Here is a 113,791-nt window from a genome sequence, read left to right as displayed (position 1 = left end):
TTTTCGGGAAAATATTTTCAGTCCAAACAAACATACCCTAATATTAATCAATTTGTCATGGTTAATGCACACAGCTTTTCTTTTTCATAGTACTTTCTTGTGCAACAATGTAGACCTGTGTCCACCGAGTTACAACAGCTATCCTCTATATTGATACTTAGTAAAAAAGAACATAGCATATGACATGAAATATTGATAAATACATATAAAAACTACACAAAGATAAGGTAAACAGATATAAAAAGCACAGAAACACAAAATAAAGAGTTAGACGAATATTCAATCTTATGTCATAATGTAAACTACATGACATGTTGACATATATAAATCCTAGTGCTTTGACAAAAAGATTTGAAACATTGTTAAAAAAAAAAAATACCTGACACCAAAAGTATTAATATTTTACATGACTCATTTCCTTTTTATTCTTTGAGATCAAATATCTGAAGGTTAATACTTGTAATTTAAAAAAAAAAATTAAAACGAATATGGTATCTACAATAGCTCCATCTAAAAAACATAAACTATTAAAATAAAGCATTTAAGAAAATTTTGCTGAAAAAGAACATTTAGAAAAATTTTGAATTTATTGTAAAACTATTTAAAATTTATTACAAGATCTATACAAGAAGTAGAACAGAGCACATTGATTGTAAATGGGAAGCATCCGTAAAATAGTTCAAGTATTTATAGAACAATTCGTCCTTTTCCTTTTTCTTCATCTTAAATGGCTAAATAGCATATGCTGATAACAATGAACAGCGAGCACCAATTTTGCAACCTTCATATTTATCATAAATGCTATTCTAGTATTACAAAACATGGTTATCAGTCGAACCACCATTTTCAATTTGAACTTAACATATCTAGTCTATGTGTGAATGCAATGGTTTCAATTGATTTCAATTGCTGATGTGGCGCTCTCCTATTGGCCGATTGGTGGTAGTCCTCCAATGAATTGTAATTTGATGAGTTGTCATCTTCTGATTCGTCAATTGGTGATAGTCCTCTAATTGCGTGTGGGATTGTGCTAAAATTTGGCCTCTTTTTTTTTTCAACCATAAATCGTGTTAACAACAAATTGGGCTCCCTTTTTTTTTTTTGTCTAACAAATCCTGTTTAGCTACCAATATTTTGCAATCAATAGCTAATTAATAATGTCATTTTTTCACCTAACAAATCGCGTTTAATTATCAATTTTTTGCTATAAATTGGAATTTGCCCAACAAATCACATTAACAAAAATTTAATCTCCTTTTTTTGTTGTCCAACCAATCATGTCTAATTACCAATTTTTCATAATTAATCGTTAATAACTAATTAATAACGTCATTTTTTTGTCGCTTAACAAATCACGTTTAATTAACAATTTTTTTGCAATTATTAACAAAAAATTGACTTCTTTTTTCTAACTGCCCAAAAAATCACATTTAATTATCAAATTTTTTTTCAAATGTTATCAAAAAATGTCCTTTTTTATTTTGGATTGTCTAACAAATCACATTTAATTATCAATTTTTTGCAATTAGTTGTTAATTAATTATTTCACTTTTTATTGCCTAACAAATCATATTTAATTACCAACTTTTTTGCAGTTATTACACTTTTTTTTGGTTGTCAAATGAACCACATCTAATTACCAAACTTTTGCAATCAATTGTTGGATTTTTTGGCATGTAGTTGCCTAACAAGTAATTTTAACTACCATTTCGTAACCATATAGTATAAGAGGGAATGCCCCCGCCATGTCAGCATGGTCGTCCCTCCATGTGGTGCTTGGAGATTGGTTGGTCTTGATGATGCGAAGCTGATGTTGGACTGGTTTTTCTTCTCTCTTTTTTTATGTCTCCTTTTTTGGTTTTTTTTTTGCCCTTTGATCAACCAAACGGCATCGTATGTGGATGAATCTTCAACCGCTTTTTTCTCCGCTTTCTTTCTCTCTCCTTCATTCAAGCGCAAAAGCATTAGTCGATGTCAAGAACTCTTAAAGATCGGTTCCTATTGCTATTATCTCTTGGACAAAATTCCTTCTTCATGAGACCCTATAGGTCTCCTCTGAATTTCTGCCATTTGATTGTACTTGAAAGAGGTTATAATCTTAATTGGAGGGGCCAGATTTTTTTCTTCTGATAGAGTTGCTGGATGATTTGTTAATTAAACGTGAGTCTAGAGGAGAAATAACTAATTAATAACGTCATTTCTTGACATGGAAAAGGGGCTGGTAATCTTCCTTCCCTCCCTGTATCGATTTCTCCCATTTCTCCCTCTTGTTCTTCTTCATCTCCCTACCTCCCTTCCTCGAGTGATTATAGCTATTTTTTCTATTTTTCTGCCATTTTTCTGCTATTTCCTTGGCTAAAAATAACCAATTTTCCCTCCTCTTTCGTGTCTTTTTTTGAAACAGCGAGGAAAGGGGAGTTCAATATTTCGTCTCCACTATCTATGCGAATTTGTAGAATACAGATATGGTAATTTTTCTTCCCCTTTCTTTCCGTGATTAATCTATTTGTTTCATTTCAGTTTTATCATTGATTTTTTATTTTTAGTTCCAAGAAAAACTTTTAATATGGTCTAAGATGGTGAATAATTGATGATTAGCTAACTTTTAGATATTTGTTTAATTTATTTTTTATACCTACTTGGTTTTTTATTGTTCCATTTTTCTTTTTCGATTTTGCCTTTCTTGGATTTCTGCTATAGTAGGGAGGAAAAATTACCACTCGTGAAAGACAACTGCTGAGGAAAAAATGTAAGTTTTGTTTTTATTATTTGGATTTAATTTTTTTCTTTAAATTGCTCTCTTCAGACCTCAAATGATGGTATGCTTTTCTTTTTAGCCATTTTCTTTGGCATTCAGACCTCAAGTGTTTTGTTGATCTCCTGCTCTGAAAAAGCAATCCATATGGTAACTAAAAAGATTCACTTGTTTAAAATAGGTTTTTTCATCTTTAAAATGTCTTTCTATTTGCTTCAGTTCTTCCGGTTCCTTTTTCTTCATTGGGTTTTTAGCACTTGATGAATTAATATATTTCTCCTCTAGGAATCAGGAACTTCCATGTCAAGTTAGTCATTGACCAAAATTTTGAGTTACACTAGTAGCACTAAGAATAATTTGATCGGAGTTCACACTGATGTTCCTGCGCCTGATATGGGAACAAATGCACAGGTCAGTGCAAAACTTGTTTTCAACAATATGATATGATTGGAGTACATATCTAGGTGAAATTTTTGCTTTTGGAGAAAAAGATAGCGATTAACACAACATTGTCTATGAAGTTCATCCAATTAACTGGATTTGAAACCATGTGAGGTGTGTGAAGTATGCCCCAATTAACCATAATTAACAAACTAATGCTGATTGTGACAATCAAGGAATAGTGAACTTGATGAATCTGCTTTGAAGCCTGGTGCTCTTGGTAATATTGAGATTAGCGAAACTTTATTACCAATGTTGGACCAATTTTGAGATTTTAGAAAAAAGAAAAATTGGAGAGTAACTCGTAGAAACTTATGCCTTCCCTATATATTTAGAGTTTTGTATTCCATTTCGGGGATTTTTAATAGTACATGTACTTGTGTTTTAATAGTCACAAGAAACATATGCTTTCTTGTTGTTTCTCTCTTTGTCAGTGCCTATTGGTTGTTCTACTATCTTTATGATGATTTGTTCTGCTAAGTTTCTCTATGCCCCTGATCTTACTGTAAAACCCCATGTAAATTGATTGTGTAAAGTGATGATTTTGGTTATACGTTGGTTTCATAGGGCTGAGGATGTAGAAATGGAAGAAGGTTAGTGATGTTGAATGCACTTTAGTATCTTTTGTGGGTATCTTTGATTAGAGCTCTATGTTAAAAACTTTGTGGAATTCAAGTTTTCTATAGTGGTTTTGCAAAATGGTCCAAGTTCTCTGTAGACTTGTTACCTGACATATTTTAGTATTGCTCACAAAATGTTGAGCTTCCTCTTGAATTTGTTCATGAGCAACTCAAAACAAAGACATTTCTGGTGTATATCAAATCAGTGCTAACACAGTTAGCAGATGTAAGGCAGCACTACACAGTGATACAATATTTTGAAACTAATGACGTTAGCACTTTTGTTCGGTTAGCAGGTAAAGCAAAAATGACTCTGTCACTTAGCCACCAAGCTGAAATTATGGTGCTCTTGACTCCGAGCAGATGAACACTCAATTAAACCTGTCATACACACTTGTCTTTTCCTAAAAACAAATGATATGAAAGACAACAACTAATGAGTGCAGGAAAAGGAAAACTCATGATTGCAGGAGAAGGCAATGGTTCTTCAAAAGTTTGCCTTTGACTCGCTGAAAGGTTTGATTGTGACAGCTCCACCTCCCCCTAAGACGAATCAAAGGGTTCGGCGGACCGCCTGCCCAGTTCTCGCCGGGACTACGGATTCGGAACCAGCGTAAACCCTACCAACCGCTCAAAAGAACTTCGAGAAAATAACATTCACTGTCCGAAACCCAAACAAGCACAACAACTTTAGATAACCCTAGAAAAGAACATTTCCAAACCAAATCAACTTAGGAACATGGTTAAACACGTTTATATACACATGGTTGCAAATTTATAATTCAAAAGGGAATTGTTTGGTTAAAATACATTTAAAGTTTTCCAATCATCGAGGAGCTATACAAAAGAATACTAAAACTAGCTCAACTCATGCTTCAAACATCATAGTCTTCAAAAGGTGATTTCCTGTAAGGAAAACAAGGATAACGGAACGGGGTGAGCTAAAAGCTCAATGAGGTACCAACAATATAAACAGTAAAATTCATGAGAAAACACTTTGGAGGCACATATTCACATCAAATACGAGAAATGAATGAACATCACAATGTAAAGGATACAGGTGGCTCTCAGGAGCCAAATCCTCGTTGCGATACTTGATCCAGCCTCGTTGACCCTCCGTCAACGTTCAAAGAAAGGAACTAGTCCAGTAGACTACCATTTTAACGCCAAAACCCCGTTCACCAAACATACCCCTTACCGGGCCCGAAGCGCCAAACAGGAACAGGAATGGTAATACTCGAGTATACCGGAATCAAGAGTCTCAATACCCAAAGATTCCCCCAGGAACAGACACCCATGGATTGTCAATTATCTCGACCAATCCCTCGCTGGCTCGATTTAATTAACTCCCCATGAGGTTGAGCTCAGGTTTAACAGGAAGGTCGTTGGATACTCTTCCAAACGACATCATAACAAGTGCAAGTAACAAGTTCAAGTACATAACAAGTACAAGTAATAGATTCCAGTTTGTTCAGTACATGCAAAAGAACGAGTGTGATAAAGTACACCCTCGTCTCATACAAGATAAATAGTCAGGAAAGACATTCAACTAGCAATTTGCAAGTACAGGAAACCAGTTTAGCAATAATTCAGGGGAGTGGTACACTCACCTGATCAAACAAGGATAATTTCAAAAGTTTCCTTCCTAAGTGTGGCTTTACTCGCCGGCACCTCCTAGAACAATCAAGGCAAACACTTAAGACTGGACTCCAAAATCTAATAAGTGGAATTCGCAAGTAAAACTCGATTACAAGTCAGGTGCCTATCCAAATGAACCATTAATGTAAAGCGAAGAGGTGATTTTGGAGTGAAAAGATAACGATTAGTCCTAAGGGCATGAACAACCTCAAAACCCTACCTACAATGACTGACCAACTTCAAATTTGAAGTAGAAAATGAAAGTAAGATCGATACTAGGAAAACAGGATTTTCTAGTTTCGCGCAACCCTATATGAAAAATCATATCTCAAGTTTTGTAAGTCCAAAATTAGTAAAAGCTATACCGTTGGAAAATACATTCAAAGGGTTATAACTTTCCAGAAAACACCCTCATAAGATTCAGAACGCAAGTCAGTCAAATTCAAGCCTCAAGTTGCTGCTTTATCCAATGAAAGACAGAACAGGTACAATATTTCAGTCAACTTTGAAAAATCACCATAAATGGTACAGACATAAACAGGGTCTGAAATTTACATGGTTTATAGCCCTATGAATCTAGTTTAAAACGCAATAAACGGAACTCAATTCTGACATTCCTACATCAAGATATAGCAAATTTTCCGAGACTGTGCAGAAGCTCCACGAAAATTTTGACAGCATTTCCCTTGTCTTTTTTTACTTTCCAACCAAACCTCAACATCCACCAATCACAAGCTATCAAACACCTTTAATTAGAGCCACCATAAGGCTCGAATACGAGTCATAAATCGAATCCACATATCACTAGAGTAAAATCATATGGAACGTATAAGTGCAAAATCAAACTAGGACATATGCGAAAACGAAATTTGGGTTGGAAAACAAAAGGCAGGTTTGCTGTTGCTTAGCGGAATTAACGCAACTGAAGCTATCCTTATCGGATTGAGGTATAATTTACACCGTTTCGAAACTAAGGAATAGGGTTACAATGTTGAAGAAGGCCACTCAGTCCAGTTTGCAGTGAAACTAGGTCAAAAAGGTCAATGTACCAAACCAGAACCGCATAAACAGGTTAACAAACCGCATTCTGGTTAAATAACCATAATTCAGGCTACCTAAGTCCAATTCAAGTGATTCCAAAGCCATCCAAAAGCTAAGATACCAAGCTATATTTCTTAAGAGACATCAACAACCAAATCAGTAGTATTCCTGGTCAAAACAACCAATTACAGAAGCTGATTATCAGGTTCGGACAGAAACAGGACAGCAGAGGTATTTCAATCTTTTCACAGGCTACGTTGCTCCGATTGAGCTGAAATTTGCAGGCAACTATAAAATACCATTCTCTACAACTTTCATGTTTTAACCCAAGGCTAATTCGGCCTCTAACTAGGAGAAACAGTACCGGGCAGAATGGGGTTAAATGAAACCCTAACTTCCGAAATTTCCTTTCAATGCGGAAATTTTCCGCAAATAGCCACAACTTGCACCCTCTAGCTTCATTTTAGATCATTTCCAACCATCATCCAAGGCCATACCATAATAATCATATGAAAACAGAAAAATCATGATTAAATAGAAAAATGCACCAAATTCCACCAAAAGTCATGAAACAACACCTTAATCCATCACTTCATCTCACATAAGTCAATAATCAAACATTATTGAGAAAAAAGAAAGGTCCCTTAGTTACTCACCTTCACAACCCAAGAAAAGGAGCAACTTAGCACCTTAATCCTCCAAACCACTTCACTAATCACCTCACAACCACTCACTTAAGGGTTTTTATGGAGCAAATACAAGATTAAACGGTTGGAATTGAAGATTGAACAAGATTGAAACTAGAAATTTGGAGAGGATTTCCTTTCTTTTTCCTTGGAGGAGTTCGGCCACAAGAAGCTTGGAAATGAAGAGATTTTTGGTCAATTTTTGATTTATTTGATAAAATGGTAAAAGAGTGAATAGTGGTCAAAAAGTAAGACTTAATCTCCAAGTGACACTTGTCACTTTCATTTAATACATGGTTATCCTTTTGTCCCTCTCACACCAATTCATTTAGTAACCTCTAGTTATCTCTTAACACCTGCTAAATTAATTCCGGTATACGAAACTTAACCTAATTGGCCGAATTTTACCGAACTTTCCTCACTAGCGGGTCCCACGCCCGGCATACACTTCTAAAATCTCATGAACTAACTTATACTAGAAAAATGATTTTGAAACCATATTTACTCATAAAATTATCTAGAAAATTTTTCCAACAAAGAAAATCTAGAAAAGGCGTGCAATTAAATAAAATAAAGGCGTGAAAATAAGAAAATTTTCGGGTTCTCACATTGATGATACAGATAATGTGGAAGGAGATGGCTCTTAAAATACGGACAGCTACTCCATCAAGAAATCAAGATTAGGCTGAATTCATACTATTCAACTTTTGTACAACTCAAACTAGATACTTTTTGCCTTCTTGGTCTGCTATTCTAGATTTGACTGATTGCTTAGAACTTTTTGAAAGGATTATTTCTATATCTATGAACTGTGTACATCTGTGTGTGGTTATCCTTAGGCAGCTGTTGTGGTAGATGCTGAACTATGTTTGGTCTCAACTCTGTATCAATTTTAGATCTTCATTTAGAAGAATTTGTGCCACCTCGATTATATCTGTCTTTTTTATTTATTCTATTTTCATTGTATGCAAAAACAAGTTACATCTTGCATTGCGTGTAGAAACAAGCAACATCGTACATTGTATGTAGAAACAAGGAACATCTTAATGATCTTACTAATCTACTTATTATATTGTCTTGCATTTCCTTAACAAATTACTTATTTGCATTACCTAATAAAATTACAAAAACATAATCGCAAAGATATTAGTGTACCTTTATGTAACTTTTCATATTTAATATTTGAATTTGAATAATTGGGCATTTCTGGTCGACCCTAAAAATTACACCATGCGATGCGCAGTGTTCTCCTCCTAGTATTACAAAACATGGTTATCAGTCGAACCACCATTTTCAATTTCTAATTTTTCCAAACACATTGGTAGCAAATTTAATCAATTCTATCTAAACTTCTTGGATGTGGCTGCCGAATCATAGGACCCTTCCTCTCTCAAAAACGTTGCAGTCATGCACTTTCAAAGCAAACTTGCACAAAAACTTTTGCAGTCTGGCTACTCGAGGGATCCGAAATAGATGGAAGCATTTGCATGTTTCGATGTTTTGTGGTCATAAGCATTTGCATGGTTCAATGCTCTGCAGTGTCAAACTGTTTTCTAACGGGGTTGTATGGTCCTTAGGGAGGAAGATGGGTAGGATGGTTTGGGGGTGGGAGTGTAAGTGAGAGTTCTCAGGTTTGAGTTCTCCTCCCACTTACACTAAAAAATGTTCCTTAACGGTGTGAAAAGCCAGATAACAAATCTATACTAAATCACAAACAATGAAATCTTGGTTTCGTTGATAGGAGTGACAACAAGCAAAAACGAAATCGATGACAGGAGTGACCACAAAATGAAATTTTGGCACCTAACTATATCATAACGGTTCAAGGTTGATAGGAGTTTGACTATATCATAACGGATCATAACAATTCAGTTCAGGGGATTCAAACAACCAGTTCAGTAAATTCAAACAATGAAATTGATGATAGGAGTGACAACAAACGAAATCTTGGCACCTGACTATATCATAATGGTTCAAGGCTGATAGAATCTAACTATATCATAACGGTATAATGGAAGGGTTCAGCCTATCACAAACAACGAAATCTGCCAAGTTGATAGGAGTCCGACTATATCATAATGGATCATAACGGAAGAGGGTTCAGCCTATCACAAACAACGAAACCTTGGCATGATTGAAGGATGATAGGAGTGACGAATTTTCAGTCTCCTACTTGGTCATATGATGAGTCAAGTTCCAAAGTCTTTGTCATATGTGACAATTTTAAAACATTAAAATCCTTAATTTCACATATAAGTTACAAAGACATCACAATCATTATTTCACATATAAATTATAAAACTATAGCAATCAATATTTTCACACACAAATTATAACAGTGACATGGCCTTCCATATAATGCTAACTCAAATAAGGTAAAATAATCACTACATCTTTTCCTTTTCATCCATTTGTCACACAAATAAAATAAATTTGGAATAAATTCACATATGTACATGCAGAAGTAAATTGTAATTCTCTCCGAATCACTCCAAAGCCCACAACCCTACCAAAAAGCTATGAAAATGAGGGGTGGGTTTTGGATAATTCTCTCTGGTATAGTCAAGAATCCCAGCATGGACCAATCAAGCATGATCAAATGAACAATAAATCAAGAACAAATGGCTTATAATTATTCATGGAAGAATATGTCCATTTGCGGTCCACATAACATAACGATCCAGTGGCATGAAATATTCAAACACAACATGCTTCTTTTTGTGTCTCTTTCAATAAAGCACAATTCGCAAGATTGAGATATCGTTACTTAGCCTGATATGCAATTCACAACGTTGTACTCAACATCCCAAATTTACAAATATAGGGGTGATTTAAGAGAATATTATTAAACAATTTGATCATTAACAAGACAAAAAATTAATTCAGTAAAATCATCCTAAATAACAACACATATTCTTGAAATTGTTTGTGTAACCAGACTAACAACAAATTTAACATGATTACTCATCGTGTTTAGGGCCGAAAACAAGCCCTAACGAGTCAGACAGAGGTATGTTCAGGATTGATTTGAAAATTAAAAGAAATCTTTGAATAAACTGATCGCGTTTGACTTGAATTTTTTATGTATGTTCACGAAAGGCTTGTTTCAGTATTGAGCTCAAGTACATACAATCAAAACTTGGCTTGGATTGGTTTGAAATTTCATATTGTATTATGTAGAGATTTTCACCATAATTTATTGCTTTTTCCCTTTATTTTTGCTCTCTAATATTCAAGAAATCTACTACAATGAATTGCAGATGTGATTAAATCAATTATACCTATTTATGAGACAAGGGTATTATATGCTTGCTATTTTATAAGATAAGCAATATACAGGGAAAGAAAGAAATAGAGTTAAAGAAGGAAACTTTAGATATATTTGTATGAAATTTAGTTGTCTTATATGTTCCTGAACATATCGAGCCGGACAACGTGAAGATCTTGATTGGTTTGTTAATATTTTCGAGTTTGAAATTATGTTCGGACTTGGATTGATACTTAACAAACAAACTTGAACGAGTTTGGTTCGAGCCGAGTTCAAGTTGATTACCAAGCTGCTTGGTTCGATTTACAACTCTAATTGCGTTGCCACTATTAGAGGTCAAAAAAACTAGTATAGCTCACGGTTCATAAATTTGGTGCCTGATCAATTCTTCAAGCCAATTTGCCAAATTTAGCATACAAATGCAACATCACGGGTCCCATAAGTTGGAAATTTGTCCAGTTCAAACGAGTTTGTATAGTTATTAGTATATTTGGTATATATGCATACAATTTTGGCATAATTTTGAATTTTTTTACACAAATATAGTTATATAAGTTAACAAATTCGAATTTATACCCGATTTGTAAGATTTTACACTAGAAGATGTAAGAATTATATTAACTGGTTTGAATTGGACAATTTTCAACTTGCATCTACAAATGCGTGAACAGATCATCAACAGCAGATATTGGAATAAAATTATCCTTTTTATTAAAAAAGAAAAAAAAAGTTACCAATTCACCTTAATAAACTTTGGCTATACAATGGTCACTAATTCATCTTCATCATGAGTAATTCGTAGTACGAGAAAAAATGGGAGAAATTGGGAGCTTAATATGCTAATCGCTGTTTGCACCTCCAGACTTGGCAAGTCATCTATGCGACATGTTTACTCTAATTAGAGGACCTAATAACTGAAAGGCATCCAAAGTAGTTTGTTTTTGGGGATTGTTTCTGTGGGATTATAATAAGTTGATTTTGTATTTTTAAGCTATAAGCTCTTTTGAAGCATACGTATTTGCTTACATTACTTAAACTACAAAAGTTGTTTCTGCAGGCAAAACTTCAAGATGCACCCTGAGATCGATTTCCACCCTTTAGTCTCTTTGAAAAACTCTTTTAGGACTTCAGAATATACGATTTTTTCAAGTAAATGTAGTAGGGTACACTTATTTTTGGAAGTTTCAAAGCAGCTGATGCAAATTTGTATTCGTGTCAACGTTGCCTGACTTCTTGAATGCCTTGCTTTGTATGCCATAAAAAGGAAGGAGTGAACAGACAAGTAAAAGGATTTGAAAGTGAATTAAATGTCTGATTCTGATCTGATTGCCAAATTCCAGCCACTTTCAGCTCAATGTATAATAAAAGACCCAGTGATGCCAAATTCTGATCTGGACTCACCAAATTGTGTGAAAATTCGTGTATATGCGAAGCAATCAACTTCAATGATGTATCAAATCCTCCCTGCAGAATATACCAAATATAAAGGGGGCAGAATTTCATCTCTGTTTTGTTTCTTCACATCATTACTTGCTCCATTTATAGGATTTTAAGAAGGCAGCCTAGGAGAAATTCGCCATCATTGAATTCACCATTTTTTAGGTTGTAGTTGATTATTTCTGGAAGATAGCCCTCAAGAAGGGAGAGACAGAGGGAAGGGTGGGACGAAGACAATTACAGCAACCAAGAGAGCTTTCCCGATAGTGTTCAGACAGTCTGTGTTTACCGAACTTAAAAAGTTGGGATATGGAAAACTGGACTCTGGACACAAAATGCTACATAAATACATAGTACTGTATTTGCTTTCAAGTAATGTTATGAGTTGGTAGTTATGTCTTGATATTCATAAAATCTGTTGGCATTTTGCTAGAATGAGGATAATTCTGATCTCAAACTGAATCTGGTGCGGGTGAAATTATTATCATTGTGTCTCTTCTTGAATGATCTTGATGTTTCGTTTGAGCTTGACAAAATTTACAGATCTAGTCCTACTGATTCTTGAACTTTTACAAATTTAACAAAAATTTTCTTGATTGTTTTTCTTCTACATTTTTAATAGAAGTACAGGGTTTTCAAAGCTTAATGAGTAGTGCTTTGCTAGATATATTTTCAAAGCTAAATGAGCAGTACGTGTAATCGGAAATGCCTAGCGTCTCTCCCTCCTAAAACACTGATCATCATGACAGTGGCATGCCTTCTAAAACAGGCGAACACGACAATGGTATGGCAATGACTAAAGAAAGTTGCACGTAAATGAACCACCTAATTTACGGAACCAGCCACTATATATGCAATCTTTTATCAGGACAAAAATACTTGACTTGGAACCACAGACTTGATATACTAAATAGAATTCATCTGCAATACATAGGATTCTCCATTTTTAGAAATGGCAAGGTTGATTGCACTAGCTTTCTTTGCAATATCGGTAGCCATTGTTTCAACTTCAAGGCCAGAAGTTGCAGCTGCTGCCCCATCTTGCTCAGTTGTCGGTACTATGCTGGAGCCTTGCGAGCCATATGTAATAGACCAAGGCAGTCAACCGAGCAGTGCTTGTTGCAATGGTGTAAAAGAGGTATCTGATTCGGCAGCGTCCAAAGCAGACCTTGAAGCCGTCTGCAACTGCATCAAAAATGCATTGCCTTCGATAGAAAATGCTTCGCCTGCTCGCATTTCTGGACTTCCCAAAGCTTGTGGAGTGAACAGTAACTTTGCCCCTGTTGATCCCAACTATGATTGCTCCAAGTAAGTCACCATCTCAAACCCTCTTAGTGTGTGATCCATGAGTGTGTATTTGTGCGTGTGACATTTTTCTTGGTAAATGACAAGTTCTTGTTTCTGCATATGGATGCAGGATTTCTGATTGATTGTATGGTTGATGATCAAAGCTGCTTTGCTTAAAGGCCACTTCTGTGATGGTTTATTCATTGCTAGTTAGCTGAATAAAGTTACTTTTCACTCAAGATGAATTAGTTTTGAGTGTTACATGTATATGGGCAACTAATTACTGAATGTATCTATTGCCTGGTCTATCTTAACTATTGTGGGAATATTTGGAACAACAAAAATTACTGGTCATGTACTCTTATTACATTATACTGCCAAAGACAGACGGATTTCAGTATAAGGTAAAATAATTATTTTATTCATGCCTAATTTTGGGAAAATAGTAAATGAAATTTGGGATTAGAAATTTGGAATGGACTCATTAAATAACTTATGCATCTGTTAGTAAGAAATGATAGAATTTCTCTTGATTTTTTTAATAAGAGAATCTTTACTATATAATAGTGTGTGTGTATATATATATATATATATATATATATAAGATACTAGACATCTGTGTAATAGTTTCTGCTTGTCGGTTTATGGATATAACTATATTAAAATTGAGATGGGGAGGGTATTCTTATTTATATAATTAGATATAACAGTTTCTTTCTTGGACATCCATTTTTCTGGACATCTACTTATTAAACCATGCTTTGACAAAGCATCGGCTGGCCAATTGCATTCTATGTGCTTAAAATTCTCTTGGCTTCATTCTTTCCGGGCAATCCACGATCAAGTTTGCTTTTTTATGGCTTGCATGTGGAGGCCTGCGCATGTATGTCACAACAACTAGAGAATAAGAATGAATAATTTGCGAAGGAATATTGAATTGAATGGCCATAGCAAGTCCAAGACCAAATGCACATAGTTTTGCCATTATATGTTAGTTTGCTTCCCTATGTTCAATCGAAATCCAGCAATAAAGCATCCATCATCATCTCTGAATACTCCACCAATGCAGCATTCCCTCTCTGAGTACATGCCCCGTCTATGTTAAGAAGAAACCAATTGGTTTGGTGGGATGGTGAGGGGAGGTACTCCAGCTCAATTTGGCAAATTCTATCTATTGTGCACAACAAATCAGCACCATTTATTGGAAAACACTTTTCCACTCCTAATCCGAAGGTGAGCATCATTGAACCATCTTCAGGTTTGTCTAGAAAACCACTTATTGTTGATAGTGGTGCCTCAGATCATTTCACTTCGTCTCCAACTTCACTAGTAGACCGTAAAAATACTTTTATTTTGCCACCAGCTCTTTTGCCGATTAGAGACAAGACTCCAATTTTTTTTAACCGGAACTTTACCCTTAAATTCAGTTTTTTCTTTAAAAAATGTGCTTGGTGTCCCTACTTATAAAGTGGATCTCACCTCTGTGAGTTGACTCACATGAGATCTCAGTTGTTTCAAACCTTTTTTCTATATTGGTGTATCTTGCGAGGCATGATGACAAAGAGGATGATTGGTTTGGGTAAACATCATCAAAACCTTTATTACTTGGTTGCAATGGCTTCTCTAAGATCTACAGCAACAACAACACTCAGTATTCAATACTCATGCTCAGTCTCTGCCTTGCCATTTCTTTTCACTAATTTGTGGCATTGTTGGTTGAGTCATCTCTCCTTTTCCAAATTGGATTTTATGTCCAAAAGTTTGCTCAATTTTTCTTTTGAGAAGAATAATAGATGTGATGTTTGTGCTCTTGTGAGACAAACCCGTCTTCCTTCCCTACCGGTTCCATTTCTACCATCAAATCTTTTGAATTAATTTATTGTGACATTTGGGGAACATATAAAGTTAATCCCCTTTCTAATGCCAAAATATTTTTAAGTATTGTGGATAACTACTCTCGATACTTATGGATTATTGACTATATACATAGACATATACTTAGACAACTCGTGCACTTTGCTTTCAATCTCATCTATTTTTATCTTTTTGGGCTGAGTGTATTTTCATTTCAGTTCACATAATTAATCGACTGCCTACTCCTGTGCTTTCCTGCAAAATTCCATTTGAGCAATTATATGGGAAACTTTCGACTTATTCGCATCTTCGTATTTTTGGATGCCTCACCTACGCTGCCACTGTAAATATTTCTCACAAGTTTGCTTCTCGTGCTAGATATTGTGTATGCATTGGCTATCGAGTTGGTCAAAAGGCATGCAAGCTTTATGACCTTAACACTCACCATGTTTTCACTAGTCAAGATGTTATATTCCATGAAGATGTTTTCCCATACGAGTCTATTGCTCATTCTTCAAATTCAACACCTGTTATTCCAGTAGCTATTGTTGAATCTCCTTCCTTGGAGAATCAATCAACTACATTACATCCAATCACCCCAATTCCTTCTTCTTCTTATGCCTCCTCTAAGACGCACTCAACGAACTCAAGTTCTATCTTCATTCTTGTAAGATTATGTTTGCAACCAAGTATGGGCTTTTCCAACAACATCTTCTATGCCATCTTGTTTTCAAAAAGGTACTCGTTAGCCCCTTTCCAACTTTCTTTCTTATCATTGTTTCTCACCACAGCACAGGTCTTTTCTTGCCACTATTAGCTGAGATAGTAGTCTCTTATGATGAGGCAGCATCCCAACCTCACTGGCTAGATGCCATGCAAGCGGAATTGGATGCTTTGGAAGCCAATAATATACTTGGACTCTCACTCCTCTCCTTTCTGGCTAGCAACCCATTGGATGCCAATAGGTTTATAAAATAGAGCGCAAGTAAAACTTGCTTTATTGCCAAAGGATATACTCAACTGGAAGGTATTGATTATCTTGACACCTTTCCTCCCACTGCTAAAATAGTTCCTGTCCATTTTTTTATTGACTTTAGCCGTTGCTCAAAATTGGTCTCTTTACCAGCTTGATGTTCATAATGCTTTCCTTTACGGTGACCTTCATGAAGAAATTTATGTGTCTTTACCTCCTAATTTTCAGCGACAAAGGGAGAATCTGATGTGTCGCCTCAACAAGTTATTGTGCGGTTGGAAGCAAGTCTCTCGCCAATGGTTTGCCAAATTCTCTATAACCATTCAATTTCTGGGTTTGGTACAATCTAAGGCAGATTATTCCTTATTCACACGTTGGAAAGGCACGTCACTCACAGCTTTATTAATTTATGTTGATGATATTCAAATAATAGGAAATAATTTCACAGTTATCTCTGATGTTAAACATTTTTTGCACAATCATTTCCAAATCAAGGAATTGGATGATTTGAAATACTTTTTGGGAACCGAGATCTCTCAATCAAAGAAGGGAATTTTCATTTTGCAAAGGAAGTGTGCTTTGGACATTTTGAAGGATAGAGGATATTTGGGAGCTAAAGCAGTGGATTTTCCTATGGAACAAAATGTCAGTATCAAATGAAAGAGATTTACTCAAGGACCCATTTCAATATAGATGACTTGTTGGACGTTTGATTGTTACTCATCCAAATATCACATATTCAGTACATGTATTAAGCAGGTTTATGCATGCACCTCGAAAACCACATCTGGAGTCTGCTTTACTTGAAAAATGATCCAAGACAAAGTTTGTTTTTTCTTTCTCAGAATGATCTATTTTTTAGAATCTTTTGTGATTCTTGTCCTATTTCAAGAAAATCAAACACAAGTTATTGTGTTTTTTTGGGATCTACTCTTGCTTCTTGGCAGGCTAAGAGGCAAAAAACTGTCACTCTCGTTAGCTGAAGCTGAGTATAGAGTTATGACTAGAGCATGCTATGAACTATCTCGGATGCATTTATTGTTCAAAGATTTGAGAATATTATATCCAAGACCGGCATTACTGCATTGCAATAATAAAGCAGCTTTGCATATAGTAGCCAATCCGGTGTTTCATGAGAGACAAGACATATAGAAATAGATTATTATTTCATTTGTTACAAGATACAAGATGGTTCAGTTACAACTCAATATGTTTTTTCCACGAATCAACTTGTGGATACGTTTACCAAGCTTTTGGGAAAAGAGATGTTTTCAATCATGAAACGCAAGTTGGGAGATCTTGAACTTCACTCTCCAACTTGGGGGAGTGTTGAGATGGCAAGTCCACAACTAGTGGCATAGATTTTATTGTAATCAAAGTGTTTTTAGGAAAGATTTTGCAAATTGGTAGCTTAGCAAAATTTAGCTCAATTATAGGAAAGAAATAGATATTGTACTTCTATATAAAGTGTATTGTCCCAATTCAATTCAATGTATATGAAAGAAATATCCTTTTTCCTGTCATCTTTTCAAATTAAGTTCGGGAGGGAACTTTTCTCAAAGTAAGCTTTGATAAATCTCCATAAGAGAGCATCCACCTAAGGAAATTCTGGTCTCAAACTGAGTATTATCATTCCGTCTCTTCTCAAATGATCTTGATGTTTCATTTCTGCTTGACAAAATTTACAGATCTAGTCCTACCGATTCTTGAACTTCAACAAATTTAACAGCAATTTTCTTGATTATTTTTCTTCTGCATTTGTAACAAAACTATGAGGTTTTCGAAGCTTAATGAGCAGTGCTGGCAAGATATATTTTACAGTATATGTGTAATAGGAAACGCCTAGCGTCTCTCCCTCCTAAAACACTGATCATCATGATAGTGGTATGCCTTCTAAAACAGGCGAACACGACAATGGCATGGCAATGACTAAAGAAAGTTGCACGTAAATGAACCACCTAATTTCCGGGAACCAGCCACTATATATGCAATCTTTTATCAGGACGAAAATACTTGACTTGGAACCACAGACTTGATATACTACATAGAATTGATCTGCAATACATAGGATTCTCCATTTTTAAAAATGGCAAGGTTGATTGCACTAGCTTTCTTTGCAATATCGGTAGCCATTGTTTCAACTTCATGGCCAGAAGTTGCAGCTGCTGCCCCATCTTGCTCAGTTGTCGGTACTATGCTGGAGCCTTGCGAGCCATATGTAATAGACCAAGGCAGTCAACCCAGCAGTGCTTGCTGCAATGGTGTAAAAGAGGTATCTGATTCGGTAGAGTCCAAAGCAGACCTGGAAGCCGTTTGCAACTGCATCAAAAACGCATTGCCTTTGATAGAAAATGCTTCGCCTGCTCGCATTTCTGGACTTCCCAAAGCTTGTGGAGTTAACAGTAACTTTCCCCCTTTTGATCCCAACTAAGATTGCTCCAAGTAAGTCACCATCTCAATCCCTCTTAGTGTGTGATCCATGAGTATGTATTTGTGAGTGTGACATTGTTCTTGACAAATGACAAGTACTTGTTTTTGCATATGGATGCAGGATTTCTGATTGATTGCATGGTTGATGATCAAAGCTGCTTTGCTCAAGGACCACTTCTGTGATGATCTAGTCGTTAGTATCTAGCTGAATAAAGTCACTTTTCACTCAAGATGAATTAGTTTTGAGTGTCATATATATATATGGGCAACTAATTACTGAATGTGTCTGTTGCCTGGTTTATCTTAAACTATTGTGGGAATATTTGGAACAACAAAAATTACTGGTCATGTAATTTATTTCATTGTGCTGCCAAAGATAGATGGATTTCAGTATAAGGTAAAATAATTATTTTATTCATGCCTAATTTTGGGAAAATAGTAAATGAAATTTGGGACTGGAATTTGGAATGAACTAATTGAATAACTTATGGAATCTGTTACTAAGAAATGACAGAATTTCTCTTGATAGTTTTAATAATAGAATCTTTACTATATAATAAGTTATAACTCTAAGTACTCTTTCCAAGTGCATATGATGTACTAGTTTCATATTCTCCTTTTATATTTTTTGTTTTTGTGTTCTGTTTATTTTTATCTGAGGCAAATTTTAATTTTTTTGGAACTTGTATAATTGGGCGTTCAAATTTTTACACAAAAAGAAGACAGAAGAAGTGAACTGATTGAGCTCAGTTGTAAAGGGCAATTTTGCTTTTACAGGAAAATTGCTTTGTCATTAACATGAGATTAATTAAATATAGAAGAATGGGCTGTGGAAAATCTTAGAATTATTCTCATCCAGAACTTGCAAGATTTCGCATTGAAAAATGAGAATTATGTAAATTTGCCTAGTCATGTGACATGACAGCGGGGGTCAATATCACCTTAGCATGCAAGCAACCAATTCAATATAAAATGGAGATTGAAAATTTTCTAAAAAATTCTTCTAGCCAAAATATAACATATATAAATAAGATACTAGATATCTATGTAACAATTTTTGCTAGACGGTTTATAGATAAAACTGTATTAAACTTGAGATGGTGAGAGGTTTTCAACTCAGTATTGATATATCGATTTGTATTTTTTATTTATCATTAGAAAAACAATATCAAATTTTGAGATTCAAACCATTCATGAATTTGCAGTCAATTGTCAATAGTTAATTGCTCAAAAATTTCAAAAGTCTCTGCTTTTGTGAATGAAAATCTACATTTGATTTTTAATAAAAGGTAAGAGAGCATATGATAGCACATTCCTAATAGTTTAAACAAGCCAAGAGTCGTGGTCTACGCAAATCCAAGCCTCATTAGTTTCTTCCTCACCATTATAGGCAATGAATAAATAGGAGTTAATTACTAAATGTTATCAATTCCAGTTGCCATTACAATAATAAACAGTATTTTTTTGTCATAAAAAAGATACTTTTTGACTGGTAGCATGGTAAGAGCATCTCCAACGGTGGTGTAATGTTTGACATTATAATGGGGGTATTACACGACCACCCATTACACGCATCATCCTGATGATGCGTGTAATGGGTGGCCTCCATTACAAAATTTAAGAGCTTGACTCTAATTTTGGTCAGCAACTGCGATCAGGTTCATTTTTTGCAACGGTAAATTTGCAACGTTATGTTGCTAAGGCCAGGATTTTAAATCTACTCATTACATACATAGCCCCATTTCATGGCTCATTTCTTCCTCTTTGCTTCATTCTTTCCTGACAATGCATGATCAAATTTGCTTTTTTATGGCTTGCATGTGGAGGGCTGCACCTGCGTTCCACAACAACTAGAGAATAAGAATGAATAATCTGGGAAGGAATATTGAATTGAATTGCCATAGCAAGTCAACACGAAATGCACATAGTTTTTAGAGATGGCAACGGGATGGGCCGTTGTCGAAAGACTGCCCCTGGCCCCCACCCCCGTTCTCTCGCTTCTATTTCTCCTACTCCCGCCCCGTTTCCCTCACGGGTGACCATTTCTTTTCTTCTTTTTTTTTTTTTGGTATTGAAGAGAAGGATTTTATTTTTAAGTAAATCCATCTCTGCAATATATATGAATTAGTAGTTTAAGAGAACATTACATTCAAACTGTTTGTCCTCAAAAATAAGATTTATTTATTGGTGGACAAGCAAGCATTAGTGTTAATAGATTGCAAAGAAAAGGTTAGCAAAATAGTTATAAATTCTTGCAATTGACACAATTTCATCAAATTGAGAGTGAGTGGCAGTTAAAAAAGAAAAAAAAAAAGATATGTGACAGAGAAAGAAACGAACCAAAGAAAGAAAAGTGGAAGAGGGTTAGATTAAATGTTAATAGGTTTCTTAGTTTCTCTAATATTTGATGTTTTATGTTTAGGATATAAATAAAATTAAAACCATTTAAACTAACCTACATATAAACTTATTAAGGTTGCAAATATAGATAATTCGTCAAGGTTTTAGTCTAATTATTAATTAAGACTAGTTTATAATTATTAGATTATTTATATAATACAATCATTAATATTTATGCGAGTCAAGTATACACTTTGACAGCCCATATTTCAAGCTGATTGGGCTAAACTTCTGCTAGCCTCACCCCATTGAGTGTCCTATAGCCATATACCATGGAAAAATTGGGAATTCCTAAATATGGCCAATGAGTTTTATCTGTCTCGAGCTTCAATCTAGTGATCAACCTAGTTGGCTCATTTTTAACAAGTATGAAGATTGCCTTAAAGTTTAGTTTGTAAATATTTTCAACGAACGGGCAGGGGAAGGGGCGTACGAGGCCAATTTACTCGAATTTGAGATAAGCTTGAGTTACTTGAATTTTTTTTTATATATATATTTTTAAATTTTATGATAATTGAGCTAAGTTCAAGCATAATTTGAAACTTTAACGAGCATTAAATACTCTTCATATTTGTATTCATTAATTACTAGATTAAATTGAAACAAACTCTTATTGAATTACTAGATCTCTTTGTCATCTAAATTCAAGGTCACACTCCTTTAAATCAAATCTTTTGTCATCTCACCGACGCGTAGTTCGACTAGTTCCGTAACCTGATAGTTATCAGTAAGTTTCGTGATTGATTCCCATATGCTATTTCGCTATGCATTTTTTAGGTAATACTTTACATAATTTTAAGAGATTAGTCTGGCTTGGAATACTTTAAGTGTAAAAAAAAAAATCCTTTCTCATCTCAGGGCCTGAATTCCCCTATCCAACGGAATATGGGGCCTAACGAACCTAAAACCCCAATAGCCCAAAGCCACAAAACCCCTCTAATTTCCTGTCATTAGACTTTGCTTGCACTTAATTCAAAACTCAGGACACCAACTTTCATTAGAATGGAAGGAAAAGAACGTGAAGAAGAAGAGGATATCATTTGCTTGGATGAATCATTCTTCATCAATGACAAGTATGAAACAAATACAGAAAACCCACATCCACACACACTTCTATGTGTATATTTTGGATCATTGTGTACATTCTTGAATTCATTTTTCTGTCACTGATTGAGAATCCATTGTCTGCTGCAGTTACCAGCTCACAACCTTTACTTTTGGGTCTCATGTTCTTCAGCTTTATTGCCTCCAAGCTGCTTCGAGTGAGTTCACTCTTTCGTTTATCTGGGAATTATTCTACCTGCTTTTTTAATTTTTGCTGTTATTCCTCTTGGCCAAGAATGTGCACTTGTTTTTTTTTTTTTTGTTTTTCCATTGGTTTCATGTTTAGATAATCATGGAATTGATGTAGAAACTCATGATATTCATATTGTTTTTTTCTTTTCTTTTTTTTTTTGGGCCTTGTAGGTGCGCTTGAATTTTGAAAATTTAGTTGAATAAAAAACTTGGTATTGTAACTTTCGGAAACACCAATTGAAATCAGGGATTTGGTTAAGAATTGGAGTTAATTAGAAACCAGCATGTTGTAGTTGAATATTATTGATCAGTACATCTCGTGTCAGTAGTGTAACCAAATATATCGAATTTGTTCTTTGTTTTGATTTTGAATTTTATTTGCTAATAGAATTTTGTGGACTGACTAGCTATTTCCAAAATAGAATATTGTGGACTGACTAGCTGTAAGACAGCTGATTTTGATTTAACAGGTCAGCTGGTGTGGCCTGGGGCAGTGCTATTGAATGATTATCTTTCCAAAAATGCTGGCATTCTGCAAGGGTGTTCTGTAATTGAACTTGGCTCTGGTGTAGGTTAGTGTTAGTCATCGGATCCTATTATTCTAATGCATCAGATTTTTTAAGGGAAACACAGAAAAAAGTTTTCCTGTTATTGTAAGTCCAGCTGGTGAAATACTACTTCATGAGGACAATTCCAAATTCACAAAATAAAGGAGAACAATTTTGAGGAGTTCGGGGGGGGGGGGGGGGAGGGGTAAGGGGAGGGAGTGTAAGTGGGAGGTCTCGAGGTCGAGGTCCTAGGTTCGAGACCTCCCACTTACACTTTAAAAAAAAATATTTCAGGAGTTCATTGCAATAGCTAAAAGCTAATCACACAACTTATCTACATCTACAGAATGGGTTATTTCATAGTTTGTGAAGAATAATTATAATCACAAAATGAGTGAACATTCTCATATAGATAGCACTTTAACAAAACAACAAAAATTTGGGATGCAGAGGAACAGTGCAACTTGGTGACATAAAATTAATTAGAGAGTATATCATTCATTTGGTATGCCATATGTGTATGCAGACAATAGGTCTGTTTCTGCCAATGCTGCATGCTTGTGCTATGCATGCTGAGAGAATTCTGTAAAAGCCAACTTACAGAGTTAGTTAGAAATGGCTTTTAAACTATAGGGATGGTCTAAATGCTAAACTGTTGCCTAAGCTTTCACATATGTGCTCTTTTGCCTAGATTTTTAATGTCAGCACAGGATGACTTGTAATGTCTAAGCTGTGATGCCTGTAACCATTTCAGTTTTTCAGTTCCTCAAGTATAAAGTTTGTTGAACCTTCTACAAGTGGGAACCTTGAGACTAGATTCTTAGTAAATCTCAAATTAATTTTGAACCAAAGGTTCATATAGAATTGGAGATCTTTTTTCCTTTATTATTGGCTTAAGAAAAGTCATGAACAAGCTTATTTTTTAAGTTTTGGCAATAGATAAGGCCATTAGTGGTTGTCACAGCAGGGGCGAAGCAAGTAGAGGCGCAAGGTTCACTAGCTCAGCGTCTACTCATGGAAGACTTGGTCTTTCGTTCTTTTGAGGGGAGACAAAGAATTAATGAGGAAAATTAGTTTTTCTCTCCAGCATTTTTCATACTCTCCTGTACTCTAGAGCAATGACAATGTCTAGCAATTTCTGTTGAGTGCAGGCATTACTGGAATACTGTGCAGCAGATTTTGTCATAAAGTTGTTTTGACAGATCATAATGAAGAGGTTCTTAAGGCAAGGTTCTGCAGTTCAGTTTTAGTGATTGATTGTTCTGCAATTTGATACCTGATGTATCTGATCTCTATGTACATTTTCAGATTCTTGAGAAAAACGCAGAGTTATGTGTATCTACTCAAAGTTCCATTTCTTGTGCTGGTAAGTGAACAAAATTGAGAAAGCAGATGCTCACTTGATGAAATTTACCTTGCTTTAGTGTGCTATTTTCAGGTTTAAAGCCCAAGAAGCTAGAATGGGGGAACTCTGACCAGCTCAACCATATTTTACTGGAAAATCCAGAAGGATTTGATTTAGTCCTTGGAGCTGATATCTATATCCAAATCACTACATTTTCTCTGCTGGACTTTAACTATTTATTTAGTCTCGTTTGTGCATGTTTGTTAACTATTTATTTAGTCTCATTTGTGCATGTTTGTTTTACTTTTAGTGGTTAATATATAATCCATGCTAGCTGGTCATTGGTAAATTTTTCAATTTTCAAAATAGAAACAATTTTTTTCAGTTAGAAACTGGAAACCCATTTCTCTCTCTTGGTGAAGATTTAAAGTGGTGCCAAAGACCCCTTGAGGACAGATATTCATGGGATTTTAAGTCAATGTTCTTCATACTAATACATAAAGTAGGTTGCTTTCTTAGGTAATTCCATGCATTCGGTTGTATTCGAAACATTTGAGTAATGGTGTTTGCAAGCTTTAAATGCATGACAAACTTGCCTTCTGATGTATTCAGATAGGTATATGAATCATTTTTGTTATGTCCTTAAAGGTAATGTGATATCCATAGCTTGTAGTACATAGTCAAATTAGACAATACTGAACATCATATTCTCCATCCCAACAATATTTAGTTTCTTCTATGAGTAGCATATTGTTCGTGAAGGAAACAGAAGGAAAAAGCCCTTAACCAAATATATAAGTTTTCAGCAGTCAAGTATTCCTCTGCTCTTTGATACGGTTAAACAGCTCCTTGTTCATGCTGCACCAAAATGCAAATTTATATTGGCTTACGTATCCAGAGCAAAAGTGTAAGTGATGAAATTTGAATTTATGATCGTCAGCTGCTCATATGCATTTTAAGAGCTACTCATCCCTGTTTCCTTGCATACAATTGTCAAATCAAATGCGGTTGCAGATGCTACACAGTTTCCTCTTTTGTTCTTTCTTTGTTGGATTGAAAAATTCTTGTTAAGAAAGAGAAAATGTTGTTAGATCATCTTTGCTAATGGTGCTGTATTTGAGGTGCAAAAGAATGAATATGTGCATATCAACTTTCTTAGGTCAAATTGGAAAGGTGTATTATGTAGATTCTTAATATGTTCAAAAAATTGGAGGAATAGAGATTTTGCTTTTCTATATATTTAAGTGGGAGCTCAGCTTTATCATCTTATTAATATTACTGTGGTGAGAAGCACATTCTGTTTCAGGTATACTTGGTACACAGTTTAAAAATACCTTGAGAAATCTGTCCTACATGGATTAGAAACAAGAATATGATCATGCAGCAAAATAATTTTGTGGGATTTGCTTCCGACCAGTATCTATTTTCTGATTCCTATCAACCTGGCAGGTCTTTGCACAATTAAAAAAGTTTCTTTGACATATCTTTCATTACTACATGATGCCTCATCACCCATAATTTTTTTTTTTTTTTTAAAAAACCAATAAATTGGGATGCAAAAGATGCCCGGACCACAATGCTCTAGTGCAGTCCTTAAATTTTCGTTGTAGGAATGCTGAAATAGCTGCTTAGATTTGTGAAGTGGAGTAAGAGATCACCATGTGATACTTGAACTGTTGTATTACCAATTCTTGCTGGTACAGTCTAGATTTTATGATGGTGACTGTATAGTTGAGGTTCAACATACTGTGCGCCTTACTCTAGCTTGGATAAGGACTAATGGGGCAGAGGAAATTCAGGCAAAACAAACCAGAGGCATCTCTTGCCTATGATTCCTAGCCTTGGTTTTGACTAGAATTTAAGGGGTTTTTGGTCAGATCTCCAATAATTTCTATGTATCAGATTCATCATACTGCATAGTTTGCATAACTACTGTCTGACAGTGTAATGATTGCTGGATTTATGCCAACAACTGAAATTACTGCATGATATACCATAAACCTGACTTGACATCAGTTCATCAGTATCATTATGAATCCAAATATGTTTACTATTAAGTTTGGACCATTAGATTACCTTCAATTGTTTCAATAGGATGAAGATACTGATTTAGATAAAAAATCCACATGTAAATATTTTCAAATACACATCTCCAATTATCTTTTCCTACCGTGTGCATAAGCTTGCAGCATCAGCCCAGTTGATCAAGAGCTGTAGGCGTTGGAAATTTATAATAAGCTTGTGTCTGATGCCAATTTTCTCTTGATCATGTTATACATCATTCGTTCAGTAACATTACTTATCTGTGCAGCATGGATACGCTCGTTGTTCATGAAGCCATTCAGCATGGATTACAGATGAATGAAGTTGATGGGACTCGTGCTTTGGTTAAAAATCTTGAAGGAGTTATCTTTGAGATCACCTTAGAGATAAACAATTGCAGTTAAGGATGTCCAGGCGTTACTGCACCAAGGAAAAGTTACTATTGTCAGAGTAAAGAGATGAGTGTAGCTTCTAGTGACCCCCAATTGCAACATTATTTATAGCATATGAGATCATGTTTTTCTGTATTATTGTAGTCGTGGAGAGAAAGCAAGAATTAAAGGATCAAGTTGAATTTCAGTTGTACAAGTGTAGCTTGTCATATTCTATTCCTGTATAAAAGACTTAACAGGTGAGTACTATGTGCATTTTGCTTTTGTGTTTCTTGCAGTCAGTAAAGACGTTTCTTTCTTTTTTTTCCTTTTCCGCTGCTATTATTGACAGCCATTAGTTAAAATGGAGAACACACTAAACAAAATCCCAGCGCATTTGCACCCGTTTGTGCCTGTGTGTATATGGTCTATGATTTTGCGTTTTGCTGTCAAAGCCTCTTTTTTGGAAGGTACTAGGAACTATTGATGAAATGTAGCAAAAACAGAAAGTGTAGGCATTCTGTCGTAGTAGGATCTAAAGATTGGAAGCAATGCCAATCTCATTTCTCTAGGAATGGGTGTTTCATTTGTTGTTTAAATGCCATTTTTATTTGAAAAAATTGTTCAAAACATCTCTCGCATTTTGAAAAATGACTTTTTTTGTTCTTTACTTTTAAAAGTGTAATTTTACGTTCCTTACAAATTCACATTGATTGAGCTTGGTCGCTACCTAAGTTTTATATTAGTTTTTTGCTAGAATTTATCATGTGGCCTGCACGTGATCATTTTTTAAGGATAAAATTGTCAAATCAAATTTCACATAATTTGATTTTTTCATCTCTCACATTTTATAAAATAAATTTTTTTGTCTCTCATATTTCAAAAAATGAATTTTTTTTATCCCTCACATTTTATAAAATGAATTTTTTCATCTCTATTGATTATGTGTACCAATAGTTTCTTTTTTTTTTAACCCATGTATATATCTATTTAATTTCACATAAACAATAAGAATAGCTAATTGTACTGTTCATGTGAAATGAATTTTTTTGACATCAAATACAGATATATACGAATAGCTAATTTTTTTAAACCCATGATGAAAAATGAATTTTTTCATCTCTATTTCACCTAAATAAGCTAATTGTAATTGTAGATGAAATTAAATACATATATATTATATGCTATTTACACTGTTCATGTGAAATCAAATACACATATATATGAGTTTTCAAAAATAAGAAAAGACTATCATACACATGATCAATGAGGGATGAAAATTTTCATTTTGCAAAATGTGAGATATGAAAATTTTCATTTTGTGAAATATGAGGGACTATGGATTAGATTATGTGAAATGTGTTTGACAATTTTATCCCTAAAAAATGATCATGTGCAAGGCACGTGGTAGATTCCGAACAAAAACTAGTCGAAAACCTAGATAGGGATCATATTTGACCAATGTGAATTTGTAACAGACGTAAAATTACACTTTTAAAAGTAAATGACGAAAAAAATTATTTTACAGAATGTGAGGAATGTTTTGAACGATTTTCCCTTTTTATTTGTAAAGTGTATTTAGGATGCGTTATATTTATTGATAAAGTACTAAATAGGTTTGATGTATCTTCCATAAAATTTTCAAGAGAATAGAGTGCATGCTATGTCTAGATTAACAATTTCTTATTAACAAAAAAAGGGGTCCAACATGCTTTCATACCTTAAATCTGATATTTGACCGACAAAACTCCGGCTACCTTCCCAAGGACTTTCTTACTTGGGCGTTGCAGCCTCCAACGACTAGAGTGACTTCCTTTAAAGGCCGCTTTAGAGTTTCTAGCACAATTTAGTTTCATTTCTTATCTCTAAATGTACTCAAATGTAAGGTATGAAAAGCTATTAAGAAACTTGATTCTTTTATTAATAGATCTTGTAGTACAAGATAGGTTGGCATGCTACTCTCTCTCTCTCTCTCTCTCTCTCTCTCTTTATTAACTAGACATGAGAGAAAATTTTTCAAGATAATTGATTTTTCGATAAAGTTGAATTGCCTTCTTCACATGCCATCTAGCTATTTATATAGGTTGGCGGACATTGATTGCAAAACTGTTGGCCTTGTTTGGCAAGCAAGTTTTTGACCAAGTTTGTTTGCTACAAGTTTTTTAACAATTTTAGTTACAGTAATCTCAAAAAACTTCTCAAAGTTTTTAAACTATACACTTCAAAATGTTCAAAAATTTACAGACTTCAAAAATTTTAAGTTACAGTAAAATTTTAAACAAACATCCAAAAAACTCACTTGCCAAATGGAGCCGTTGATGAAACTTAAGAGACATATAATGCTTCACAATCATCAAGAAACAATGAGCTCCCACTTGCCATTTTACTTGAAAAATTAGGGAATATTTGATAATGTTGGATCTGGAAGCATAGCAATTGAGGTAGTCAATTGGTTAGCATCCCATTTGCCATTAAATTTCTTCACCTTGTTATCCATTAGCTTATCTTAGAGTATAAGATGTGATAGAATCTTGGTCACAAAATGTTTTCATAAAAGAATTAAGACCTCAAATTGCTGAGACCATGAATGAACGTTGCAAATATGTAGATGTGAACATCGTAGCTGCATCTCCATACGCAGAATACACATCTATAAGCCTGAGACATTACTTCCATTTGCAGTCCAGGGAGTAATTTGTTGTAGGTCGAGTCTCTCCATTGTTGAAATTGCAGTTTTAATGCCATATAGGACATCTAGCTAACCATAGTTCTCCCCCATATGCCTAAACAGTAAACTGTGAAGGACAATTTACATTTAACATAGCAAGATTAGTTGCTGTGGCCAGAAACACCAAAGGCTCCTAGAGGGCTCATAGAAGCCATATAAGAGGACAGCATGGTAGAAATTGTGTTGGGTTCGTTCTCACTTTGCTTGAACTATCAGGCTTTTTATATTTGATAATAAATTAACTTTTTATGCATTAACAGCGTAGTAATTTTTTTTACACAAGCAGCTGCGAATGTATGCCATATATACATGATTTATGTTTCACTTATGATATGTACTTTCACTTACAGTCACTTATGGAAAGAAAAACGCGCGACTTCCAAATCAACATTTAGTATTTTTGGCCCTTGAACCAACTTAAAAGGGTAAACAACCAGGAAGGAATAGTGCCAAAGAGAAAAAAAGAGCAAACACAGTGCGAAAGAGATACCATTAGTACTTAAACTTGTGGTTTATCATCAATCTCTCTGATTTCTGGGCTAGGTGTTTCTAATAACACTAGCAAAAATAGACATTTCCTACAACAACAAACACGGGAAGCTAAATAATCAGCAGCCGTGCATTTCTTATGATGTACCAAATTATACAAAAACGAAAAGATACTCATCGAACAGAGAGACTCGAATTTCTCTTCAGAATAAACTGTTTTTGCGACCATCTGAGTTGATAGGCAGGAACTTAGAAATGGAAGCGAAATTTCTCCTGGGTGGGACAGGTTTCCAAAAGGAAGTGCTTTTAAAGGTTTCAGGACTAAGACCTCTCCCGCATCTTAGCTCTCGCGAAAAACACTCCCGCAAGCAAGCCTGGAAAATGGATCACACAAGATGATTTTGACAAGGAATTGCTTGATTAAAACTTTCAGAGGCTCAACAGAGCATGACAAACTCACCAAAAAATATGCTCGCAGAATTCTCTAGACTGGTTGGAACATGGAAAAGAAGAATGCCAGCAACAGACAGGGGAATTTTATTGAGTGAACCCACCAGGCTGCACAATAGTAGAAGGGAAAATTATAAAGAAACACTGGATAAGAGTTATATCAGAGAAATCACAAAACACTAAGCACGATTCTTTTGTCAGTTCTTTTACGAATCACCTAAACTTGAGCTCCTCATCAAGCGTATAGAATTGGAAAAAAAAAATGAAGAAGTGCAGTTTATAAATCCATTTTGGTTGAATGACTTCATAAATGGTCACAGCTCTGTGTTCATGGCACACGCTCCTTTTAAAGTTATGTTGGATAAAATCTGAAGCTTCTAAACTGATTATATCTAATTCTCTTGCAAATGATATAGCATCAGGAGAAGGAAAATGTAAAGGGAACCACAAAAAGATCAGTAATAAAACAAAGATGCTCAGTTAGCCCTCAAATGGGACCATAGTCGAAACAACATCCTATTTTATCATTCCAAACCAAATCCAGTGTGTATGTTCCACTAGGCAGGAGCAAGAGAGAAAAGTGACAGTTCTCGAAAATACAGAGTCACGAGCATCTGCTGATTTATTTTTCCTTCCACATTTTGTTCTACAGTTGTCTATATAGTTGTTTGGATCTTAAAAACACTTCTTAATTACCAAATACATCTCTTAATGTTTTACTACAATTGAAAACTATCTACTTTCTTACACAACCACAGATTGACCTCTAACTTTGCAACCTTGTGCTCTTGTTTTCTGAGATTATAGCAAAAGGAAAATCCTTACTATTCCTTGCCTTTTGGGTCTGAAATTCTATTTTTCCGCAATTTACATGCTACACGCCTGGTATACATGCTCTTCATAAATTGGCATTACTGAATACATTAATCTTTAAGCTAATTGTTTGACCGGAGAAAGTATTTTTTCAATCTTGCTTTTGGCATGAGTATTTTTAACATGATCTAAACAAATATAACAATTCAAGGAACAAGTGGTAAACATGTAGGGGTCACCATACTAATGATGTAAATTCAAGGAGAAACTCAGATACTTTAAGAACCACTATAGTTTTCTGTTATAAGTAGACTTTCTTGTTTACAGTAGTAATATTACTCCAGGATGAATCAATGGAGACCAAAACTTTAAGCAAATTCAGAAAGAGAAAAAGCACTAATTTTAAAAGATCTAGCATGATGCCATGAAGTTTAAGGTATCAAGGATTAGATCATGCGTCTTTTTACTTTTTACGCTAGTATATGTGCAAATTCTTTACTTTTTGGAGGTTGAAAGTAGGTGCAAATCCATGCAGAGTGAGAAGGCAATTGGGTCATAAAATTAGAGAATGGGTTATTATGCAAACAAATCTGGTCACCCAACTATCCTTGCAAGACAGAAGAATAATATTTCCGTACATATAATATTGACAAGCCTATTCGGAACTCATAATGAAAGTCTTCTGCATATTAAAAAGAACTGATGGGTTCATACTCTCACCTGTAGGTTGTAGCCCCTGTTTGATGGAGAAACCACATGGAAGTAAAACTGATTGCTAACCCCAAAAGTCCACTTAACGTCATTATCAACCAAAAGATGGGCAATCTTAGAAGTGGCCTGCCATTAATTACAAAAATAAATAAGATGAAAAGCTGAAATAATTAAAATCTTCAACTAGTCATAAACATTTATGTAGTTGTACTCAACTGCACTAGCTTTTATGCACTTATAACCCTTTTATTTATTTTTACGCACTTAGACCATTTAGGAAAAAAGGTATGAAAGAGTAAATACAGAGAATGCCAACATATTACAGCAATATGGTGTATTTTTAGAAGTACAGAAAACATTGATCCACTTGTATCAATATCATTAGAAAAGCATGATTTATGTAATAATGTCCTAGAAAAAGACTCCACAGGAATAAGTAATTATAAGCTAGATATCAAAATCAGAAAATGGCAGCTCCTACAGAAATAATTTCATACACGAGTATCTAACTCTCTCTCCCCCCCTCTCTCTCTCTCTCATGAAAATAAGTAGCAAGTCCAAACATTAGCCAATGGTACCATTCAAATATACAGCCAAAGTTTATCAAATCAGGGGCTCAACCAGAGGAGCAGAAATGCTTTCCTGGTGTTTTCTAGGGGCTTGTATCGTGTGTCAGCCAAAGTTTAACAGGTAAAATTTAAACTCTCACAAAAGCTAATTGTAACGGGGGACAGCTACAAGTTCTAAATTTCATAAGCAAAACTGGGTAAGGCTTACAACTAACCTTCAAAAGCAGAAAGCCTAGAATTAATTTAAAAAGAACAATTGAAGTGGACCTCCTAAAACTTAAAAAACTCATCTAAAATAAAGTATTAATAAACATGGATCGCAAAAGAAGTCAGAGTATAGAAGAGACTCACAAGCACCCCCATATCACAATACATCAGAAGGATGACAAAACTCACGTTTTAGATAGATAATCCACCTCATTAAATATTAATATAAGCAAAACCCCTAAAGGTATTGAAAGGGTGTTGTTTAGCAGGACCATAGAGAACTCGTTCAAGTCTCCTGATTTGGTGACTTGCTTAGCTGTGTCCATGACCCTACGCAACGTTAACTGCAGAATAAGAGAAGAATGGGAAAACAAGCTAACTGTCAGCATCTTCCATAAAACTCAATGCAAAAGGTCAAGAAATCTCAGAAGCAGGAAACAATGGAATTGTAAGTGAAGCAATTAGTGATGTCACAGCATATTAAAAACAAACCCCAATCCAAGAGATAATATAGATGATAAAATCAAGGCTCACAAGCCATAAGATGATGCTGTATTGATGACACAGGTAATGGAAAGATTAAAAAGAGATAGGATTTGACTGATGTCATAACTTGAATTACTAATAGCCTTAAAGGAAGACTTGGTTTTAAGCTATTCTTTAAACTCCTCTGTCAAAGTGGAGATGGCATTAGGCTCTACATCCAACTTTGTTATTTAAGTCATGGGTCCATCTGTATCGACAGCTTCAACTACGTTTAAACTATCAGCAAGCATATTGCACCAACTGATTGTTATTTTTCCAACATAGTTTAGTCCCTCTAATGGGATAACACAGATGCAAATACATTTTTCTACTATTATGCCAAACCAGAGACTATATTGAAAATACATTGCAGAATAAATCACGTAACAGGACATTAATCTCTTATGTAAATCCAAATTTATAAGCATACCCTTTGCCACAGGAAAGCAAGGCAACATGGATGCCTGACAAACAATACAAGCCCCTAGAAACACCAAGTACCCTAGACATTAAAAGCAAAAAGGAAAAACTCCAGCTGAAACTCATTATCTTCAACAATTTAAAATTTGTGAATCTACCCACCATATATATATTTCCTAAATAAAAAAAGCTAAAGGCACAGTCAAACTCAAATTATAGATGAGTTCTTTTGTGTAAACTATCAGTTTACTTCTGTACTGAGGTCAAGAATGCTAGTAAGTTTTCATTTGATTGTTCTTTTATTTTAGATTAGCATAAATAGAGCCGGTAAGAAATTCCTTCAACATAAACAATCAAATTTAAAATACTAGAGGAAGCCCCAACTATGTGTTTCATTTAAACAAAATACAAAATCCAAGAAACACCATATTAAATATCTTTATTCACAACAATGGTTTAAATTTTGTTCCTCTATCTCCATTTGTGCCCATATGCACCCCATCATAGAAAGTAACAGAAGAAGATAAAATATATATTCATATGCAGCTCTTCAAAATGAAGATAGTGCATAAACTTGCAGACCTCTATATATCATAGATAAGTCTATGCTTCAAACCAAAACACTTAATTCTCCCATTGCATGTTTGAAGTTATTGTCCATTTCTGAAACAGTATATATGCTCGAGCACACATTGTTCTAAAAGATGAAAGATTTAATCTGTTCCTCCTGGATTACCAGCAAAGGTTTTATAATTAGACCAAAGAAAAAGTCAATTTTGCCTGTTCAAAATTGATTCTTCGATGATCCAATGGTTTAAGCATGCTATTGTTGCTGCAACTACCTCAGGTATTTTAATGCTTAGTGCCCACCAGAGACAGAAGTGCTCATGTAATTGATCCCAGTGAACCAATCAACCCGTTCATATAATATCAGATACAGAATCAGTATCAGACACAGAATCAGCCCATATAACTTGATTTCTAAAGAAAAGAGTCCACTTTCCCAATATTGAGCTTCTAGTTCTCCATTTACTTTTTGGCTTTCCTTCCTTAACAACTTCCCCCTATTTTTACATTTACCTTGGTCATGAGATGTTGTCATCAAAGTTCAACCTATAAACCATTTGCTTTGAAGATATTTTACCTGGAGAAAGTCATTTTCCTAGCATGTTTTCTGAGATTGTGATTTCAATCATATTTCAATCCTATCTTCTCTGTACTTGCAAAGTTTATAACTTTGAATTGCTATCACATTAACTGCACTAATAGTAATTGTAAGAATATGATAATCTGCTATCATGTATAGCACTATTATAAGCAATAGGTTACCTAGTGAGATACATGTACATATCTGTACCATGCATGATAAGTTGAGGCCCACCTAAGTAGGCAAGGCACCCAGGCAGGGGAAAGAGGAAGGACTAAAGGGCCGCATTAAGTTTTAGTAATGGACATTATTTAAGTACTATTAATGAAGGACTTAAAAGGTTCTGGGTTCTAATCCCCCTGCCCCTCCTTGCTTCTTAAATCCCACCCCTCCCTGCTAGAAATTTTGAAAAAAAAAAAGAAAGAAGTACTATTAATGATTTGCCATCAGGTAACAGATTTTACTCTAATTTCCCACCAACAAAAGAAAAGTTTGCACAATTCAAAGTAGCAAAGCATCTCCAGCTGGAGGAAACAAAACCAGAAAAGTGTTACTTTGCAGAAAAATATTAATTGGAAAATGTTTAATAGCAGATAGAAAATATTTTTACATGCTTCCAAGGCATGCATGCCACCTAGTTTTAAGATAATACATTTAAATTAAGCAAGGAAAATCAATTTTGACCCCTTCCACTGAATTCTTCACGCAATCTATGATACGCCAACAGAAAACAATGTCAAGCAAGAAAATAATGGCACGTGTTGCCACTTTGTTACATGTACCTACAATCAACAGAATAAATAAATTAATACAAGTGCAAGCAAGAAGTCAATCTGCTCCTAAGCAACCGCATTTTTTATAAAAGCAAAATCATCCATGCCATACAGCAATCTGTATAAATAACTAGAATGTACAACTAAGTATGAAAAAGGGGAGAAAAATTCAATCATCTATGCGCACAACTATATTCAGTTACCGAAAGCAAAAGATTAGCATTTTAATGCAATGAACTTACAGAGTACGATGCTGTCAGGAAACAATTGATGATCTGCCATGTGTAACCAACAGCATGAAAGGAGAGATCTGTAATCCCCCCAGAGATTGCTGAAATAATCTGCACAAGAGAACTTCCTGTCAATTGATTATCTCCAGTTTAGTGTAGGTTCAAAACTTGAAACCATATCAACAAGAAAATACAATCAGAGTAAATGCGCTGTAAGCACGCATATGTTAAACAAAGCCACTTTAACCACCAAAATGGCAGATGAAACATTTCAAAATTCCGTGAGAAAGTTAAATATGGATGAGATTGCAAGCAGCAGTGGCTGAGCAACTATGCATATATCTGGGGTTGGACTTTCACTAAAATGCATAGTCCTTAAAGAGTTACAAAGGGAGGTTCACAATTATCTCCTCTAGATTTCCACATTTACATTATCATGCCCTATAAAGCATGACAGTTGAACAAAAAAACATACTAGGTATTAAGTCAGTTTATTCTTGTGACTTCATTTTTGATACTTTAATCATTAATGCTAACTGGTTCATTTGTTAATCGTAAACAAGTATAAATCATCTTAGGTGAAGTAACCATTAACTCTTCAATTTAAAATCTACCTTATACACATATGAAGAACATGAAACATCTATCTCCAATTTATTCGAAACTTAACATGGCTGCTGCAATTTTTTGAAAGACTGGTGCATCTAAGTTGCCCAACAATTCATCCAAGAACATATTTAGTCACATTGAAAAGCTAAAGTACTTGCAAGTCATCTCCACTAACCCAAATAAAGCTATTGAAGCACTAAAGTCATCAAAACTGCTTTAATCTCTATGGGAAATCATGATTAATGCATAATGAACATCTTAAGCTAAACTCTTGAAGCACTCAACTCAGCTAAATACTTTATCCTACAAGTTTCACCAATTCCATTCCTTCAAAAGCTGAAAATTCAGTTTTCTTAGTATTTATACACATTCAAGATGAATTTCAGCATTTCACTTCTAGCTGCATCTACAATTTTTTCCAAATCGTTTTCACTAAAATGGTTTATACATAAAATCATTTACAATGTGCATCCAACAAATTCACTGACTAAAAAAATGTACGTAAATCAAATTCACTGATAAAAAAATGTGCATACATAAAATGTACACATACAAGTCTTTCAGAATTTGTATAATTTTAACTTCAGTAAAGAGCTAAAATATTGTGGAAAATTATCTTATAGTTGTTGAAACATACCATTAGGAAAAGAGCAGCCCAAACTCTGTTGTCATGGTGCTTATTAAAAAGATACATTTCACCAATAGCAGTTATCACGTTTGTTACATTCTTCAGGACTGTGACCATTGCAACATTAATGTACTTCAAACTGCAAAAGTCAATGCATCAAAATTAGAAAACTAAGATAGTAGACAACATTTGGAACAAAATATATGACAATAATACAGAAAAGTTTAAACCACAAAGTCCTCCTTGTTGCTCACAAAAAATACACTCAGCTATGTATGTCATAAGTAGGAGCAGTAACAAGTAGCCAGGCAAAAAGAGCCACATTTACATTTTTAACTACAAAAGAATCTGTTTAAAAACAAAATCTTAAATATTGCACCTTTTCCATTACTTGTGTGGATAGTCCTACCCGATAGAGTATATAACTTCAACCAAATGGATCAATTTCTAGTGACATAGCTTGATTATATTTTTGTAAAGCTAAAGCCCAATTGTTTGATTGAGCTCACATCCTTCATGGTTGTAGGTTAATTATAAAGATCTTCCATGCCTGAGGATTAACATCTCATAAGAGTCCTCTCACTATGTAGAAAAAGATTAATGATGCGATTATGAACTACCCAGGGACAGTGTAAACAAGAAATCTCTTGCCAAGATTCCAGCAAGAGATCATTTCTCATGTTAAGCCCACTGAAACTAGATATAAATGACACTATCATCACTTTGCTAATTTTAACACTTTTTGAAGCTAGTTGTCATGTTTAACTTTTGGTTCACCAAACTGAGGCAGTTTTACAGGACGAGAGGGAGACATACTCAAAGCCACTACTCCAAAACAACAAATGTTTCTACAAGGAACATTAATCATATATAACATCCACCAAATCAGTCATGGCGGTCCACCTCTCTTCAATGAAAGAAGAACAAAAGAAATGCGACAGAAAAGTGCAGCAATTATTGGCATCCAGTGCACCAAATTCTCATTCATGACCCAGCACCAGGAGTTCAATTCTTTCTAATCCACTATGAGAATTAATACATTATTCCTAGTTCCAGACAAACTATAATTTACAGGACTTCTAGTTAATATTTATCTTCAGAAATATTGGGTCAGGCCCATGAATATGATTTTACACCAATAAATATCCATGAAAAAGTGGCTAACCCACTATCTGTTAACCTCTTGACCCACATAACAATATCTTAATCCTTTCAAATAAATAACTAAAGCTAATGAGGATGCAAAATGACCAAAGCACGAAATCATAAGTAGCTACAACCTTGAACTTCTTTCATTGAACTTAGCCAGCCCGTTGAGTATGTTAACAAACTTTATAGTGAACAAACATCCAGAGTATGTCTTCCAAAGAAAAGAATACAGTTGCATTTCATAATTGCCATAAATTGAGTACAAAGAAGTCCCAAATTCCTACACGCGTTAACAAACTTTACAGTGAACAAATATCCGGACTACATCTTTTGAAGAAAATAATACAGTTGCGATTCATAATTGATATAAACTGAGTACAAAGATGTCCTAAATTCCTACACATATGAGATGGCCAAATTTAAAATCCTTTCATCCATCAACCATTTGAACTCTTCTTCCCCTGTTTCTCACTCATCAAAGATCTGCTTTACATAAACAGCTAGAATTTGCTTTGAAGTTTTCTGAACTGAACGACCAATGATGCCTGGATAACATATATCCTATCATGCATGATACATATGAATATACTATAATAATGGGTATGCAATAATTTGTATTGGTGCTCAGTAAAGGATTTGTGCATGAAAACCATACACATGTATTAGTCTGACTAAATTTGGCAACAGATCTTATAGCAACATACCATCTTGGAGTAAAATGATGGTATTTGATGTAAAGGGGGAACATAGCTTCATCTCTCCAAAAGATATTCTGGTCAATTTTTTAGTTCTTTATGTTGAACTTAACCATAGTTAATTAAGTAATGCAAAACAACTTTAGGGGTTTGAAACCAAGGCACAACCTCAACGTAATTCAGTGTACTTCCCCAGAGAAATTGTACCGAATACATAAGCTTGCAAGGAGAACAGTTTCGGCTTTCCAAAATGTGCCAAAATTTGCTAGCATAAGGGAATAAATCAGTGAACTATAGTAAATAATGCCAAGAACCTACTGAAAATATACTTAACTACAAATCGTTGGGGCAACATCTTCCTAAACCATGCTTCATTCCTTTGTACATTAAAAGAATACCAAAACTTGATTTCTTAGCTGCTAAAAGGTAATGACAAAGTACTTGGCAAAAAGTTACTGCCAATTTGGTTAAAGTCAGGGTAATCAACAAACACATATAACTTCAGGATGTATACCATACAAATTAAGGTGTAAGTTTTACTGAAAATCAGTAACTTGACCATGGAAAGTAGTGTACCCTTAGTTTTCCTTGAGGAAAGCAAAACTTTTACAGTATCAGATGTGGTAAACATCCTTTTATTTATCTACTTATTATTTTGGCATGAGCATAAGGGGAGCATCCATGAAAAATCATGAAATTGTCCTAAAGGCACATTGAGCTTCACATGCAGAATTCCTCATATATCATTACTTTTGCTCATACATTGCATGCCATAAAATAAAAAGGCACAATCAAAAATACCATGTGGAAGGTAAAAATTCATATTGACAAGTTGAAGCTTTTTCTAATGAGGCCAAATGTAAATGCATTATGAAATACAGCGCTATTCAAACGTAAAAATGCTGATGACAGAACACTATTTGCCATTTGAAACTAGCAAGAGGACCTCTATTCTCTGATCATATGGTATGTCTTGGATTGGTGGCGGATTCAACTCATGAACAGAACAATCCACTATGCAGTTTGCACAAAAAAGTACCGCCCAAAAGTTCAGAACAAATTAAGCTTGGACATGAGAAAAGAAACAGTGCAAAGAACAGGACAAGGTCAGCATGACTACAATTTATCTTGGAAAGCTCTAAACCCTCGATTAACTCAATTTATAGAGAAAACAAATCTTGAACATAAAATGTGGAAAACATCATACCTAAACATACTTGTAATAAGCATCCCAACAAATATAACATTGACAGGCAACCAGACCTTAATCAGTCTCCATGTGAGTGGTTCGGTAGATATTACACCAAAGAAACTCAAAACAGAAACAACCACCACTGAAACAAAATTCTGCATCATAGAACAAAAAAGTAACTAATTAGGCTTCCAAGTTAAAAAAAAAAGCGTATGCATGTCTCTAATTAGATTACAAGCACAAACAAAAACTGTAAAATACCTGGTATAGCATCAAAGAAATCCCAGCATTAAAGCCATAACCGGAGAGGACATACTTGTTAACCAGTATCATGCAACATGAAGAGATACAATATGCAAGACCAGAAAGTAATGCCTTGTTGTGAGCTGCAATTGCTCTATGGCTTCTTGTTGTCTTTTCTCGGTCTTTCTCCAGAAATTTTCCTTTTTCCAAATCAGTCTCATCATCTTTGTCAAGAGACTTCATCAGAAACGATGATCTACACTTAAAATGATAAATATCAAGAGCCAGTGATATCTAAGATAAAAGAATTGTTATATCAAGAAAAGTAATAATGCCATGATCCCTCACAGAGAGTTATGGACCTCAGAAGATAGTGCCAAAGCTAGATAAGAAATGATGCAATTACGAGTATACCATACATTGATTGCTTAAATGACATCACCAAAAAGATCACTGGTGTTTTCAATCTTCAATAACAACAAGAATGTCAACATTTACTGCAGAATTTCAGTGAGAGGACTATTAAACTTGCATATAAGAATTCTTCTGCTTGCTGCCTTGAAAATTGCAGTGAGTTATGTAAAATCGAATGCAAAATCTAGCAATCTTTGTTCAAAGAAAAGACAGAAGGAAACTTTTGGTGCAATTTGAGTACTAAGTAATGACAAACATAGTATCTGATTAGTGTCTAGTTAGAAACTAACTTTTTAAATATTTCACATCACATGCCAAGAAAATATATTTTCACTAGCACAAAAGTAAGATGTATAAATCAATATAGCTGGCCTCCAGGATTCCCATTTCTCTCTTAGAAAAATACTTCCACTAACCACCAGGAAAATTAATATGGACAAAAGCAGAGTAGGTACACACTTCGGGACCACCATGACTAAATAGAGACACTGAAATGGTTGAACATGTAAGTTATACCTGTTGCACAAATTATTACCTCATACTTCAAAAGGTTACTAAGCTACCCATATAAGGAGATATACATCTGCGAGAATGAGTTCATTTTCCAAAGGCAAACATTCTCTTCAGTTGGATACTGTCGGTACTCTGCAATTGTGAAGGGAATGCAAATCTACTATAGATTGTAGGTAATATATCAAGTAAGAGACCAAAATGATGCACATTCCAAAATTCTCTTTCTGCACCTAATGGATTTCATTACCCAGATTCTGTTGCAATGCCAAGTAGACAGAAAAAAGAAAGTTCAACATTTTATATACTATCCCTCGTATTGGGAAAAAAGCCAACAATAAGCTTCAAAGTCCTGAAGATTCCAAAATGTAGTTTACCACCCAGCTCTACTTCAGGAGTAAAACAAAAGGAGACAATGCTATCAAATATAAATACGAGTTGATCATGAATAGTTAAGCACAATTTTCAGATTCTCCCTCTCTACTTATTTTCCTTGCAAGATTTTTATCTTTAAGTTATTCCTTCCCCAGCAATGCAATCATCTTGGTTAATTGAACCCAGCATGATTCTTTAATACTGATTCTACCAAGTACGCTATCTACAGATGACCTGACATGAGAACTGTGGCAGGACTAGATACACGATGTTGTAGAAATTAGCTATAACAAGTTTAATCATGACATAGTTTTTTTTTTTTTCAAATAAACCAAGTTAATGAAATCAAAGAAGGGCTAATTATATACCAACAAAGCAGCATGATGCTAGTAAAAGGATTATTCCTTCAACTTTTGCCAAGCTGTTGTGCATTTTGTTTACCTAGGCTCATGGTTCCTAAACAACCGATATGCTGGATCTCTCATCTGCGGTAAACTTAAGGTATCCTGAACTCCTTTTCCAGTTAAAATTCAAGTTTCTCCAATACCTATAGGAAAATCCAAGAGCTTTGGCAACAAAGTCAGACAATTTGGTATATCAAAAAATATAGGAGTCTTGAACAAACATACTCAGGAATCTGCAAAATGGGCTGCAACCAGCCTTTGGCTATTTGAGAGTTACTAAAGGGCTGTGAAGTCATTTATGAACAAAAAAATAGTGAGTCATTAACTGTCCTGTACACATTAGATCTGGCATACATTAAACTTTTCCTTCGAGGGAACACTCTCTGTTTATCATTTCTGTACTCACTGGCTTTTGTGCTCTTGCTCATGAAACTTAAATTCTATATATGGACTACGTATTGCATTATAATATTTCAAGAAACACATTCTGCCAAGAACCCATCTACTACTTCCCTCCATCCCGCTTTCATAGTCAACCACGCTGTGGCCACGCTTCTTTGTAGAATCAATTCATGATTCCCTTAACTACATTATCCCTCATGTTTGATATAAGATAAAACAAAAGGTTGTAATTTGTGTTTGGTAAAGGAAGAGATCTAATATAGTATACTAAATTATTGAATTTTTAAGAGTGTTGACATTATATTTGGGAAGTCTCAATTAGCAAGTGTGACAACATGAGTGAGACAGAGGGAATAATTGCTAGGGCATCCAAATACTTCACACCCTTTCTGTTCTGAGTGAGAAGGTTGACATACGAGAATGAATAACTTCATGCGACTCCAAAAATCTGTAGTACTACCACATGAGGCTCCAAAATTGAAAATTTATCACCAGCCTTTAAGAAATGAAAGAGTAAAACAGATAAAAGATACAGATTGATAAATGTAATAAACCAGATAGAACCAGAAAAAAAAAGAACTTAATGATGAATCTTTATTGTTGATTCAGGATTAGGAGTCGAGTTGAATTTTAGATGAAGGATCAAAAACACCAAAAAGAGAAAGGTTAAGTGCTGCTCAAGTAAGAAGTCTCATGCGCGCTGACTTTGGTTCCAATTGCAATTCCAGAGAAGCCAATTCTGACTAGATCTTCAAGGATTCTTAGAATAGTGATAAAAAATTATGTAAAAAATCCACTTACTTTAAAAAATATTCTTGTGGAAGAGTGCAAATTCTCATCAGTAGTATCCTTTTAGGGGTTTTGTCTTTCTCTTTGAAACTTTTCCATCATTTTCTGACACATGGATCCATGTCAATGCCATCTTTTCCACAAAAATCAACACGCTAAGAGTCCCAAGAAGTGATTCAAAATAGTATTTCATGTCAAGAACAACAAATGAAATCCAACTGAAGTGCAGATGACTGATACCCTGTATGTCTGAACCAAATAACATGTAGATTGATCCCTTCAATGTCAGAATCGACATACTACTGCTCCTCTCAGTGTTAAAATGGAAAATTCAAAAGGTCAGAGAGTTTTGAATCTTCTGTCTAACGCAAAATGACAAGCACTAGCTTTCCTGTTTTTGATCTACTAATGAAATTGGATGGTAATCAGTTTAAGTTCAAGCAAACATGCATCCATTGCAACCCATCTATCGAATAGGTGTCAGCGTACACCACACCATCAAAGCTCACATGAAGCCAACCCAAGGTCAGCTTTTCAAATATAAAAAGGCACGCAGAATTGAAATATCAAATACCAGATATAATTTTTCCCCAGGAGGTCACCAAGATAAGAAAGATATTACAGAGGAAAATGATGAGTTCTCAGGGCATTTTCAAGGAAGCACACCATTTTGAACTATCTACGACCTCTAATGCACCAAGTAGAATACATATTCCATTTAATAAACTTCTTATGTCCAAAAACTAAATTATACTGCTGAGCACAAAAACAAAGTTCATTTCTGCAAATATAAAGGTGAAGCGCCTACCATATGGACAATCAAATTTTTCACTGTGCAAGATTCACTTACAAGAATATGTCAAAAACACTGACAAGAAAAGTACATACTTATTTTCATGCCATTACTACACAAAAATGAAAATAACTAGCAAGAAATGAGGGAATATATCAACATTCAAAAGAAGACCATCAGATTTTCATAATCCAACGAATCAAATAATTTCTGTTTCAACTTTTTGATTTGATTGGCAGAAGATATAAAAGTAGACAGCATATAAGCCTGCATCAGAACTGTGCGATGGCATAACAGCCACATGTGCCTCATTAAAAATGATTACATATACTAACCTACCTACTAGAAACTTCTCTTCTGACTGGACTGTAGACTTGATCTGCTAAGCTTTTTGACTGATGAATTTTGAGGATTCTCTCCCCAGTTTCCGTTGCCCCACCAATATTGTTGATGAGGATTGTGTCCACTACGAGGTCAGGAGAATCTATAGGGGAACCTATAGACAAAGTTCTTCAACATTAAAATGCCATTAGCTTCAAAATATGGTTAAGAACTAAGAAGAAAGAAGCAAAAATTCCAAGTAAACATTACAGTCAACCTAAACATCAATAGAAAAGCTATAAATTTTCATGGGAATGTTGTAAGATACAAAAATCATGAGTTGCAATAATTTGCCATTCCATAATTCTTACAAGCCAGCCAAGTTATCCAATTTTGGAGATGGTACAGTTAAGGAACCAAGTTGTATTGTACAACATAAAAATGCTTTCACTTTTTCTAAATCCTTTCTGATCTGTGGGTCAAATCTTCAGAGGTTTGACAGCCAGGATAGAAACAAACGACTGTTTAAAGAAAATGTAATCATAGTCATTTACAGAAGATCATCAAAATCCTCAAAAAGGGCCAATACCAAATCTCTTAAATCTGGCCTCATCAACTTTTAGGATTGCTTGGTTGGGTTTTAACTGAGTATAATTACGGTCTCTGCAACTACATTAAATTTCTAATTCTATGGTATCACTCTTATCCTCTCCCCTACTCGAACGTATGTCACACTCAAAATCCTACACAAATTCCTTGAAAAATTTAAGAAAAAGGAGGTTAAAAATTCTGCATAGGAGCACATCCAGTCCTTTCCATCCTACTCACTATCAAAACCAGACAGAGCAAAGTATTTTGTGCCCAGAAATCCCATTTTCGTCCAAAGTTGCAGTCAAAAGCCCCAGAACACTTATCCAATGCAAGTAAAATTCTCAACTTTTTACACAACATATATGCATATACTAGGTACGGAATATCAACACTGAAAAAGGTAGACTGCTAAAGAAATCCAGTGATTTCCCAACAACAAATTACAATCTGAAATGGTATACCATCAATACTCAAACGAGAATTAGTGATAAACAAGGATACATGTAAACTAGCCTTTGATACAGTTATAAGCATATATATATATATATATGGGAGCGGAGTTAAATTCATCTTGCATTTATTCGGTCAACTGCTCACATTTTTGCACTCTGAAGTTTAAATATCATTAAAGAAAAATCTAGGAGTCAAATCCTTAATTAAAAAAAAACACTGCTAAATACAATCTAAACCATTGAGCATGAGCAAATTGAGGAGTTATTGCACAAAGGTTCTAAAGTTTTAAAATAGAAGCTTCGATTTTTTTAGCAATCAGATATGGAAAACGTAAAAAAGATAATAAAGACCATCTCTTTATGAACTTTTACTCAGCAATCCTATCTGATGAGGTAAAGAGGTATAAAAGAAAATCCTCATCTGGGATTATACACTGTTCTAAATCATATAAAAGTTAAAAGAAAACACTTGAATTACTTGATCAAACCCTAATGCCAGCAAGTATAATCTTCAAATTCAACATATCAAGCAAATTAAGAAAAGGATTCACCATGAATTTATGCAAGACTGTAGCTAATGAACTCCAGACACCAATCTGAGAAGAACCCTTATCAGTTTACACCAATCTGAGAAAACCCTTTTAAGATTAAATATTGGATTGATACATAATGAGAGAACAATTGTGGGAATATTAGTACAAGGCCAGTTTGGAAGTGCTCAAGGTATCAGAATCAGACAAAGGAATGGCAAGGAGAAAGAAAGGATGTTTTTTGCCTGTTAAAAGATGGGGTTTATAATTGTAATTAATTTGACAATTTCCCAAAAGTGGCAGGCAATTTGGCAGAAACCCAATGGCCAATCCCGTCTCTTTCTCTAGTTCTGCAATTTGGGAGTTCAACTTCAAATTGCCATGGAGAATAAATTACGCCAGAGCAAAAGCCATCATGCCAGAGTACACTCCGATGAAATACCAACTCTACCCTCAGGTATTTTATTTTTGTTCTATTTTCATGTGTCTTGACTAATTAACAAGTGACTTCTAAGTTTTTTGATTAAGTGACTTCTAAGTTCGATTAAACATGGTGCTTGTTAAATGCAAATTTTCGTTGATTAGCAATTGGATGATTATGTTCAACTATACACAAATAGCTTACTGTAATTAGAAGGTTTAAGTTCAAGACTTTCCACTTTAAAAAAAACTTATTGTAAACTTATATATCCACTGTACTCCAATGTCACATGCTCGAAGGCCATTGGCCGCTTTTCAGCAGTGTGGGGCCATGGGTTGTTTTCCATACTTGTGAGCCTATATATATATACATATATATATAGACACACACATGTATACATGCATAGCAACTTGTATCAAGCAGTTGTTTATGTTAAAAAGCCTTAACTTTAGCTTTTCTTGTCAACTTTACATGATGTAAGGAAAATAGATCTCGTTTGGATTGCAAGTTATTTATGAAAAAATTTTAAAATATTTTCTTAACATATTTTTTAACCATCTATTTACTTTATACACATTAGATCGTTATAGTAAATTTTTCTACGCAAACTTTCAAAAACTCTAATCCAAATGATTTATCACTTCAAATATAACCTTTACCTTCAAGGAAGTTGTTTAACAAGATTATCTTTAACCGCTATCAAACTGGCTTCGCAAAATATTTTACCCTTTAGAACTAGCAAAAGAGAGTGCATGACAATGATGAAAGAAGTAAAATAATTGTGTAACTTAACAAAGCGTTTAAGAAGATTAGCAAAGTTGCTTTCAAGAAATGGTTGGTGACCTATATTTCCTGGTAATTTGATAATGAAATTTAGATTATTTCTTAGGATAGGCAATCACTTGCCTGACTTTGGCTGTTGATGTCATTTTCTAAGCAAAATTATTATTTAACTTCGCCCAGAATATTTATAAATGCTGTTTGTTGGTTGACCTATTCATATTTTAGAATTTTATGCAAAGTTTTAACTTTTGGTTCTATTTTGACTATTTCTCCGCACACTCTCGTCCCATAAATTATTATGTCAACTTGTTCTTTTTTAGACTACTAGGCAGGGAATGCCAGCGCATTGTGTTGGTGTTTGGCGCGTATGGTTAAAGATAATTTTTTAGGTGCCTGTGGTGAGCAAGTAAATGAAAATCATTATAAAATAACAACGCATATTAAGTAATATTAAGGAAATATAGCTTTTGTTGAAAACCATTATAAAATGTTGAGTGTAAAGGCTAAAAAATTAATGCAGTCCTGGAAGCCGAAAAGGGGAAAACGAAGAATGTGAAAGAGGAAGAATTGAGGGTCCGTTTGTTTCGGGTGAAAATATTTTCCAGGAAAATATTTTCCTAATTTCCCGTGTTTGGTTGCACAAAAGTTACTGAAAACATTTTCCTATGTAAAATATTTTCACTCATCTTATGGAAAACAACTTCCCTTCCCAACTTCCTGAAGTTGTTTTCCGAAATGCATGCATCTTGCCTGTAGTATGTTCCAAACTTACTGAAATCATCTTGCAGTATGTTCTTTTTTTTTTTTAGTGTAAACAGGAAGACTCGAACCCAAGACCTCTTCCTTACACTCCCTCCCCCGTACCACCCAACCCTCCCCCTAGTATATTCAAAATAAAAAAAAAACCTCATCCTGCTCATCCTATGCTAGTAATTAATTATGTATAATAGGGACATTCTTTTCTAGAGAAACTTTCAGCAGTGAGAGTGCAAGATATATGTCACAATAAGCATTGCATGTGATTGATATTTGACACTAAATGACCAGCAATTTATTTATTTGCTTAAGGAAATATTTTTATTCATATATACCTTTCTTCAAGATTTTTTAAAGTTAAACAATGAGATAAATTTTCTTATTTTGCATGGGAAGAAGTATGTAGTTATAATGTGTAGAAAGTAAAGATAGAGATAAAAGTGAAAATATTTCAAAAGTTAAACAAACATCAGAAAAATGAAGTAAGAAAATATTTTCAATAAGCTAACCAAACACCTGAAAATGATAAAAGGGAAATGATTTTCATGGAAAATTACTTCCACGGAAAATATTTTCCCAAGGAAAACATTTTACTTCCAACCAAACAGACCCTGAAAGAGCCATAATTGATGCTCAGATAATAACTCAGCAGTATACCCATGTTATTGGCCATTTAATTGGGATGTAAATAGTGTTTTATTATTGGTAGAGAAACTGTTTCAAATGGCTGAGCTTCAGGAAAGTATATAATTATGAGTATTTCAAACAATTGAAATGGAGTTATACTATAATTACTGAAGTTATCATTAACGTGGCTCTATTTTAATTACATAATAATCCCATTTTAGTAATTGCACAAAAACACACGCTTTATGAATTTGACCAAATGCACAAATGATCGCCAAATAAGCCCACATTCCACAAATATCCAAATGTGTCTATAAATACAAGCTTTAAATGTACAAACATGGTGTTTTAATGTAAAAATACCCAAACACACGTTGCAATCAGTTACACCAAACGCTTAAAAAAGCAACACACTTTCCAAATTCCCAAAATGCCTCTACCATGTGGTTGAAATTCAATTCTCTCTTTGACCAAAACTCAATCTTATATAGTGTAAGGATGTACAAAATCTATCCCATTATCAAAAGCTCTTTTGAACCACTAAGAGCAGTTGAAAAAAAAAAAAAATCGCTAGGAACTTTAACTCAATGGCCACCAGAAAGGAACTAAATCTCTCTTTGGGTTGTAGGTCAGGGTTCAAACTCCACCTTCAGTGAAAAAAATCCAAAGAAACTATCAGAGCACACCTTTGATCTAATTAGATCTATACCTGTTAGTTTCTTATACAGTCTCTTTACGCCTCCTTCCTTGCAGAATAAGATAAATTAGGTTATAAAAATGTTATCGTTGCGACAAAAAAATAATAATAATAAAAGCTCTTTTGACTATTTTTTCGCCTGTTTGTTGATTAACTGCTACTTTAGCTTACTTCAAGCTAAGACAAGGTGAATTTTGAGAATCAACCTTTATTTTTTTTCTTTGAAAGTAATTTTTGGCTTCCAAATCTTTCTTGTTGGAAAATAACATGCTTTTAGATTCTACCATTGCTCAATATCTTGGTCCAGCCTAAAACCAATAAATTAAAAGCAAATTAAGAAGAATGTCAAATCCAAACATAAACCAACTTAGGTTTGACTATAATCTCTTTTTTTGGTAAAAGAACTTCAAAAGAACTAAAACCAAATTAAGAAGAATGTGCCAATCATACTCTATCAAATTCATTAGGCAACATATATAGATCAGTCTAAAATTTAAGGAAAAAAATAAAAATAACAAAGGACATAATAGTAATGCACTTTTCTTTGAGGCTTTTTCCAAGAATATACCAAGGTGTGTTTCTAAGGTTTGTTGCACCAGAAGCTTCAACTTAGCTGAGGACCACAATAATACATCAAGGCGGGGTCGTTTTCTACCCAAACCACCATTTCGTGGAGTGCCAATTGAACGAACATGTGCCCATGACATTGTTCCTTTTGGATTGCTCTTTCCGGTAATCCTTGCATTTTGTTTAATCATTGTTCCTTTTGGATTGATTGCTCTTTCCAATAATACTTGCATTTTGTGTAATCACTAATGCAACTTGAGTATTGAATTTCTCATTGTATTGCAGGCCTTTGTGGATACAATTACTTGCAACATTTTGGCTTAATCACATCAAATCCCATTGTACTTTGGCGTTTGTTGCACTTTTTCCATGAAAATTCTTTCTATCAACATTTTGCCCCCTATAACGAATAGTTAATGCTTAGGGAATCCATAATAACTTTCACGCCCTTGATATATATTGAGTGTCTAATTAACTAGCCCTTGGACATTAATTGCTAAGACCAACTAAACTTTCTTTTCCTTTTTTCTTTAAACTTTATCTCTTCTTTTTTTTTTCTTGCATTCTATGCTGCAATAATTTTGTCTCCTAATTACTTGTATATTCAAAATAATAATATTGATTTAGGGTGCATTTGATAAAACTGAAGTTTGACAACTGAAATTTGAAATTTGAAGTCCAAACTCTGAATTCATTAAGTTTTTGAATTGTTAATTATTAAATCAAATACATTTGAATGAATATTGCATTCAGTGATAAGTGAATAACTTATTAATTATTTTTGGAAGCAAGTTTTGCCTTAGAAATTCAGTGCCACTTAATTAATTTAGAAGTTTAATTTTTGGCTATCAAACGCGTCTTAACATATTATGATTTGAATTCATCAAGTTTAAGTGCCGAATTGGGTTATCAAACAGGCCTTACTTTAACAAAATTTTTGTGCATGAGTTGGCTCATTTATTTGTTATTTTTAAACCTAACAACTAATGCATATAATCTTTACCTTTATCGCTATATGTTTTCAACATACAATTACTAGATTAAACACAATTTTATACATAGGGAACCTTTAATTTTGTAGGTCTTAACAATGGGAACTTACATACCAAAATACCATGAAAAAAAATAAAAGAATCAGGTACAACAAATCTAAAATAAAAATTCCAAGTATCCAATTATTTGTGTCAAATGGAAGGAAATTGTGGTAGATAACAACAATAAAAAAAAGGGTTAATCACATTTTATCCCCTTAAAAAATACCTCATTTTTCAGTTTACCCTCTAACCTTTAATTTTGCTCACTTAACCCCCTTTAGGACAAAATTGCCCTTGCATTATTTTGACTTTTCATTTACCTTATTTTCCTTTCTTTTATTTCTTTTTCTCTTTTTTCTTTGTTTAATTCTTTCTCTTTCCCACAAAAATCTTCATCTTAATGATTGAAATTAAAAAAGAGAAATTGCAGAGATCTATCTTCTCCTTAAATGATTAAAAAAATATTCAAATCACTTTCCTAAAATATAATTTTTTTAGCCTTTCAATTATTTTAATTTTGGATTTTCCTCTTTCCTTTCTAGTTTCTCATTTTATTCCCAAGAAAATATCTTAAGATGAAATTGTGACCTGATTAATAATCATCAATTGAAATTTGTGACATGTGGCATCATACAAAAAATCAAAATTAGTTTTTGATGCCTTTTAAACCTTCACCCAGAAATATGCAATTACAAACTCAAAACAAAAATTTTCGTTGAAATGAAATTTCTATTGGGAAGGGTGAAAGAGAGAAGATAGAGAAAAATAAATAAAAGAAAGGAAAATAATTTCATCTTATGATATTTTCTTGAGAAAAAAATGAGAAACTAGAAAGGAAAGAGGAAAACCAAAATTGAAAGAATTGAAAGGCTAAAAAAATTGTATTTTAGGAAAGTGATTTGAATATTTTTTTTAATCATTTGAGGAAAAGATAGATCTCTGCAATTCCTCTTTTTTAATTTCAATCATTAAGGTGAACATTTTTGTGGGAAAGGGGAAGAATTAAATAAAGAAGAAAGAGAAAAAGAAATAAAAGAAAGGAAAACAAGGTAAATGAAAAGTCAAAAGGGGATTAAATGAGTAAAATTAAAGGTTAGGGGGTAAACTGAGAAATGAGGTATTCTTTAAGGGGATAAAATGTGATTAACCCTAAAAAAGAAGAAGAAGAAGAAGAGAGGTATGTAGTTCTAGGCACTTAATATGTAAGAATAGAAATCAATATATCATCTTTTAGGACTATATTGCTATCAACTTAAACTCTTAGGTATAGGAGCAAATTGCTAATACAAAGAACTTAGCGGTCAAAGTGCAACAAGAACATAATTTTAGTGGTTAATGTAGTTAAGCCTAGTATTGCTTTGAATAATTTTCAGTCGACTATCTTAATAATCTTGTATTGCTTCTCATATTGAGTTTTACTAAAAGTGCTTTTAACACCAAAATCTCTACTTCTAATTTTATGGGATGGTGTTTGTCAAACATCTCAAAAGTACTTTTACCACTTAAAAGTGATTTTTTTTATCAAAATCATCGCAACTCCAAACGAGGCTACATTACATGGTGGAGAATTACTTAAGGAGATGCATGGTGCTACCTCAAACTGACTAACTGATTCTTAAACCCAAAAACAAAATACCAAAAAAGATATTAAATTATTGTGAGCTAAGAAATTTGGACCAAATCAACTAAAATACCTCAAATAAATTAGACATACAACTGCACCATTTGAATTGTTGCTGCTTGGGAACCCTAATATTTTCCTTTTAAACAACGACTGGGAGTCGCGAACTCAAAGGACCCAACTCTTTGGTCCATTTGATTAATCTGAATTTAGCCGAATTTACACATTCATATAGAGATTGGCGAAGAAGTTTTTTTTTTTTTTTTTTTTTTGGGTAAGCAATTTAGCGGAGAAGATAAGGATAAAAAAACAATCAAGTAGAAAACCAATTACATAATTTAGAAGTACAACTATTTTTCACTTTGGTTTTTTAACTGGGCATAAGTGCACGGAATTCTGGCCCCTGCAAATGGTCACAAAAAATGTAGTATGACTATTGGGCATTTAAGATGGCATATAATTTACTTGAAACAAAAGAAGTATTATAATATAGCTGAGTAAATTACACTAACTCTACTCTCTTCTAGTTTTTTCAAAAGTTAAATACCTCCCTATTGATTTCCAAAATAACATAGACCTCGATCTCATATCAATGTAGTAAATTTTTTCTTTTCTTCAAACTGTACAATTGCACAACATTGGTAGCACCTAATTGTATGCAACGCCATCAAACTTTGTAATGATTTTGATTTCACATTTTATCCTTTGCCTTTCTTGTTTGTTTCCTCTACGTTAAAAAAAAATAAAAGTTATCAAAACTAAGAGTTTTAATTCTCTCCAATAAAAAGAAAAAGTAGAATAACGGAGCTTTTCATGAAAATTTGAGAACTCTTGTATTTGTAATTTCGTTTTAAAATTTGTTTATTCTCAACAATAAAAAAAATTAGAGATGAATGGTTTTAAGGTAAATTGATTAAAATGAGGTGTCACAATTTAATACTGTGAAATACCAACTCATATATACATGAATATTAGATAATAGAATCAATATATTCACTTATTTACTAGTAAAGTTAAAACACACAAAAAAAAAAAAAAGAAATGCACCCGATCTAGAAATAAAAGATAAAGTTGATATATGGAGGGCCAACTTTTATGGCTTTAACATCAAACGCATCCAAGCTGCCAGTGTAAAAAACCTGCATTAGTCTAGGAAACATTGCTGTAGGTTATTCATTGTCGCTCAAGTTTTTTGAATCTCCATCATAGACCTTTGACTTCTCCAATTACCAGACATTCTTTTGCCCTTCCTGTCTTTCTTTCCTTTTCTTTTTTCTTTTTTTTTTTTTGCGGAAGGAATCATAGCTTTGAGAATTATTTTGTACCATTAAAAATTTGGTTCGCACAGATTTTAATTTTATTTTGTAGACATCATTCTTTTGAATTAATATTCTTAAATTCCAAATGCATTAACTTTGAATTTTCCATGGCAAACATGAAGTGGATGATCTTGTCTTATGTTGGAAATTTGTCACTAACTTGCACGCAATGTTATCTAAACCAGGAGCATGATCTCACAGACAAGAACGATATTGGATGAAAACCCTTAACTGAAACCTACTTTATAAACTTAACCGACAAGCGTAAAAGAATGACAACTTCTTACATAGTTTTCGTGTGTTTACCTTGTTTTACTGAGGCTTCCCTCTTTTTTTTCAAACTGATTTCTATATCAATAAAAAGAATTTTTCTAAAAAAAAAAGAAATTCTTACATATTTTTTTGAGAGTAGATCTGTGGCAATAACTATTGTTCTAGTAGTGCATATATTGGCTATCTTAGTGGACACATATATGGTGCTATTACATATTTTTGTAGAGTATAATTGAAAGTCCTTAAGCCTACATAAATGTTCAATTTTCTAGCTTTATTGGAATATACAGGGATGGTGCTATATTGATAAAATTGTGCATATACAAAGATGTTACAATACAAATTACAAAGAGTTTTCAGCCTAAATTCTTTACAAAATTGTGATAGAATTCGACGTTTAGAGGTGGTAAAATGAATATTTGGATCATTAACAGTTCCATCTAAATGGTTCATGGATCAAATTGATCTGGTCCACTTAGACTCATTTACTAAATGGTTATAAATAGATTGTACTTAAATGGATAATGGTTATCCAATTATCTAGTAACAATCCATTTAATTGAATATGTACCTGTTTCTTGCCCATTTTATTTTTTCTACTTACACCCATTTACTTGAAGAACACTCAATCCTCAATTTAGCACAAAACTAGGATAGAAAAATTGCATGAATTAGAAAGAGTTGAATGAAGTACATATGCGTGAGCAATGACCGGTACAGACGAACATGCACCTCAACCACATAAAGATTTGGATGATGGGGGAATAAACAGTGGATATAAGAATGGTGAGGATCAAACTTGTGCTGCATGTTTTCTTTTCTTTTCTTTGAAGTCTGTCATTTTTCCCCTGTAAGAAGAACCCTGGCCTGTCTATTCTTTCATATCTTTCTTTTGTAAACCTTTTGAGAGCTATTTTCTTCCCTTTTCCCCTAACCATATTCCCTACCATTTAGCAACGTACAACAGTAGGATGACTACTGTCCTGGCCTTACTTGTGCTGTTTTTGCTTATTGCTAGGATCTCAGGTATATCTCAACCTCTCTAGATGTTCCTGGCTTGTTTCCACGAATCATATGTGCATGCAAATGACTATTATTTTAATTGATCTCCTTTTTTGTCCCTTTCTTTTAAGCATGTAGGTGTAATGAAATATATAGAGTCTAGTCTGCAAGTGAATATGTGTTGCATATATACTAGACCACTTTAGACAATTAGCCCTTTCCTTTACTTTATATTATTTTCTTCATGCATCTCATATTCACTAATGAAGATTTAATCACAATTCTAGATTGTTTTAAATTGTGCAATGTATCATAATTACATCTTTACAATTGCAACTGGATGATATTTGATTGGGAGTTGAGGCTCATCCTTCATTCATGTCTACACTTTCGAAAGTTTGTAGTGGTTATGAGACGAAGAATCTTTGCTTACACAGTGGCAATTATTATCTCCATTAGGTTTTTTTAGAAAGAGCAAAACACCACTTGATTTCATAGCTGATTCAAGCAGTGAGCAGAAATGGATGTCCAACATAAAATATTACATTGTATTTAAGCATTTTGACTTCTTTTTACAAAGTAATGCAACTGCTTTAACTTTTTTATATTGATCTCAAATATTTTTATTGCACCATCCGTGATTGAACATTTTCTGCAATGTTCATACGTGAAAAAAAAGGGCAAATTACATTTTATCCCCATGTGGTTTAGCCTTTTTTTACATAACCCCCCTATGATTTCAAAAGGTATAAATAACCCCCTCATGGTTCGGATTAAAGTGTCAAAGTGACGGAAATAGTCACTCGTAACGGAACTTATAAAAATGTCGAAATTACCCTTATAAATACATGATACATTAACCACGTATGATTTTTATATTTTACCATATAAACCCCTTATAGTTTAATATTTTACCATATAACCCCCTTATGGTTTTCAAAATATACATATAACCCCCCTTGGTTAATAAATAATTTTCAACTTTACATAAGGGTAATTTTGACTTTAGGTGACTCCGTTATGAATGATCATTCCTGTCACTTTGACACTTTAATCCAAACCATAAGGGGGTTATGTATAGCTTTTAAAACCATAGGGGGGTTATGTAAAAAACGCTAAACCACAGGGGGTAAAGTGAAATTTGCCCAAAAAAAATCATTGATGAGCTTAATAATTTGTTAATCATGATAGGTATCACTGCGCAATATTGCACATCTCAAGTTTTTAGAAGGAAAATGAAATTTACATACCCATTAACCGAAAATTTTTATGCTATGAAATAGTGAAAAGGGTGTGTAAAAAAAAACAAGTATGTGATTCACAAACAAATAAGAAAGTGAATGCGACACAATCCATATCTCCTAGAATTCAATACTTTGATTTGAACTCTCAAGTGATTGAACTATTGTCCGTCAATTTTTGTGCAGGGGCACAATATATAGGCATCTCTTATGGGCTAAATGGCAACAGTCTACCCTCAAAACAAGACGTTATCAATCTTTACAATCGAAATGGCATCCACAGAATGCGAATTTATGCCCCAGTCCCTGAAGTTCTCAATGCTCTAAGAGGAACCAACATAGAGCTTCTAGTTGATGTTGCCAATGAAGACATTCAATCCATTGCAACCAATCCTTCAGCAGCTGTAAATTGGGTTCAAAACAACATAAAAAATTACTCACCAGCTGTGAAGTTCAGGTACATATCGGTTGGAAGTGAAGTACCATTGAGTTCTAACATTGCTCAATATGTTGGTCCGGCCATGGAAAAGATACAGAATGCATTAGCATCAGCAGGTCTTCAGAACCAAATCAAGGTTTCAACATCAATATCTGCAGGTCTGCTAAGCGTTTCTTATCCTCCCTCGCAAGGTTTGTTTTCGAACGAGGCTAAACCATTCATTAAACCTATAATTGATCTGCTAGTCCGAAATAATGCACCATTGCTAGTCAATGTGTACCCGTTCTTCAGCTATATTGGTGACCCAGTCGACATTTCACTAGATTATGCATTGTTTAGCTCAAGAGGTATTGTTGTTCAAGATGGTTCGTTTGGATATCATAACATTTTTGATGCAATTCTGGATGCTCATTATGCTGCTCTAGAAAAAGAAGGCGGTTCTAATGTCGAGATTGTCGTATCAGAAACTGGCTGGCCATCTGATGGAAACCCTCCTGCCGCTTCATTTGCAAATGCAGGCACTTACTATAGGAACGTGATTAGCCATGTTAAGAGTGGAAAAGGGACTCCAAGAAGGCCCGGAAGAGGTATAGAAACTTATCTGTTTGCCATGTTTGATGAAAACCAGAAGCCTGGAGCGCAGACAGAAAGACATTTTGGCCTCTTTTTTCCAGATCAACAGCCTAAGTATGGAATTACTTTCGACTAATTCAAGTGTCATGCATGACAAGACCACATTTAGTATGTAAATGACTTCTTATATTTGTCATACTTCATGAGGACATTGAGGAGAGAGATATTTTCTTTAGCTCTGTAGCAATAAAAGCTCCATAGAGATGCTTTCTTAATGTAACGAGGATGAAATGGATTAAAATAATGCGAGTTTATCTGATCAAGAGCATGAAACAGATTTATTTTCCTTAACTTGGTCTTTGCCGGTCATTGATATGATCTTATTTGTCAAACTCGGAAATTGATGTCTGTGATAATGGTTCCACTTCATTTGTTTCATTTCTTTTGTTTCTATTAAGCAAAAAACCCTATGCTACAAGTATCTTCTAATTTGTAGGGTTTGTGCAAAAAAAATGAATATAGAAAGTGTTGGTTCTGGGGTAAAATAATCAGATTAGTTAGAATAATTTTCCAAATCAAATTTAACAGAACATTGGACAAAATTAACCTTACCTCCATAGTGCATGAAAAATGTAAGAATTTGTTCCATTTAAAGTAAATTTGGCATGGGTTAAGGTGTGGACTAGGTCGTTCTATTCAAGATATGCACCCCTACAAAATTAGTGAGACGATATGCGCCCCTACAAAATAAGTGTAATAAGCTACAATAGGTCTCAGACAATTCGTGACCTTATAGAATTAGTATAATCCGGTGCAATAGGTTTCAGATGATTCACACGCTTATAATCTAGCGTAAAAGGTTTCAACTCATCGTGTTCAAGATAAATAGCCCTTATAGAATTAGTGTAATCCAATGTAAAAGGTCTCAACTCATCGTGTCAAGATAAACAGCCCTTATAGAATTGGTGTGTAATCTGGTGTAATAGGTCTCTGTGAATCGTATCCAAGATAAACAACCAGTCTTATCTCATTATTGTCCACTCCAATTTACACACAACCTTATTTTATTGTTGTCCACTCCAATTTACCCATAGCCTTTATCTCACTATTGTCCACTCGAATCTACACACTGAAACCTAGGGTTAGATTGAAACCTTACTATTGTCCACTCCAATCTACAAATTGAAACCTAAAGTTAAGACTAAAACCTTACTTAACACTCTACTTTATCCGATATAAATTCAGTGTCTTTCTTACACTTGTTTTAGTAGTAGAGACCATACCACAAGAATCTCCTTTTGTGTCCTGTGTCCGATATATATTTAGTGTCTTTTTTACACTTGTTTTAGGAGTAGAGACTATACTACAAGAATCCACTTTTGATTAGGATCAACAAGTGTAGAATGTGGATTCAAGACATTTATGTTAGAACCTCTATTTATAGGTTGTAAGAATGTAGGAATGCTAAAATATCTCCACCTTATCTGGCAATAGGAGATACAAGATATAATCACATAGTCACATAGTAGAGTTAGTCACCAAATATAACCATTCGAGTAATGGAAAGGAAAACTAAATTCATTTAGTGTAATATATGTACATTATCTTACACATGAATATCTTGCTATATTAGTTTGCACTTAACACTCAATTGGATATAGCTTTTAAAATGTAAGCATGTAGATGTATGCTTGTGTACATTAAGTTATCTTCCTTTTCTATGGATTTCATTAGGTTATACACAATTAAGTTTTAAATGACTTAGATTTTTAAAGCAATTGTTAAACTAATTCAATAAATTGGCAACTTCCCTACAAGCATTTACAGCTACTTGCCTTCACTAGTTATTCCAACTTAGGAACACTTGAAACTTGAATCCAAAAGTTGTGGTGGAATTTTTGTAGTAGCAATAGTAGTTAGGCCAAAGTTGTATTAGAATTAGCCTTCTGCTACTCTTACACTATCTTTTTTAATTTCTAAAAATAATTTTTTTCTAGCACAGAGGGATGGGATTCAAGAAGTAAGGAGGCGGAAGGGGATTAAAACTTAGGATCTTTGAGTCCTGAAACCTTGTTCTTAGCCACTATGTTTTCCATTTACTGTCTAATTAGACTAATTTAAAACGATAGTGCTCTTTATGCTTGAGAATATATTTTTGTTGACACGAAATGCTTGAATGGACTTTTATGGGAATTTTTTGAATAACTTTCTTTAGATGTTAGAGGATGATGAATTCTTTATCATTCTAAAAAAAATATTATTCTGTAATTTTTACTAGATCATAATTAAAATCAAACAATTTTTTATTTGCTTTTTCTTGTTTTGATTTATTTATGGACTTTGAAACATATTCCAATTGCGTTTAATACTTTAATTCAATTGGCATTTCATTTCATCTCAAAATTTCGACTATTAACTATTCGACTCCCAAGGACCACAGTCACCTAAATTCCAAATAATGAGGACCAAAAATGCAAAGTCTAATTATTAACCAACGATAATTTGATTTTGACACTAGACACCATTGAATTTTCATCAATGTCCAACCATGCCTATACCTATTGGCTGAAAAAAGTTTGCAGAAAGGGAGAGAAATAACTTGGATGTGCTCCTTGTATATGGCATCGCCAGAAATTTATTTATAAAGGCTCCATTGCCTTGTTGAAGGTCCTCGATATGGATGGCAACAGGACAAGGTAGGGGCGGAACCCATTGCCAAATAACTCCCCCGTCCCCCGTCCCCTGCCCCATCTCCCAGCCCTCAGCCCCCAGCCCCGCCCTGCCCTGTTTCCACCGCGGGGGAAGAAGGCAACAATAAAAATATATGCACACAATGGTGAACTTTACAAGAAATCATATACTAAAGCAAAATTATGAATAAACAAGAATAAATGGATTGCTGATGATTTAATAGAGCAAAAAGCATATAACAAACTATCATCAAATTCTCCACTCTAAAAAGTATCACCAAAAGAAAAATATTTAAAAAAACATGCTTCCCAGTCTCAAAATTGTTAATGATTCAACTAACCCAAGAGATAAGAGATAACAGACACATGATTCTATTTTATGTTATTTTTAATCAATCCAACAAATTAATGGCCATGTAATCAAATTGAAAGCAAATTTGTAGTACCCCTGCCCCTGCCCATTACTCTCGTGTAGGCATCCATTTTCGTTGCCATTCCTAGTTCTTAAGTTTTTTGGTCTTAAATTCTAATCCCCCTCCCCCTCCTTGTTTATTAAATTTCACCCCTTCCCTACTTAAAAAAAAAGAAAAATTTTTTTTGGAGCTCTTCCCTGCTTATTAAATCCCACCTCTTTCTTGCTTTTAAAAAAAGAACTAAAAAACCTCTGGAGCTTGAGAGATAATTTAGGTTGCTTTATTTGCTATTTCTTTTTTATTTTTTTTGGTACCCGGAATATACCCGACTCGAACCCTTAAAATCCAAACCGGCACATCAAACCGGAAGAGTGCGCCATGACCCCACGCAGCGACTACGGGCGAGTCACAGTGGTTTAAGTACAGGGTAAGATTTGAACACAGGACTTCAAGGGTAGGCCTGTCAACGGGCCGAGTCCGGGCCGAAATTCATTATTCCGGACCTGGTATACCATACCGGACCCGTTTATCCGACGGGTCTTCTATTCTATGTTCCGGATTTAGATCCGACGGGTCTCAAATCCGGGTCGGGTCTAGCCGAAAAAATTTATCAAAACTTACAATTTTTAATAAAAATGAGAAAAAAAATTTTTGTAAACTAATTTCTAACTAATACAAAAAAAAATCAAATAAGAAAAGAAATCAAATTGACTTTACTCAAATATATCACCCTAATCAAGTTATATTGATAAATATATATTTTTTAAATTATTAATCTAGTTATATCCGGATCTGGATCTAATACGGGTCGGAATACTATATTCCGTATCCGAACCGTTTTTTGTTTGACAAAACAGATCTGGATCCGGCTCCGGGTAACGGAATTAAATTCCTATCCGTACCCGCAATAATTTCACGGATCCGGATCTAGACCCGGACCGTTGACAAGTCTACTCAAGGGTTCTTAAGAGCCCGCTTACCGCCGGACCACCCTTGTGAGAGCACTTTATTTGCTATTTCTGTTTTACTCAATGCTAATCTTGTTGAGCAAAACTAGACCCAACGCGTATTAGACTTTGGGTCATTCGCGGATGGACGACGAAACATGACTACTGTTGGGCCATTAATTAATTAAATTTTGGACCTCAAAGTAAAATGCGAAACAGTTGTTGAAGAACCACAGAAGAGGGCCGATGATTATATAGATCGGTTGCTATGATGATAGTATCAATTCTTATGCAGCGGTACAATCTATAGGCGTCTGTTATGGGCTAAATGGCAACAATCTACCATCAGCACAAGATGTTATAAATCTTTACAAACGGAATGGCATCAAGAAACTGAGAATTTATGCCCCGGTCCCTGAAGTTCTCAATGCTCTAAGATGGCCGAATATAGAACTTCTTATTGATGTTGCCAATGAAGACATTCAGTCCATTGCAACCAATCCTTCAGCAGCTGCAGATTGGGTTCAAAACAACATAAAAAAATTACTCACCAGCTGTGAAGTTCAGGTACATATCGGTTGGAAATGAAGTATCATCAAGTTCTAGCATTGCTCAATATGTTGCCCCAGCCATGGAAAAGATACAAAATGCATTAGCATCGGCTGGGCTTCAGAACCAAATCAAGGTTTCAACTTCAATATCTGCAGGTCTGCTAAGCGTCTCTTATCCTTCCTCACGAGGTTTGTTTTTGAACGAGGAAAAACTATTCATTTAACCTATAATTGATATCCTAGTTCGAAATAATGCGCCACTGCTAGTCAATGTGTACCCCTACTTCAGCTATATTGGTGATCCGGGCGACATTTCACTCGATTACGCATTATTCACCTCACGAGGAATTGCTGTTCAAGACGGCTCATTTGGATATCAAAACATTTTGATGCAATTTTGGATGCTCATTATTCAGCTCTAGAAAAAGAAGGCGGTTCTAGTGTAAACATTGTTGTATCTGAAACTGGTTGGCTATCTGATGGAAATCCTCCAGTTGCTTCATCTGCAAATGCAGGCATTTACTATAAGAATGTGATTAGCCATGTTAAAAGTGGAAAAGGGACTCCAAGAAGGCCAGGAAGAGGTATAGAAACTTTTCTGTTTGCCATGTTTGAGGAAAACCAGAAGCCTGGAGCGGAGACAGAAAGACATTTTGGCCTCTTTTTTCCAGATCAACAGCCTAAGTATAGAATTAGTTTCAACTAATTCAAGTGTCAATCTTGACTATAATACATGTACTTTGAAGAAGATTTCCTGTATTTATTATTCTACGTACGTATTACTTCCTGGGGACATTGAGGAAAGAGATGCTTTCTTTAGCAATAAAAGCTCCATTGAGATGCTTTCTAATTGTAACGAGGATGAAATGGATTAAAATAATAAGAGCTCATATGACCAAGAGTATGGAATAAGAAACAGATTTATTTTCCTTAACTTGGTCTTTGCCGTGATTTCGTATTGATATAGGATCTTATTCATCGAACTTGGGAATTGGTGTCTATGAAAATGCCTGATAAGATGAGTTTTGTCCAATTGAAACTAGTTACTTCTTCTGTCCCATATATTTAGTCATGTTTGAGAAATTCAACTTCTTAAAAATAATGGTTTGATAGTGATGTTTGTACTTCTCTTCCCAATTTTATCCCCACAAATTCAAAATTTAAATTTGAATAGTAACATGCATATGATTAGAAAGAAGGGTAACATGTATATGATTGGAAAGAGAGACTAAAAACTGTTTTGACTTTTCTAACATTACAGTTGTTTTGGAACATTTCAAAATGAAAAATATGACACTTTCAATGGAACGAAAGGAGTAGTATAATTTATAGTATAACTTTTGGTCTAAATTTGTCCATAACGAGTAAGAAGACAACTAATTCAACAAAATATCAAAGTAATTCACAAGTTTTAAGGTGTTAATGTGGGTTTGCCCTAGTATTAGAGTAGGTTTGGCTAAAAGTTTGTGAACTTGAATTTAATGTGAAGGCTACGTATGGAGGAAGAAATTATTAGATTCCATGAGTAAGAATAGTATCCCACATTATTTTGAGGGATGGAAAAGAATGTTTAATATATAGGTAAGGGTTCAAAACTTAGTAGTTTCAATTTTTGGGTCAATATTCAATTTCTGACTTATATATTAAATCTCTTTGGTAGGGGTCTTCCGGGTGTTTCTCTCCAATATGATCCCCGCATCGTACACTGGGAGTACATGATATTTTGATCAATTACTAATATTTAAAAGTGTGAGCTATTTGTAACTTGTCTTAGGTTCCGTTTGAGAAAACTGAATCTGAATTCTGAAGTCCGAATTCTGAAATCTGAATACTGAAACAATTAATTTGCTGAATTTTAAACACTGAAAAAAATATATGAATGTCTGAATTTTAATACTAAACCTATTTATATTGTTTGATAAATATTTATAGCTGAATGCTTAATAAGTTTAATTTGACAATTTTGTCCTTATATCCTTTCATTCAAAAAAGAAATAGAATCTATGATTTAATTAATTTAAAATTATAAGGTATGAAAATGACAATATTTATTTTTAAATCAAATTAATTTAAAAGATGAAATATATTATATGAGGAATATGGAGAAGATGTGAAAGTCATTAAAAAGGGAGAAAAGAGAAACTAAAAATCGTTAGATAGAGAATATTAGGTTGTTTAATTAGATAAGAATTTTGAACATAATTAACAAACAAGAGTAGATTTGGTAGATAAGATAAGGTAGTTGAAATAATTCTATTGATTCTTATCAGAATTAAACATTCAGTTAGGATTTTTGTGCTGAAAAAAAATACGCACAGGTTCAGTACTGCTTAACAAGTTCAGCAAATAGATTTTCATTTATCAAACACTCAAAACATCTGAATGTCTGAAAAAATTCAGATTCAGCACTTTTTTATGTTATCAAACAGACCCTTAGCCACTTATTCAAATTCAAAGAAGAATTTTCTACTCCAACAAGTCAAGCCCACACAATTCATCAAAGGGTAGATTGTAGACATTCACAAGTTATCACGGGTCTTTAAGTTCAAATATATTTTGATCATGTCAAAACCTTTCATGTTCGTACCTAGGATGCATTTGATAAAATTAAAGTTTGAAAATTAAAATTTGAAATTTGAAACTAAATCCATTATATTATTGAATACTAAATTTGATACATTTGAGTGTGTATTACATAAATAATGAGTGAATAGTTTATCACTTATTTTTTAATACAAATTTTATCTAGGAAATTTGATGCCATTTAATTAATTTAAATATTCAATTTTTAGTTATTAAATGTATCTAAACATGTTAAGATTTGAATTAATTAAGTTTAAATGTTGAACTGATTTATCAAATAGGCCTTAGTCTTTAGAGTTCATCTTTTTCTTTTTTTTCTTTTTTTGTCAATCATCACTTTATCTATAGAATCCTATACTATCCTAATCTAAGAGTACGAATGTGCTACGCACCCGTCTGAATTTTTTAAGAAACCACTTAATGTGGTAATTGGTGGGAGGCAATGGTTGAACTCTTGTCTCTCACCCCACCAAGCCTTAAATGGCTTAGTGATGGCCACCAACCCAAACGCTTAGTTGGTAGAAATATGAAATTAAGCAATATACTAGCTCCATTTGGATTGCTCTTTCCAATAATACTCGCATTTCGTTTGGTACTACTATGTATTGGACTTTCTCATTGCGCTGCAGGTTGTAGTACTTATGACCCTGTGACTCTAAGCATTATAACATTTTGGTTTAATCACACTAAACCCCTATTGTAGTTAAGGTGATTGTTGTAGTGTTTCCCCCACAAGACTTCTTTTCAACAAATTACCCCTTAGTAAAGATGGTCAAGCTTAGGGTTTGTTTTTTCATATGATATAATAACTTTCAAGACCTTGTATATCAAGTGTTAAGATTAACTAATTCTTGAACATTATGTGCCAATATCAACTATTCACATTTCCCTTTTTTTCTTTCCTTAGTTCGTCTTCTCTTCTTTTCTGGCATTCTAGGTGTTGATCACTGTGTCCACACATAGTCACACGTATATAATAAAACTTGTGATTTATTTTGACACTTTATGGAATTAGTTGGATTTCTTATTTGTTATTTTAAGCGCCAACAACTAATTAAGGATAATGCTGTAATTTTTTTTTGGTAAGCATAATAATCTCTAACTTTATCTCTATGTTATCGATAAAACATATAATCACCGGATTACATATGAGTGCATATTGAAGCAGCAGATAGTATCTTGTATTGTAGCTCTTAAGATGTATTAAAAATGAGATACACTAGATCTTAAAAAACTAACTATACGAACACAAAGCAGATCGAAGATAGTGGTGATAGGTCAAATAGTGCATTAAAAAAAAAGCAAAGAAAATGAAAGAAGAAACAAAGAAGAAAGGTAAGTAAATCTAGGCAACTTATTGTTTAGGTTTAGAAGTCACAGTGTCATATTTGTAGATAAAATACTAACTATGAACTTTAACTTTTAGTTATGGGGGAAAAATGCAGATACAAAGTATTTAAGGGACAAATTCAACAAACACCTAATGACATTGTGGTTTAATGTAGTTAAGCCTAACATTTAGAATTACTACAACAAAAATGACCTCTCCTGACACACCTATAAGGACACTTGCTGATTTGTGTCATTATAACACTTCTATCATGACACTTGTTATCAACTCAATAATATATATTCTAAATTTTTTATTCTATCGGATATAAAAATAATAATGTGCCTTTAGACTCCCTATCATGACAGTTGAGAAAATGTGAGATAGACCAAAAAAAAAAAAAATTAAAACACAAAACGACGTCATTTGATTTTGGCGGAGGATTCCTTTACCAAAACACTTAGTGAAACCTCAAAACTTTCATTTTGCTTGCCAGTGAAATTTTGCTTCTTCTCATCTCTATCACAAACTCTCTCTCTTGGCAAACTATCTCTCAAAACTCTCTACCAAAATTTTGCTTTCCCAACAAAGTTTTTCCTGTTGAATGTCTCTGCAATCAAACTACCCTTGCTTTCCCATTGAAGGTATGTAATTGCATAGTAAATTTTTGCCCTAAATTGATTCCTCTCGGTTGTCTACTTGAATCTGATATAATGTTTTTTGCTGAATCTGATGTAATGTTTTTTGCCGAATCTCCCTGTTCAACTTTATTCCTCTCGGTTGTCTACTTGAATCTGATAAAATGTTTTTCGCTAAATCTGATATAATATTTTTTGCCGAATCTCCCTGTTCAGTTTTATGGATTTGTTGTCCATAACCTGTTCGATGAAATGTCAACCTTCTTTCCTTTGGTACTATGATTAATTTACTCAATAATATATACACTAATAGAAATTTAGTGAAAAGAAACTCAATTTCTAATATTGATGCTACACACCAGAGACGTGTTGGTTAGTAAAAGTTTATCAGGCTTTCTTTCATGCAATTTTGAGAACCAAAATGCATTTGGAGAACACAATAACTGGCGCTTCTTGTTTTCTTGAGTTATTTCTTACTTCTGATTGTTGGTACAGATTTAATAGAGTTTTCTCCTTCCATCAGTTTTTGTACTTCTTCAATTCTAATAAGATGTGTTTTCTTTGTTCCCTAATTTTGAATCTGGCTTCTTGCTTTTATATAAAAGCTGTCTTCTGATGTGATTGTAGGATTTATCAATGTTTCTTCTTTCCTTTAATCTAGTCAGGGATGAGTATATAGAATTTATTTCTTCTTTAAAGTCCCTAAAATTTACATAAATTCTTAAAAGCATATTATGCCCCTTACTCATTACGGTTAGACTCCATTTTGGCCAACCACATATCGGTAGCATCACTTCTGAATGATACCAAAAGGTAATAAAACTTATAAAGAACATAGTTCTTTCATAGATATTTGTAGTCAGTTTGGCACTTTCTTAAAAGTTTAGGCTCAGTTTAATGCATCTTCAAATTGTACCCTATTCAATCATACTTGCAACTTTGCGATATTTAGGGCATACAATCTATTCTTGCCTGTTCAAAATATCCTCCAAAGCAATCTAGTGAAAAATCTCAACCACATAAGGTAACCACATGTTTGTTTCCTCTAGATTATGCGAGAGGATATGGAATTAGACAGGTCTAACTTTTGAAGATCATGAAAGATTTTTCTTTCCAACTTCTGCTCTACCTTGTTGGTGATACACATTTTAGATTTCCAGATTTAGTTGCAACCAAAATAATTTCTAGGAGTTGTGTGGTTCTTACCACATTAACTGCCAAAGTGTACATGAATGACCAGGACTTACATCTTGGAATTTCTCATGATCCAGGCTGAATAGTTCCAGAACAATTCCTGTTCCCTTGCAACTTAATTTTGATCTCTTTAATCCTGATGCCTTGCATAAGCTGTTGTTGTGTTCCAAACCTTCATTGCTTTGTTATTCTCAATGATTTGATGGGAAAATGTTGTTGTTGTCATTTGTCTAGTTTTCTAAGAACTAATTTGTAGTTGTTATTTTCGTGCTATTGAAAGCTTGTTGGAGACATTTCTTTTATATTAAAAGTATGGATAAAAGTTGGATGGATTTCCCAAGAATAAGTGAAAAGTACGAGATAGAACTTAAAGTGTTTCTAGGTTTTGCATTTTCTAGATCAAGTTGTGACGAAATGATTTTGTGTCCTTGCAAAGATTGCGGCATGGGTGTTTGTGTAACTAAAATGGAAGCATATGACCATTTGAAAGTCATAGGATTTATCAAGAGTTATAATAATTGGATAGCACATAGAGAACTTTCAAACTACAATGAAGCCACATCTAATTCTGAAAATACATCAATTGGAGTTTCAAATGGAACTAATGACATGCAAGACTTAGTCCATGATGTATTTGGGATACCACATGGAACAAATGAATTGAATGGAGAAGGGGACATTCCTGTTTTAGAGGCTGAAAAATTTTACAAATTAATTGATGATTCTCAACAGGATTTGTATAATGGTTACAAAAATTTCTTGAAGTTGTCTTTTGCTTCACCTAAAATGCCTTGGTAAGTTGAGTAACAAGATTTTTAATATGCTTCTTGAGCTGTTGAGAGAAGCATTTCCAGAGGCCATGACTAATTTGCCTTCTGCTTACTATGAGGCTGAGAAATTGATGAATACATTGGGGTTGGGTTATGAAAAGATCGATGCATGTCCTAATGATTGTTCTTTTTATTGGGGTAGTGCTGAAAAAAGAACTTCATGCTGAAAAAACGTGGCAAAGGGATATTTACGGAGTCTGAATCCATTGGATGAGGTCGGGGGACAAGCTCTTGGACCAAACTAGTGTGAGATACAGATACAAGTTACAATGAGTCCAAGTGAACAATTGATTAGACCGTATGATTTGCAACAAACAATTCAAGATGCACTTGGCGAACCGATTGCTTAGCCTTGTCATTTGGTAATATATGCACTTATTTACTTTGTGACTTTTTTGGAATTTTATTGCTAGCTATGATGATCTGATGATCCCCACCTTGTATGGAATGTCCAAATAGTTCTTTTTCTAATAGTTAACAGAGGGAAAATTTCTATTTTTGAAGCTTCATTTCTGCTTGTTGCTCAAACTAAAATATTTATGATTAGGTCTATTTCTTATACCAAACTACATTGTGCACAGGTGAAACCAACTGAAGATTGATGGGTCTTCGTGGTTATAACTAAAGGCTCTCATTTCATTGGAAAGTTTGGAAGCTACTGCAAGTTCTTTCAACTTTTTACATTAGGAGAATCTTTTATTTTAATTTTAGCTAGTGGCGTTGTTTAACATTGCTACACTACTTTAAACATTGGAAGGGATTTGCTATGTTAGTACTTGTTACTGACTTTTAGTTCAACAAATTATATTTGAGCATTGACTTTTGCTTTTAAATTACTACATGCATTTTGTTCTTTGAGATAATTTTATAAGTCCTTTGGGTTTTTGATTGACGGAATATATAGTAGAGAGCACTACCTGCAGGTTGCTTCTATATCAAAAAAAAAAAAAAAAACTCCTGGCAGTTAAAAGTGTCAGCATAGCTTAGCTTCTAAAGCAATATCTAATGACACATGGACATGTCGTCCAAATTAAGCAGTGTTTTATGACATGACTAAGTGTCCTTAAAAGCCATATATTAAGACAACTCAAGATGCATTCATAGAATTCGATATCCTAATGCTGTACTACAGCTATCCTGACACTTTCGATTGTCAAGAAAAAAGGTTTTTGTTGGCAGATGGGACACTGTAACAGCATAATTTTCCTAATACATTTGAATGCTATGAGTATATCCCCACATTGGAAGGGACGACACTCGTCCGAGGTGTGAGGAAAGATAAAGTGTCAATTTAGATTATCTATACTGACACTTTTAAATGCCATTAAAGGCAGTTTTTGTTGTTGTGATATTTAACAGTTCTTTTTTTTCATTTATAATATTTAATATTTATAAATATTTTACATCTACATAGGAGTTTTGATCACTTCAACTATAAGAATTTCAAGTCAATTGTTCATCTCCTTCGCAGTGTAGAAACGTTGATCGCTCAACTACAAAATCAAATCAATCAGTCAACTCCATTATAAACTTATCATGCTTATTTCATTTATTTGAACTATATGTTTTGCTTTTTTATTTTTCATTTTTATCCCCAAAAGGCAACCTTACTAACATACTCCTATGCTAAGGAAAATGATATAATATGACTACATGAAGATTTTTTTGGCTAATCCAGAAGATTGTGCTACCTTAATAAACACCATGTGGGAGTGGAAGTCAAAGGACGTACTCAATCTAGTTAGATTAATCTGAATTTAGGTAGAATTTACTTCCATATAAAAGACAATTGAAAAAAGCTAAGGATTGAAAAACCATCAACTAGCACACTTATAGATATATAGTTGAGAAGTACTATTGTTTATTACTTTGGTTTTGTAATCAAGTTTTTCCATGAAGTATTCCTTGGGCAAAGTTATTGTCTCTTGCTTCTCATAACATGTGGAAAAATTTAGCCCGGATTGCGGGTCATATTAGATGTCCAATTTGGAATGCATGGTCACCAATTTGGATAATTAAGTCCTACTGCATACCAGAAAGGTACACACCTGAAGCAATTATTATTCTGTAAGTAGAAGAATGTCTTGTATAACAGTGTAAGATTCCAAAGAAAGATGAGAACAAAGAAACATCCTATTGGTTATAAGATTAATTTTTCTTATACTATCATAAGAAAAATGGATTTAAATTTTTTATCAGTCGAGTTGTCCGCTCCTCCATCATAAAATTAGACTTTTGAGTTACGTCAAGGGCAAATGACATTCTTTATTCTTCCTATCTTTCTTTCCTTATTGTTTATTTTTGTAATTTTTTTAATTTTTTTAAACTTTTGGGGTGGGGATTTTGGCTTTGAGGACTATTATGTGGCATTAAAAATTTCGCATGGGATGAGGTCTATTCTTTGTAGACATCACTCCTGTTGTATTATTATTCTTATTTAGGTAAATAAGTTCAACGTTCCATCAAATTTTGCCCATGATCCTATTTTACCCAACTTTTACCCATGATCCCTCAACTTTAAAATTGTCTATTAAGTCTCTCAACTTATAAATGGTCCCTCGTAGCCAAATTTAATATGGTAATTTTCACTTTGCCCCCTAAAGTCAAACTTGATGTCTATTTGGGTCCTTTAAGTTTAAAACAAGGCATATTTGCCTCTTTTAATAGTCTTGGTTAATCTTTCAATAGTTAACTAATTTGACTTATATAAAAAAAAATACTAATCTTCCAATTTACATAAATAAAAAAAAAAGATGAAGAATTACTATTCAATAGTTTACAAAATCTTATCAACTGCATTTATTGTTGTTGCTATAGTACTCAGTTATCACTTAACTTATATTCTGATAAATAAAAAAGTACAAAATTAAATGTTAATCCAACATGAATAGGATAGTATTCTGCAAAAAATAGAAATGAATCAAATCCCAGCGAGTATACTTGGATTTGGTTTGGAAGGACCATTTAGAACAAAATTGATAAGTTGAGGAACATAATACAAACTTTTAAATGTTGAGGGACCACATACATGTATGGGTGAAAGTGGGGGACAGTTGAAGTCATTTAACCTTCACATTTTTTGAAGTTGCATAATTTGGCAATGAGATTTTAGTTGACCAGGGCAAGTGGATGGCCTTGTCTTGCACGATGTATAAACCACTTGATTCAATTCTCTAGTCAAATTTGCTTCCTTAAGGTAGCAAGGAATTCTATTACAATGCATTTAAATGTGTAAGAATCTATAATTGTCAAATATAATTTACGAATCAATGTGACAAATTTACTAACTTAAACAACGAGCGCAAAACAATCACAATTTCTTAAATATTTTTGAGGGTTACTAGTGCAATTACGTATTTTGTAGAGGATAATTTTGACTATTAATTGCACGAGTCCTTAAGCCATCTTAAATCTTGAATTTTCTAGATTCATTGCCTAAATTTGTCCATTAGGGATCCCAAGCCTGACTGGATATTCAAAGATATTATCAGTTGCATCTCTTGTACAATCACTAAAGACTTGCCTGCTTGAATACTTCAGTCCTTTTTTTATTGGATACTTCAGTCCTGAGAATACTTCAGTCCTGAGAAAAAACTGTGCTAGAATTTGTCAATTTATTGGACTGTGAAGTATTGACCGGGCAAAACTCAATTAATTATGACTGCCACCGGTCTGAAATCGAAAAATTTTCCCTATAAGAGGAACCCTGGCCACTCCATTCTTTCATATCTTTCTTTGCAAATCTTTTGAGTGCTAATTTCTTCTAATTTTCCTTTCTATATTCTGCCGTATTTATCAACAAAAATACAATGACTAGTATTCTAACTTTGCTTGGGGTTTTTTTGCTGAGTCTCAGAGTCACAGGTATATCTCAACCAGTCTACAATTTCCTTGCTTGTTTCCATGCATCAAATGTTTATGGAAATCACTAGTTATGATCTTATTTTGGTAGCAATGAATCCCTCTCTCTCACTCTCTCGTTTGGTTTTGAACATGGTGGTGTATTTAAGTATATAAACTCACGAGTTAGTAAGTGAAAATGTTTAGCATACCAACTGGACCACTTTACCCAAGTAAACTCTTCTTTACTATGCATTATTTTCTTCATGCATTTCATAACTAATGAAGATGTAATTAATCTCAATGTTAGATTATCTTAAACAGTGCAATGCATCTTGTTTAATTCTTTAAAGTTGCAAATGCATGATGTTTGATGTGAGAAAATCACTCATGCCTACACCTGCAACTTCAGAGATTAAGATCCTTCCAAAACTTTAAGTGGTAATTAGACGAAGAATCTTTTGCCTCCACTGTGGGATTGCCATCTCCATTAGGTTGTAGAAAGAGCTAAACTCTACCTGATTTTGCAGTTCATTCAAGTAGTGAAATGATATTTCAAGTCTAACATTTTTAATTCTATTTAACCATTTTTATTTGTTTTGCAAAGTAATAAAAAAGAATGTAACACAATTCAAATCTCCCACAATTCTATACTTATTATTTGAACTTCCAAGTGAATTCAACGGCTGTCCATCAATTCTGATGCAGGGGTACAATCTATAGGCGTCTGCTATGGGCTCAATGGAAACAATCTACAATCAAGTCAGGATGTTATAAATCTTTACAATCAAAATGGCATCCAAAAAATGAGAATTTACTCTCCTGTCCCAGAAGTTCTCAATGCTTTAAGAGGAACTAATATAGAACTTCTAATCGATGTTGCCAATGAAGACATTCAGGCCCTTGCAACCGATCCTTCAGCAGCTGCAAATTGGGTTCAGAACAACATACAAAGTTACTCACCAGATGTGAAATTCAGATATATAGCAGTTGGAAATGAAGTATCATTAAGTTCTAGCATTGCTCAATATGTTGGTCCAGCCATGGGAAATATACAAAATGCATTAGCATCAGCAGGTCTTGAGGACCAAATCAAGGTTTCAACATCAATATCTGCAGGTCTGCTAGGGATTTCTTATCCTCCCTCACAAGGCTCATTCTCGAACGAGGCTAGACCATTCATGACACCTATAATTAATTTCCTAGTCCAAAATAATGCACCATTGCTAGTCAATGTGTACCCGTACTTCAGCTATATTGGTGATGAAGCCGACATTTCACTCGATTATGCATTATTCACCTCACAAGGAACAGTTGTTCAAGACGGTTCGTTTGGATATCAAAACATTTTTGATGCAGTTTTGGATGCTCATTATTCAGCTCTAGAAAAAGAAGGTGGTTCTAATGTGGAGATTGTTGTATCAGAAACTGGCTGGCCATCTGATGGGAACCCTCCTGCTGCATCATCTGAAAATGCTGGCAATTACTATAAGAATGTTATTAGCCATGTTAATAGTGGTCAAGCCACTCCAAGAAGGCCTGGAAGAGGTATAGAAACTTATTTGTTTGCCATGTTTGATGAAAACGACAAGTCTGGAGCGGAGACCGAGAAACATTTTGGCCTCTTTTTTCCAAATCAGCAGTCTAAGTATGGAATTAGTTTCAATTAATTCACCTGTCAAACACGTATTGGAATAAACACAATTTGAAAGTTTTTCCCCTGTATTTATCATGCTAAGTATGCAATAGTTCATGACAAAATTGAGCAAAGAGGACAAAAGTTCTATAGCAATAAAAGCTCCTTGAGATGCTTTCTTATTGTAATGAGGATATAATTTATTAAACTAAAGACAGTTTATCTCTAAAGCATGGAATAAAAAAAAAATTTATATATATATTTTTGGGCAAATTTCACTTTATTCCCATGTGGTTTAGCATTTTTTACATAACCCCCCTATGGTTTCAAAAATTATACATAACTCCCTTATGGTTTGGATTAAAGTGCGGGAATGATCATTCATAACGAAATCACCTAAAATATCAAAATTACCCTTATGTAAAGTTGAAAATTATTTATTAACCAAAGGGGGTTATGTGTATATTTTGAAAATTATAAGGGGGTTATATGGTACAGTATTAAATCATAAGGGAGTTATATGGTAAAATATAAAAATCATACGGGATTAATGTGTCATGTATTTAAAAGGGCTCGACATTTTTAGAAGTTCCGTTACGAGTGACTATTTCCGTCACTGTAACACTTTAATCCAAATCACGAGGGGGTTATGTATAGCTTTTGAATCCATAGGAGGATTATGTAAAAAAAGCTAAACCACAGGGGGGTAAAATGTAATTTGCCTTATATTTTTTGCTTTTGGTCTTTGGCTTAAGTACGTCATCGATGTGATTTTAGTTGTCAAACTAGGAAATCAATGTCCATGATAATTTCTATTTCTGTCTTTTCTAATTTGAATTCTGGGGCTATGGCTGAAGAACCATGTTCTAACTTTAACCCTAATTCACTAGGATCGTCTAGTATGTAGGGTTTGTTCTCATGTGGTTTAGATTTTTAAAAGTGATTATGGTGAACAATTAGAATCAGCTAAAGTTACATTTTAGTAGATTCTAAATTTTGCATTTTTTGGCGACTAACATATTGAAAATGCAGATGTAAAAGCAAGTTAGGGGGATTAAAAGTAAACCGGGAAAGCCAAAAAACTGGACAACGACCCTACCCGATTTGGGAAAAGAGGAAACTGGAGCTGATTCTGATGTGCAGGTCGATTTGGATTGATGTAGAAGGGGTAATGATTCGGTCGACATGCAGGATTACATTTGTAATGTTGTTTATTAAGGCTAAAATTAATAGGAGAAGACCTAAGACCCTTTCATCAAATCTTAATAGTTGCAATCATATATTTTATTATTATTAGAATTGAGATTAGTAGCTTCTTGTGTTTTGAAAAAAGATTGGGAGATGTCTTATCCTGTCTCAATCTGACTGAGTGTTAAACCACCGAGTAAAAAGTGTCTAAAGTGATACTAAGCCACTTTAAATGTAAAAATTTTGATCACCCAACTATAGGAATTTTCAGTCGATTATTCAACTCCTCATTGTAGAAATTCTGACCTCTCGACCATAAAAAATTGGGTAAACTACTTGTTACCCTCTGTGATTTTAGATAATATCAGATGATTCCCTCTAAGATTTTAAAATAACTACATAGCCCCCCGATAATTTTATATAAAGTGAAAAATGGACGAAATGTACAATCAGTTATAGTGTTTATAACAAATGTATTTTAAAAGTGCATATGACAAAATCTTAGTATTCATGTAACCCACTTATGTTTTGTATAAATATCTACTTTATCTCTATGTAATTTTTGCATTTGTCCACGTAATCTCCTTATAATTTTATACAAGGTAGTTAAGCCATTGATTGATTTAGCATTTAAGTAAAGACACTATTAATATTTCAATTAACGACGTTACATAGATTATTTTCCGCCAAGTTTCCACTTTATATAAAACTATAGAGGGGTAAAGTGGATATTTTGAAGGGCAAATTACACTTTACCCTCCTGTGATTTAGTATTTGTTTACATAACCCCCTTATGATTTCAAAAGCTATACATGACCCGCTCATTGTTTGGATTAAAGTGTCAAAATGACGAAATTTGTAATCCATAATGAAGTCAACTAAAATATCAAAAATACCTCTATGTAAAGTTGAAAATTATTTATTAACCACAGGAGGGTTAGGTATATATATTGAAAATCATAAGGGAGTTATATAGTAAAATACTAAACCATAAGAAGGTCATATGATAAAATATAAAATCACACGGGGTTAGAGTGTAATGCATATTATATTTATATATTTTGATTACTTCAACTATTTTAGTTTTTAATCTAGGGTAATTTCGATATTTTCATAAGTTCAGCTATGGATAATCATTTTTGTCACTTTGACACTTTAATCCAAATTATGAGAGAGTTATATATAGCTTTTAAAACTATAGGGGGTTATGTGAAAATTAACTATATCACAGGGAATAAAATGTAATTTGTCCTATTTTAAAATGTTAGGGGGATCATGTGGTAATAGATGAAATCTCAGGGGATTATATGTAATTTACCCTAAAATATTCAAATCAATTATTTGAGGCTTGAATTTTAAGTTTATCATGCTTACTTTGTTTATTTAAACTATTTTTTTTTTCTATTTTTCCCCAAGAGGCAACGATACTAATCTACTCCTACGCTAACGACGAAGATTCAATTCAAACACATTGACAGTGGAGATAGAGAGAACCTACCTTTAGACCATATGGGTGCACAACGGCAACTTCGGGATAATTTGCTAACATTGATGCACCATGCTTCCTTTTAAACATCATGTTGGAATGCAAGTCAAAGGAACGATGTGAACAATCCGTTTGGTTAATCTAGACGTAAGCAGCATGTATATCCATGGAGAGATAACTGACAAAAATGAGGATAGAAAAACCACACCAATAAATAATTGAGAAGTACTGTTGTATTATATTTTGGTTTTTCAAGGAAAAAAAAAACAAAAACAAGCTTATATCACATTTTCCCTTGGAGATGTTCTTGTTTCTCACAACAGCTGGAAAAAATTTGGCGTGATTGTAGGGCCTATAAGTATGCCCGCCTACCAGACCAAGTTTTGGCGTCATAATTTCATAGATTGGCGTATTGACTCGGAGAAAGTGCATGCATGTCTGGCGCTGGAAAAGGATCCCTCACTAATATTTTTTGGAAGTGGTAAACTCACATTGCATAATACACAAAATTAAATTTTATCTTATATATCACAAATGATACACTCACACACATATACATACACTCATATATATGTATGGGTGTCACACACGCATGCATACATACATATATATATGTGTGTGTGAATATATATATATAGACACACACATACATATGTATATATTCACACACACATATATATGTATATATATGTGTGTGTCACACATACATGTATGTATATGTATACATGTATATATGTATGTATACATACATATATGTGTGTGGATATATATATGTGTATAAGTGCTTAACAATGATATTCTTTTGGAAATTTCAGTTTGTTAGTGGAAATGCTATTAAATTTTGATTTGACCAGGGAAAATTTGAAGTTGACCAACATATATATTGAATTTCTAGAATCATGGGCCAAACTGTCCACTGGGGATCACAGGCCTGACCGAGTATACATCATGTTATTAGTTTGCATCTATTCTACAATCACTAAAGACTATTGTGTAGCACTTAAAATTTGGTTTGCAATCAATAATATTTTTTAAAGCTCTATAATTAAGTAGTGGGGCTGCCAATCAATTTTTAGTTGACCATGGCAAATATGAAGTGAATGGTCTTATCTTGTGTTGGAAAATATGTGACCAACTTGCACACACTGTAAATCAACTGATCCAATTCTAATCCAGTTCTATAGCACTTAAAATTTGGTTTGGAATCATTAATATTTTCTTCTAAGTTCTATGATTAATTGGTGGAGATGCCAACCAATTTTTAGTTGACCATGGCAAATATGAACTTTTCGGAAATGGGGCCTCACAAGTTCCATCTCGCACAAGTTGGTGTAGATTAACAATTTACTCTCAATTCATACCAAATTACTTACAGTTTTTTCTAAATGATAACAATCAACTTATACCAAACTGTACTTGATTTACACCAAATAATAACAAATCAACTTACACTGAATTACACCTGATTTACATCAAATTGGACTTAATTTATACCGAAATCATATTGATTTATACTATTTTTTTCCCAACAACGATACAGTGTATAACCTACTCTATCCTAATCTAGGGGGAGGGGGAGCCTAAGGAGGCTTGTGTTAGAAACTAATGGGTATACAGAGCCAACTAGATCAAGGGAGTGTTATGACACTACCCTTAGATTTTTTTTGCTACAGGTGAGGTTTGAACCCTCACCTATAGCACAAGGTAATCCCTCCCTGGTGGCCACTGAGCTAAACTCAGTGGTTATATTGATTTATACTAGATGTTAACTTGTGTAAAATTGTACGAAATACAAATTGTGAGGCCTCGGATCCGAAGTTTTGGGTTTTGTCTTGTGTTGGAAAATTTGTGACCAACTTTCACACAGTGTAAATCAACTGATCCACCTCTCTAGTCCAGTAGAGCATGATCTATGACTCCACAAACATAATGAGACGTTGAAAACCAACAATTGAAACTCAAGTCAAACTCATGCACTTAAGGGGGCTAATTGAGGATGAGGACTCTACAGTTGTCAGCCATGGTATATGCACTAACAGAAAAGTAAACTTGTATGAACTTAATTAGCATTGAGCAGCTGTACTGTGTTTGGTTCTGTGCGGCTATTATACTTGCTATATTATTAAATGTACAATCACATTATATTGTTATATTCGTGGAATAGTTAGTATATATAAATAAAATATTTTACATATATTCTGTATAATAACCTAATGTGGTGGAGAATAAGATTTTATTGGCTGGTTAAATAAGTTGTATTGTGAATTAGTAAGGTTGGCCATGTCGGATTCGGCCCATATATAATGTTAGTAATAGAAGTCAGCAAGGGATTAGTATTTGTTGCCTCCGCATCCGTTTGAGTTTTTAAGAAGTAGCAGCCTTCGTGTGTAGCCAGAGTCTCGTTTTGATTAATGCAAAATTTCCCTTTGCCTCTATATCGTTTTTTTTCCCTTTGATTGTTCCTGTGAGTTTATGATTTATTATCAATTTGGGTCCATCAGAGTGGTATCAACCGAAAAAATTAAGCAAAAATATGTAGGAGATATATTTCATAAAATCAATATATATGGGGAGGCAATTTACACGCATAAAAATATGTGTGGGAGAAGAGAAATAAGACCAATAATAATTTATTAACCACATCATAAGAATAAGGCTTTCAATTCTTCACTCTTCTCAACTAAATATAATAATATGACTCTCTATTTATAAACTGGATGACTTGATAAACAAGTATTATAACTATAAGAAATTTCCTAATAAACTACAAATTTCTAAATAATAAAACTACCATAACTTGATTCCAATAGAATTACTAAAATTCTAACTTGACTAAAATACTACTAAATAATAATATGGAAATTTCTAATTTTGAACCTTGATTTAATATGCCAACAAGCTGCATATCTTGTACAATCAATCAAGAATTGTGATAGCATATTCGTCAATATATTGGGCTGTGACGTATTGACCGGGCAAAACTTAATTAATTATGTCTGCCTAACGTCTGAAAAAATGGGCAATATTTTCCTACAAGAAGCACCCTAGCCACTCTATTCTTTCATACCTTTCTGTGCAAACCTTTCGTTTGCTATTTTCTTCCAATCCCTCTCAGCCATATTCTCTACCATTTATCAACAAAAGTACGATGACAACTATCCTGACTTTCTTTGGGCTGGTTTTGCTTAGTCTTAAAATCACAGGTATATCTCAACTCTTTACATGTTCCTTGCTTGTTTCCATGGATCAAATATTTATTGCAATTGACTAGTTATCTTATTTTGTAGGAATTAATCTCATTTTTTCCCCTAATAGTTCTAAACATGGATGATGGTGTATATAAGTATATAAACTCTAAAATCTGTGACTGACTATGAAGTCCACTTTACAAAATCAACCCTTTTCTTTCACTGTGCATAATTTTCTTCATGCATGTCATTACTAATGAGGTTATAATCGCACAGTAAGATTGTTCAACGTGAGACACATCACTAATGCATAAAGCTGCAAATTCAGATTCATATGCTTCCATTTTTTAGTTGTAATTGAATCGAAGAAACTTTTGTTTGCACTATGGTAGGTGTTATCTACATTAGGGTTGTACAAAGAGCAAAAATTGTTTATTCAACTATTTAAGCATTTTGATTTGTTTTACAAAGTAATTTAGTGGTTTGATTTATGTTACAGTGATCTTAGCTGCTTTTGTACCATCAGATAATACATGCAAATCGAGTGATTGGACATTTTTAAAAGTTCATTTATCGAAAAAAAAGGGCAAATTCCACTTTACCCCCCTGTGGTTTAACATTTTTTCACATAACCCCCATATGGTTTCAAAAGCTATACATAACCCCCTTATGGTTTGAATTAAAGTGTCAAAGTAACGGAAATAGTCACTCGTAACGGCGTCACCTAAAATGTCAAAAATACCCTTATGTAAGGTTGAAATTTATGTATTAACCAAGGGGGGTTATGTGTATATTTTGAAAATCATAAGGGAGTTATATGGTAAAGTATTAAACCATAAGGGGGTTATATGGTAAAATATAAAAATCATACGGGGTTAATGTGTCATGTATTTATAAGGGTAATTTCGACATTTTTAGAAGTTCCGTTACGAGTGACTATTTCCGTTACTTTGACACTTTAATCCAAACCATGAGGGGGTTATGTATAGCTTTTGAAACCATAGAGGGGTTATATGAAAAAAGGGTAAACCACAGGGGGGTAAAATGTAATTTACCCAAAAAAAATCATTTATGAGTTTAGTTTTGTTAATCATCATAGATAAATCCTATGCAATATTGTACATGTCAAGTTTTCAACAGGGGAACAGGAAATTAGACACCCTTTTTAAGCGAAAAATTTTGTGCTAATGAACAGTAGAAAGGGAGTCTAATAAGCTACAGCGGTAAAAAAAAAAATTCAATTCAGAAACAGATGAATAGAGATCGTGACACAATCTAAATCTCTCACAATTCTATACTCATATTTAATCACTTATTCATCAATTCTTATGCAGGGGTGCAATCTATAGGCGTTTGTTATGGGCTAAATGGCAACAATCTACCATCAAAACAGGACGTCATAAATCTCTACAATAGATATGGCATCCAAAGAATGAGAATTTATGCCCCAGACCATGAAGTTCTCAATGCTCTAAGAGGAACCAATATAGAACTTCTAGTCGATGTTGCCAACGAAGACATTCAATCCATTGCGACCAATCCTTCGGCAGCTGCAAATTGGGTTCAAAACAACATCAAAAATTACTCACCAGCTGTGAAGTTCAGATACATAGCGGTTGGAAATGAAGTATCATTAAGTTCTAGCATCGCTCAATATGTCGGTCCAGCCATGGAAAGGATACAAAGTGCATTAGCTTCGGCGGGGCTTCAGAACCAAATCAAGGTTTCAACATCAATAGCTGGAAATCTGTTAAGCGTTTCTTATCCTCCCTCACAAGGATCATTTTCAAACGAGGCTAAACCATTCATTAAACCTATAATTAATCTTCTAGTCCAAAATAATGCACCATTGCTAGTCAATGTGTATCCCTACTTCAGCTATATCGGTGATCCAGTCAACATTCATCTCGATTATGCATTATTCACCTCACAAAGAACTGTTGTTCAAGATGGCTCGTTTGGATATCAAAACATTTTTGATGCAATTTTGGATGCTCATTATTCAGCTCTAGATAAAGAAGGTGGTTCTAATGTCAACATTGTTGTGTCGGAAACTGGCTGGCCATCGGATGGGAATCCTCCTGCTGCATCATCTGGAAATGCAGGCACTTACTATAGGAATGTGATTAGCCATGTTAAGAGTGGACAAGGGACTCCAAGGAGGCCTGGAAGAGGTATAGAAACTTATCTGTTTGCCATGTTTGATGAAAACCAGAAGCCTGGAGCAGAGACAGAGAGACATTTTGGCCTCTTTTTTCCAAATCAACAGTCTAAGTATGGAATCAGTTTCAACTAATTCAAGTATCAAACATATACTAGAATAATTCTGAAACTAAATCCAAGTTTCAAACATGTACTAGAATAAATCGTTTGAAGATCTTTTCCTATATTGGTCATACAAAGTATGTACTACTTCTTGATGACGACATTGAGAGGCAGTAAAAAAGTTCTAGCACAGCACAGACACGCTTTCCTATTATAATGAGTATGAAATGGATTAAAATAATGAGACTTTATCTCAGAAGCATGGATCAAGAAACATATTTATTTTCTTTAATTTGGTCTTTGTCGTGAGTACGTGATAGATTGAATCATAGTTGCCTAACAAGGAAATCAATGTGTATGATTAATTGGGTTTGAATTCGAAGTAATTTACATAATTTTGTTTATTGTTCACTATAATACTTTTTGTAATGAGATATATGTTTAGCCAAAATTGTTAAGTTCATGAGTAAAAGATTATATTCCACATTAGTCCGAGAGATAACAAAAGAGCGGTTAATATATAAGTAAAAGTCCGAGATCTAGTCGTTTAAATTTTTGGATCAAGAGTTGGGTTTCTAACTTACATATTGAATTCTTTGGTGGACTCTCGCGAGGTGTTTCTCCTAAACAAATTGGTTCTCATCAGATTTTAGAATTAGAGCTTAGTGGTTGGTCTTGTTTTGTTCTTTCTAGCTAGAACTTTTATGAGAACAATTGGAGACTTCATTAAACAACTTATTTTGTTGAAGAAATAGAAGATCATTGGGAGTTTCTTCACTAATCTTGGCTCAACTTTCTTAGCCATCTTATACAAAACTATAGGGATATTACATGGTTAAATACAAAAATTACAGGGGATAAAGTAGATATTTATACAAATTATAGGGGGTTAAGTGAATATTATGATTTCATCACACCCACTTTTGGTGTGCGTGTGATCTTATTTCCATAACTGATTATGCATTCCATACATTTTTCACTTTATACAAAACCACAGGAGATTATGTGGCTATTTTAAAACCTTAAAGGGTCATCTGGCATTATTCAAAATTATAGGAGATTATATGTAATTTATCCTTTTTAAAATATTTTTTTGGCTTGTTTCATAAACACTTTTTTAACCAACTTTTTACTCTTTTAACCATCTTTTTATATAATATATATCATATCATAAAAAATTCTATAGTGTTATTTCAAATAATCTCCTATCGCTATAGTGTTGCATCGGCTAGTTATCTTAAACTAGATTTAGGAAGCTTTTCGTTAGTGTATGCAGTTTTTTCCTTTTTTAACCTTCCAACCCTTTCCAGACTCTTCCCACCCTCAACTATCAAATTCAAGATTTGAATCTTGAACCTGACAACGAGCAGAACTCCAAGAGTCCTCCCTTGGCTACTAAGCCAACCCCAACGATTGATTTAGGAAGCTTTTCTTGATTCCATGAAACATGCTAATCTTGTTTATCTTAGCCATTAGTGGCTATTAAAAAATATTCATTGCAACTTTTGGCATGAAGAAACCTTGACGGAAATTGCTGAGAAAGCTTTTAGGGTTGCTAGTTCAACATTATATATATAACCTTCTGTCTCTTCTTAAAGAAATACTAAACCAATTGATCTCAGTTGGCCATCGAAAGAGGAACTAAGTCTTTCCCTGGGCGTAGGTTAGGGGGCTGAATTCTTGATTGCATTTTCTCTCTAAAATATTTTGGTATCTGGTAGAAGGTTATTTAACATTCTTCAAACCTCTTAATAGATTAGATAGGTTCATCTGCCTCCTCTTTCCTCTAATATAAGACCAATTGTAACAGTGTTGTATTAGTGATTCTTAAAGACATACTAATAGATATTATTGTTGTCTCGTACATCGAACTTCAATTCAATGTTGTTTCAAGAATTATCCATCTGTTTTTCGAAAAGAGTTTTAGAAGTAGAGACAACAAATAGTTGAAGAGCAAACTTGTCTGGATTCTACCAAGTGGGTACAATGGACTTCCCATTCTTCTATCCTCATCAACGATCTCAACGGACTGTTTTAATTTATTGCTTCTGGAATATCAGGCTCAAATCCATAATGCACCTCCAACTGTAAGACCCATTCTCCATGACATCAATATTATTAATGGTTCCTAACTTTCTATTCATTTGCAAAGTTATTATTAGTCAATGTAGTTAACAATCAAGTGGCTGTAGCACATGAAAAAGCTGTCCAAGCTAGCATGATGCAACGTTTGTTATCAAGTTATGAAATTATGTCTGTTTGTTGTTCAAACAAAAAAAAAAGGTAAAATAAAAAGAAAGAAAATGCTACTGAACCATTGCTTGTCCTCAAGCAATAAGAAATACAAACCAACAATGATCCAATACTTTGAAAATAAACATATGTGTACCATTCAACTTCATTTCCTAAAAAATAAGGCAAATAACCATTATACAATCATCCAATTAAGCTCAAGTACTCATAATATCAAGTAAAAGAGAGCTAATTATACCCTAATTATACTAGTTCAATTCAATTTCTCATCTTCACCTATTTCACAAGCAAGTAAGTCATATGATCCCATGATCATCTTTTTGTTCAACTTAGAGAGGGATTTATTCATATAATTTAGCTAAATATATACTTAAATTGTGAAAGTACCTTTTTACGCGAAGATCGACATTTTTAGATGAAGATCACCGGTTACTCAACACTTCACATACTCTAGTTGCGTTGCATACTCTTAATTCAAGTACCGTTTTATGCGAAAGTCGACATTTGTAGATGAAGACTCCCGATTACTAAGCACAAGAACCATTGAAATAGAACAACTCTTATTCTGTTTTTTTCTTTTTTATTTTTTTATTTTTCTACTTTTTTTAAGCAAAGATAATAAATATTTCCTCAAAAGAATAATCATGAGAAGAGTGCTACATTTATTGACCATATTTATCACTTATTTTATAAAATCAAATAAAGAGAAAAAATTTCATTGAATATGCAAAATATAGGCATAATTTTCTCCACTTTAAAAGATATACTTTCCTATAAATGTACAAATTTTCTCCACTTTAAAAGATATACTTTCCTATAAATGTACAAATTATAATCACATAATAGTCATTTCCAAGTTAATTGAGAACAGAGGTTTCTAAATCACATATATTTATCTCAAAAGTAGAAGGAATTTGAACTACTAATTGTATGGAACTGGTTACCCATTGGATAAAATTGAAATAATTTGAAACTTTTTGGGTAATTTTGCAATTTTGGAATCAACAAGTTAATCACATACAATGCATACAATCTCAATTCTCCTCCCCACACTTAACATGCACATTGTCCTCAATGTGTAAAAAGGGAAACCAAGATAAAGAAAGTAATACTCCCCTATTGTTGCGATTGAATATGAAGCTTCAAGATCCATTGTACGTGTATCTCCAACACTTCATGAGTTCCATTGGATAACCATTAGTGATATAAACCTAAAAATGAAACATGAGAAACAAAGTTGATAACAAAGACATTAATAAACATATAACGGCGATTCGTAACTCCTAAACCTTTGTGGTGGTGATGTACCTATAGAAAATACACAATAAACTATTCAAGGTACAAGGGAATACATAAGGAAAAGAAGAAGAATGAAGAATGAATCAGATCTCACGTTTTTAGAATTCGGACAAGAAGGCAAAACATGACTTGACAAAACATGCCTTCGAGCCACGTTTTGTGTGAGACACGTTTTCTTCCTTCTGGGCATAACTGAAAACGTGGCTCATGTAAAACGTGGCTCGATGGAGTGTTTTCAAACAGCGTTTTCTATACAAAAATTGTAGAATTGAAAACGTGGCTCGTGTAAAACATGGCTTGATGGAGCGTTTTCATGCCGCGCTTTCTGTACAAAAATTGCAGAATTGAAAACGTGGCTCATGTAAAACGTGGCTCGATAGAGCGTTTTCAAGTCATCCACGTTTTCTGGTGCAAATTTTTGCAGAAATGTCAACTTTGGAAAATTACACATGTTACCCCAATTACTCAAAATGCATCATAGATCATTCTTTTGCCAAAATTATCAATGCACGCACATGTAAAACGATCAAAACATGCATTTTACCCCTTTTTAAAGGATCAAATACACCTTTAACACAAATCAAGGGGCTGAGTTCTTTGATTGAACTTCGCCTTTTTCACCTCATTTAGTCACTTTTGCTTCTATTTCCAATACCTACAAATAAAAAACAACAACATAACTCAAACACATAATTTAAACCTAAAATCACACCAAATTAACATAAAGTACTAAAACATTGGGTTGCCTCCCAACAAGCGCTTTTGTTTATAGTTGTTGACTCGACTATTGAACCTCATTTCTCAAGGAGGCTTTGTTAATGAATAATCCACCATTTTAGGTTATGGTGGATCATTAAGAGGTGACTTTATAGTAAAAGCCACATGTTCTAAAGATGTGAGAGGTAGAAGTGACTTACCTATTTCAAGTGTTTCATAGATATTACCTTGAATGTGCACCACTTGAGAACTCACCAAAGGAACGTCCATTTGATCTTCTTGGGCAAGAATACCTTTAAAACCTATACTCTCAACACATTCCTTAAGAGAGGTGAAAAATGAGTCATTAAGGCTCACCTCTTGAGGTTCAAGGTTAGTTTCAAAGGTACTATCATGTAAAATAGACATTTTCTCATTGAAACACACATTAGATTCATCATTTTCATCAAAATACAATCCACTTTCACTTGCAATGCTCACCATTCATGTTAGGGTCATAGTGCATATCATTAGAAGAAATAACTTCACATAAAACATGTAATTGTTCTTGTATTCTACCAAAGTGAGAGCTAATTCATCTAATCTTTCCTCAACCCTATCAAAATGGTCGGAGGTTGCATTTGCTAACTTTTCTATAGCTAATTCCCAAGATGGCTTAGAATCGTTAGCTAATAGTTCACTTTCTAATTCTGAAAGTGAATGTGCATTAACTAACCTCTCAATTGCCAATTCCCAAGATGATTTAGATTCATATTGGACACATTCGGGTTGGTAATCATAAGAACATGAAGAATCGCTATATACATATTGATTATCCCAACCGTAAGCATAAGAATTACCCCAATAAGCTCCAAATTGATCAAAACAAGGATTGTAATGCCCTAATTCATCAAAATAATCCACATTTTGTGCTTGTCTACATGTATGATTAGCATGATAACCTCCATACAAGTCACAAATCATATGATAAGAATTAAAAGCATTAATATTCCTCTTTTGCTCAATTTCATGCATAAAAGTGTCCATTTGAATTTGTAATGTTATAATATCAAGTTTAGCCTTTAAACTCCTTAAACCATCTTCAAATGACATACCTTCGGTAATTTCTTGGTTACTTCTATTGAAGGAGCTTTGTACATAATAACCATCCGTTGCCGATCTTTCACTTCTCAAGTATTGCTCTCCCATGTTTTCTACTCTCCTTGAACCCCTAAACATGCTTTCAAAGTAACTTAAAAACAAGTTTAGTCAAAGAGAATAGATGACTCTAAACATACAAACAAAACACAAACAAAGACTCGAAAAGACACTAAACTTAACAAACAAGACACTTGACCCAACAAAAACAAGAAAAATTATCTAAATTAATAAAGTTACTCTTAGCACCGATATTGACAAATCTTAGTGCCAAAAACTTAATGTGCACGGGATATACATATACAATAAACTCATCCACAATCAAGTTTTACATTTATAAATTTCTAAATACCCCACACGCGATTTATCGCAAGTATACGAATCTTGAGCGAGTATAGGGTATTAAGGGTCGATCCCACAGGGAAGAGTGCAATTACTGGTTTTTTTCAAACTCTTTTATTATTTAGACTATCACAAGTATAAGAAATTAAATCTATACTATAAAAGTGATAAAAAATACACTAGAAAGCTCCTAGAGATATGAAATTCCTTACTACTCTTGCAAATGAGATTACCGGTTAAGTGAATGCTATTATCTTGGCTAATTATGGCGTAATTTCCTTATACATGTGAAACCTACTCTCGTAGTGAATCAACTATACTTGTAATTAAGCCATACCTACTCTCGTGGTTATGAATTAACTACAAGCTCATTTCTTCTATGAAATTATATGAAACAAGTCACTTAAGTCACATAGGTGCACCTCTACTCTCGTGAGTGTACTTCCTAAATTTATCACTTCCTTGAACTAGTGTTTAATTCCAATTCTCATTGTAAACTTAATACCTTTAGATAATCACAATTAATGGCTGATTAATCATGATTAGAAAAGCAAAAGTGATAAATAACTTGTTCAAAATAATATCATCAAATAACCAAATAAACATCACAAGCACGATATAGCAAGTTCAACCATAACTCTAGGCATAAACATTAATTAAACATGAAAATAAGGTCCAAACTTGTATTATAGTTAAACATGAAATCAAATACACAAGAGAAAGTGGTAGGAGAGATGTCACCCTTGTCACATGAGTTTCAAACTTTCCATCTTTGCTCCTCCAATCTTCATCCAAATATAGCTACAAATACAAGATGGATAAACTACACTAACTATTCTATACTAATGAACTAAGAAAAACTAGTGAAGACCACATTTTTGTGAGTTTTTCTAACCTTCCAAAGTTGTGAAAATGTTCTCCAAAGGCCTCTATTTATAGAGAATTCAAGCTTAATATGAGTTGTTTCTAGTTGTCAAAATTGACTCTTGAAACTCTCTTGAGTTGTTTCTCCAACTTTCCAGCCTTTTCTTGGTCAGATACAGCCGGAATTGCTAGCTGGAATTGAGTTGGAAAAGTTGTGTGAAAACAAGGCAAGTTGGTGAGCAAATTGCAGAAAACAGGTGAGAATACGTGACTTGAGAATACGCAACTCAAGCCACGTATTCATTGAGTCTCGTTTTCACTTCTGCACTACTTCAACTACTATTTTGTTAATGATGAAGGCCGAACCAACTCTTGTACAAAACATGAAAGTTGTAGCCCTTTGAGTTAGCTTTCCAATGCCTCAAGAATCATCCAATTTGGAGCTCTGTGGATCGAGATATGATCAAAATACCAAAAACTGGTCAGAGCTCTATTTCAGCTTACGACCACAGAATTTGCGCTTCTGTATTTCGACTTTTTGACAAGGAAAACAACTGATCTGGACTTCGATGTCTCATACCAAATGTAGATCTATCTCTCAACTTCAAAAAGGTTTAAGAATCACCTTAATCCAATGCTTGTCACTCAGGATACTTCTAAAATACCACAAAGGTGTCAAAGCTGTGAAACTTGCTTCCTTTTGTTCTTGATTGCATTTCCTCTTTTGCAATTCATATTCTCTTTAAACCACTTCAAATCATCATCAATTATCCAAATATATTCTCAATTCATGCCATTTGATGATTGAATCCTTAATCCTACAAAAACATGAAGTTTTTGCCATAAAAATTCATAGAAATGCAATTTTTACCATTTAAACCACAAAATGTATATTTTCACTAGAATCTTAGTTAATTAGCTATAAAATTAAAACACACCAAAACTAAATAATAAAACACAGTTAAAACAGGTCAAATATACTCTTGTCAGCTACTCTTTACGACTTTTTGATAATTGAGTATCATGTCTATATGCAGCTTAAAGCATCTTGTTGATTGATAAAACATTATAATGAAAAGGAAAATTATTCAACCATATATTTGACTAAATAAAGTAGTAACTAGGATAAGAATTTCAACATGCAATACTATCATGTTCTTGTGCAATTATTCAAGAAAATATATTATAATTAGACGTGTTTGTTTTAGCATGTTTTAGAGACTACTAATTTAGCCTTTTCAGTTTGTATTCAAATTTCAACTCAAAAAACGTTAAATTGTAATTTGAGTGGATTATTTCAAGCAATACATAAAAGTCTTACTAGTACAAGAGAAGGGACAACTGGAAATGAAAGAGAAAATGATTGCCCCTGTGAAAGGTTTACATGCATTATCAGGGTTCAACCATTGTAGGCCTATTTAATAAGGTTAACTCTTGATGAAATAGCTACTTGACTTTTGCACCTTAAAAATATAAATCAAAGGATAGCCCAACTTCATTTTCAGTTATGAAAATCCAACCATATCAAGGTAAATAACAACAAAGTCGCAACCTAATTGATAATATACTTCACCTATAACTGAGAAGTCATAGTTTCATTATTAAAGCTTTAACAATTATGGCTCTTAAGTTTTATTAATTCTTCAATCTCACACTCATATAACACTTCACAGCCACTATAATGTAGTCAAACACAACTAGTTTTTGCTTGCGTGCTACCAATGCAATTTGCACGATTTATATAGACTATGTAGATTATTCAACTCAATTTAAAGGCAATAGTTTATTGATGACAAGCTTTTATAGTTGACAAATATGACAGAGGTTTGTCTGATCTGTTCTAAAGGCCTGTTTGATAACATAAAAAAGTGCTGAAACTGAACCTTTTTCAGACATTCAGATGTTGTGAGTGTTTGATAAATGAAAATCCATCTGCTGAATTTGTTAAGCAGTACTGAACCTGTGTATATTTTTTTCAGCACAAAAATTCTAACTGAATGCTTAATTCTAATAAGAATCAATAGAATTATTTCAACTACCTTATCTTATCTACCAAATCTACCCTTATTTGTTAATTATGTTCAAAATTCTTATCTAATTAAATAACCTGATATTCTCTATCTAACGGTTTTCTGTTTCTCTTTTATTCATTTTTAATGACTTTCACATCTTCTCTATACTTCTCATATAATACATTTTATCTTTTATATTAATTTGATTTAAAAATAAATATTGTCATTTTTATACCTAATAATTTTGAGCTAATCAAATCATAGGTTCTATTTATTTTTTGGATGAAAAGATATAAGGGTAAAATTGTCAAATTAAACTTATTAAGCATTCAGTTATAAATATTTATCAAACAGTATAAATAAGTTTAGCATTAAAATTCAGACATTCATATATTTCTTTTCAGTACTTAAAATTCAGCAAATTAATTATTTCAGTATTTAGATTTCAGAATTCAGACTTCAGAATTCAGATTCAGTTTTATCAAACGAACCTAAGATATGAAAGAGTGAAAGTATTGTAAAATTTTATAGTTACCACAACTTGTACATGAATGACTAGTAATTGAGGAACTACAATTCTTATCCATGTTTGATTTATTTATTTTTTTTCATTTGTAAGTCAAGAATTTTATAAATGAATTTGTAAGTCGAGGATAGTTTTTCACGTTTTAGTTTATAAGCTCAATTTAGGAACTAATAAATTGTTTCAAAAAATCAGGGGCTTTTCTTTTGAGAATTTCAGTTCGTTTCTGGAGATTCTAAGGCAATATAGTCTCTAGTGATTGAGGTTCCAAGACTCCACAAAAGTGAGATTGGATGAAACTAATTTAAATTAAACTCAAGCACTACATATAAGCACATATGTATATGTGTGCGTGTAAGTGCTCAACAATGATATTCTTTTGGAATTTCAGTTTGTTAGTGGAAATACTATTAAAGGGTTAATCACAATTAATCCCCTTCAGATTACCCCAATTCTCAGTTTCCTTAACCTTTTTTTTTTAATCTCACTTTATCTCCTATTGGACAAAATTAACCCTCTATTATTCTAGATTTTAATCTTTTTTTCCCCTTTTTCTCTCCTTTATTTTCTTTGTCTCTTTATTCTTTCTTTACTTCTTCTGATTTTCCACAAAAAACCTCATCTCGGTGATTGAAGATTAAAAAAATAGGAATTGCAAAGATCTATTTTCTTCTCAAATGGTCATTAAATATGCAAATTCCTTTCCCAAATTAAATAGCTTTTTTTTTAAACTTTTCAATTCTTTTTGTTTTTTCACCTTCCCATCCTAGTTTCTCATTTTATTCTAAAAAAAAAATCACAAAATATATTTGTGACTTGATTAATGATCAATAGACCCAACCTTTACCCATAGACCCAATTACAAACTACAAATAAAGTTTTGTATTGGGATGAAGTTATCTATTAGGAATAATGGAAGAGAGAAGAAAAAACAAGAGAGAAATAAATGTAGTAGGGAAAAAAGGGGAAAGGAAAGAGAATAAATGAAAAATTAATATAATGGAAGGGTAACTTTATCCTATATGAGATTATGTGACGAAAAATAAGGATTAGGGGATAAAGTGAGAAATGAAGTATACCTTATAGGAATTAATTGTAATTAACCCTACTATTAAATTTTGAGTTGCCCAAGGAAAATTCTAAGTTGACCAATATATATCTTGAATTTCTAGAATCATTGGCTAAACTGTCCACTGGGGATCACAGGCTTGACGAGTACACATGGAATGTTAGTATTAGATTGCATCTTTTCTACAATCACCAGAGACTATTCTTTGAGCACTTAAAATTGGGTTTGGAATCATTAATATTTTTTTCTAAGCTTTATAATTAATTAGTGGGGATGCCAATCAATTTTTAGTTGACGAGGGCAAATATGAAGTCAATGGTCTTGTCTTGGGTCGGAAAATATGTGAACAACGCTCGCAGACACTGAAAATCAACTGGTCCACATCTCTGGTCCATCTGATTAAATTCTCTATTCCAGTAGCATGATCTGGGACAGGAGTACTCCCACAGACAATAATAAGACGTTGAAAGCCCTCAAATGAAACTAAAGTCAAGTTCATGCAGTCAAGGGCGCTAAGAGCTCATAACTGGGGAGGACTAACTCCACTATGTACTTCTAAACTTGTATCATTTCCTAATTTATATCCTAAATTTCAATTTTAGACACTTTACTCTCTAAACTCTCACTTTTGGATACTTTGCATCCTCTCAAATTTATCCAATTAATCCAGTCAATAACAATTTTAGCAAAATTAACGGTATAGAGGACTCAGCGAATCAATGACAATGTACCGACATGAGTCATAAGGTGCTAATTCATAGCAAAAATAAAATAATACATTGTCATTAATTTACACTACCTTTTATCTTGCTAATTTTACGAACAATATTGATAATTGAAATCATATAAATCAATGATGATATGCTAAAAGTGGTCAGAAAAGCAAAGGTATCGTAATTAGAATAAAATGGTATATTTTCATTAATTTTTACCATTCTTTATCTAGTTAATTTTGGAAAATTAATTATTAATTGGACAAAAATAGGATAAAACTTGAGAGTTTAGGGTGCTAAGTGTCTAAAATTTAAGTTTAGGGCACAAAGTGAAAAAGTGATATAAATTTAGAGATATAAAGTGGATTAAGGACTCTATAGTCGTCAACCGGTGTATGCACAAACAAATAAGTAAACTTGTATGAACTTAAACAATAAATGTTGAGCAGTTACACTTTTGATTGTGTACAATCAAATCATATTGTTATACGCCCCTCCTGGGCAGCTCGTTTGGTCACGACAGTCCCTTGGAAGTCGTTGTCCAAGTCCACCACCAAGGATCGAGTCCAAGCGGTTATCGAGTCCAAGCTCCCCCACACGTGGGATTTCATAAATTTTTGTTCTATATTTACAAGTTGTTAAAAGTAAATTATATTCTGAACAAATGATATTATATCCCGTGTGTTTTGAACAAAAATCGCCCCAAATGATTATTCTGACAATGTGTTGGCCTTGGTCCCTATCCTCACTTACTATTCCTCCTCCCTCGTAACACCTTGTTGGATCCAAAAATGTAAAAAGTTACTTTCAAGAGTTAGTGGGTTGACACAAAAATTTAAACGAGAATCCGAAATAGGTCAGTGGTTTGCAGTGTACTATACTACTTAAGATCCATTAAATTATAATCAAACACCATTAATTTTGCTTGTGAACTATTAATGTAATTTGCACTATTTAAGCAGAATAAGTAGATAACTTGTTAGCTTAGATTTTATTAAACTCAATTAAAAGGCAATAGTTTATTGATCACGAGATTGTATACCAAGAGTGTAATAGCAAAACTTATAACAAACATCCTTTGTCCTTTTTTGGTTCAAGTTCTTTTCGCTAAACCCAAGTATTAAAAATGAGAATGCAGATCTTTTTTACTACCAAAATTAGAGTTCAATTTTCTTCACCATACAAGCAGCTAGACAAGAAGCGATCAATTTTATTCAGATTCTAAAGTTAAAAGACAAAAATATTCAGGTAGGAAAAAGGGAAATCAATTAAGATCTGTTCATTCTCCCAAAAAAAAGCAGACGGGATCTTCTGTCCATTATATCTGTTCATTTTTTCTGTTCAATGCAAAATTACGTAGTTCCACTTATTAATACTGCTAATGTGGCATATAACATTGAATACATATTTAGGGGGTGCTTGGTAAATGGGTTTCAAATTCAATAATATTCTAATTGTACCCATAGTCTTCTACTTTAGAATTTCATGCCGTATGATTTAGATGAGATTAGGTAAGTATTTGAGGACGAGATCCTTGAGTTTGTCAGAGTTGCAGTTACGTGCAGTCATGTTGATTCAGAAAGTAGGCCATCCATGCTAAAATTGAATTTGTAATCCATTTACCAAACACTCCCTAAATATGCATTTAATATTATGTGCCACATCAGCAATATTAATAAGTGGAACTACGTAGTTTTGCATTGGACGGGAAAAATGGACAGATATAATGGACAAAGGATCCCGTCTGAAAAAAAAGGAGCATTGCTCTCACATTGTAGGGATTAATCTTTCTTACACTGATAGTGTATAGTATTAAATGAATGATAACTATGCAAAATTTGAATTTGAACTCCAACTTTTGCACACCTATTGTTGATTCAATAGTGATAGTGTATAAACTGCCAGTGTGTATAAAATTTACCCTCAATATAAGAAGAGACGGAAGGTTAGATATATATTTTGCTGAAGTAGCAATCCTAAAACTTTTTCAGCAATTTCCATTAAGGTTTCTTCGAGCCAAAAGTTCCAATGAAGATTTTTAACAATCACTAATTGCTAAGACAGACAAAATTAGTTTGTCTCATATAATCAAGAAAACGTTTCCTACGTTTAGTTTAATATAACTAGCAGATGCAAGAAAAATTTGTATTAACCATGCTGATCAATCTCGGAGGTGAAATGATAATGGGGATAATCCATGTTATGTATATTATTCTCTAAAACATGTTTCATGACCGTATTTTTATCTTTCCAGTCGCCATTACAAAAAGTATTATAGTGAACAATAAATAAATTTTCAAATTACTTTGAATCCAAATAAACCCAATATAATGATAGACAGAGTTCATTGTTAGGCAACTAAGATCCAATCTATGACGTACTCATGACAAAGTCCAAATTGAAGAAAATAAATATGTTCTTGGTCCATGCTCTTGAGATAAATTCTCATTAGTTTAATCAATTTCATACTCATTACAATACGAAAGCATCTTTACTGAGCTTTAAGGGACAACTGGAAATGAAAGAGAAAATGATTGCCCCTGTGAAAGGTTTACATGCATTATCAGGGTTCAACCATTGTAGGCCTATTTAATAAGGCTAACTCTTGATGAAATAGCAACTAGAATTTTGCACCTTAAAAATATAAATCAAAATATAGCCCAACTTCAATTTCAGTTATGGAAATCGAACCATATCCAGGTAAATAACAACAAAGTTGCAACCTAATTGATAATATACTTCATCTATAACTGAGAAGTCACAGTTTGATTATTAAAGCTTTAACAATTATGGCTCTTAAGTTTTATTAATTCTTCAATCTCACACTCATATAACAATTCACAGCCATTATAATGTAGTCAAACACAACTAGTTTTTGCTTGCGTGCTACCAATGCAATTTGCACGATTTATATATGTGTGTGTAAGTGCTCAACAATGATATTCTTTGGGAATTTCAGTTTGTTAGTGGAAATACTATTAAAGGGTTAATCACAATTAATCCCCTTCAGATTACCCCAATTCTCAATTTCCTTAACCTTCTTTTTAATCTCACTTTATCTCTTATTGGACAAAATTAACTCTCTATATTCTAGATTCTTATCTTTTATTTTTTTCCCCTTTTTCTCCCCGTTATTTCTTTGTCTCTTTATTCTTTCTTTACTTCTTCTGCTTTTCCACAAAAAAACTTTATCTCAGTGATTGAAAATAAAAAAAAAAAGGAAATTGCAAAGATCTATTTTCTTCTCAAATGGTCATTAAATATGCAAATTCCTTTCCCAAATTAAATAGCTTTTTTTTTTTTTTACTTTTCAATTCTTTTTGTTTTTTCACCTTCCCATCCTAGTTTCTCATTTTATTCTCAAAAAAAATCACAAAATATATTTGTGACTTGATTAATGATCAATAATTACAATTTGCGACGCATGGCATTGTACAAAAGATTGAAATTAGCTTTTGTTGTCTTTCCAACCTTTACCCATAGACCCAATTACAAACTACAAATAAAGTTTTGTATTGGGATGAAGTTATCTATTAGGAATAATGGAAGAGAGAAGAAAAAACAAGAGAGAAATAAATGTAGTAGGGAAAAAGGGGGAAAGGAAAGAGAATAAATGAAAAATTAATATAATGGAAGGGTAACTTTATCCTATATGAGATTATGTGACGAAAAATAAGGATTAGGGGATAAAGTGAGAAATGAGGTATACCTTATAGGAATTAATTGTAATTAACCCTACTATTAAATTTTGAGTTGCCCAAGGAAAATTCTAAGTTGACCAATATATATATTGAATTTCTAGAATCATTGGCTAAACTGTCCACTGGGGATCACAGGCTTGACGAGTACACATGGAATGTTAGTATTAGATTGCATCTTTTGTACAATCACCAGAGACTATTCTTTGAGCACTTAAAATTGGGTTTGGAATCATTAATATTTTTTTCTAAGCTTTATAATTAATTAGTGGGGATGCCAATCAATTTTTAGTTGACGAGGGCAAATATGAAGTCAATGGTCTTGTCTTGGGTCGGAAAATATGTGAACAACGCTCGCAGACACTGAAAATCAACTGGTCCACATCTCTGGTCCATCTGATTAAATTCTCTATTCCAGTAGCATGATCTGGGACAGGAGTACTCCCACAGACAATAATAAGACGTTGAAAGCCCTCAAATGAAACTAAAGTCAAGTTCATGCAGTCAAGGGCGCTAAGAGCTCATAACTGGGGAGGACTAACTCCACTATGTACTTCTAAACTTGTATCATTTCCTAATTTATATCCTAAATTTCAATTTTAGACACTTTACTCTCTAAACTCTCACTTTTGGATACTTTGCATCCTCTCAAATTTATCCAATTAATCCAGTCAATAACAATTTTAGCAAAATTAACGGTATAGAGGACTCAGCGAATCAATGACAATGTACCGACATGAGTCATAAGGTGCTAATTCATAGCAAAAATAAAATAATACATTGTCATTAATTTACACTACCTTTTATCTTGCTAATTTTACGAACAATATTGATAATTGAAATCATATAAATCAATGATGATATGCTAAAAGTGGTCAGAAAAGCAAAGGCATCGTAATTAGAATAAAATGGTATATTTTCATTAATTTTTACCATTCTTTATCTCGTTAATTTTGGAAAATTAATTATTAATTGGACAAAAATAGGATAAAACTTGAGAGTTTAGGGTGCTAAGTGTCTAAATTTTAAGTTTAGGGCACAAAGTGAAAAAGTGATATAAATTTAGAGATATAAAGTGGATTAAGGACTCTATAGTCGTCAACCGGTTTATGCACAAACAAATAAGTAAACTTGTATGAACTTAAACAATAAATGTTGAGCAGTTACACTTTTGATTGTGTACAATCAAATCATATTGTTATACGCCCCTCCTGGGCAGCTCGTTTGGTCACGACAGTCCCTTGGAAGTCGTGGTCCAACTCCACCACCAAGGATCGAGTCCAAGCGGTTATCGAGTCCAAGCTCCCCCACACGTGGGATTTCATAAATTTTTGTTCTATATTTACAAGTTGTTAAAAGTAAATTATATTCTGAACAAATGATATTATATCCCGTGTGTTTTGAACAAAAATCGCCCCAAATGATTATTCTGACAATGTGTTGGCCTTGGTCCCTATCCTCACTTACTATTCCTCCTCCCTCGTAACACCTTGTTGGATCCAAAAATGTAAAAAGTTACTTTCAAGAGTTAGTGGGTTGACACAAAAATTTAAACGAGAATCCGAAATAGGTCAGTGGTTTGCAGTGTACTATACTACTTAAGATCCATTAAATTATAATCAAACACCATTAATTTTGCTTGTGAACTATTAATGTAATTTGCACTATTTAAGCAGAATAAGTAGATAACTTGTTAGCTTAGATTTTATTAAACTCAATTAAAAGGCAATAGTTTATTGATCACGAGATTGTATACCAAGAGTGTAATAGCAAAACTTATAACAAACATCCTTTGTCCTTTTTTGGTTCAAGTTCTTTTCGCTAAACCCAAGTATTAAAAATGAGAATGCAGATCTTTTTTACTACCAAAATTAGAGTTCAATTTTCTTCACCATACAAGCAGCTAGACAAGAAGCGATCAATTTTATTCAGATTCTAAAGTTAAAAGACAAAAATATTCAGGTAGGAAAAAGGGAAATCAATTAAGATCTGTTCATTCTCCCAAAAAAAAGCAGACGGGATCTTCTGTCCATTATATCTGTTCATTTTTTCTGTTCAATGCAAAATTACGTAGTTCCACTTATTAATACTGCTAATGTGGCATATAACATTGAATACATATTTAGGGGGTGCTTGGTAAATGGGTTTCAAATTCAATAATATTCTAATTGTACCCATAGTCTTCTACTTTAGAATTTCATGCCGTATGATTTAGATGAGATTAGGTAAGTATTTGAGGACGAGATCCTTGAGTTTGTCAGAGTTGCAGTTACGTGCAGTCATGTTGATTCAGAAAGTAGACCATCCATGCTAAAATTGAATTTGTAATCCATTTACCAAACACTCCCTAAATATGCATTTAATATTATGTGCCACATCAGCAATATTAATAAGTGGAACTACGTAGTTTTGCATTGGACGGGAAAAATGGACAGATATAATGGACAAAGGATCCCGTCTGAAAAAAAAGGAGCATTGCTCTCACATTGTAGGGATTAATCTTTCTTACACTGATAGTGTATAGTATTAAATGAATGATAACTATGCAAAATTTGAATTTGAACTCCAACTTTTGCACACCTATTGTTGATTCAATAGTGATAGTGTATAAACTGCCAGTGTGTATAAAATTTACCCTCAATATAAGAAGAGACGGAAGGTTAGATATATATTTTGCTGAAGTAGCAATCCTAAATAGGGATACACATTGACTAGCAATGGTGCATTATTTTGGACTAGAAGATTAATTATAGGCTTAATGAAGGGTTTAGCCTCGTTTGAAAATGATCCTTGTGAGGGAGGATAAGAAACGCTTAGCAGACCTGCAGATATTGATGTTGAAACCTTGATTTTAGTAATTTTATTGAAGTCAAGTTATGGTAGTCTTATTGTTTAGATATTTGTATTTTATTAGAAAATTTCTGATAGTTATAAGGCTTGTTTACAAAGTCATCAGGCAATAGGGGACGTACCCTAAGGAAGCAAGAAGGGAGGATTTTCTTTACTTTACCGCTAGAACCTTTCTTTCACGAGTGAACCCAGGGTGATAGAATAAGACCTGCTGAAGGCCCGTAAGGCACTTCTTGCACTAAGGCACAGATATGATCGATGCCAAGAATAAGAAAAGGAATTTACATATAATAGTAGATAAGGCATTACTGTATTGTTAAGAGTTAGCAGGATTCGAGACAGATATTGAATTAATAAAGAGAGAAAGGAATATGATTAAGGCCAAGGAAAGAGAACTAGTGAGAGGGATTACTTGCTAACTTTTTTATCCCGAAATGGACGGACTAGGTTTTGCAAGAATAAGCCATTTTCAGTACACAGGGATTTGGACTGAAAGCATTCTTCGCAAGAAGAGAGCAAGCAAGTAAGCAGTACAAGTCCAGGTCTTTGCGCATAGCAGGTCTCTTGGGCAAGTGCTATCGAATGCCTTGTTACTGTTTCGAATAAGCTCTGAACTGACTCAGTGCCATCTTTAGCAAAAGCAAAGGAGGAAGGAAGCGGAAGCATAGCAATAGCAGAGGAATCCCTTCCCGCTTTCACCCCTTTTTAATCATATATGTGCCAATCCGCTCTTTGAAGATTGACAGAAAAGGCTCTTTGCCACGTGAATCATAATAGGCTGCTGTTAGCATGTTAGTTGCCTCTTACCTGACCCTTCTTACTGGATTTCCTGATGGTGAATAAGCGCTGTGCAGATGAATTAGCAGGTAACTCGATATTTCATAAGAGAAAAAAGCTGTACGAGTAGAAAGATTCGCTCTTCCTTCCGAGGCGGCAAATAATGGATTAATAAAGAACAGTCGTAAGGTAGTTTACTTGCTTACTTGTTAGAGTAAGGCCGCATTGATCTAATATCAAAATAGATGACTAAGGCTTAGAACTGATATCAATTTCATCAGCTGTGGGATGCTTAGACAGTACTAGTGCTTGAGTAAGCGGTGCCCCTTTTCTGTTTGCAATTACCGCTGCAGAATAGCCATCCCTAAAAGAAGCAGTTGGTCTTTGTTTGTGTAAATCTGCTCTTGCCAGAGTAGCTTTCCGCGGAATAGCATTATCGTATAATAAGAGAAAGGCCAGTCACTTCGACTCCTTAAATAGTGGAAGAATTCGTATGCGCTTTCGGCCCTCGAAAGAAAGGGATTGCTGACATGAGGTCAGTGGTCACAAGGAAGAAGCATATCCAAGTCCAAGTTTTGGGTACTCGGCCTGTAGATTGGCTATAGCTTGCCCCAACCCCCAGCTTGACAGATTATCTTTGTGTTCAGCTTCTGGTAGGGGCTGGAAAGGATGCTAATACCCCCTAGGCTTCGTCACCACCTGAGCTTGCTGACATAACTACTTCCCTAAATCTAGCTCTTGACGGTGCCCTTGCTGAACCACCTAAAGGAAAGCCTGATAAAGGTGGTAAAGGAGCATCAGTAATATTAGTAGCTACGCCCTCGCTAGTAGTTATCATTAAGAGGTCACTCTACTACTAGAAACTATATACTACATTTCTACTTCTGAATGGTCCCTAGTTCGCCTAGCTTTCACGTGTCGACTGCTTTCTCTTTACTTTACCTTCTGACTTTCTCTTTTCGGCATAAGCTCTTGCCACTGAAGAAGCTGGTTCACTCCTCCAATCAAGTGGTCAAGCCTGCCAATCCCTGAGAACCCGACAACTCGGCTAGCCCGGATCCATCTCATAGGCTTCTTTGGTGGCTTTCCCCCTTCGCTACTTTCTTAAGATTGAAATGGAAGTCAAGGAACCTATAGACAAAACGCTGGTTTGGCTCATCTAGATTCAAAGGGGGTGCAGAGTGAACCTTCCTATTCCAACGGCGATGTAAAGAAAGATTCTTCACCAGAGACTCTCGCACCGGGATATGAGTTGAAAACAGCTCGTAGGGAGAGTAGTTAAGCTTGACCAGTAGTTGGTATGGCGGAGTGAAGGCTTAGCTTTGAAAGAAAATAAGATCTTGGACAGGAAAGGCTCAATCTAATCCGGGTATTCCCTATAGTAAGCAGTCTACTTTGCAGTAAAGAAGGGAGTCGGCTTACCGCGTATATCTTCTCACTGAGTCTTGGGGTGAACCAAAGGCAAGGGAATGAAGACTCGGCTAAGCCGGGGATGAGTGAAAGCATTCTCATGAGTAGGATAGGAACGAAAGTCACTCTTCTGAGCCAAGGAAGGAAGAAAGAAGCTCGGCAAAGACTAAGCCGGATAGGAAGGATTCTTCAACCTCAACCGAATAAAGATCGGGATCAATAGAATTTATTGGTGACCGGACACCACTTCTTAAGTTAAGAGGGAATGCCAATAGAGGTATAAACTCCGACTTCTCACTAGCTGAATTCGCCCTTATCCTTTTTCAATGCTTTGGGGATGGAGGACAAGAAGAAGGAGCTCGGCTTTCATCCCTAGCGCATACTAAAGCTGAGTAGACGGATCGTACGACATGCGCATCAGAGCAATAAATGGATTTCACATCGATAGCAATCAAGTCCTTGTCTTTCTCTGTATCGGTAGTAGCATCAGCCAACCCTTCCACTAGGAGTGGATTAGGATGAAACTTCTCTTTTCTATTCTTTGGCAGATTACCAAGGTTAGTACAGATATGGATAAGAGTTTGGTTAGTCCAGTTCAGCTGCTTGTGCAATACCGAAGGTGAAAGATCTGAAGGTGAGTTAACTCGATTAGCCACATACTCTCCATTTACTGGAATTTCCTCGAAGGGTGCCAGCTCTCTTACAGAGATATAATACTTTTTTTTCTCGGAACTGGTAAAGAGTTGCTATTCTTCTTTCACCATGGAGTGAATGAATTCATTACTCCTGGTTTTAGCTTTTATTCAGGACATTTCGCACGTACGTAGTGGAAGCTCTGGAGGAAGATTTTTGTTGTGAAAGTCTTGATCAGTGAGACGATCGATCCGGCTCTTGAGCCTATTGAAAGGAGAATTGCTTCATAGCAATCAATAGTGCAGGTTGACAGGGATAAAGAGAGAGGTCTCTACTTCGCTTGTTTCGGAATGCACTACTTCCTATGCTCTAAACAACTATCTGGATTGGCTTTTTTTCTAATAAGAGGTGCACTGAACCTTATATATAGCCGCGTCTCCGCTTACATAGCGGATGCTTTGAACATCTCCGCATCTATTGAGCAGCCTACCTTTCAATATGAGTTTGTCTTTCTTTGGTCTACTGACATTCAGCATGTAAGGAGCACTTCCTTGGGGAAAGCTCGCTTCTGAGGATGCCCTACTTCTCTCTTCTTAGTTTATTAGCCCCGATTGAAGGAAAGTCAATAGAGTATGGATGGTTCTTACCGAGGTAGCAGGTTTCTGCGTTCTAATCGGCGGCACGCTCACTGACCGAGTTGGGGAGTCACTCCTCGTGTTACTGCCTGACGGTTTAGAGGTATTGGAACTGCTGCCAGACCGCTCGGATGAACTTCTTTTCCCAAGTGTAACGGTTGCTCGGGCGTCGGGAAGTTGTTCCAGAAGGAGCTCTGCAGATGCATTACCGGCTAACTATCGATTGAGAAATCGAAGGCATATGCAATATCAGAAGATAAGACAGATCGGATCGTAGTAGCTTCCGCTATTACAGAATCGGTTGAAAGAATTGACACGAATGCTGGAAACTGAGTTCCACTTTCTTTTTAGCTCTTTCTTTGTCTTCTTATTACGCTTGTGCCTCTTAAACTCCTCTATTGGTTTCCTTAAGAGTCTTTGAATGCACGAGACAGCCCTTCTTGTCTTGTTCAGGAAAGAAGAAATGGAAGAAGGAAAGATGATCTTTCTCTAAACTGTAATTAACATAAGATCATCGGTTCACGAACGGTAGAAGAATAACTATGGCAGAGAAATTTTTTTATCTGATCGGATAAGACTAATTAGTCTTTAACCATATATTGGATCGGAGAAGTTACAACTTTCCTAATTCGTAATTTTACAATACCTGGAAGCAGGTAATCTTCTTCTTCTCTTAAGGCATACTACTTATGCGCCACAAAGAGTGTGATAAAGAAGACCAAGGGTGAAAGCTATGAATGTAGAGGAAGGAGGCTTTGGGAAAGCTCCCATAAAAGGAAAAGAGTGAATCTGGACTTACTATTCAGGTACTAAGAGCATCTTTGAGCTTCTTTCCCTGCCTGTCTGCTGCTTTGTCTGACTATTAGTCCTAGTCCTACTCTCTTTCCAACCGTACCTTCCTTATTTCTTTCCCGAAAGCCTAGAAGCAATAAAGATTATTTCTAAGTGAACGTTCCGGTGAACAATTCAGTAAGGAAAGTACTCGATGAGGGAACATAAATTCATCCCTTCAAACAGACTTTAAAGAAAGGCCTTTTAGGGGAGTTCGCTCGTGCTCGTGTGTGCGAAAGTGAATTCCTCTGTCCTGTGCGCGGAAGGCATAGGCTAAGGTTGAAGTACAGTAGTAAGGGTAAAGCTAGTAAAGTAAGGCAAGGTGCGTAGCGGGAATGACTAGTCCCACACCCACGGACATCAGGAAGAGAATCGCTTGTTGATTAAATCAAAATGGGTTGGGATTCACAGCCATATTTCGTACATCATTAATATTAAGAAAAGGCTCTGACACTGCTACTTAAGTGCGTTCTCCTGGGCATTCTCTTAAGCTTAAAAGTATTTCACCGGTAGCCCCCTATATGCATGTTAACTGGCCTAAAAAGGCCTGGAAATGGCCATAGGAAGAACACATTCATTTGGCAGTGGGGCTAAAGAGATAGAGAGAATCGGTCTTGAGAGATCTTTTCTCTTCTTTCTTTTGGGATCATTCCGACTTCCTTAGTCACTCAGAGAGAGCAGCCTATTGAGTACATTTCCCATTGGGGTTGGTTTAAGGTTTGAAGACGTGAGACCAAAGGAGTGGAATGAAATTCCACGACTACAAGCGGGAGAGGAAGGGGGTTCAAACTTTCTTTGATTTAGCTTTTTTCTAGGCGAATGGAATGAATTGGCTTTGCCAACATTGAGTAGTTCACGAACGGTACAGAAGATATTTTACCAATCCATTCGCCTATGCAGTCACTATTTAAACGCTGAGTAGCATAACATTGAGTAGCCTCGTTTGAAAATGATCCTTGTGAGGGAGGATAAGAAACGCTTAGCAGACCTGCAGATATTGATGTTGAAACCTTGATTTTAGTAATTTTATTGAAGTCAAGTTATGGTAGTCTTATTGTTTAGATATTTGTATTTTATTAGAAAATTTCTTATAGTTATAAGGCTTGTTTACGAAGTCATCTAGTTTATAATAGGGAGTCATGTTATTGAATTTAGTTGAGAAAAGTGAAGGATTGAGAGTCTTGTTCTTATGATGTGATTAATATATTATTGTTGGTTTTATTCCTCTTCTTCCATACCAAACACAATTGGTAATCCTGCAAGAAACTCATTACAACCATTTGTTCCTGTTGAGACTGTTGAGTTTTTACATTAGTACCAAAAGGAAGGAGAGAATTCAACTCCTCATACACATGTTTAAAATCCATAAAATATTCTGTAAGGGATCTCTGCTGTTTTTCCGGACGGAAAAATTCCTTGCAAATATCATATATATGATTTAAATTACCCTTACTAGAATACAAGAAAACTAAATAATTCATAAGATCTTTAACAAACTCACAGTGATTGATGAGACTGACTATTTCATTATCAATAGAGTTTCGGATCTGCAAAAATAGTTTTGCATCTTTTGTGACGCCCCCGCTTCTCCCAAGGGCGAACCCTAGGGTATCGGCGGGACGCCTGCCTAGCTCGCGCCAGGACTCGAAATTTCAAAACAGTAAAAACTAGATAAACCAAAAGCGTACTATTCACAATATAGCCAACTCCAAAAGAGTTCTATTTACATCTCCAAAAGTAGCTAGTCAAACCACTATATTACATTATTATAACAACCAGCAGAAAGTAGACCCTAAGGAGTGTCCTTATACAAACCACCAAAACAAAAACAACCATCTTGATTGTCCAACTATTACAAGCAAACCTAATTATACTAGCGAATGTGCCAAGGAGTTCCCCGTGTCGTCCCCTGTTAAGGAAAACAAAGGAAACGGGGTAAGTTATGTGCTTAGTAAGTAAACAGGGGTAAAATCATAAATTGCACAATAAACAACTATTTCACAAAATGTCAAGTCAAGTGCAAAAATAACAATACAAAGGAAGGATACAGGTTGGCTCCAAAGCCAAGTCGTTTGCCATGCGAGACCTCCTGCCGACACTCCGTCGACCACAAATAAGGTCAGTAGAACTCCACTTGTACTCCCACCTAACACCTTATTACCCTCACTGGCCAGTCACTTCACAAACTTGCTCGAGCGAACGAAACGAAATTGAACTTGCTTCGCAAGCTCGGTTCACAAACTTGGTTCACAACTTGAATCTACAAACTTGGTGACCTCAAACTAGGTTGGACTGGTTTCGACCAAGCCCCGACTGGCTCGAATAGTCTATCTAGGTCGAAAGATCGACCCCAACTCACAAACGTCACCCCGAGCTACAAGTTCAAGGGGTTCAAACCCAAAATAATTCATTTAAACATGTCATGTATAAATATGCATGTAAATTAGGGTTTAGGTCGAGTGCGATGAAATACACCCTCGCCTAGGTACCCTTTAATTCACCTTAGACACATAAGTAAGTCATATATACAAAACGGCCCGAATACTTACTTCAAAACAAAGATATCAAAAGGTGTTCAATTTATGTCACGTAGAGTAGCTAGTAGTAGACCCCACCGGCTCCGCCTAACTCACCACACTCTGAAATAAAAGATTGCATAACATAATATCACAAACGACTACTGACATGCCTAAAACAAGCAAATGGCAAAATTGGCACATGCAAGTGCGGAAACGGCAAACGAAAACCTAAATGGCCGGCAACGGAAACGGCAGATTTGGCACCTAGAACTGTTTTGATCAAGCTATGGTTATCGGATCGAAGTACATGAGGTACCGTTCCGAAGCTAAGAAGAAGGGCTACAACTTTCATAAAGGCACCTCAAGCCAGATCTCAATGGAACTAGGACAAAAATGTGCAAAACCGTTCCAGCCATTTCATTTCGGGTTACCAAACTGGCCCTGTTTGAAAGACCATAACTCACGACTTAGAAATCAGAATCAAGAAATTCTAGAGGCGTTAGAAAGATTATTTATAAGGCTATAACTTTTGTGTTTTGACCAAAAGCTGAATCAGAACAGAGCATAGGGAAAAATGGGTCCAAAGTTCCTGTCAAAACTGTCCAAATTCAAAGGCAGTTCTGACAACCGATCTTGTTTTGGTCATAACTGAAGCTATGGAACTTGGATTTGGATGAAATTTATACCATTTCGAAGCTAAGAACAAGATATACATTTATTATGAAGGGATCAATACCCAGTTCGCACGTTATCAAGACGGACAGAACATGGTCAGAAGCAAAATCCAGAAACGTAGCAAAATCCTGGGTTTAGAACAGAAGTGAAGGTTTTGGCCATAACTCAGGATCTACTGATCGGATTGGGCTGAAATTTTGCAGGAACAACAAGGACTTAATGGGATACAACTTTCATGTTTTGGGCAAACCCTGAATCCATACGTAACATCAAGAAAAATGGAGCCAAAATTCAGATGCTGAACTGCTCTGGTTTCCAGTTTGCCATTTTTTTTTGCGCGCTGCAACCGCATGGTCCGTTCTATGGTTCTTATGCAAGCTTTCTAACCCAATTCCTACCAAATAAACACACATATACTAACTTCTACATGGCCCACTAATGGGCCAAAACTTTCCCTCTAAGACCATAAAATTACCAAACACTAACCAAAATCCCTATCGTCACTCATTGGCACCATTGAATTTATTCCAACAATCTACTAACCAAACCCTAACCAACTAAACTCTAGCCAAGCTAAACTAACCCAATGGAGTCTAGGGTTTCATGGTCAAAATCTGATTTTACTAACAATTAACCATACAAGTGAAATTAACACATCATAGCTCCATATACAAGCCAAACAATCATCCAAATCAACTTGAAAAACTATGAAGCAAGAAACCCTAATTCTTTCATAAGCTTAACCGAAATTTGGGCAGCAATAAACCACTAAAATAAACCATCAATCAACACCATAAACACCACATGAATCATACAAGTTCATAATCACAACAAAACTTCACTTTCATGACTTCAAAATTAATTCCCCAACTTTAACTTCCAAGAGAGAGATAATTTTACCTTCAAGAAAGCTTTGTAAATGAAGAAAGCTACCACAAACAAGGCCCAAGTTGTTTCCCTTAAACCCCAAGATCAAGATGGAAGCTAGATGAAGAAGAACTTTGAAGAATTTTTGCTTTCTCTCTTTGCTCTTGCTCTCGGCCACCTCTCTCTCTCTCTTCTTTCTTATTTTGTTTTGTTTTTTATGGAAATCCTATGATATGTATAAGATGGTCAAAGCCTTGGAAGATATTTCTACTTCCACCAATCACACAAAAGCTTCATTTTTGCTCTCAAGCCCTCACACCTTCAATTTTGCATTTGATCAACTCTTGCCCTTAAACATTTGAAAAGCTTTCAATTTACTCCATAGGTTACCAATTTAATCTAATCTAAAATACTTGATCACACTTAATTACTTCACTAATCACCCTCCTATATTAATCACCTATACTTAAACATACTTTATCCCACATAAAAGCAATTAAACAATAACCTTTTTGTCAAGGACAAAATTAGGGTTTAAACCCAACTTAAAACTTCTAATAAATCATAACACTAGAGGTTTTACTCATTTAGGGTTTCTAACCTTCTTAAACTTATTTAACCTATATAAAATGGATCAAATCCTATACTTCCCTATACTAAAACACACACTAGCATAACTAGCTTTAATCACCACTCGAACTTAGGATTAATACAAAACTAGGGTTTCAATCCTAACCCCAACTCAGGGTTTTCTAATTAACCCTAAAACCCCAAATTTTACTGCACAAATAATGAATATCACCTAATATCAAACTTAAGAACTGACCGGGGTCTCACAACCTCCCCCACTTAGAATAATTTCGTCCTCAAAATTAATGCCTTTATTCGTGAACCATAATTGCAGGGTTTACAAGAATACGTGTCGTCAGGGTCTATTAAACACTTGCGGTGCACCGATAAGAAAGGGTGTACCTTCGATGCCCGTCGAAGGGTCAATCACCTCTTGTTGACCCATTGCATATACTCTAACTGGTCCTTTGGGTCGATTTTCCCCTGCATTTGACGGCTTAGCTGTGGTTCCTTCAGTCGGTGGCTTAGGTCTCTCTTTTTGCATCTTAGGGCATTGGGCAATCAGATGTTCTGTACTACTACATTTATAGAATTTTCGGATGGAACTGTTCTTACAACAATTTTCGTCAGTGTGATTGGCCCCGTAGAAATCACAGGTTGGCTTAGTTCCTGCAATCAATACTCCACGCTGAACACTCCTCTGGGGCCCTTGCCCTACTCGATCTCTCCTAAAATTACCCTGGTTTAGGGTTCCTGCGGGTCGGGGACCATCTGTTCCTCGACCCCTCTTAAAAGGTGGCTCACTTCTCGAACTCTGTCCGGTCGTAAAATTGCTCGAATTGGGTTGTCTCCTTTTCCGATCATGAAAGGCTTTTACCTGTCCCCTAACTGTCTCAATCCGCTGTACTTTTTCTAGTACCTGGCTAAACGTGTCCAACTGAGCAGCTGCTAGTGCCTCTTGGATCTCCACATTCAAGCCTTGGATAAAGCGGCGAATTCGCTTTTGCTCCGTTAGCACCAATTCCGAAGCGAAACGAGAGAGTTTTGTAAACTGGGTTTCATACTCCGCCACACTAGCTGCCCCTTGGCGCAGGCGGATAAAATCATCCTCACGTCTCTCTTGTACAATGGGAGGTAAATATTTTTCATTAAATTCTCGTGTAAAGTTAACCCATGTCTAAGGGGTCTGTTCCCGCTCCCACTTGGCTCTAATCACATTCCACCAGGCTCGAACAGCCCCCTCAAACTGAAAAATAGCAAAAGATATATGTCGTTCCTCCGAATACCCAAGTGCGGCAAATATATCCATCATACGGTCCATCCAACCCTCTGCTAGGTCAGGATTAGGTCCACCTATAAACTTGGGATGTGCAAATTTTTGGAACCGTTCTAAAGCACGGTCCTCTCCCTCATGATTGCCTGGATTATTTCCAGGGTTTCCTATAGTATTCCCATGGCCCTGACCCTGTTGGTCAACCATACGTTCTAACAGGTCAACCATTCGCTGGATGGCTGTAGCCACTTGATCTGGCTCATGTTCATTTCCCCTTTCCGGGTTTCGTCCTCGTCCTCTACCTCTACCTCGAGTACCGGGGTCCATTTAGGTGCAAAAGTCTATAAATCCCAATAAAATGTACACTTAGTATTCAAAATGTGAACAAAATAGAGGACACTAAATGAAAATGCACATATACAAGAGTCACACAAAAAAATGAACCCAGAAAGATTGTTTTCAACTATATACATATATGTACACAAAAGGTTATATACAAAAATGTTCCCAAAAGTCACATACACCCGACCTCCAGTCGGTACAAAACCCAGTATACACATGAGCACCCAACTCCAAAATGTAGTTAGTCAACCAAATAACAAAAGAAACCAACAATGTCGGTTCTAACAAAAGTAAACCGCCAGATAGTCAAAAGAAAGTACAAAAGCGACCCTAAATGCCTCCCCTAGGAGCCCAATCCCCAACAGAACCTAGAGTATCAACCTCGTCCATCAGCTCTGGGCCGGTAACTCGTGGTGGTGCCTCCGCGGCCATATCTAGTAGGACCTCGTAGTCCAACGTAATACTCCGGGCCCTCTCCCTAAGCTGCCTCCTCATAGCTAAGAGGTGCTGGTGTGTGTCTCGGAGACTCCGCTCCAAGTCCCTAATGCGCAACGCCTGCCCGTGGCCAACCTCTCTAACCTCCTCTAGCTGTCTAGTCAAACGATCACAAGCCTTCCCCAAGCTGCGTCACTCGTCGTCCACTGCCAGGACGACCTCGTCAGGGTAGCCATACGTATAGCAACACTGACAGGGTCGGCGCAACACCTGACCAAAGGGGGAATACGAAGTGTAGGGCTCCCCAGGACTCTTCCGATACCGGATCACCCATCTACGCATCACCCGGTTCACCGGGGCCCCCGCACTCGGAGGTGTCGGTCCCGATCCAGATCCTACGCCGCTGGGTCCCGTACCACTAGAACTGTCCGGATCCATACCTACAAACATTAATTCGTTAGTTCACCGGCATTTCAACTTAAGATATATCATTCATCTTAAAAGAATCACATATGCCTAATGCCTATCACGTATGTCCTAATTGCCCAAGTCCTTTAACCTAGGCGCTCTGATACCACTTGTGATGCCCCCGCTTCTCCCAAGGGCGAACCCTAGGGTATCGGCGGGACGCCTGCCTAGCTCGCGCCAGGACTCGAAATTTTAAAACAGTAAAAACTAGATAAACCAAAAGCGTACTATTCACAATATAGCCAACTCCAAAAGAGTTCTATTTACATCCCCAAAAGCAACTAGTCAAACCACTATATTACATTATGATAACAACCAGCAAAAAGTAGACCCTAAGGAGGGTCCTTATACAAACCACCAAAACAAAAACAACCATCTTGATTGTCCAACTATTACAAGCAAACCTGACTATACTAGTGAATGTGCCAAGGAGTTCCCCGTGTCGTCCCCTGCTAAGGAAAACAAAGGAAATGGGGTAAGCTATGTGCTTAATAAGTAAACAGGGGTAAAATCATAAATTGCACGTTTAGATAAACAACTATTTCACAAAATGTCAAGTCAAGTGCAAAAGTAACAATACAAAGGAAGGATACAGGTTGGCTCCAAAGCCAAGTCGTTTGCCATGCATGACCACCTGCCGACACTCCGTCGACCACAAATAAGGTCCGTAGAACCCACTTGTACTCCCACCTAACACCTTATCACCCTCACTGGCCAGTCACCTCACAAACTTGCTCGAGCGAACGAAACGAAATTGAACTTGCTTCGCAAGCTCGGTTCACAAACTTGGTTCACAACTTGAACCTACAAACTTGGTTCACAACTCGAACCTACAAACTTGGTGACCTCAAACTAAGTTGGACTGACTTCGACCAAGCCCCGACTGGCTCGAATAGTCCATCTAGATCGGAAGATCGACCCCAACTCACAAACGTCACCCTGAGCTACAAGCTCAAGGGGTTCAAACCCAAAATAATTCATTTAAACATGTCATGTATAAATATGCATGTAAATTAGGGTTTAGGTCGAGTGCGATGAAGTACACCCTCGCCTAGGTACCCTTTAATTCACCTTAGACACATAAGCAAGTCATATAAACCAAACGACCCGAATACTTACTTCAAAACAAAGATATCAAAAGGTGTTCAATTTATGTCACGTAGAGTAGCTAGTAGTAGGCCCCACCGGCTCCGCCTAACTCACCACCATCTGAAATAAAAGATTGCATCACATAATATCACAAACGGCTACTAATATGCCTAAAACAAGCAAAACGGTAAAATTGGCACATGCAAGTGCGGAAACGGCAAACGAAAACGTAAATGGCCGACAACGGAAACGGCAGATTTGGCATCTAGAACTGTTTTGATCAAATTTGAGGCTATGGTTATCGGAAAGAAGTGCATGAGGTACCGTTCCGAAGCTAAGAAGAAGGGCTACAACTTTCATAAAGGCACCTCAAGCCAGATCTCAATGGAACTAGGACAAAATTGTGCAAAACAGTTCCAGCCATTTCATTTCGAGTTACCAAATAGGCCCTGTTTGAAAGACCATAACTCACGACTCAGAAATCAGAATCAAGAAATTCTAGAGGCATTAGAAATATTTTTTATAAGGCTATAACTTTTATGTTTTGACCAAAAGCTGAATCAGTACAGAGCATAGGGAAAAATGGGTCCAAATTTCCTATCAGAATTGTCCAAATTCAAAGGCAGTTCTGACAACCGATCTTGTTTTGGTCATAACGGAAGTTACGGAACTCGGATTTGGATGAAATTTATACCATTTTGAAGCTAAAACCAAGATCTACATTTCTTATGAAAGGATTAACACCCAGTTCATACGTTATCAAGATGAACAGAACAGTCAGAAGCAAAATCCAGAAATGTAGCAAAATCCTGGGTTTAGAACAGAAGTGAAGGTTTTGGCCATAACTCAGGATCTACTGATCGGATTGGGCTGAAATGTTGTAGGCACAACAAGGATTTAATGGGCTACAACTTTCATGTTTTGGGAAAACCTTGAATCCATACGTAACATCAAGAAAAATGGAGCCAAAGTTCAAATGCTGAACTACCCTGGTTTCCAGTTTGCTGTTTTTTTTTGTGCTCCGCAACCGCACGGTCCGTTCTATGGTTCTTATGCAAGCTTTCTAACCCAATTCCTACCAAATAAGCACACATATACTAACTTCTACATGGCCCACTAATGGGCCAAAACTTTCCCTCTAAGACCATAAAATTACCAAACACTAACCAAAATCCCTATCGTCACTCATTGGCACCATTGAACTTATTCCAACAATCTACTAACCAAACCCTAACCAACTAAACTCTAGCCAAACTAAACTAACCTAATGGAGTCTAGGGTTTCATGGTCAAAATCTGATTTTACTAACAATTAACCACACAAGTGAAATTAACACATCATAGCTCCATATACAAGCCAAACAATCATCCAAATCAACTTGAATAACTATGAAGCAAGAAACCCTAATTCTTTCATAAGCTTAACCGAAATTTGGGCAGTAATAAACCACTAAAATAAACCATCAATCAACACCATAAACACCACATGAATCATACAAGTTCATAATCACAACAAAACTTCACTTTCATGGCTTCAAAATTAATTCCCCAACTTTAACTTCCAAGTGTTATTCTTGATTTTGATGATCACAAAGCACTTTGAAATGTTTATCTAATTCTCTTCAAATATAAGTGTTTTGCTTTTTAGAGAATCAGGTACAAAGGTGTCAAGGAAAGAAAATCAACCAAAAGAAGAAGCAAAAACAGGGCACTGATGTCGGACGTCAGAAATGAAACTGTTGGACGTCCGAAAGGATGAAGAACATCAAGAAGGAAAATCTGTCGGACGCTCGTGAGGAAGCATCGGACGTCCGGGAGGATCGGACGCACGCTTCAGACGCACATCGATCGCATTGGACGTCCGAAAAATTTCACAAACTTTTGATGACTCTCTGACGACGTTCGGACGCAGAAGCTGTCGGACGATAAAATCTCATCGGACGTCCGAACGACAACTTGGCTGATTTTCGGAAAATGGGATCGGACCATGATTAAGCTGTCGGACGTCCGACAGCCCCAACGGCTAGCTGACTCTTCATCTGCCTTCTATCCGTTGGAAGCATTAAT

General features: G+C 34.6%; 7 protein-coding genes, 1 long non-coding RNA gene and 1 pseudogene across 10 annotated transcripts; 8 read left to right on the top strand and 1 right to left on the bottom strand.

The window, feature by feature from the left end:
• The first annotated feature begins 12,838 nt into the window (after window positions 1-12,838).
• LOC113770961 (non-specific lipid-transfer protein 3-like) lies at window positions 12,839-13,316 on the top strand. The gene is made up of 2 exons (XM_027315597.1): window positions 12,839-13,194; window positions 13,304-13,316. The coding sequence occupies exons 1-2, from the start codon at window positions 12,839-12,841 to the stop codon at window positions 13,314-13,316; spliced, it is 369 nt and encodes a 122-aa protein (XP_027171398.1).
• A 4,770-nt stretch (window positions 13,317-18,086) lies between these two features.
• LOC113770953 (non-specific lipid-transfer protein-like) lies at window positions 18,087-18,613 on the top strand. Its single transcript, XM_027315585.1, has 2 exons — window positions 18,087-18,402; window positions 18,552-18,613. Exons 1-2 carry the CDS (start codon window positions 18,087-18,089, stop codon window positions 18,611-18,613), a joined length of 378 nt encoding a protein of 125 aa, XP_027171386.1.
• Window positions 18,614-21,802: 3,189 nt separating this feature from the next.
• On the top strand, window positions 21,803-26,755 carry LOC113778795 (protein N-lysine methyltransferase METTL21A). The gene is made up of 9 exons (XM_027324295.1): window positions 21,803-21,903; window positions 22,025-22,092; window positions 22,579-22,698; window positions 23,826-23,899; window positions 23,983-24,040; window positions 24,113-24,214; window positions 24,818-24,926; window positions 26,331-26,462; window positions 26,599-26,755. Exons 1-9 carry the CDS (start codon window positions 21,833-21,835, stop codon window positions 26,633-26,635), a joined length of 771 nt encoding a protein of 256 aa, XP_027180096.1. The 5' UTR covers window positions 21,803-21,832; the 3' UTR covers window positions 26,636-26,755.
• A 2,860-nt stretch (window positions 26,756-29,615) lies between these two features.
• On the bottom strand, window positions 29,616-44,208 carry LOC113782997 (GDP-mannose transporter GONST1). Of its 3 annotated transcripts, none has more exons than XM_027329010.1 (9): window positions 44,038-44,208; window positions 40,030-40,267; window positions 39,784-39,923; window positions 36,742-36,871; window positions 35,508-35,606; window positions 32,590-32,744; window positions 31,634-31,750; window positions 30,111-30,208; window positions 29,616-30,024 (listed from the first exon to the last, which is right to left on the bottom strand). In XM_027329010.1, the coding sequence occupies exons 2-9, from the start codon at window positions 40,252-40,254 to the stop codon at window positions 29,972-29,974; spliced, it is 1,017 nt and encodes a 338-aa protein (XP_027184811.1). In that variant the 5' UTR covers window positions 40,255-40,267; window positions 44,038-44,208; the 3' UTR covers window positions 29,616-29,971. The 3 variants fall into 3 exon arrangements, with proteins under 3 accessions (XP_027184811.1, XP_027184795.1, XP_027184804.1); XM_027328994.1 differs by having other exon boundaries at window positions 44,034-44,117; XM_027329003.1 differs by lacking the exons at window positions 40,030-40,267; window positions 44,038-44,208 and having other exon boundaries at window positions 39,840-39,917.
• A 10,189-nt stretch (window positions 44,209-54,397) lies between these two features.
• LOC113770942 (glucan endo-1,3-beta-glucosidase-like) lies at window positions 54,398-57,081 on the top strand. The gene is made up of 3 exons (XM_027315574.1): window positions 54,398-54,476; window positions 54,645-54,716; window positions 56,120-57,081. The coding sequence occupies exons 1-3, from the start codon at window positions 54,398-54,400 to the stop codon at window positions 57,079-57,081; spliced, it is 1,113 nt and encodes a 370-aa protein (XP_027171375.1).
• Window positions 57,082-59,625: 2,544 nt separating this feature from the next.
• Window positions 59,626-62,252, top strand: LOC113770933 (annotated as a pseudogene).
• Window positions 62,253-65,960: 3,708 nt separating this feature from the next.
• LOC113750219 lies at window positions 65,961-68,937 on the top strand. Its single transcript, XR_003464644.1, has 3 exons — window positions 65,961-66,103; window positions 68,264-68,483; window positions 68,703-68,937. It is a non-coding gene; the product is annotated as an uncharacterized LOC113750219 (long non-coding RNA).
• Window positions 68,938-71,871: 2,934 nt separating this feature from the next.
• On the top strand, window positions 71,872-73,731 carry LOC113781759 (glucan endo-1,3-beta-glucosidase-like). Its single transcript, XM_027327752.1, has 2 exons — window positions 71,872-71,985; window positions 72,670-73,731. The coding sequence occupies exons 1-2, from the start codon at window positions 71,931-71,933 to the stop codon at window positions 73,629-73,631; spliced, it is 1,017 nt and encodes a 338-aa protein (XP_027183553.1). The 5' UTR covers window positions 71,872-71,930; the 3' UTR covers window positions 73,632-73,731.
• Window positions 73,732-79,371: 5,640 nt separating this feature from the next.
• LOC113776111 (glucan endo-1,3-beta-glucosidase-like) lies at window positions 79,372-81,948 on the top strand. Its single transcript, XM_027321196.1, has 2 exons — window positions 79,372-79,474; window positions 80,794-81,948. The coding sequence occupies exons 1-2, from the start codon at window positions 79,420-79,422 to the stop codon at window positions 81,753-81,755; spliced, it is 1,017 nt and encodes a 338-aa protein (XP_027176997.1). The 5' UTR covers window positions 79,372-79,419; the 3' UTR covers window positions 81,756-81,948.
• Window positions 81,949-113,791: the final 31,843 nt, after the last annotated feature.

The sequence above is a fragment of the Coffea eugenioides genome, chromosome 1 (genome assembly GCF_003713205.1).
Source record: "Coffea eugenioides isolate CCC68of chromosome 1, Ceug_1.0, whole genome shotgun sequence".
NCBI classification, from domain to species: Eukaryota; Viridiplantae; Streptophyta; class Magnoliopsida; order Gentianales; family Rubiaceae; genus Coffea; species Coffea eugenioides.
Note: the sequence above shows the minus strand (reverse complement) of the source record. Positions and strands in the feature narration are given on the sequence as shown.

What these genes read in the sequence shown, in the direction of transcription:
- LOC113770961 (XM_027315597.1), top strand. Translation starts at nt 12,839, where the DNA reads ATGGCAAGGTTGATTGCACTAGCTTTCTTTGCAATATCGGTAGCCATT.
- LOC113770953 (XM_027315585.1), top strand. Translation starts at nt 18,087, where the DNA reads ATGGCAAGGTTGATTGCACTAGCTTTCTTTGCAATATCGGTAGCCATT. An exon ending in CAAAGCTTGTGGAGTTAACA is followed by an intron (nt 18,403 to 18,551) that starts GTAACTTTCCCC and finishes ATATGGATGCAG; the next exon opens with GATTTCTGATTGATTGCATG.
- LOC113778795 (XM_027324295.1), top strand. Translation starts at nt 21,833, where the DNA reads ATGGAAGGAAAAGAACGTGAAGAAGAAGAGGATATCATTTGCTTGGAT. An exon ending in AAGTTCCATTTCTTGTGCTG is followed by an intron (nt 24,041 to 24,112) that starts GTAAGTGAACAA and finishes TGCTATTTTCAG; the next exon opens with GTTTAAAGCCCAAGAAGCTA. An exon ending in AGTCCTTGGAGCTGATATCT is followed by an intron (nt 24,215 to 24,817) that starts ATATCCAAATCA and finishes CCAAATATATAA; the next exon opens with GTTTTCAGCAGTCAAGTATT.
- LOC113782997 (XM_027329010.1), bottom strand. Translation starts at nt 40,254, where the DNA reads ATGAAGTCTCTTGACAAAGATGATGAGACTGATTTGGAAAAAGGAAAA. An exon ending in CTTATTACAAGTATGTTTAG is followed by an intron (nt 36,872 to 39,783) that starts GTATGATGTTTT and finishes TGACTTTTGCAG; the next exon opens with TTTGAAGTACATTAATGTTG. An exon ending in GTGGATTATCTATCTAAAAC is followed by an intron (nt 31,751 to 32,589) that starts GTGAGTTTTGTC and finishes AATTAATGGCAG; the next exon opens with GCCACTTCTAAGATTGCCCA.
- LOC113770942 (XM_027315574.1), top strand. Translation starts at nt 54,398, where the DNA reads ATGACCGGTACAGACGAACATGCACCTCAACCACATAAAGATTTGGAT. An exon ending in AAACAGTGGATATAAGAATG is followed by an intron (nt 54,477 to 54,644) that starts GTGAGGATCAAA and finishes CCTACCATTTAG; the next exon opens with CAACGTACAACAGTAGGATG. An exon ending in GCTTATTGCTAGGATCTCAG is followed by an intron (nt 54,717 to 56,119) that starts GTATATCTCAAC and finishes ATTTTTGTGCAG; the next exon opens with GGGCACAATATATAGGCATC.
- LOC113781759 (XM_027327752.1), top strand. Translation starts at nt 71,931, where the DNA reads ATGACTAGTATTCTAACTTTGCTTGGGGTTTTTTTGCTGAGTCTCAGA. An exon ending in GCTGAGTCTCAGAGTCACAG is followed by an intron (nt 71,986 to 72,669) that starts GTATATCTCAAC and finishes ATTCTGATGCAG; the next exon opens with GGGTACAATCTATAGGCGTC.
- LOC113776111 (XM_027321196.1), top strand. Translation starts at nt 79,420, where the DNA reads ATGACAACTATCCTGACTTTCTTTGGGCTGGTTTTGCTTAGTCTTAAA. An exon ending in GCTTAGTCTTAAAATCACAG is followed by an intron (nt 79,475 to 80,793) that starts GTATATCTCAAC and finishes ATTCTTATGCAG; the next exon opens with GGGTGCAATCTATAGGCGTT.